The sequence below is a fragment of the Alligator mississippiensis genome, chromosome 10 (genome assembly GCF_030867095.1).
Source record: "Alligator mississippiensis isolate rAllMis1 chromosome 10, rAllMis1, whole genome shotgun sequence".
NCBI classification, from domain to species: Eukaryota; Metazoa; Chordata; order Crocodylia; family Alligatoridae; genus Alligator; species Alligator mississippiensis.
Genome location: NC_081833.1, coordinates 54,069,991 through 54,214,169, shown reverse-complemented (window position 1 = coordinate 54,214,169; position 144,179 = coordinate 54,069,991). Strand labels below are relative to the sequence as shown.

The following is a 144,179-nucleotide window of genomic DNA, read 5'->3' as shown; positions in this document are numbered from 1 at the left end:
GGTTTGAGAGGAATGAGGGGAGAAAAAAGATGGGGGAAGGAATAAAGGAGATTAGGAATATGAGACAAACTGGGAAAGACTGAGAGAAGAGAGAAATTTGAGAAGATGTAGGGGAAAGAGAGTGAATGCTAAGCAGGCAGAAGAGGAAAGGAGATGAGGGAAATATGAAGAGATCCAAGAGAGGAAAAATAGTAGGAAAAAATTAGAGCAAAAGTAGGAATACATGGTGTGGAGAATTTTAATATTTTAAATCATCATTCAATAGAAGATTGAACATCAAGCATTTCAGTAAAATAAATATAAAGAATGAGAAGGTCTATGAAAAAAAAATCAGTAAACATAGTTTTACATTTTAAATCAAGTGTAAACTGGAGAGTAGAAGATTTCTGCAGTAACATGTTTCCAAATTCTGGCCTTGCTAGCTTGATTCCTGGGAGGAAATTAGAAATGTCAGTTTTGCAGAATGACTACTTTCACAGCCACAATCAGTATTGCTTATGTCTTGTATTTTCCAAAACTATTTGGTTCAGCAGCAGTGTCGATTGATTGAAGACATTTTTCATAATTTAAGGAAGGCAACTAATTTCATTTGATAGAAACACAGCTGCATTAGTTATTTTAGATGCTCCTTGAGCTGAAAACCATATTTATTTTATTTCTAGTTAATATTTGCAGAAATCTGCACCTGCTGATAGCACTGTGCTAGTAAAATCTATAGTTAAATTACTGAATTAGTTAAGACAATCATTTAGCTGCAGATCTGACAATAATACTGTAATATTGTACATTCCTCAGACAGATCTAATTTATTATTGAAATGATAAATCAATACCAATATGATCTAGTTGTATTCCACAGGATTCTGCTGCTCAAGTTTTTTTGGCATGCTAGTGAAAATGACAGCATTCTGCCAGAAAATATGCAGTGCCATATATCAAGCAATAACCCACTTATGTATAAGTGTATGGATTTGGAGTTTGATTTATTTAAAGAGGTCCCAAGACCTTATTTGGTAAGGGGGCCCATCTGGGTGTATTTTACACTGGGGGCTCAAAGCATATGCATGTGGAAATAGTGACTAAGCTTAGGATGCTGGTATATGCTGGGAACTTGCAGGTTACCACAGGGTAACTGCACATTAGATGAGAGATGAGTTTGTACTGCTTTTACACTGCTTTTTCAACCTGTTGGACTTGAAATAATAGATAAAATGCCCACTGTATTCATAAGTGGGGAATGGAGCACACAAACCTGCTTCAGTGGAAAAAGGGTCCCAACTGGTGACCATTTTAATTGACCAAATATGGGTGCCTTTGAAGCTCCTAGTATAAAAACACTTAATTTCTGTCTTTATTCCCCTCTTGGAATGTTTTTAAATATTCTGAATAGTCCATATTTTGACTGATTAGAGGGATGATGGCAAAATTTGGGAGAATAATTGTAGCAAAAGCTTTTAAAAATCTAAGCCCAGACACCATGGCTAGGGACAGACATTACATATAAACCGGATTAAGTGATCAGAAACAGTGTTCCCTCTAAGCTGCACAGCGTGCGTGGCCACGCAGGGACACCTGCAAGTGCGGCATGAGTGTGCCTGCATGGCTGCACACACTGCACAGCTTAGAGGGAATGCTGATCAGAAACTGGTTTAAAACTGTAACAGAACAGATGTTCACTGCACATAAACCAGTTTGAAAATGGCTGAAACCAGTTTGAGGTAAACCTGTTTGAATGTAGTATCAGAGTTAACCTATTTGGCTCAAACCAGTGTATACATTGTCTGTCCCAGACCCCTTGCTGGTTTAAGATAAACCAGACAACCCCAGCATCCCAGCATACTCTCTGGGCTAGGCAGGGCTCTCTGCTCCACATCACGGCTGTCCCCTCCCCTTTGTGTCTGGCTGGCTGCTTTGTGCTAAACAGGGATTATTCCCCCCTGTTCTTCTGCTTTAATAGACACCTCCGGATTAGCTAACAGACCACATGCTGGCTACAGCCCGTGCTATGGGACAGACAACAGACAGGCTTTTTGGAGCTAATCAACAGGTAGCTTAATGTCCTTCCTTGGAAGCATTTGAGAAGAGCTGTTTGCTCCCGTCCCTCCCCCTCACCACTCTCTGCTAAATATAAATTCCCCGCTCCCCTCTGCCTTTGCTGAGGTGTCTATGTATTAGCCAGCAGACCACATGCTGGGTCTATGCTGAATCAACAGATAGTTGATAATGTTTCTCTGTTGTTTTCTTAATGGGGCAATAAACACTGAGATAAGGGTGATAAACATTGTTATCAGCTCCCCCCCACCCCCACAAGCTTGCCTGCCTGTCAGTTTGCTGCAGCCAATATACAGAAGCAGGGAGGGAAAGTGAAAAGCTCCATATCATCAGCAGATGCATGTATTGCACCCCCACCCCCTTGTCTCAAGAGTGTTAGCCTAGGGCTGCAGGCTGGCAACACTCCTGCCCCTTGAGCAGCAAGCGGGGAAAAGCGTGGGACTGCAGTCAGGGTGGGGGTTCACACCCCTCCCTAATCAGAGATGTGCTTGGGCCTGGCCACACCCCCCCTCAGTTTAGCTCTATGGAAGGGCAAGGAGGGCTGATCTAGTGCCCCCTGGCTTCCAGCCTGAGCCACTGCAGGCATGTGCCTGAATTTCCTCAGTCCAGAGGAATTGTCTGCATGATTGGAAACTGGTTCAGCCTAGCCAGGTTAGACTAAACTGCAAAGGTTGAATCAATTCAGGCTCAGGCTTTTTGAATATCTGTCCCTAGCCCATGGGATTGGATGTGTCAAGAGACAAATTCCTTTCTGCAGCAGTTTTGTAAAATTTAAATTGTATTGTTTTTTAGATGAACTCAGGACTTGTGAAAACTGCCTTGTGTGAAAATGTGGACAAACTATGGAATAGGTACAGCAAAGTCATAGGAATTATGCCTCCCAGCTAAAACTAATTTCCCAGCATTGTTTTGGGTTATGTCTTTAACCTTATTCAATCCTGTATTCTTTGCACATGTCTTCTTAAGGTCAGTGGGAATCTAGAGTGCACATGGCGTGCAGGGACAGGTAGGTCTTCAGTCTCTGATTGGTGCTAAATATAATTATTTGGATGCTATTTGAGTCACATTATCCAGTAGGAGTAACAGTAAGAGGGTCAGTTCCATTCATGTTACAGTGGGCCACTTAATCAGAATTTGATTACTGTATCTGTCAATCTACAGGCTATTTTTGAGACAAGAAGTTAGAAGTTACCCTGAAAAAGTGACTGTATCTATCTACCAATGTCTTTTCAAAAGGGGAGAAATAAATAGTCTAGTCCTCTAGGTGTCTAACAAATGTCTGATTTGTATACTCCTCTGCCCATTGTTCTATTGGCCAACTGTCCTGAAAAGTGCTGTGAAAGGATTTTCTTTTTCTTCTGAATGCTTTCCAGGAGCTTTGAAATAATTTCTTTACTCTGTTAGATTATCTTGACTTGCTTAATGTGACCTAATATTTTTAGAATTCATGCACAATCTTAATTAAACTTAAGTGTCCAAGAAATGCTCTATCATGGCTATGAATACTGTTACTACTGCCCTCTTCCTTGCTATGATTAAAAAAAAGATCTTTAATTTTATAGAACTCTATTTTCAACCTTTAGTATATCCCTTCATTGCAATTTGTATTTAAAAATACTGACTAATGTTTCCACTGCCTCCAAGTTTCTCCATTTTCAGAAATGGGTATGCATTGTAATGCAAGCTTGTCAGCCTGTAGGATCTTGTTGTTGATTGCTACTCCCGCCCCATTTTTTTCTCCTATAGGAAATCTGTTTTATTTCCAACATACATCTATCATTCCTTTTTGTGAACACAGAGCTAAAGAATCCATTAATTTCAAGCAGTATGTTAGGATATAGCAAGAACTCGTACATGAACACAAAATCCAATCCCAGACTTGCTGTCCAACAGACTTGCATTCCATTTTGCGCTGCACAGCTTTTTCGGAAATTCATGTAAGGGGCACCTTATCTGTCTGCCAACAAACTGAGTTTTATTTAAAATTAAAGAGTGTAATATGTATCTGTTTTTTCATGATTGCATGAGACTGTGAGGTCTCCAGAACATGGGCAATGTTCTTTCTGTGCCTTGTGTTTCCATTTTGCTCCACTGAATTTATGATATATTGTGGCTAGGCCTTGCCAATGGGCACATGTGCAGGAGTATAAGGAACCCACAACACAAGGACTCAGTTATGCTCAAAATCACTTGCTCTCTACTCTAGTTTTACCGTGGAATCCTCAGCATTTGTACAGTGTCTGTACTCCCATGGGAGTTATCTGGTTCTGCCTTATTCAGGGTCTTGACTCAGTGGCATGAAGTGAGCCATAGATACTTAACAATAATTTCTGAATTTCCTGCAACAGTTATTGTTTTACTGTAGCAAACTAATTAGCAAGGAACAGTACTGGATTCCAGCATCGAATGGATTATCTTCTACTTTAGCAGGTTTTTAATGAGCAGAAGAACAGTTTTGCCCTTTAAAAATTAAATATTTGCTTTAATATTACAGAGAAACACCCTAACAAAGGTTAAACTGAATGGATGAATAGATGGCAATAGTCACTGATGCTAGACTGTTTGCATTTGACAAGTATGAGCTAAAAGAAACTGGGGACTGAGTGGGAGGAGTTCAACGGAATAAAAACAACAAAATTAACTAACAATTTAGTGCAGGTCATATTCTTTCCTTGCATGCGACTGATACCTGATGCATTTTAAACATGTTTTCATGGTACTAGACTGAGACTAATTAACTTTCTGGCTGCCCTGCTCTAAGGTAGCCACATTAATTCTAGTTCAGGGGGTAATGCATACAGAGCAGTATGGAGTGTTTCAGCATGGTGCTACCTGGCATGGTAAGTTAACAGCCTAGATCCACTTTGTGTGTGTGTGTCATTTATTTTGTGTTTCACTAACCTCACCAGTGACAACAGCAATGCTGAGAGTGATTTTGTTGTTCCTCTGCTGGGCTTGTCTCATCAACAGTGTTCCTGGTGTTTGGGGTATTGTGCCTTGCATGAGCAGATCTAGGATTTTGAAATGGGGTGTGCAAATGGTTGGGTGCATTGTCACATATATCACAACACGTTTTTCTCTAGGTAAAAAGAAACTAGAAGCTTTGGTAATATGCTAGGGCCCCAGGGCTATATTATTCAGTTTAAGACCAAAGCAAAAGAATATATAACTTTATTGGAATGTGCATTAATTGTCTGTATCATAGTTTATGTATAAAAAAACCCCCACAATAAACTAGGCAGAAGATAATCAAAAGATGTTTTTTTTTAGTCCTGTTGTAATTGGAATTAAATCTACATCTCTTTCAGATTCATAAAACAAAATCTTTCCTTCTTGAGCATCTTGAAAGTACAATGCTTCACCAAAAGTTATTTCCACATCTGAGCTGATGTTCACCGGAGTTAAGATTTTTAGGCAGAGTTTAAAACAGTCTTCAGGGCTGTCAAATAGGAGCTACTTTATCAGGTGCAGCTAATGGGCAGCAGAATTACTGAAGAAAGGCTAGTTTGATTAGGAAAAACATCATGGCCATTAAAAAAGGATAGAGGTTCATTAACATATCTGGAATAGAGAGAATCAGGTAGATTAAATCAAGTGACTTCCTCCCCATTACCTGAACAGAAATACTGCTGCTACTGCCAGAGAGTTGGTTTTAAAATTTGGGTGGACCAGGATTTAAAGGGTCGGGGGTAGCTGTGGGATGCAACTGCACCCTTGAACCTCCCCACTTCCAGATCCACCCCTGGTGCCTTGTAGTTGTTTGTGATGGCTTGAGGATTCTTTGGATGAATGATTTCCTGCAAGTGCAAGGAGCTGGTCTCAGTGGGCCAGGAATGCCCTTCTAGTCAGATACACTCTTTCAGTAAATGAAGGCTAGATTCTCAGCTCTGGTTAAGGAGTGTTTGATGCAAACCAGGAGTGAGATGAATGTAGATTTACTGATCCTTGATCTTCAGGCACCTCTGCAACAAGCCAGGCACTGAAGTATGCTTCAACTTGTATGGACTCCAGTGCTGTCAATGACTCCAGTTTAGGGTTGCCAACTCTGACTGAAGCTATTCCGGGAGATATTTTCCCCCAACATGATGTAATATCATTAATAGAGGTCCACCAATAGACATTTTTTGGGCCAATACAGATGGGTGATTTTTAATGAGCCATAGTGGCCAATACCGATCTGATTGCTGATATGCAGCTGGGCAATTTGGAGAGCAGTGTCCAGCTGGTAAGTCTTTTGTGGGGAAAAGGGTGAAGGGGGAGGGAAGGGGCATAGGGGGCAGATCAAGGCCCCCACAGTGAGGGAGGGAGTGGGGCTGGGGCAGGGGCAGGCACTGTGCAGCTGGGGCAGGGCACGGGACAGAGCCACAAGCGGCTTGTCTAGGGGGCATGGGTGGGGGCACAGTTCCCATCACTGCATGCACCCTGGGGGGGGATGGGGGGGGCGTGTGCCCCTGGATCTGCGTGCGGGGCAAGGGTGGGCTGCCACTGCGGGAGATCAATGCCATTTCCAGTAGACTTCCAGCAAATCCTGGAGAGTTGGCAACCCTACTCCAGTTGCAGAAACTATACATACCTAGGGCACATGAATGATGCAGCTATACCTCCGTGCTGGCTGCATCAGGAGTGTGTCAGAGCTGCTAGGGTGGCTTTGCATCAGCACCATACCCTTTGGCCTGGTCGAGACATCTTTCTGTGACTGTCTAAACTACTATGGGATATATAACTGTTCTTCCTAATATCAGAAACATCATTGTCTTTACTGATTGTAAATTCAGAAAGAAACTGAATCAATACCATATAACTGTCATGCATCATAATATTTTGAAGATATCTTACTTTTTGTCTTGCAAAGATATATATTCTTCAGAAACTCATGAAAACAATGTTGGCTATAAAATATTTTTTTAAAATGGAAACAGAAATATTCCTCTCCCTGAAGTTCTGACAAAAAAGGGATTTATTTGTGCCTCAAAGAGAAACAGAAATATCCCATTCAGCAATGTGTATGTAATCTCCAGTGCATGTCCATATTTGGTAGCCAAAAGGTTAATGTGTTTGAGAAAAATAATCAGTGTGGGAGGATTCTGTTCTGAAAAAATGCATTTTATAGGCAGAAAGCTTTAGGGTTCTTGACAGAATTTTACAGAGAGTGGGAAAATGAGTTTGACAGTGTGTTTTCTAACTGAAGCTTACAACATTTCAAAAGCCAGTCATTTCTGGCTTTAGAGGAGGCTGTTTCTTCATTCTTTCCACATGTTAAACCTTAACTGATCTATTCTGATTTGTTGTACTACTTTTGCATACATATCCTTTTTCTCCCATAAATATCCTAGACAGATTTACAAGTGGGAATTTGGTTTGCAATTCTGCACTATAGACACGGAAACTACATAGACACATAAAGGCATGTAGGCAACATTTGTGCAGACACAGAATGGACTTTGAATCTGAAATCTAGTCAGAGAAATTCTTTGTTTCATCAACCTATATTGGGGGGGTGGAAATGCCTCCAGTTTTTGGAATGCAAGTCTCATTTGTTAGTGACTCACTATAGAAATATAGGACTGGAAGGAACCTGAAGAGGTCATCTAGTCCATCCTCCTGCTTAGAGGTAGAGTAAATAAATTCACACAATCTCTGATAGATAGATGTATGCTTAACCTATTCTTAAAACCTCTATTGAAGGAGATGGGGATTTACTTTTAGACCAAACATTTAATTATGTTTCATCTTAATCTTTGCATTTGCTGTTGTTTAGCTACCTTAGGTGTATTTTAAAGATTCATTTGAAAGCATGCAGAGATAATTGGAAGAGTGTTTGGTGCAAAGGGTCCCTGCCATTAACCTCACATTACATTCTTCCTGAAAGTTCCTTTCAATTACAAAATCCTATTGCCAGATCCCTTTCCCAAATTATAGAGGATCATGCTGCATAAATAATTTTTTCCATTCAGTGTTTGGAAAGTGCCTTATTTAAATGTATTTTGAGATTCTCCTCCTCCACTTAGCCTGCCTCTTTTGTCTGCAACCCACTGTCATTATTGTGTCTGAACTGCCACCTCATATCCCCTATAAGTCTCCTTATGACTGCTGTCATATATTGCCCATTTAAACCAATGTCTTGGAAACAGAACTCAGTTAAATAACATCCCTACATTTCTTTTATCTAGCTTTAACTATTGTAATGCTGTCACTTGTGGCTTCCTCAGGTTTCACTTCTTTATACTGTGCAGTGGGTTGCAGGGGAGCTGCCCAGTGCCCATTCCTAACATCCCCATATTTCAACATTCATTTTGGGGTGTAATTTCAAACTACCCTTCCTGTGTTTGGAACTCCATTGACTCATTCCAGCATAGCTCATAGCCCCTAACCCTGCCTCTCTCTCTTTTCTATACCTTCCCACAGTCCATTCCCTAATCTAGCACTTTCTCCTATTTTACAGTAAAAGATCATTCCATCTGGAATAACTGCCTATATTTCTATGCTTCATCAGTTTTTCATCATTAAAGATCTAGTCTGAAATAGTAAGTCCTAGAACTAGACTCTGATTTAAGATCCAGAGTTGAAGCCAGGAGTTCCTGAGTATTTAGAGGTTCCGTCTGTGGTCTTGAATAAATCACTTAACAGCTCTGCGCCTCTGTAAAATCTGTTGTAATATTCATTTAATTCCAAGTGGTTTGGGTAGGGTTAATGGATGAAGTACTTTGAAGATGAATAGCTACATAATGTTAATTATAACTAGCAGCTAGATTGTGTCATCCACTTTCATGGTGAGTGGTACCTTAGTATGTAAGTAATCTCACTGACAGCAATCGAAGCACTCATGTAATAAGGTATTTTTCAACTGAATAATGGTGGCAGAGTCATATTTGAAATGAAGAGGTCAACAGTCTCTAACTTGTCTGTATGTAATAGAAAATGTTGATCCTAGATAAAATCTTCTAATGATATTTTGATGTTTTCAATATGGATTTCTGGTGACGGATTGTTAAATTTCACATAAAAAATGAAGTGCGCAACACATTAGATGTATGAATTTTCTTTGATTAGGGCTGACTGATGAGGAAATCTCAAGGGATTTGATTTTGCTCAGTGTGATTAAAGGCAGTAACCAAGCAATACCTTTGGCAAAAGCGACGTGGGGACACATCATTCAAAAGATCCTCAGGCTCTTACTACTTGCATCTTTTCAATGGAAAAAGAGAGATTAGGAGGAACAGCTTTCTCTAAATTTTTATACAGTTTTTACTTCTTCCAAAGGATCCTCCTGCTACTGCCTCCAGCTAGGCAGCTCCCTAAGATATGCACTGACTTTATGGAGGTCAGAATAATTTAGAAGGGAAAAAGCAATTTAAACAAGAGAGCTGTCTCACAGTATGTGATTTAACTTAAACCAAAATCAGAAATACTCACCACATACAAACTGGCCCTTCATATCAGAAATGAACAGCATCAAAGGCAGGCAGGAACATTTTATTTGAATTGTCCCATCACATCATTAATTCATTTGAAATTCACTTTGCCTCACTGTGATAACAGTGATCATAATAAATTCATCTGGTATTAATGTGGAGGGCTTACAGCTTCCTGATTCACCCCCACAACATGGATTAAGTACTTGTGGAGATCATATCTCCTTAACCAAACTGCAACTGTGGTTGACAATCTGCGTTTATAAAAATATTCTTTCACCTAAGGGCCCTGTAGGAGAGAGTTCATGTTGTTTTTATATGCTGCTTATATACTTTGCAAGATAAAAGTATATAACATTCCCCTACTGAAGGCATCTTCTTGTCTAATCTTCAACCACGTTTCTCCTGTAAGCAATATATATATAGAAACCGCTTTTTCATACTTCCAGGGACTATATCATTATTGTTACAGTGTAAGGGGAGAAAATTATTGCATTTAATGGGTGTAAATGAATACCCCACTCAAAATAATTTCTGCTTTAATTTAAACAACTAGCTTAGATATAAATGCATCAGGTCAAGAGATATGGGGAGAGGTGATGACTATAACTGGAATTTTGAATGTCCAAAGTTCAAACCGTGATTTATTTTTTTACATTATTAAGTAATAAAACATTACATTATTGTAGTACTTTTAATCTGAAAAAAGTGTATAAAGTTGTGTGAAAAGTGTCACCTCCATTTGACAAATGAATAATGTGTGGCGGTTAAGTGACTTGCTTAAGGTCAAACAGTGGCAAAGTAGTGAAAAAAAATCAAGTGTCTTGTGTTTCCAAGTCCCTTACTTCCACTATTCTATGCAATCATTGTGAATTCACATAGAAGATGGCAAAAAAACTGGAAAAAAATAGGCAGGGGGGGTGAAGATTACAGGTTGTAACAGTGGTTAATTTGCAACTGAGATCCTAGAGCTGTTTTCTTTATTTGTCAGCTAGGTCTCTGCAGGCTCCTCAGAAATTACTCAGAGACTCATTTTTCATATTTTTTGCCATAAGCTAATAAGCCCATCTTTTAAAAAGTTTGTACTCTGGCATAAAGGGGGCACAAAGAGGCAATAATTGCTGAATTTCAAAAAGCAAGCTCTCTTGTTTTTCAGTCAGGTGTCCAAGAGAATGAGGCTGCTTCCCAGCTGAATTTTTACAGGTTTGTTTTTGTTTTATTTTTACTTTAAATTTACTGTCAAATACACTTAAGATGGAAAAGTATCAAGAACATTTCTGAGCACTCCTGCATGATGAAATGCAAAGACTAAGGAAGGAAATATGTGAGGAGCTCCAAAACAGAGCATTTCTTCCCAAATGATCTGGAGGACAGATGAGGAACCTGCCACTTCAACATAATAAATAGGGGGAAGTAAAGTAATAGAGCTGTCCACATCCACAGCCATATGGCTCCTGCTCCCACAGGCTCGGTAACATCAATCAAACCTGAGTTACAAGGCTGTGTTACACCTCAGCTGCCCATCACACTGCTGTTCAGGTGTTACCACTTACAGGGTTGTTGTAGATGCTCAAGGCAAGAGAACAGCATGGTAGGAATGCATTTGGAAAGTCATTTGCCTTTCAGTTGTAGCAAGTCCTAAATCAAATACAGGTGCAGTAGATTACGTGCTACTGCTAATTCACTTGCTTATGAATTCCCATGCGGCCTCTTCAGAAGTAAAGCCTATGTTATTAAAAAAACAACAAATTAAATGGCAAACAAAGTGTGGAGCTTGTGGTCTACATCCTGCCCTATTTCAGGGTCGTCTCATGTTGGTCTAGTGAAACAAAGCTCCAATAGAAGGGGGTTAATAGGCCAACAAGTGATTCCCCCAGTATGGGGAGGTACAGAGCCACTATAGGGGACTTACGTGGCTGCTTGTCCCAGATGCTGGCATGTGGCCGGGGTCCCTGCATGCTGGTGGTCCTGAGCTGCAGGGCAGTTCTTTAGGGGCCTCATAAGCAGCCAAGGTAGTTTAGAATAGATTTCAGATTATTTTAGCTTGCCCATGAGACTGGTGCTTGGGGATGCAGGATCATAAGAGGAAGGAGAACATAGTATGCTTGAAACCAGGTTTCCACGAGCTCTTCAAGCTTCTCTGTGTGCTTTTTGATTGCAGGTTGGGATATGTGTATGTGTGTAAGAGAGCTCATTTACACAGATCAGCTACCCAACTGGGATCACATGAACTGCAGCTCTGTTCAGAAAAGAATTCAGAAGTGTCTTGCAAATCCAAACACTTATGAAGGTTTATATTCCTCAAACTTTTCTGAGCTCACTTAGATACATACTTGAATTATTACTCCATGTATTTCACAGAAGTATTGTTCACATATCTGTTAAAATAAGAAACACTTCAAAAGTTGAAAACCTACAGGTCATAAAATTCCATAGATTTAAAGCCACCCCTGCTTGGTACAAGACACCTTATTTCAAAGACTATGGGCACATCTACATGTTCATTAATGTGCAGTAGATACTATGCATTTAATTTAGTACTTGTAAAATCAAGTACTAAATAAATATTCAGTAACCAGAGTTACAGTGCAGTAGCGCCAATGAATGTCTTTTTAGTGATGCTACTGTGCAGTAGCCTAATAATACTGCACATTAGCATATTAGCACTGTCCATGCTGTGACGCACGGCTGCACAATGTTATTAAGCTACTGTGTGGTTAGCAACTTGTGTAGACACGCCCTGTTATGATTATTTTGTATCTAGCAATGTCTATGCTAAGAGGGGTTTACTAGCATGTGTGTACTGGTATTCTGCATTGCAGAGTGGTCCTGCCATGGGTACAGCTATACGTGCAAAACTGTGATGCATACCAATATAGCAAACCCACAAATGAAACAAAGCTTATCAGTAAAAGCTCATTTTTTCTGGTATAACTGTCTATAGCAGGGGCTTTTTCTGGCACAATTATGTCAGTCATAGATTGCACCACTTCACAAACCTGGCACAAGGTAGGTCACGTCTACATTATAGACTGCTGTAGGAATAACCAAATGTTACTTAGAGGGTCTAGTCAAGTGTTCTGAAAGTACCATTTATTACCCTAAAGCCCTACAGCATTATTTGGTCATACACTATTGTGGGATGAAGTTTATTGTACATTCTTCTTAGCCACACTGCACAGCATTGTTCCAGGGTGAGGCCTGTTCTTCACTTTTCTCAAGTGTATGTATGAAATCCTCTTTGAGACTGGTTTGCACTTGCTCCTCTCCCTTCTGCAAATTAGCATGGATGATGCTGGAAGCAGTTCCTCTAACAAAGCGTTAAGCTGTGTCCTCATTTAATATTGTTGCTGCTGCTGCTCTTTCTGTTTCCCTGCTGCTTGGCTGGTTGGAATCTTTTTGACATCTTCTGCTGCTGCACCTACTACCCCACCACACAATCCTAAACTAAACTAGTGGCATGCACAAGCACTTTTGTAGCCAAGAGAAGGAAACAATTTAATGTCAAGTCAGAATGCCTTGTGCAAAAGATTACTGTATTTACAATGTTTCTTATGTGTCTGTAGCCCCAACAGGAGAGTGCCCCAAGAAGTTATAGAGAACCTGGATTTTAATTTTTATGGAATCGCTGGAGCTCTGTCCAGTGAAAAAGGAACTGAACTGGTACTCAGAAGGGCAGGGTTCTCGCCTCTGGCTCTGCTGCTGACCTGACAATTGCATCTCTTGCCATGCCATGTATAGTAGGATATGCAATCTTGGGATCAGAGATCAGATCCCAAGAAAAGCTTACTGCTTGCCAGTTCAGGAGGAAGCTGGGATCATGATCCTGGGCTCCTCCTGCACCAGTAAGTTGAAAGCCAGGTTCCTGCAGAGCCCTATGCATCTGGATGTCAGAAAATCTTGTGTGCAGCCGGGCATGGTATGGTAGTTGTCAACAGATAAATACCAAATTCTGAGACAGGAAATTCAGAAATCTGTGATGGTAAAATTAAATGGCTGGAATCTTATTACAGAACTGCCTTTCAACTTACAAAAAAAATTGGAATTGGCAGGAAATAAAAGATAACTATAGGACACTTAAAATTGTCTTAGTGAGAAGGAAATGATGGCACCTCTAAAATGCTGTTGCTCAGGCAGTGTTTCATTGAAATTATGCTTAAATGGATATTTATTTCTATTCCCTTTTAAACTGAAAAAGAGTTTAAACATAAAAATCCTCTGTGCATTTTACAGCCTGATGGAATCTAAATAAAAAGAAAATTTTAGAGGTTAACAGCAGAATCAGCTTCAGTGACATCATCCTTAGCCTGTCCAGCAGCATCTGTCAGATCATACCTGAGGAAATCACCTGCCATTCCAAAGCAGGACACATTGGAAAGAGAGACCATCCAGTGAAACAGAAGATAGATGGAGGAGCAGGAAAGAACTCTAGAACTACGCAATTATTTGTTCCATGAATTTATTTTTTTTTTAATGGTGATGAATTTTCAGTTTTCCTCTAACCACAGCAGCACCCAGTGGCTAAAAAAATGAACAATTCCCTGAAAGCAGTCAGTGCTCTTTGGTTTGTCATGGTACTTTCTGATCATGCATAGAAAAATTCTTTAATGGAAAGTATAAGCTCTGGTTGAGATGAGTACCATAGAAGTGTATGTGTGTGTTTTCCCTTGAAGTATTTTAAGTGTTCCTGATTGCAGACACCAAGACCAATTGTTTATAACTCTCTACTCCAAGCCTCATAAAACAGACTGGGAAAACCTGAAGAAAAGCTGAGCACCTGCTGAGCACTTCCTGCTTCTATTAACTTCAACAGAATTGGCATATGCTCAGCATCCATCAGTCAGTCCATCAGTCCCAGTCAGCATAGAAAGGTTAGGCTAAAGAGGGATATTTCTGTGTTAAATTTTATTTGAGCACTACATTGTCCTTGAGGGTGGGTGAAATTACAATGCCAATTGCGTACTCTGGGAGAAAAACATTCACTCTAACTCTGAGATTCAGTCCTCTTCCAGTTCATTTAGGGAGTGACATTAAATTCTCCTTTTCCATTTAAAATAGCATTTCTGTTTGTTTACATTAAGGAATAGCCTTCTGCAAATGATTCTGCTGGATTCATTCTGGACATATCTCCCAATAATCTCTGGTAGTGTGTCAGGATGTGAATCATGGGGTCAAAATCAGAACCGCAAAATATTATTCCTAACACACCTGTTCCTTCATTTCATGGGCCTGATTCTGTAAATCCTGGCTTCTTAGAATTGCCTTTATTTGCAGAAGACCCAATGACTTCAGCCAGGCAATTTATGAGTAAAGATTCATAAGAATAGCCCCACTGGCTCAGGATCACTGTGTGCAGCATTTTCCATTTGCTTTTACATTTGCATGTCCGAGAATTTCATCAGGGTAAGGATCTAGGGCCAGACTATCAAAAAAACTCATTGGTTCAGATTCTGAGCCTGTTACAAACCCAGAAGTGAGTGTCACAATGGGAACTTGTAGGTGCTGAACCTTTTTGAAAATTTGGCCTTACTAAGGTGCCTCAAACAGGATTTGAGCTCTTCTAAAAATCTGCTTCTGATTGTACATGCTGAGCACTTGGAAACGTGTGCCTGAGCTGTTTTGAAAATCTGGCCTTATGTGAATAATTAGAATCAGACAGGCTTTTGCTTCTTTTGAGCTCTTGCACAATGCATTGGGTTCATATTTAAAATGAATTTGCTAATCAAATGTAGCCTAATAGACTGACTATTAATAAGGGAAAATTGAGTGCACCCATGTGAATTTCTTTCTTCAGACTAATTTTGATTTGTTAAGGGCTCTATGACATGGGCTCTTTGATTCCAAAGGCTTACCCAATTATCTTTCTGCACAGTGTAAAGCAGTAACCTGTTATTTAGAATTCTTTTTGAGGGAAATTTACATGTTGAGTAGTGGAACAGTAACTCTTGATCTGCACTTAATTGACACTGAAAGTATTCAAGTTTATTCAAATAGAGCTAAACACCAAGATGTATAATTTTGATGCCAATTAGCCTACTCAAGTGAGGTTAGCTAATGAAAGACTGTATTTAACCGATGAAAGAATTTGGTCTTGTTAAAAAGACCCACATATTGCAGCCCCTTAAATCATTGTGCAAAATACAGTATAATTCCCTGAGTACTTATTACAAAACTGAGGAGATGCTAAACAGCAGTAAAGTTCTACATGTGGAAAGCCTTGGAAGAAACATGAATAAAACAACAAGCAAATATTTTACCATGAATGGACAGGTGGTTTGCCCTTGCCTTTTAAGGGTCTGGGGCAACCCCATACAATCATTGCACTCAGCCAGGAAGGATGGAGTGTTCTCTATGAACATTTGCAAAAGCAGTGGGAGGCAGGATGTTCTAGATCATAAAGCAGGAAGAATAAAAGTGGGCAGCATTCAGGGTGGAAGCTCTTGGAATAGATACTTGGTAGAGAGCAGGGAAGAAGAGCAGGACAGCTGTATGAGATGCTAAAACCAGAGATACTTTCCCTAGTTTACACGCAGAAGGTCTGGGGGTATAAACCTACAGGAAGCTGGAGGTAGCTATGACTTCTAGAGAACAATCCTGCCACAAGAATACCTTAGAAAGGACAAGAGAGACTGTGCTAAAGACTTGTGCTGAATGTTGTAACCCAGTTAGGAAAGCTCATTGTTCCTTGAAATTTGGCTATAGAACTGGACCCCTAAAGGTGTTAAATGACCCATGAAAGCTCCTGTTGAACTTTCAAGGAGCCAGGAGAGGGAAAATCTGATTGAGTGGCTAGCCTAGAGCCAGACCATGTAGGTACTATGCTGCTGATCAAGACACATTTCTTGGTCCCCCTTCTCTTGGAAGGGGTGAGGGGAGGGCAGATTTGGTGTGATTTCTTGAGATATTCGCCATTCTGATTCCTTTATTTCTCCTCCTTAAAAAGCCAGTCTCTAGTCAGATGCCTCATTCTAACAGAGGACATTTGCTGGTTGCAATTGCTTCCACAGTTTTCTTTGTCTCTTGTACCAGCTGGAGGTTCAGGGGAAGGGGAGCATTTGAAAGTAAGCTCCCTCCCAATCCTTTGAAACTCTCATGTTTGCAGGGGCCAAAGAACAAAGGGACCAAACTCAACTAAAGTCTATTCAGTGTGGTGCTCTTCTCTCACTGGGTTTTGAGACTGGAAAATTAAGTAGACCAGTACTGTGCTAATGGTCAAATTCTAAGTGCCTGGTGCAGAGAAATAATAAGTACTGTTACCAGGTCACTTGTACCTCCCTGGAGTAGAGTCCTACTATGCACTGCCCCTGGCATGTCCAAAGGGGAAAGCCATCCTAGATCAGGCTGCTCAAGGGCTGAAACATTAAATGCCAATACAGGTGAGTGGAGAGGACTTTTCTGAACTGAAGTGAGCCAATACAACAGCAGCTAGCTGGGCTTACAACCTTATTAGTGACAGCTCAGGAGGGTGAGTAGGCTTCAAACAAGAGATGTAGTTATTATTCTGTTAATAGGGAACTTCTAGCCTGTATTTCCATGAAGAGAATGGAATTAGAGGCCTTACTGGTCTGCATGTGTTTCTTTGGTTGAACAGAAATCCTGTAAATACATCAGAAATCCCAGAGAGTTTTACTAAATATAGACCTGCTCTGACTCCCTTCCTGGCTGCTCAGATCATGATCGTTACTGCTTGCCAGGGAGCTGACTGGACATTTACGTGTCTGTTATTGTAGAAAAAGCCAAACAAATGTTGGTATACAAAAGTATTTCATAGATTTGGGAAAATCAGTGGTACATTTTAGTTTGATGTAACTATTGATGTGTGTAGCAGGCTTGTGGTTGCAGGGGTGGCTGTGATTCCCCCTGGCAGCCATGTGTCTCCTGCTCGGTTCTCACTCTACGATCACCCTCTCTCAATTACTCATCTGCCATGCCTTGTTCTTATTGAAAGTTGAGTGATGGAGGATGCCCATGTGACCTAGAGTGAGCCTCAGTCTTGACATATCCCACACCAAGTCTCTCCTGGACCCTACTGGTCTCAACCCAGCCCTCAAATCTGATAGGCTTTTCTCAGCCTGCCTATGCCCCTCCAGGGCACCTGTAGCCTCAAGAGCAAGTTGTGTGACTCCTTTCTTCCCCTACACCATGCCCCAAGCCTTGTGGGTGTCCATGTGTCTTCACTTTCCTGTTGGGGTTTCAGCCTTCTTGGCCTCTGTTCTGTCCCTTTTCTCTGGCTAAGCCTTCTAGCACAGGCCTACCATATTGGGCCAGCTTCAGTCTTGCTGTTTCGGGTGCTGGGCCCCTGGCCCAAGCTTTATCCTACTCCAGGTGCTGAGCCCCCTGGGTCCAAGCTCTGTCCTGCTCTGCTTGCTTATTCTGCCTCAAGCCTGCCCACAGCAGGGCTCAAAATGATTATGTGCCCCTAGGACACTAATGGGACCTCCTAAAAACTGCCCCAACCTAAACCCCTGTTCTGAACTACAACTGAAAGATAAGCCCCCTGGCTATAACACAAACTCTCCCTTTTAGACCCTGCATCATCAACAAAAGAGAAAACAGGACACTCTTTAAGAGTGTACCTACATACCTACATAAACCCCAATTCTGGGTTACATTCCTGTAATCTCCCAGAGTCTCACTGGTAACCCCCAGGACAGCTCAGCAGTTCCTCAGGTTCTTCTCTGCAACGCCCAAGACCTGACTCCTACTCTGGTTCTGGCTCTGGCTTATATGCCTCAAGCCCTGCCCCTTCTGATCATGTGCACTCTCAGCTGACTAGCCAGTGGTGGGAGAAAATATTATTTGTGGGGCTGGAGATATGGGGGCAGTGCAGGGAAGGGGTCGGTACAGGGTGGTGTGGGGCCACCCCTCCCTCCCACATGATCATTGTGGGGCCGGCACATGGCAGGGGCACTGGGTAAGGTGCTGGGTGCAGTGCTGCAGCAGTAGAGCATGGCGGTGGCACTGGAGCAGTGGAACTGCATTGGTGGGGTCTAAGCCCCATTAGCTCCAGCCTTCCACTCCCTATGCCTGCCATCAGGCTGCTTATTAACCCCAGGTGGCCAGCTGCCTTTGTCCAGTTTCATAGATTCATAGATTCATAGATGTTAGGGTCGGAAGGGACCTCAATAGATCATCGAGTCCGACCCCCTGCATAAGCAGGAAAGAGTGCTGGGTCTAGATGACCCCAGCTAGATACTCATCTAACCTCCTCTTGAAGACCCCAGGGTAGGGGAGAGCACCACCTCCCTTGGGAGCCCGTTCCAGACCTTGGCCACTCGAACTGTGAAGAAGTTCTTCCTAATGTCCAATCTAAATCTGCTCTCTGCTAGCTTGTGGCCATTGTTTCTTGTAACCCCCGGGGGCGCCTTGGTGAATAAATACTCACCAATTCCCTTCTGTGCCCCCGTGATGAACTTATAGGCAGCCACAAGGTTGCCTCTCAACCTTCTCTTGCGGGGGCTGAAAAGGTCCAGTTTCTCTAGTCTCTCCTCATAGGGCTTGGTCTGCAGGCCCTTGACCATACGAGTTGCCCTTCTCTGGACCCTCTCCAGGTTATCCGCATCCTTTTTGAAGTGTGGCGCCCAGAATTGCACGCAGTACTCCAACTGCGGTCTGACCAGCGCCCTATAGAGGGGAAGTATCACCTCCTTGGACCTATTCGTCATGCATCTGCTGATGCACGATAAAGTGCCATTGGCTTTTCTGATGGCTTCGTCACACTGCCGGCTCATGTTCATCTTGGAGTCCACTAGGACTCCAAGATCCCTTTCCACCTCTGTGCCACCCAGCAGGGCATTTCCTAGGCTGTAGGTATGCTGGACATTTTTCCTCCCTAGGTGCAGCACTTTGCATTTCTCCTTGTTGAACTGCATCCTGTTGTTTTCTGCCCACTTGTCCAACCTATCCAGGTCTGCCTGCAGCTGTTCCCTGCCCTCCGGCGTGTCCACTTCTCCCCATAGCTTTGTGTCATCTGCAAACTTGGACAGAGTACATTTCACTCCCTCGTCCAAGTCGCTGATGAAGACATTAAAGAGTATCGGTCCAAGGACCGAGCCCTGCGGGACCCCACTGCCCACACCCTTCCAGGTTGAGACCGACCCATCTACCACAACTCTTTGGGTGCGACCCTCTAGCCAATTCGCCACCCACCGGACTGTGCAGTCATCCACGTCACAGCCTCTTAACTTGTTCACCAGTATGGGGTGGGATACCGTATCGAAGGCCTTCCTGAAGTCTAAGTATACGACATCCACCCCTCCTCCTGTGTCCAGGCGTTTCGTAACCTGGTCATAGAAAGAGACTAGGTTGGTCAGGCACGATCTGCCCGCCACAAACCCGTGCTGGTTTCCCCTCAGCATAATCTGCCCTGCCGGGCTCTCACAAATGTGAGCCTTGATAATTTTTTCAAAGACTTTACCAAGAATGGAGGTGAGACTGACTGGCCTATAGTTGCCCGGGTCCTCCTTCCTCCCCTTTTTGAAAATGGGGACCACGTTAGCCCTTTTCCAGTCCTCCGGGACTTGGCCCGTGCGCCACGAGCATTCGAATATTCCCGCCAGTGGCTCTGCAATGATGTCGGCCAGTGCCTTCAGCACCCTCGGATGGAGCCCATCCGGGCCTGCCGATTTAAAGGCATCCAGTTCTTCCAAATGATTCTGCACCACCTCAGGATCTACGTGTGGAAGTCTGGCGCCTTGCTGCTGCCTCTCTACAACCCCAGTGAGAGACTTGTCGTGCCCCTCGCTTAGGAACACTGAGGCAAAGAACTTGTTGAGGAGTTCAGCCTTGTCCCCCCTGTCTGTCACCAATTGTTTCTGCCCATTTAGCAGGGGTCCTATTCCTCCCTGGGCCTTCCTTTTACTCCCAATATATCTAAAAAACAATTTCTTGTTGTCTTTTACTTGGGTTGTCATCCTCAGCTCCATGGTAGCTTTGGCCTGTCTAACTGCTTCCCTACAAGCACGAGCAGAGGAGGTATATTCATCTTTAGTGATCTCACCCTGTTTCCACTTTTTATGTGCTCCCCTTTTGGCCCTTAGGCTGCCCTGGATTTCTCTGGTCAGCCATGGAAGCCTTCTGGCCCCTTTCCCTTTTTTGCCTCGCTCGGGGATCGTCTTGCTTTGTGCCCGAAGGATCATTTCCTTTAGGCACAGCCACCCTTCTTGGGCTCCCATCCCTTCAAAACTACTCTGCAGTGCTTCCTTGACTAATCGCCTGAGTGCATTGAGATCAGCTTTCCTAAAGTCTAGCACTTTCACCCTACTAGTTACCTTACCCACTCGCCATCTTATGTTGAATTCTATTATAAGGTGATCACTGTCTCCCAAATGGCTACCGATCTGGAGGTCCCCTACCATGTCATCCCCTGTTGCCAATACCAGATCCAGTATGGCATTCCCCCTAGTGGGACCGTGTACCTCCTGTGTCAGGTGGAGGTCCTGTATACAGGTTAGAAACCTGCGTGAGCGATGGGACCTTGCTGTCTGCGTCTCCCAGCAGATGTCTGGGTAGTTTAGGTCCCCCATGACTACCGCCTCTTTAGCTTTTATGGTCTCCGAGAGTTGCCTCAGGAGCCCCGCATCTATTTCTTCCCTTTGGTGTGGGGGTCTGTAGCAGACCCCTACCACCAAATCCCTTTCTCCTTGCCCCCCATGTAGCCTAACCCACAATCCTTCTACTTCCTCAACCTCGGATTCTGTCTTGATGAGGGTTGATGTATATTGCTCACTGACATAGAGCGCAACCCCTCCCCCTTTCTTCCCCACCCTGTCCTTTCTGTACAATCTATAGCCCTCAATATGTACCGCCCAGTCGTGGGATGAATCCCACCAGGTCTCTGTTAGCCCCACTAAGTCATAGGTGTTTAGTGCAAGCAGGAGCGCTAGTTCATCCTGCTTGTTCCCCACGCTCCTAGCATTAGTATATAGGCACTTGAGCCCTGCGACTGGTGCCTTTGCTGCCCCCCCGCTCTGAGTCCCAAGGGGCCCATTGTTTCTTACCTTCTTGTTTCTTACCTGTTCTGTAGTGCTGGTCTCCCCATGGCTTTCAGGTTCCCAATGCTCTCTTTCTTCAGGCTGGGCTGTCCTTGTGAGTGCCACATGGTTTGGTGGTCCACAGCTTCCCCTGCCCTCGTACTCCCCTTCCCCCGACGAGCCTAGTTTAAAGCCTGCCGGAGGAGATCCACCAACCTAGAAGAAAACACACGCTTACCTTTGGGGGACAGGTGAAGCCCATCCCAGCTGAGCATGTCCCTCGTCGTGATGGGAGTTAACAAAATCCCTTCCCTTAAAGGGGCCCTTCCACCTTTCCATAACAGGGTAAGGGTTCCCTGTTCTGATACAATGTGTAATTCTGATCTCATGCTTTTCATGCCATACAAAGAGAAATGCAGTGCATGCATCTAAGATCAGCACTGCAGAACTTCAGAAATTCACAAGTAGCTTCCAATGTGAATGAAATACAGAATTTCTTATATAAACAATAATTTGGCATCTCCGCTGACATATCTGACATTTGGTATGACCATGGTAAAATCTAGGGCTGTGGGAGGCTTCAGACAGAGCTTCGGATTTGGAGAAGGGGTGTCCAAAGCAGCATGTCTGGGTTGAAGTGTTGGCTTTTTTAGACTTCCCAAAGCACTTCGGAGCCACCTCAGAGCCACCTCAGAGATCTGGCCATAGGGTATAATGGGGAAACAATAAAATATCTATAACGTTGTTGTTTTTTGTCTGATTTGGATGGCATTTTCAGGGGTGGTAGACTCTGCAGAGTGCATGAAGCCTGCCAAGTTTCAAGTATATCAGTGCAGGGGTTTGGGGGGGAAATGCACCCTAAATTCTTGAAAGCAAAACTCCTGTCATGTCTATGTGTTACAACATGGGGGGGGGGGAGGAGGGGGGTCAAAACTGCAGGGATGGTAGCTCTTGCTGAGGACACAAAGCCTGCCAAGTTTCAAGAAGATCGGTGCAGGGGTTTGGGGGGAACTGCCCCTCAAGCTGCGGACAAGCAAAACTTGTACCATGGGTGACACTGCGTGTGTTAAGGCGCAGCAGGGTGACGGCTGCAGGGATGGTGGTCCCTGGTGTGGTCACAAAGCCTGCCAGCTGTCGAGGAGATTGGTGCAGGGGGGTTCTGGGGCCCTGTACCCCTAGCTGCTGACAGACAAAACTCACGACATGGGTGCTTGTGGGACTGACTGTCTCTGTCTTGCAGTGTGGGAGACACTACTGCAGGCCTGGCTGCTAAGCTACTGTGTTACCAGTTACCAATCAATCATGATTCAGGGACCAGCTCTATACACAGGACCTGGCTAATGTAGCCAGTTAATTGCCATCAATCAGCACCTACAAAACCAGGCTAAGGAGAGGAAAGAATCAATACAGACAATCAACTGCCCCAAGACAGACAGACAGTCCCACAAGCACCAATGGCACGAGTTTTGTCTGTCAGCAGCTAGGGGTGCAGGGCCCCAGAACCCCCCTGCACCGATCTCCTCGACAGCTGGCAGGTGTCTTGGACTCAGCAGAGGCCACCATCCCTGCAGAAGTCACCCCGCTCCGCCTTAACACACACAGGGTCACCCATGTCACGAGTTTTGCTTGTCCACAGCTTGAGGTACAGTTCCCCCAAACCTCTGCACTGATCTTCTTGAAACTTGGCAGGCTTTGTGGCCTCATCAGGGGCCACCACCCCTGCAGCTTTTACCCTCCATGGTGTAACACACAGCCGCGACATTCTTAGGGCCACTCGTATGGTTAAGGGCCTGCAGACCAATCCCTACGAGGAGAGACTAGAGAAACTGGACCTTTTCAGCCTCCGCAAGAGAAGGTTGAGAGGTGACCTTGTGGCTGCCTATAAGTTCATCACGGGGGCACAGAAGGGAATTGGTGAGTATTTATTCACCAAGGCGCCCCCGGGGGTTACAAGAAACAATGGCCACAAGCTAGCAGAGAGCAGATTTAGATTGGACATTAGGAAGAACTTCTTCACAGTTCGAGTGGCCAAGGTCTGGAACGGGCTCCCAAGGGAGGTGGTGCTCTCCCCTACCCTGGGGGTCTTCAAGAGGAGGTTAGATGAGTATCTAGCTGGGGTCATCTAGACCCAGCACTCTTTCCTGCTTATGCAGGGGGTCGGACTCGATGATCTATTGAGGTCCCTTCCGACCCTAACATCTATGAATCTATGAATCTATGACATGAGTTTAGCTTTCAAGAATTTGGGGTACAATTCCCCCCAAGCCCCTGCACTGATATTCTTGAAATGTAGCAGGTTTCATGCTCTCAGCAGAGGCTACCATCTCTGCAAGTTTCATCCAAATCAGACAAAAACCAGCAAAGTTATAGATATTTCATTGATTCCCCCATTATACCCTATTGCTGAATCTCCAAGGTGGATCCGAAGCTTTGGAGCTGCTTCGGCCAGATTGAGCTGGAAACCCGATCTGGAGCTCCGGATCAGATCACTGCCATCCGAAGCAGCCAGATCCGAAGCCAGATCAGATCACTGGTGACTCACACAGGCCTAGTAAAATCATATAACTGTTATAGAGCATGATGTGTAATGGGATAGAAAATCAAAAGTGTTTGTATTTGGGACAGGAAGTGTGTATCCAGACTATCATGGAAAGGATATGCATGCTACTATTGGAGGTCTCTCTGAAGTTTACTGTATGCAAGCACAGTATCTAGCAGTGTGAAGCCCCAATCTGTAAATAGAAATACAGATATAAATTCTGTGGCCCAATGTTTAAGGAGAAGGAGCTAATCAAGAAAGAGGAACACGGTTAGACAAGGCTTCATTACATAAACTTTCTGCCCAGACAGAATTGCTTCAATGCCAGATCACCGTAATTCTTGGTTTGTACGCAAGTAGTGGAACTCCAAGCTGGGGAGCATGGGTGAGAGTAAGAGGGTCCTCCTCATAAGAAATGCATCAAGGATGCTATGGATTCCTATTCTCTGAATAGGACTTATCCTCAGCCAGAGACAAGAAGTTGCTTCTGCATCACAGAAGCCCTGGAAGACAATAGCAAAGCTGAGTGACCCTGGTAATGCTCCTGCCTACTTGGCTTCTAAGTCAAAAAGAAATAATTATCACTGATTTTTGTGGAAGAGCTTTAGGGCAGGACCCGGCAGCACTTCCTCAGGGACTGGAGAGAACCTATGCTAATTGCACATCAGGATCTGGGACTATGCTATTTAGTGGGTGCATCTACATGTGCATATTAATGCCATACAATAAACTCTGATGCAAATCCCACTGGAGTTTATTGTTCCTGGGAGCCACATTTACATGTGCACTGGGAACCGCAGAACATTGAGCCAAGTTGGAGCAGCCCCAACTGACAAGAGGCCTGGGGGGTCAGCCTGCCAGCCCAGTGCTGCTCCACCCTGGCTCAACATGCTGCAGAAGGGCTGGCTGGGGCACGAGGGTGCTCCAGTGAGGAGCTATCTGGCAGACAGCTCCCACACTGTAGCACCTTCAGTGCCACAGCCAGCTCTATCAGTGTCAACATGTGTGGTGCTGCAGGGTAAAAAAACTCTGCAGCAGGATAGTACTTATATTTACTACAATACTAGTACTAGTCTTTACAAGTACTATCCTGCGGCATAGTTTATGAGTTTCCTGTGGTCCAATAGGGCCTCATGTGTAGATGCCAAGACATTTACTAAGGAGCTAATTAGTCAAGTCTGCAGTAAATGTCTCATGTAGACCTATCCTGTGGTGCATCTACATGTGCAATTAATGCAAAGCAATAAACTCGGGAGTAGTTTGAGCCAGGGTAAACTACTCCTAGGCACCATGTCTACATGTGTGCCCAGGACTGAAGCAATTTTAGCTGGAGGGGAGCCAGCCCAGCTTGGCAGGAGGTACAGGGAGTCAGCTCTAGGCTCTGGGTGGGAGCATCGTGTGATACAGTGATCGTGTGACACGTATCCAGGTGATACGTGGAGGGGCTGGCTGGGGCATGAGGGTGCTGAAAGTGTGGAGCTGTGTGGCTAAGCATCAGGCAGGAGTCGGGCCCTCAGCTGGCTATGCTGACTGGGTGAGCACAATTTATGCTTTTAATCACAGTAAATTACCCTAGTATAAGCTAGTACTGTCCTGCCAGTGCTATTTTACACAGGTGTAAATTAATTTACTGTGGCCTAATACCATTGCATCTATAAACGGTGGTGCTTGACTTTGCAACTAACTAGTCTACTCTGCAGTACAGCACATGCATAGACCCGGCCAGTGACACCAAACCTCACCTGAAATTTAACAGAAAGGGTTAACAAATTATATAGAACCGGGTTTCCTGTCTATTGGATGTCCACAGCAATGACTTAGGTGACTGCGGGAAAAAATACCGAGGAGTGGAATGTTTTCCTTATTATTCATCTAAATGATATTTAGTAATTCTAGAAATTTTGGGTGAATGTTTGGGCTGGTTCTCTTTCATAGTTTTAAGAGCAAGCTATTTGAATCCAGCCGTTTAGGATTCAGATGACAGCTGGTACAAAGGTTATACAAATGTGAAATATACAGTACACATACTAAGTTTTCATACCACTGAATACTGCAACCCCCAAATTCTCATGGAACTCTTTTACATTTGATGGCAGGTCTGACACAAATATCTGAGTTTGTTGGTACTTGGGTGTTGGTACACTGCAAGTTGTGCAGTGTAAGATCCTCTGTTGAGTAGAACAGCTACTTGGTGCTGCTGTGCTATACAATTCTTGCTAAGTTTTTTTTTCTTTTGTGTTACCTAATATTGAAAACTCTTGTGTATTTCCATATCTGTAGGAGCATTAAATGTCTTTGACAAATATCACTATATTCCACACAAACTTCTGAAGATTAGTAAAAGTTTCATTTTAGAGAAAAATCTCTCCCTTCTGGTTCAAGAATGCCTCAAGCATCACTAAAAACACAAGCTCTATGGTTTTGGCTCCCATCTTATGGGCCAGACTGTGCTTCACTTTTCTTTGTTCAACCAGGGGATCCCTTCTAGTTTGACTTTTTTAATGTTAGAGAAACTGCTGAATCACACTTAATGTGTGGCTAGTCATTCTTCTCAAAATAAATTGGTCATCTGTCATGGTGAAGGGCAGCTTAAACACCTGGATAGAACAGAATAAACCCAGATTATCCCTAGGATAATCATTAGCTTTATGGGAGACTTTAGAAACTATTTCCGTTATAATCAGCCAATTGACAGCAACAAAGTAGTCTTTTTTTGAAGATTACAAAATGTAATTTCCCTCTTGTTTTATTTAAAGACTGCCACTTCACTTAAGTTAGGACTCATGTTTTTATCTGGAATTGAGGGCAAAAAGTCATTTTTAAAACATAAAGCTAGGGAAGACAACAGAATAAGATAAAATTGTGTGGTGGGCTTGTCTGACAAGATACTATATGTTTAAAATTCAGAACAAACACAGGAATACTACAAGAAGTTTATCAGTGAACTAGATTCACTAGTAACTTTTACTGACAAGTTCTCTAGAATTTTCATCTTGTTATCCCTTTCTTTTAACATGTTCTATGCACCCTTGCAAGATTAATAAGGACAAAGTCTGTGGGGACTTAGAAACAGTTCATTCATTTTTCTCCTTGTTGTAAACAAGGGCAAATATGGTTTCCAGTCATTGAAAAATAGCATACTTTCTTCACTCAGTAACTGAGAAATGAAAACAGGCAATCCTCAAAGATTATGATGCAGCGGGTGTGTCTACACATGCATTAGACCCAGGAGCAGTTTACTGCAAGTAAACTATTCGTACATAAATGCTCCTAGGCAGGCGTCTACACATGCAAGGAATTGGGAGCAGATTTGCTTTTAATGGCAGCAAACTGCTCCTGCTTCCTGGGGCCCTGCAATGGGCCTCTGCCACAACCAGGGGAAGCTCTAAGCTCCCCCTGGGTGCTAGCCCAGGGTCTGGCAGAGGAGCAGTGCGCCAGGAGACAGCTGTTTCTTGGCTGGGGCTGGGGCATTGCTCCCTGCCCCCTAGAGACTGCCTGCTGCTGGGGCAGGGATAATGTCCTCCTTCCCTAGCAGTAGGGAGCTCCTAGCTGTGGCTCCCTAATCAGGGCAGCAGATTTGGAAAGAGCTGCAGGGGAGGGGCAGGTCCCAGCCCCATGCCCTGATCCACTGGTGGGGCAGCTAGCAGCAAGCCCCTGGCTGGGTAGGGATTGGGGCACAGGGCTGGGACCTGCCTCTGACTGGCACAGTTCCCAGCCCCCACTCCATGATTGTGGAGTAGGAGCTGGAGAGCATGTTTCCTGCTCAGCTCCTTGATCATGGAACTGGGTGGGGAAGAGGCTCCCCAGCCCCTGCCAGCTGGGAGCTCCAAGCACCAGCTCCATGGTAGTGGATCAGGGACTGAGAGAGCCTGATAAGGAGATCCTGATTGTGATCTCAGAGTGAGGGGCCCAATTGATCTTAGAGTGAGGGGCTTTGAGCTTTCTGCTGCCAGGACAGGGAGATATAGTCCTGGCCTGGGTTCCAGGGGCAGAGCCTGCCCTGGCAGCAGGCAGCTCCCAGGGCAGGGAGCAATCTCTTGCCCCCTGATGACCAGCTGACCAGGAGCAGATTTGAGCTCCTGACATGACATGAGCATTATAAATAATCATGAGTAAATTTGCTATGTCCATTTGCAGGTAGCAAATTTGCTTGTGATTAGCAAAGTTTACTACACAGTGAGTGTGTGCACATGTAAACATACACACTTACAGTGCAGTAAACTATGCTACTGTGCAATAAAGTGTCTTGTATAGATGCACCCAGTGCGTCTTTGATCAGGAGTACACAGAACAGTCCTGTACCATCACAGATGCCTGACTAGTTTTATCAGTATGCTAATGTAAAGCATTTATTTGATGAATATGCAGTTTTAAAAAAATTGTTTATTTTTATATTGCTCTTTTCCTTTGGGGTGACCATGTATCTACTAAAGCTTGCTTGTTAGAAAACATCTCACCTTTTTTATAGGCTTTCACTGTAACAAATAATTACAGACAAGAGTTTGTAGGCTGCATTATTTCTGGACTTAATTTATAATACATAAATCCCTAACTACGTGACAAGATTGGCAAGTCTGTTAGTTGGGCAGCAAAGTGCTGTAAAGAGCAGTTTCAGTTATTTGCAGACAGAAAAATGCAGGTGTGAAACAGGTCACATTTGAAGTTGTCCTGAAATTCAGGGCCAAAATCTTGTTATTGGTGTCATAGATTCATAGATGCTAGGGTCAGAAGGGACCTCAACAGATCATTGAGTCTGACCCCCTGACTAGGCAGGAAAGAGTGCTGGGGTCAGATGTTGTATGTGTGTATGTGCACACATTCACCATACATGATCTATGATCATGCAGTTTCTTTAAGCCGTATGATCGTAGAATGGGTGCGACATGTGCACATGTTCACTGCTACCAGGAGCCATGCTTGGAACCTGATTTAAGTAAGCTGAGTTGGGAGTCAGGGTGAGTGGGATCATGGGGGCTGGTGGCCCATAAGGGGGGGTGGCAGGTCTGCAGGGGGAGGCTTGGTGGGTCTTTAGGGAGATTGTCCACTGGGAGGTGAGAGGATTGTGGGGCTGAAAGTAGCCTGGTCAGGGTGGAGGGGGTAGGAAAAGTGCAGTCCCAGGGCTGTGCTTCCAAACATGTACAGATTTTTGGTAGATTGGGCTAACCCATTTCCAGTCTGACTCAGGTGAACTCAATTCACAGCAGCTCCCTTCGCTCTGCAGGGAACTTGTGGACCTCCTGCATCTAAAAAGAAAGACCTATAAAGGATGGAAGGCTGTATCCACCTCAAAGGAGTATTCTGCACTTGTCCAGACCCATAGGGAGCAAACCAGGAAAGCCAAGGCTGTGACTGAACTCCAACTGGCTACATGCATCAAAGACAATAAAAAGTCCTTTTTTAGATATGTGGGGAGCCAGAGGAAAGGCAAGTGTAACATTGGGCCCCTGCTAAACCAAATGGGACAACTGACAACTGACGCCCAGGAAAAAGCCAACCTGCTTATTGGGTATTTTGAGTCGGTTTTTCACCAGTCCCAAGGGACGGCCCTGCTCAATACTGTACAGGACAGCCAGGGTGAGAGAGAATTGTTACCCTTCATCAATGTATACCACGTGAAGGAACACCTTGAGAGGCTGGACACCTTCAAGTCAGCTGGCCCAGACAGTTTATACCCCAAGATACTTAAGGAGCTGGCAGGCATCATAGCTCAGCCACTGGCATGGATCTTCAGGAGCTCCTGGCGCTCTGGTGAAGTGCCTGAAGATTGGAAGAAGGCCAGTGGTGCCTATCTTCAAGAAAGAGAGGAAAGTAGATCCGGGGAACTACAGGCCTATCAGCCTGACCTCTATCTTGGGGAAGATCTTGAAAAAAATTATCAAAGAGACCATTCTTGACAAACTGGCTGATGGCAACATCCTGAGGGATAGCCAGCATGGGTTTGTTGCAGGTAGGTCTTGCCTGACCAATCTCATCTCCTTCTATGACCAGGTGGTATATCACCTGGACAAGGGAGAAGAGATTGACGTCCTATATCTTGATTTTAAAAAAGCCTTCTATTTGGTGTCCCGTGATCATCTCATGGCTACTTGGCTCAGGGGTGACTTAGTGGCTGCCTATAAGAATATATGGGGTGTACATCAGGATTTGGGGGAGTGCCTGTTCACCCGAGCGCCCCAAGGGATGACAAGGTCAAATGGTCACAAACTCCTCCAAGACATTTCAGGCTGGACATAAGGAAGAACTTCTTTACGGTCCGAGCCCCCAAGGTCTGGAACAGACTACCTCCAGGGGTGGTGCAAGCCCCTACTCTGGACTCCTTTAAGTGACATTTGGACATTTATCTTGCTGGGATCCTTTGACCCCAGCTGACTTCCTGCCCCTGGGGCAGGGGTTTGGACTTGATGATCTTCTGAGGTCCCTGCTAGCCCTGATGTCTATGAAATCTTCTAAATTAAATCAGGCTGGCCATTTTTTGCCCAGTGTAGCCTTCCTGATCATCCATACAGATCATCACTTAGATCAACCTAACCCAAGTTAAATCAATGTAATTTAATTAGATTATACCCTGTGTAATCAGTGAAGAGGGACTAAGGCAGAATCTCTGGCAGGGCTGTAGGACTTGAAAATGTCTGCTGCAATGAAAAAAATACAATAAAGGCATTTCTAAGATTTCTGTTGCTTAGGGATCCAGGTTGCTGAACAGATTTAATCACTGTTTCATGGTTGGAGACTTTGATTCACATTAAACATAGTAACTGTCACGCTAGATTAAATCAATGGTCAGTCTAATCCAGAATCCTGCCTTTTGACAGTGACTGATGCCAAATTCTTAAGAGAATGGTGCAAGAAACCTTGTAGTAGACAGTTACAGAATGAGTTACCCATAGGGCTGTTTCTTAATATTGTTTGTAGAAGTCTCTCTTTCCTATGAAAATTACCTTGGTAGTGACTTTTAGTTTTGCTTTACAGCTACTCACAGACTGCACCACAAGAAGGTAGTCACTGTTGTCCTCTTGGTGAGATTACTTGTAGAATTAAGCCCTTTTAAGCTGTAGCACAGAATTCTCCCAGCTGAAGTAAATAAATACCTTTGATAAAGCTGCAGTCAGGATTTTCACACATCACACTGAAGTATAGTAAGGCTGAATCTATTTTTCTTTTTAAAGGTCTACTAATGAAGGCACTGGAGCAACCCCTATCAAAGAATTCAAAGCTGTCACTCATGAGCTGGTGAATCTCAACAAGCATGGACACTAAATTCAATATTGTTGAAAATGTTAAACCCTCACTGAGACTTGCTGTGAATTTGCTCAGTCTACAATGCAATTATTGTTACCGTTACACAGCTCTGTTTCAGTTGCACTAAAACTGATGTTCTATAGGTGCTTCTGCATAAACTGTCCCTTTTTCTGATCAAAGATTTGGAGGGCTGAGCCATTAGGTACCTGTTCTGAGGAACACACTACCCAGGTACCCAGCTTTGTCCTTAGAGCAACATCCAATTCTTGTTTGGATGTTGCTCCATTCTTCTTTCACTTTCATATTTTCCTCTTCTGTTGTGCTTTTCCATTTATCTCCCCAGACTCTTGGTATTACTACTATGTTCCTATATTTCAATGTCTTCTAACAGTACAATTTCCCTTTTATCAGTGTCACACAAGGTATCAAATAAATGACCTTGAAGTGGCATTCTTTTCTACCTACTATGGCCTTAAGTAACAGTCCTCCCTTTTTTGTTTCCATTACTGGGTTGAAATTGCAAGATTATCTTTTCTTTCCTTTTTCTTTCTTTTCTTTTCTTCTCTTTAAGCGGCAATTGTCCTTCTGAGACAAAGGATCCTGGAGAGTTCACCTCAGAGAGCTTCTAACTTTTGCCAGAGATGAAGGGCATGGGTTGTGACAGAGAGGCAAGTGTTATGGACTCCAAATCATGGTTCCTGGGTAAGACTAGTGTCTCTAGTGGGTTATGGAATAGAGAAGATCCCACACAACTTACTGATTCGTTTGATGCACTGGCTGGGGGAGTATTTAGTTGATTGCACGATTTCACAATGATTGCACACTTAATTCATACAACACAATTTTATTTTAAAATTATTTGCTACGCATATAACACTACTTAGCTTTAAGAAATACCACAAACATTAAGAACACAATAACTACATATATCAGAAACAATGCTCCAAATGCACTTCCTTCCCAAACAATGCTATAAGAATTAGTATTACAAAAACAACTACAATTACAACTAAAAGTTAAATTTGAATCAATACTATTATTTTTCATAATATATTTACAATCCTAGAATTACGAGAAACCAAATCCCCAGGTATACCTTCATTCTTTAGTTATGGTTTTAGGGTTGGTCTCAGCAGTGATAGGAACAAGTCCCCTTCCTTCAGTCCCCTTTGGGCGCTCCTAGGCTTCAGCGTGAACTAAGAGATTCGTGTTCACGGAGAGGGTGGTTCAGGTGATCAGTCTGATCCGGCCTACACTTGCGATTCTTCCTTTGATGTTCTGCAAGTGAGGTTACCTCCAAATTGGGACAGTAGGTTACAGTTTTTATTGAGTGAGTTGCTCTCTTGGGCCCCTCCTACCCAAACCTGTCACTACTCCCAAATTTGGGCTCGGATCTTTCTTAACAGATTCCTTTGCTTGGTAATCAGTTTCTTTGGGGAATTTCCACACCACTGCAGTGACCTTTCTTTCCAATCTTTTCAAAGGCCCCTAGGGTTTGATCTCTCGGGATGTTTGCTTAAGGGTCATTTTTAGGTTAACCTTGTTAAAGGCCTCTAAAGATAAAATTCAAGAGTTAAGACTTTGAGCAAAGCCCGGACCTTCCACACATAGGCCAAAACAATGGCCTAGATAAGAAGATGAATCTTGTCATCTTCCTAAACTGGCTAATGGGCAACTATTACAAACATTCAAACTATTACATTCAATATGACAACTAGCAATCTAGAAACATTTGTGTGCAGGCTGTCTCCTCTTCACTGCTTGCTTTAATACAATATTCTCTTTTTCTGTTTACCTAGGATTCCTATATGTCTATATTGCTCTTAAAGTATATCTGCATATTTCTGTATTCAAAAGACATACAGGCATAAGTATAAGGCATTACAACAAGCTTTTCTGATATCCCTAAACTGACAAAGCTCCATCCTTGTCCTAATTGAATCCATTTGTCTCAAAGACAAATCCAGCCAACAGCATTAGCCTTGTAGAATAACAAAGGCAAGAACAGGTGTTAAAACATCTTAAGACCTGGATAATTCAGGGCTGATGTACCATCATCTTAAATGGAAAGCATTGTTTAGTTATGTCTAATGTGAAAGGTTTTAGAGGAGGTGAAAAGCGTTATCCATGCTCATACTCCTAAACAAAAGAGAAGTTGTATATTAAGTGATTGTGATATTCTGGATGAATTTCAAGGGCTGTCTAGATAGAAACAGATTGTGATAAACTAGAAACTAGAGGTGCACTGATACATTGGTCCATATCATATGGGCACCAATAAAAGGGAAATTGACATTATCAGCAATCGGCTTTTTTTGGCTGATGTGGCTGATAACATAACCGATGAATGCCATATGCATGCATGCAGCCTCAGCATGCACATGTCCAGCCTGGCAGCTTTCAGGGCAGCGTCCAGCTGGTAAGTCTGTAGCAGAGGAAGGGGCGGGGGGAAGGAAGGGGAGTGTGTGGGGAGAGATCAAGGCCCCTGCAGTGAGGGAGTAGGGCTGGGGCAGGCGCTGCCAAGTCGGGGTAAGGTGGGGTGTAGGACTGAGCCATGAGAAGCTCACTTGGGGGGCGGATCCTGCCACCATGTGCCCCTACCCTGAGGGGAGCCATGAGGGTTATGTGCCCTTGATCTGTGTGCAGGGTGAGGACGGGCTGCTGCTGCGGGCTAGGGCCAGGAGCAGCACCGGGTTTCTCCCAGTAGAGGGGTTGGGTCGGGGCTGCGCTTGGGGTGGACGGCAGTGGTGCTGGGAGGGAAGGGCTATGGGCAATTTTTGGGGTTTCTCTAGCTGCCCTGTAACCCCTCCCCACCCCAGCACTTCTGCTGCCTGCCCTGAGCACAGCCCTGGCCCAACCCTCTACCAGGAAGAGCCCCTGCTCCCTGTGCGCCCCAGATGAACCTCTTGCGGCTCAGGCCCATGCCCCACCCCAACCCAGCTGTGCTGTGCCTGCACCTGCCCCAGTCCTACTCCCTCCCTCATTGTAAGGACCTTGATCCTTGCCCTCCCCCATGCCCTTTCCTTGCCCTCCGCCTCTTCCCCCACCAACAGACTTACCAGCCAGATGCTGCTCTCCAAGCTGCCAGGCTGCATATCAGCAATGGGATCAGTAACAGCTAATATGGCTCATTAATAATTGGCCATCTGTATCAGCCCAAAAATTCTTTATTGGTGCACCCCTACTAGAAACCAAAGAAGAAAAAATACAACATTTTTGTCCTCTTACAGGAGCCAAGAAATCAGAATGTTTTGTATTAATGACTTTCCATCTATGTGAGCATTTTAAATGGAGTTTTGCATGGGGGTGTTGTGTTTGTGGCTTGTGAACGTAGGCAGTGGAAGGCTGGGACTCATGGGGCTTAGCCCCCCCAAACACAGGTCCACTGCTCCAGTGCCACTGCTGTGCCCTGCCACCGCAACACTGCACCCAATGCCCCTGCTGTGTGCCAGCCCCACAATGACCCTGCAGGAGGGAGGGGTGTCCCCACACCACTGTATACCACCCCCACACCCTGCCCTGTGCCGCCTCCCACACATCCAGCCCCCCCACATAATATTTTCTCCTGTCACCACTACCTGTGAACCAATGTCATTTTTGAGAGGTTCCACATTAAACCCCAGGGATTCATGGGATTTTGAGAGACTGCAGACACTCAACAATATCACTGAGATAGCAGAAATGTCATTTGTTGGTCGTCTTTTCCCCTGAGGGCTGAGGGAGAGGAGACTGAACACAAAAGATGGAAGGTTAGAGTGGATTCATGAAAGCTGTTCTGGTGTGTCAGCAACTTCCCAGTCCTAACATAGCACACTGTTCAAGTTAATATTTTTCATAAAATGAGAAGACTAGTCAGTCAATTAAAGTAAGTTTCTAAGATTTTTACCACTTACACCATGAATCTGACTCTCCCTTACAATGCTGTGATGAACTTGTTATAGTCACTCATAGTGCTACTGTTTAACTATAAACGGATAAAAATGCTCTGATCATTAGCAGATATTTAGGAACACTAATGCACTATATGCATGTATGGGGAGAGAACAACTGAGAGTGACTCCTTATTTCTGACCTAGTCTACTGTGAACAGTGGGTGGTTAAATCCTCTGCAAATTCTCTGTAAGGTTCTTTCAATCTTTCAAGTATTACCTCCATAATACCTCCCAGGGCAGCAGCTTTGCACAGGGCAGTGGTAGCAGTTGTAGTGGCATGACTGACTACTCTCTGTGGTAGCGGCAGCCATTTTTGTGCACCCTACCAAAAGGTGGTACCCCAGCCTGCTGCCCTAGTTGCCCCTTTTCCCTCTTCCCATTTATGCCAGTGCTGGTTCTTCTAATCCAAGCAAAAATGTCTATGTGACATTTAGGACAGAGTCAACAGTGGGTGAATAAAAGAGAAAACCTGGAACTGATTATTGTCCACTTGCAATGTTGGTTGAATCTCCACAAATTGCACAGACACACTGAACGGACTTGGGCAATACAGAAGCATGTGGCAAACTGACGGCGATAATGCTGTGCAATGATTAGCAAGGATCCATCAGACAGTTTTCAGGAAGTACTCAACATGAACACTGAAAAAGGTATTGGATCCTCAAACAAATCCTTGAAGTTACCCAGCTTGCACCATTTTCCTGTTCAATGAATGTATGGTGTAACTGCATATGGTGTGACACATTTTAGATATCTGTTGTGGGATGTAACCTTTCAGAAGGGATTGAGTGGAGGCAGTTGAATCTGTGCGTCACAGTTCTTTCCTTCTACTGGCTCAATTTGCAGTATGAATGGTGCAGACCTAGTGGTACAGATGGGTGCCCTTATGATGAATAAACAAGTCTTGAGATAAAATAAGTATTACCCTTGTCTATCACCAAAAGACACCCCACCACTGCAAGTTGGGATAGTTCTATATTGTCTCTGAATCCAGACTGCAAGACATCAAAAGATTAGAATCAGACCCATGGGAGCTTCTGAGCAATACATTTAATAATTTCAGTGTTCCAGCTTAACTTTTGTGGCCCTGTGACTCTAATGCTTACTTCAAAGGCAACTCCCCCTCCCCACTTTAGAACCATTTATAAAATAAAATTGTATCCTCTCAAGGCAACATCAGCACTTCAAGTATGCTGTCTTTAACCATACACAAAGATGGCATTTCTGACTGGGTGAGAGGGTGCTATTTATATGACTTTTTGCTACCCTAAATTTCTGTATTTTTATTCACTTTAAGAGTAATGTGACTAAGGCCAAAGCAATTCCCATGCTTAAAAAAAAGTCATTTCTGTTCTGATTCAGGTTGAGAACTTATAAACTAATTGGGAAGAACCCAGACTCTTACTTTCTTTTGAACTGTTCAAGCAGAATGAAGTATGATTTAACAAGTATCCCAGAGAGCCTAATAAATCTCCAAAATAAATGTATGCCCAGTATTTTGTTCTTTAAATGTACCGTTTTTTTAAACAGTGTTACAGTTGTATTCTTTGTCTACTCCTTCCTAGCAACACCCAGAATGGGTCTTCTTGACCTGTGAGAACAAAAGGCCTCCTGTTCTTTTCACATTGCCTTGGTGATATTTCAGAGACTATAAAGTCTGCCATTGTGATGGCTTCTTTGACACACCTGTGTCAGTAAACGCATTCAGTCAACAGTCAGGCGAGGAGTCCTGGTGCCTGCTCCGTGCTCCATGGTGGCGGCAACAGCGGTGGCGGGGCAAGGCAGGCAGGGCTGGCCCACGGGCCCCAGCCAGCAGCGAGGGGAGTGGAGCTGCTTACCCCCTTGGGGCCAGGTTCATCACATGAGCTGGGTCCTGCCACCACTGCTCCAAGGGCTGTGCGGCACAGGGCTGCCCCAGCCATGCCTGACTCGATGAGCTGGGGGCAGCGCCTGCAACTTCTCCTCTGTCTCCGCCCTTTGCCCCTGGAGTGTGGCTGAGGCAGCTGCAGCATGGCCCATGCCCTGCCTGCGTGCACGGTGGATGGAGGCACTGGGTAAGTTCCCGCACAGAGCTGGGGGCACCTCGGGGCTGGGCTGGGGCTGTGGGGCACGCAGTTGCCAGAGCCGGGCTGGGCAGGAGGCAGGAGGAGCCTGGCCCAGAGGTGCTCTACGTCCAACCACAACTGGGGATCCTAATGCCCCAGTCCTTATTAAAAGTGGGAGCTGCTGGTCTGGTGCACCGTGAGGACTACACTAGATGCGCTTTGCTCAAAAGCAGGCTGCCAGCAAATTGAATCGCTGGAATCTTATGAGGGTGAGAGGCTGCATGCGGGTCCCTTGACACTTTGGTGAGTGAGTGTTGCCTGTATGTGTGTTGGATGTGGGTGCAGGGGTCCGTATGTGAGGGCAGCATTGGAGTGAAAGGGTCAACAAGGAGTATGTGTGTGTGGGGGTTCATAGTGATGTGAGGGGGCTGGGAGTGGGTGTAGGGATGAATAGGGGGTACGTGTAGGGAAGGGTATAGGGAGTATGTGTGTGTGGGGGGGGGAAGAGGGAGTGTTGGGAACACCTGTAGGAGTGAGTAGGGAGGTGTGAAGGGAGCACATATCTTTGGATGGGCTTCCCTAGTGGTCAAGTTTCATGTTGCCATCAATCTCTGTGTAGAAAAGGGCAATTTGTTTTAAGACTGGATGATGCTGACAAGCCCTTTTGATGTTGCTATTTAAATTATGGTCAACATTTAAAACCAGGGTTTTATTATGTAACCTTTAGTCATAACTAGTTATTAATTCAATAAAAGTAAATCTTCTTGAAGATTATTCTCAGAAATGCCCATATTTTGTTGCTTTGATTAGTTTCCACTCTGGCTGATATCTTTTCCACATTTGATCTGTCGACTTGCATTATGCTTCTTTCATTCATTGAGGAGTGAGTAGAAGCAAAAGTGTTTATTTTAGTCAAGTGTTTGGTATTATTTCATTCTTGCCTTTATATTATTTTTATTTTGGATTTTAAACCACATTTCCAGACCCATTTCATTGTCACTTCCTGCAACTTCATTGGTGTCAAAGGTCATGTGACATCACTTCCTGATGTGATACCACTTCCTGTGAGGTCTCTGAATATGGCTTGCCGGCCCACTGGGTGATAAAAAGTTCATGATCTGGCCCCACATGCAAACAGGTTGGACACCCCTGATTTTAGCAGTCCCTCTCACTCAGAGGTTCAAGAAAACACAAGAATATCAAAGCTCCACTACATTTCTACTCAAAGGCTGCTTTAGACCTGATGTTTCTGAGAGAGATTCATGATGCCGAGGAATGTTCCACCATAGTTTTCAATGTGTCACCCCTAGAGTATCCTCTGCTGATGAGTCTTACTTTGGATAACTAATGGCTAGGAGATATTTCAGCTTCTTCCTCTGAGGCTTGATATTATACCATGGGGTCATATCCAAGTGCATCCCTGGTAATTGGAGCTAGCAAGCTCTTCCCTTTAGGCAGAAGATGTACTGCTTGAGTATCTATTATGTGCATTTTACATTCACAATGAGGGCATTGCTTGAAGCTGCTATAGTGGCACCCTTAGTACCAGTGAGAAATGAAAGAACTATTTAGATCCAAATGGATAAAAGAATCATGTGGCTAGTAAAAAGCGAATGTGTTCACTTAATGAAGAACTCTAATGCTTTATTAAGTAGAAATAAGTGGTGCCAGTCACCTCAGAACTTGGGAACTTCACAGCAATTAAAACAAAACTTGACTAAATTAAAATCCTCATAGCTTATACATCAATTAAGTAAATGACTTTCCTAGGAGATAACTTTTGCACTTTTTTCTGTAGCTTGTCAGAGTTGATGGACCACTTCAGGGAGTATGTTCCCAAAAGCACATGCTTTCAATGGAGAATGAGCTGCCAGCCATTTCGCAGTATTTTATGTCATGACTCAAGGAGTGAATTTCCCTAACCATTGCAGGTGTGTGTGACTTTTACCACTTAGGGCTTTAAAAATTAAATCTGTACCCAGAGTCAAACAGCCAGTGATGAGCACATAGCACTATTGTTAAGACTATAAAAAGCTACTTGCCCATGACAACCTGAATTTCACTTTGCATTGTCTGAATTTTCCAGGAATGGTTCTAGAGCAACACCCAGTAGACCATACACAGTAACAAGCCTTAATGTTACAAATCTACAGCAGAGAGTAAAGGTCAATGACAAAGTCCATAACTTTTTAGATTTAAATAAGATGTCAGGATGTCCATAACATCACCTGGATATTGAAAAGAAGTGTTGGATTTGGTATGATCCTGAGATTGTGAACCAGTCCTAAGCTGCACATCTGTTTGGAAGAAGACTCATGGCCCCAGCTGATTCTTTGGCGATGTCTCTGTATCAGTGGCAATGTGTAGAGGGTGTGTGGGGGTGCACGTGAACCTCCTGAGAGTGCTAGTGCATGCCCTGACAACAGTGTTCCCAGGCGGGGGCGGCAGCAAAAGCACTGGTGCCCCCCTGAGAGCACCGGCCGGCGAGTGCACCAGGAGATGCGGTCCCCCCATGGCCAATCCCGCTGACCTATAGTGGTATGCCCAGAAGTGCCAGCTGTGGGTTGGTGGGATCGGCCATGGGGTGACCCTCCCCCCCAATCTGCAGGATTGGCTGTGTGGGGAAGCCCCAGCCACTGGCTGTCTGCTGTGGGGGCAAGTGCCTCCTCTGACTCAGAAGGCACCAGTCACCCATGCTCTGTATACATATTGACATCAGCTGTCTTGTCAAAATTGTGCCTTAATGAAGTGTAGTGCCTGTTAAATCCCTTAAAACTGTGAGGATGTAAGCAGAGCATAACAGCAGGATTTAACAAACAGAACAGCTCAGAATGTGTACCCACATGAGTTTACAAACAGCCAATTGCATGGCTACAAGTGCAAAACAGACATGAGACCTCAATTAAATCCTTCTGAATTTGCAAGCTGAGTCCTTGGAGAGGAGGAATAAGAGCATATAACCAGCCCTTGAGGACATCTCTGAAGAGCAAAATGCCCACCACAGAGCAATCTCTCCCATTTCTACAAGATCTACTGGCCAGTCAACCAGACCACATAGTCCATGGTATCAAAGTAAATGAAACTAAAACTGGCAAAAGTATTTGGGTCATTGCATGAAACATTGACTCATTGGTATCGATACTGTCTAGTACTTAAATCTGCTGTGTAGGCACTGTAGGGCACGTGTGAAAGAGGGTTTAGCCTCTACAAAGAAAAGACTCCTAAAATAAGCAAAATTAAAACAACCTGGATTTACCTGAATTAAATTTGTACCTGTGTGAAAAATTTCTGCTGAATAGGATTTGGCTGATGCTACAGAAAAGAATGCCATTTATGTTTCTGTCATAGCCTGTCTCTCTCGCTACTTCAGTCACAAACTATTGCTTGACTGATGACATGAATGTCAGGGGAAGGGACATTTAGGTGTCACAGTATCATTGCAGAAGCATAGAGTATTCTTGTAGTATCCCGCTATCTGGACAGTGATTAAGGCATGCACTGTGTCATCTCTGAGTCCTGGGATAAAATATTAAAGCCCCAATTCACCAAAGAACTAAGTGTATTATTATTTGTCTCTCTGTGGGTGCATCTACATGTTCATTAATGCACCATAGTTATAGTGTTACTAAATCAATGCACAGTGACTGGCACTGGTGCACAGTAGCACTGGCGCACGCCTTTTTAGTGACACTACTGCACAGTAGCCTAATAATATTGCGCAGCAGTGTATTAGCACTGTTTCTGCTGTGATGCTACTGCACAGTATTATAAAGTTATTGTGCATTTAGCATCTTGTGTAGGCGCACCCAGTATACCTAAATAAATTCTGGGGGCCCCAGTAATAAGCTAGACCTCATTGAGCTAGGGGCTGTACAAACACAGAATAAAAAAGACTATCCCTTTTTAGGTTAAGCATAAACTAAATTAGGGTATACAACAAGTTTTCCAACCCTGCCAGTAGCAAGGACCAGCCCTAACTGCAGCATGCAAGTGTTAGACAAAATCAGAAATGATAGAAGTATTCATTTTTAGAATTGGCAACATTTCAGGAAATGAAAAAGTGATGTCTGCATATTAAAGTTAGAGCTATAGTATGAATGCTTGGTTTTAACATTTGTTAGCTGAAATTAGCCAAAACCATTTTTCATCTGAAAAGAAAAAGGTTTCTTTTGGTAGGGGGGGGTTCATTTTAAAATTAAACTTGGGCAAATGTGGTGCTGAAACATCCTTTTAAGTAAAGTTCGAAGCATTTAATTTTGAAAATATCCAAACAAGACTGTTGCAAGTTGCACATAGGCTACACACCTCCAGGGCTACCATATGGCTACAGGCAATAAGGAAATGGTTGCCAGCCTGCTCTGGAGGGTTGGGTCAGCTGAGAACAATAATTGGCTGGCCTATGGGAGTTCAAAAGCTCCCAGGCTTGAGCTGATCAGGGGAGAGAGCAGGTGGATTGGCTCCTGGGATAAGTGCTGAGCACCATGCCAGGAGTGCTTTTCTTTCTTGGGGGGTTTGCATGAGACTGTGAAGAAACCCTGAGAGACTGTGAATACAGAGACTGTAAGTTGCTGGAGTGAAACTGAGAGAGGGAGAAGAGTGTGGGGCTGGCAGCAGCAGACCTGAACCTGGACACTCTTGGTCTGGGAAAAGATCACAGGGGTGAGAAAACCCCATTGTTTGTGTTGTTCCCTGCAGGGAGCATGTGTGCCCCAGGGAAAAAAGGGATTGTTTGAGCTAAGCAAGTTCCCAACTGACTACAAAAACATTTTGACGTTTTAAATGTTTTTATCTTAAATTAAAATCAAATTAAAAATTGTGTCTCCTGACTCAAAAATGAAATTTTGAGGGAGTAAATGATATGTTCAAAAATCTTTTCCCACCTTCAATCAGAGAATGATAACACTTTGCTCAAATTAGGCTACTTCTTACTGCATGAGTATTACAGTCAACTTCAGTGAGCCCATTTGTAGGTGAAGTACCATATTGCAAGGTATAATTTGAGTTTTGAAGACCAATTTTTAACTCTTAAAATTCAACCTCGACTTATACACCATATCACCGTCCCCTGCAAGGGGCATTGGGCTCAATGCTTAGCTCGTGCGGCCCAAGCAGTGGTGCTTGCCAGGGATGGGGGCACACCAGCTGAGCACTGAGCCCAGTACCACTCCCAGGGGATGGGAATGGGGCCAGTTTCAGTTTTTGGCTGGCATGGCCCCATCCCCTGTGAATGGCACTGCCTGGGCCACACCAGCCAAGCTCAGTGCCATACGCAGGGGATGGAGTTGTGCCAGCTAAGCGTAGAACCTGGCCCTGTCTGCTGTGAGTGGCGCTGCCTTATACACCGCATCTACCTATACACTGTGAAATACAGTAGATGTCACAGTCTGTGTTTCTCCATATTATTTTGTAATGAATCTTACCCATAAGTGTCCTAGTCTGTGACTGAGTTCTGGGCATGAGATTCTGTACTTTATGATATGCCACATATTGTGAAAGATTGCAGGCAATTACAATACTGTTTGAAAAGAAGTCCAAGGAAGAGAAACAGTTCCTACCTGAGAGACTCAGAGTGTGTGTCCAGGCAAATGTGCATGTGCACCCATTTGCCATGCTGCTAATTAGCAGCACAGAGGCTTTTTTGGCACCAGGAGATCCAGCTGTCAAACCTGCCCCTCCTTCCCCCCCGCTAATAAAAGTGGTGTGGTACATATGGCAGCAGCATATGCCACCAGAAACAGAGCCTGATCAGCCAAAGCCTAGTCTGGCTGCCAGACAGGCTCCCAGTGGCTGGCTCAGTACCTCTGCTGCTCCAGGAAGCTCCTAGGGCCCCAGGTAAGGCTGCTGGGGTCAGCATAGGTCTATTTGCCATGTGCCAGAGCACACGTGCAGGGGTGTGCCCAGGGACAAATAGCAGCGGCACAAATATGTGCTGTTGTTACGTGTTCCATGGGAAATGTATGCCCCTGCACATTGTCAGGACGTGCCCATGGAAAGTAAAAAATCTTTGCACTTGTAGTAAAATGATGTGTATATATGTACTGTGAGTGCATACACATGTACATGAGTGTATATACATGTACTGTGAGTGCAAAGATATATATTTTATCTAGATAGATGGATATAGACAGATATATATATATAAAACATAAATGAAACTATCAAAGCAAACTAGAGAGAGGCAAAAACTTTACAAGTGTCCTGAAGGGATTAGTCCTTCTCCCACTAATGAAGAAAAGGAACTAGCAGGTAGGGGCTAGAAAGATTGCATTCTAACCCCAGACAGCAGTCTCATCTGGAGATTCTAGGAGGTTATGAATATTTCTCTCTCAGAAGTATAATCTCCAGAGTCCAAGTGCTGGAGGCTCACAAATACACAACGGAGATTTGAGTTGCCCTTACCAACAGAGAGTTTTTACCACTTGATCACACATCAGATCCTCATTTTGTTGGTTAATTTATGCTATCTTAGTTCTGCAAATGTCTTTATATCTCATTTCCTTGCCTAAATGCACAATACATTTCAACTGAATTGTCTATCCTTGGTTCTCTTGTGCGGTACATATGGCAGTAAATGTGCTGGTACATAAAATAGCCACCAGCCCTTCTAAGCAATTTATTTTAAATCTCCCCTGCCACCTGACAGTTGCATAATTAATTTTATTTGTAGACAGATTAAATTTTATCAGATATATTCTGTTCTGAGCCATTTGTTGTTTTAATAATATGCCCATCATGGTCATATATCTGAATCCTTACAGAAGTCAGAAATTGTGCAATCTTTCATTCTGATTTTTAATATAATTGTTTCCAGCATGCAGTCAGTGTTGTGAACAAACAAAATCTTGAGGTATTATTTGAATAATGCATTATAGCTTTCATGTATGTATCACGTTCCATCATTAAGGATCCCAAATGACTTTACATTTTACAAAAAGATCATTTCATCCACCACTGAACTGCTATTGTCTCTGGAGTAAAACACAGGAACTGTTTAACAGCACACAACAAATCTACACAACAATAACAGAGAGCTGTACCCTTGCTGATATCAGCACTGATTTTACAAAGCAGATAAATTAAGATTTTAGCCATATCAAGCAAGCATACTGTAATAACATTTTGCATCAACAATTAACACACACAGGAATTTAGGCCTGGTTATGAAAGCAAACCAAAGGCCAGTATTTCATCAGAACTGTTTTGGTTTTGAAATATTTTCAAAAGGTCACCGCTAATTGACACTGCTTATTTTCTAAGTCCTTCTGGAAATATTCATAACAATATTAAGTAAACACAAAAGCTGCTGCTATTAAGATGTTCTAATCAAATAATAAACACGTATATAAAAGGAGGAGAGTTGGAAGATACCTTTTGCAATGAGAGAGAATATCATTATAAGCATGCAGGCCCAAATGGCAGTGCATCTGCATGCAGAGTTGTTTGGTATGCAGATCTTAATTTAGCATTTGAAAAATAGAAGTGTTTTTAATAGGAGGAGGTCTACTTGAAAAGTGGGGCATTGTCTTTTTTCCTGACAAATTCAATGAAGCTTCATTTAAAGGTGCTTTTGGTAATGTTTCAGTGATAAACAACAAGGAAAAAAATGTTAAAGTGTAATGCCCAATGGATAAAGCATTTTAATTTTTTCCCTGTTGTACTATATCACATGGAGTATACAAGATGATTATCTCTACACAAAACATGGCAACAAACCATATTTCATGTTTGGATCAATAAATCTATTGCATATTAAAGAGAGAGAGAGAAAGAAAGATTAATCAGAGTTCAAACCAAAACCTTGCAGGCATTTAATTTCCAATTTTAAAATAAAACCTTTAAAATATTTTTATTGTGTATTTTCTGGGGGTGGTATTGTAAAACATTTATACTGTACTTTTATGGGGAGGAACAAAATTTAACTCTTTTAGATGACAGAATTTGGTAATATAAAAGAACACACATTTCTGGAATTTCCGCTGAACTATTTCTTACTTCAGCCCTGGTGTGAAGAAAGGTGTTTATTTAGCATGTATACAATATTTTTATTTTTTTTTCACTGATGTGACTCATAGGCTGATCCTGTGATTTCATCTAGAATCCTAATGTTCTTTTCTAATCGGGTTTTATTGTCAGGGCTTAGATGAAGAAATCTGTAGCTTCATTTATAATATGAATCATCTGTGCATCTTCATTGATTACACAGTCAAAAAACCCAATGTGTCTTCTATGACGCCCCTTTGCTTGCTGCAGCCAAGAGCGATGCAAATGTAGAATCTGGTTTCTGCATAAGATCTTCTGGCTTGCCAAACTCAATTATCTGAAAAGTAGCATAAAATAGATTGAATAAACATCACGTCACTTCATGTAAAACTACTTTATGTGAGGATACAAAGTAGCATGATACTTTGAACCTGAACACCTCAGAGTCGTGATGAATTAGAATTACCTAGAATTCTACTAGACAGAAAAATATAGCCAAAATTACATGACCAGAGACACATTTGCTACACAAGACAATTTTTATCTGGCGTAGCTAGAGAAGTGAAGATATATTGTTAGAGAGTCTGAGCGCTACTTCCTTTCCCCCAATGGTCTCCACAGGGCAATTGCCAGCTGGCTTAACCACTGGGGTGTTTACTCCACAACTGACTGCAGGTGCAGTGGCTCTAAAGTGAGATTTACACCAGCTAGCTTGGGTACTGACAGCAGTCTAGCTGTGATAGCATGGAACTCTAGGCAGCCTAATTTATCCTTCCCATGCTGACCTATCAAATAGCTTTAACAAGATGGAATTAGAGCAGCAACCCCCAGCCCAGATGCTTTATGTACTGGGGGAGATACATTTAGATCCCTTCAGACAGAAGAAACAATTTAAACCCATATCCCACATCACAGTTGAGCTCTAACTATTGAACTACTTGGCTGGGATGATATATTTGGGGCTGGTCCTTCTTTGAGCAGGGATCTAGATTAGATGACCTCCTGAGGTCCCTTCCAGCCTTCATTGCCTACAAGTCTGATTCTGTGAATAAAATGGAGCTCCTAGTACCACATTTCCTTCCCCTGCTTTTTACTGAAATAAAAGATTTAGTCACCTATGCCCAGGACAGTGGGTTAGGATTGTAGATCCTTTGTGGAAGGAGACATCTGCCTGCAGCTCAGCTAGGTGCCTAAGACCCTAGGAAGAGTGGGATTTAAGATGGATCCCTCTTTTCAGTGTTTCCTATTTGTTCTTGTTCCTGTGAGGGCAGGTTTGATTTTTCTCCAATTTCAACACAATATACTTTCCAATTTTGATATACTAACTACAGAATGAGCCAGAACAACTTCTCCTATCTACAAGGGGAAAGTTTGACTCTTCTTCAACTTAATGTTAAAGGCTATGCCTCACTCAAGCAATCAGTGCTTGAATGCATCACCAGGGAAATGAAACCACATGCAGTCCTTCTACAAGAAACACATCTAGAGGAACTGTGGAAGATGAAGCTGTCAGGCTACAAGCTTGCAGACTCTGTAGTCAGCAGGATCAATGGCCTTGCTACCTTCCTCAGAAATGACCTGCCATACACTATCAAGGGACATAACACCTCCCAGAGTGCACTAGCATAGAGGGCTGTCCAGGTCAATGACATAATCATTATCAACATATACAAGCCACTCTCTGCTGTGTTGTCAATCACATCCCTGCCTACTTATGACCAGATGGCCTTGAATGCAAGAGACTTCAACTATCAACATCAAGATTGGGGATACTGTTAACAATAGCAACAGAGACAGTCTTTGTCTCTGGACAAACCTGAATGACACAACCCTCATATATGACCCAAAGGAGCCATGTACCTTCCACTCTGGCTGATGGAACGGTCAGACAAACCCAGAACTTTCTTGCCTGGTGGAAGGGCGACTTGAGTAAAATACCAATAAGAAAAGTACTTGGCAAGTTTCCATCATCCCAGCACAGACCCTTACTCATCGGTACTGAGAATATGATTTTTCAGCCCACACCAGTCAGACCAGCTCCAAGATGGAACTTCTGGAAGGTGGATTGGCATGAATACCAAAGGCTGACCAACAAGAGAGCACAACAACTAGAGCAGGTGTGGGCAAACTACAGCCTGTGTGCCAGATCTGGCCCACCAGCTGGCTGGATCCAGCCCACAGCTGCCCCTGTGGTGTTCTGCATGGGGCTGAGCCACATCCACTTCTGCCAGGGCAGACCACCCTGCATTCCCACTGGCTGGGGCCCTGGCCAGCATGCAGCTTCCGGCAGCTTCCAGCAGGGCAGTGCAGCTACAGCCAGCCAGGTACTCCTCTGCTCCACTCCCCTCCAGTGGGAGCCACCAGGCAGAAGCTTCCCCCTGCCCTCCTGCCCAGAGCTGTGCAGCAGGGGTGGGGGCAGGAGCGGGAGGAAGAGGAAGAGTGGCCACTTGAGGCAAGGGGAGCACAGCAGGACCCAGCCAGCTACAGATGCACTGGGAACAGCTCCAGCAGAAGCTGTGTGCTGGTCAGGGCCTGGGCCAGTGGGGCTGTTCTGGTCCCCTCACCTCCAGCTCAGGCTGCTGCTCCTTCTCCTACCTTGCCACTCTGGGCAGGCAGGTGGGTGGGAAGCCTCAGCTGGGCTGCTCCTGCACAGTGTGTGGAGCTCCAGCTCCTGGCTGCCTTCTACCTGCTCCCTCCACCAAGCACAAAGAGCAGCCCTGGGCAGAGCAAGTGGAAGGCAGCCAGCAGCTGGAATCAGAGCTTCACATGCTGGGCAAGAGCTGCCTGGCTGAAGCTGCCTTCTCTGCCCGGAGTGGCATGACAGGAGCAGAAGTGGCAGCTGCAGCTGGAGGTGAAGGGAGCAGAACAGCCCTGCTGGCCTGGGTTCTAGCCAGAGCTCAGATTGCAGTGGGGCTGTTCCCAGTGTGGCTGCAGCCAGCTGGGTGCTGCTGTGCTCCCCTCACCTCTCAGTGACAAAGTGAGCCAGGCTGGCTACATCCACACTAGGAACAGCCCCGCCAGAAGCTGCATGCTGGCTGGGGGCTGAGGCCAGGGTTGTGAGCAGAAGCACAGCACAGCCATGTGGAGCACTTTGGGAGTAGCTGCAAACCAAGTGAGGTCTGCTGCATGCACCCCCATCTCCTCCTCCCCCCTCTTGGCTGGCTCCCAGGCAGCCCTCCCCCACACCCCTCCAAAAACTCCCATACACCCCCCACCCACTTCTCCCCTCCCCACAGGGCAGGGCATGCAGGGAGTGGATCATGCCTGTCCTGCTCCTGAACACTGTTCCCCACCCACCAACAATTGCGCATGGCATCAACAAAACCCATAGGGATTTTTGGTGAGCTCTTGTCGAGGGGTGGGTGCTGACCTGGCCTGTGACAGCTCATCAAAACTCCAACGTTGATCAAGGCTACAATACATTTACAAACTGCTCAATTGAAAGAGCCAAACTCTGCGTACCTAGAGGCTGTAAAAGCCATTATGTGCCATTCTAGTTTGAGCAGTGGGAATAGCCCTTTAATAGCATCAAGCAATGCAATGACCCTGCAACTGTAAGAACTACTGAACAGTGACTACTACTTCGAACAGTATCAAAAAGGAGATATGGCTTATTACCATAGAAGGATTGGATGTGACCCACTTGAGCAGACAAGCATGGAGCACTTATAGACTCCAAAAAATGACATTGCCCTGTGTCAGCAAGCTCCATCATGAAAATATTGTGCAACAACAGAAAGTACAGTAACTCAAGCGAGCAATACACAAAAATGATTAGACATCTGACTTATGAACAACTTAAATCACCCTATGCCAACCTTAATTTAACTGGCCCCACCTCTGACAATAAATTTGACACGGGCATTGAAGTGATCAAGATTGGCAAGATGTCTGGACCAGACAAAATATTCCCAGAATTCGTTACCAAGCTTGGAACCACAATGAAAACATGACTTCAAAAATTCATATATAAATGTCTAGAAAGTAACAGACTTCCAAAAAAGCTGGAGAAAAGCTGATGTCATTGCTATCCTGAAATCCAATAATCCACCAGAGGATCCAAAGAGCTACTGACCCATCTCACTACCCTGCATTACATACAAACTTGTGGAGTGCATAATCCTGAACAGAACAGAGACCATCACTGATCTCCAGCTCCCAAAAGAACAGGCTGGTTTTCAGAAAAAAGTGGTGTACCACTAACCAAGTTACATTCATTACATCTGACATAGAAAACAGATCTGAAATGAGGCAGAAAACAGGCATGGTCTTTATTGACCTCACAGCTGCCTATGATATAGTATGGCATCAAAGCCTCAAATATAAACTGCACTCTATGATAACTGACCACAAGCTATGTGCTCTCATCATGAACATAATCTCCAGCAGCTCATTCAAACTCACTACCAGCCAACAAGAAAAGAGCAGAGTATGAACACTGAGGGTCAGTGCTAGCACCAATACTTTTCAACAGTCATGGGAATTAACTAGTTAATTAACTAGTTAAAAAGTTAAAGAAATGGCTAACTTTTAACTTTAACTAGTTAAATTTTTCAACTGTCAACTTTTAACTTTAACTAGTTAAAAAAAAAGGTTAACTTTAACTTTCTTAAGTATAAGTTAAAAGTTTTAAAAAATTGAAATCCGGCTTTCCCAGAGTTTTTCCTGACACAGCCACTCTCTAGGACTTACGTGGAACAATATTTCTGTATTGAAGCTCTAGGACTTCTTGTTTGAGAGACAGAGAGTAGTGTGCCTTCCTATGAGATGTGGTCTCTTAAAAACCACAAGTCCCAGAGTTCCTTAGTTGATGCTGGCATTTTCTGTGCATTTGCAGAAGTCAACAGGGCAGCCAGTTGGCTGCAAGACAGGAAACAAGCACAAGCAAGCAGAGACACTGATCCCAGTAAGAGTGGGAGCAAGTAGTGATGGTGAAGCAGATGATGACTTTTTTAATTTTAATGAAGATCCAAACCAGGGCCTAAGAAGTTTTTAATGCAAGGTGCTGCACCTTGGGAGAAGGAATCCACAGCATTCATACAGGCTGGGGAGTTCCCTTCTTGAAAGCACAGAGGCAGAAAGGGATCTCGGAGTCATTATTGACTCCAAGATGAACATGAGCCGCCAATGCCAGACCACAGCCAGCAAGGCCAGCCATACCTTGTCATGCATCCAAAGGTGCATCTCGCGCCGATCCAGAGAGGTGATACTTCCCCTCTATGTGACTTTGGTCAGGCCGCAGTTGGAGTACTGCATCCAGTACTGGGCACCGCACTTCAAAAGGGATGTGGCCAGCCTGGAGAGGGTTCAGAGGAGGGCCACCTGCTTGGTGAGAGGGCAGCAGGACAGGCCCTACGAGGAGAGACTGAAGGGCCTGAACCTGTTCAGCCTTGGCAAGAGGAGGCTAAGGGGGGACCTGGTGCCTGCCTAGAAGCTCATCAGGGGAGATCAACAGCAAATAGGCAGAGCCCTTTTCTCCCCAGCACCACCTGGGGTGATGAGGAACAATGGTCATAAGCTGATGGAGAATAGGTTTAGGTTAGAGATCAGGAGGCAATATTTTATATTTAGGGTGTCCAAAATCTGGAACCAACTTCCCAGGGAAGTGGTCCTCACCCCTACCTTGGGCAAATTCAAGAGGAGGTTGGATGATCACCTGTCTGGGGTCTTGTGAACCCAGCATTCATTCCTGCCTGTGGCAGGGGGTCAGGCTAGATGATCTGTTCAGGTCCCTCCTGACCCTAGCTACTATGAAACTATGAAACTATAAGTTGAGCCATGGATGGTATGTGTCCCTGGTGGCTGGCAGGGTGTGGCTGCGCCGGCCACAGCAGGAGCATGGCAGTGGCAGCCTGGCGGCAGTGAGTGGGGAACTCCCGCAGACGCTGCTGGAACTGTTGGCAGCAGGGGAAGGAGGGGATGGCGAGTGCCAACCAGGGGTCGGGGGACCACCCACAGGCCAACTTCAAAGTACTTAGAACCAGCGGCCAGGGGCTATCGTGGACCATCCGCAGACAGCACCAGAGCGGTGAGTGGCGACAGCTTGCAGGTGCCGCCAACAGTATTGGTAGTGCCTTTTTGCAGGGGGTGCACCGCCATGCGCAGGGGGTGCATGTGCACCCCCTACGCATTGCCCTTGATTTGAGCATTACTCCTCATCTGTGAGAAACTTATCTGAGATGTCACCTACTACGGAAGAGTTATACATCCGTTATAACATGAGCATTCCCTCATCTGCCCATGTAGAGCAATTGTTCAGTAGTGAGGGCTTAGTTTTGCAAGACAGAAGAGGAAAATTGTCAGATGTACTTTTTGAAATGCAGCTTTTGCTGAAGTTCAATAAGCATGTTTAAACAGTTTCTGCTATGCAACTCAACATTCTTTTTCTCATTTAAACTGATTTTCTCATTTCAGTCTGATTTTGATTTTCAGACAGTTTCATGATTTCTAATTCAGATGTATTTCATACCCCTTTGTTACCTTTTGAGCAATAAACATTGTAACAACAGAGGTTTTCTGTGGAAACAGCTTTCATTTGTCACCTAGCTATGAATATCTCCTTTCTGTTATTCTGATATACCTATATGATGCATTGGCTTTTACAAAGTACTTCACATGGAGAGGGTGAGAAGGATCTAACATTACATAGGTATTGGTAAATTGTTATTCTGAAAACTGTATGACTAGTATAACATTATTTTCAGGTAAAGCAGGGTGAGTTCTGAGTAAATTAGTGTGTTTCTGTGGGCTTGTGGAAAAGAAACCCACTCATTGCATTTGAAAATGAAAAATGATGCTAAGAGGCAATTCACCATGTTTCACACATTTCTTACAATGAACTTAACTTTTAAATAGTTACAGTAACCTGTCTGGTAGCCAGCACCTTACAAGCTGGCATGCTTTGTTAACTGGCATGCTGGCTTGTAAAGAAAAGTGAAACCAGAAGAGCCCACTGTGGCACTTCCAGTTTCTCTGAGCCCCCATGGCCCGGGGCAAAGCAGAATGCACTGCTGAGCCCCCATTGCCTGGGGGCATAACAGGCTGCGCAGGGCTGTGTGGAGCCCGCTTCCCTGTCCTGCAGGGCCCACAGGGCCCGCAGGAGGGCCAGCGATGTGGCGGGAGGGGCGGAGATGCCACGCGAGAGGTGGAGGGATGCCTCAGATGGAAGCAGCAGCCAGGGCCACTCAATTAACCAGCATATTTTGTTATCCAGCATACCCCATTCCCGGGGTATGCCAGATAACAGAGCTTTTACTGTACTTTCTTTTTAACTTACCTTTTAACTAGTTGAAAGTGGACATATTTAACTTTTAAATTAACTCAAGTTAATTTTAAAGGCTGCTAACTTTTAACTTTAACTAGTTACTTTTTTCATAAACTTTTCCCATGACTGTTTTTCTATGTAAATCCCTCAGACTTCCTGCATACAGCATCTAAACAATACATGTCTGCTGACAATGTCAGCAGCCCAGTAGCCCAAGGAATAGACATGACAATACTGGAAAAGATACTGAGTACTGACATGGAACTCATTGCTGACTGTCTCCACGAGAGGTAACTTAAAGTTAAGCATCAATAATTCAGTATCTTCACTTTTCTACCTGGACAATCATCGAGCCAGGAACATGCTGAATATCAGAGTAGGCAACCACATCCTTCCCATGAGCTTGCCCCAACCTAACTAGAAGTCACATTAGACTGTTCCCTTACCTATAAACATCACATTCAGACAGTCAGCAGTAAAGTCTCTGCACAGGTAGCTGCCTTAAGATATTTAGCCAGCAAGACATGAGGTGCCAACTTCAAAGTACTTAGAACCACTGCACTTGCCACGATTATACATGCCAGCAGAATATTGTGCTCTTCTATGGTCCAAAAGTTGTTACACTAAAAAGTTTGACAGTGTACTTAACAGTGCACTGAGACACATAACAAGCTGCACAACTTACACACAGGTGTGCTGTCTGTACTCTTGGGCATTCTTGGGCATTAGACTAAGTGATATAAGAAGACATACCCTAACATCATTGCTGGCAATAGAGGCAAGAGATGATGAAAATCACCTGCTCCTGTCAACTGTTAACTGAGGACCCAAACAAATGGAAGCTTAAGAGGCTTAAAAGTCATACATCATTTGTACATGTAGCCCACAAACTCCTGGAAGAGATTAGGGATGCTGAATCAAACCAACAGGTAGCAATGGAGTGGACTGACAACAGGGAAAGGTCAGACCTATTCCTACAGTATTTTATACCAACACCAAATGAGTCCCCCATTGGGCACGACCTTGACAGAGAAGTGTGGATCAAGCTAAATAGAGTGAGATCTGGATACAGATGTTGCAAAACAACACTTCACAAGATGAACATCTTGGACAACCCCCTGTGTGAATGTGGTGTCCAACAAACAGCACAGAACTTAATCAAAAGCTGCAATCTTTATAAATGCCCAGACAGTATAGATGGAATCGACATATTAAACGATAATACCAGACAGTGGCCCATAGATTTTGAAGTTGATATCTGACACCATACAAAAGAAAGAGATATAATAGTGTAAACATGTTGAGTTGAGTTGCATTAGTCCCAAATATGCACTTACAGGACTAATATTGACCCTGAATTTGGCCCCGAAGTTAAACACATGCCAAATGTATTGGTTGTACAGGGACCAAGATGCTGAGTATAAAGGGTGTAAACTCCAAGGAAAAGAAGGACATTTTGGGTTGGTGTAGGTTTGACAAGGAATACTGGGAAGAAGTTAAGGAGGGAAAAGTTAAGGCAAAGCTTCCACATAGAGAGATCTATTTGGTAGTTGAAAAATTTCCCATCAGAAATAATGGGAGCCCAAATGTTTCAGACATTTGAAAATAAAGTGGGCATAACTTCAGAAAATGTACAATAAAGAAAAAGTGGCCAGTTGGAAGAGTGATGGATTAGGTGGTCTATTAGCCTTTTTTCATGTCTGATTCTTGTACCTCTCCATTGCTCATAACCAGGATGCGGTCACACTCCAGAACAGTGTTGATGCGATGTGCAATGGTTAAGACTGTACAGTCCTTGAATGCATCTCTGATTGTGCACTGAATTAGTCTATCTGTTTCAGGATCAATTGAAGCTGTGGCTTCATCAAGCAGAATGATCTATTAGGGAAAAAAAGCTTTTAATCATGTGGTAGTAATCATTATAAAATATTCTGAAGTCTTATAAAGCTTTCAAACAAAAATAATCAGGAACATATATTAAAACATGGAGTTTATTAAGAAACACATTAATTTTAATATGTTTATTTCAAACCACAAAAATTAAAATCAGATTATTAAATTCACATCACTGAGATTTATTTGAAAATATGTAAGGTGGGGAGATTTTGGGTTTGACCCCGATCTATAACTACTTAGGTATGTGCTAAATGTGTGTGACTATTCATATTACACTTATTTATAGAAGGAACATTAAATATGTGTAAGTTTGTACAGGATCAGAGCTTTAAATTCTCTCTGGCCCTCAAATTCTCAGACATAAATTTAACAATCTTATTTTTACTTCTTAGTGTTATTAACTTACAAGTGTTGTAAAGATTCTTCTTATACAAACTTCAGGGGGTGTCCTCCCAGCTGTGAGCTTGAATTCTACCATGTTTATTTTCAAAATTGCAAATGTGGATTTAGAGTTGTGATTCTTAATCTTGTTAGGCTCAAGGCACCCCTCAGAAACTGCCGGCTCTTAGCTTTCACTCACCTCTTGACTGTTGCAAAGAACTCAGAAAGACTGCAACAGTTCAGAATGTTTTTGACACTATAGATTTTCGTTTGAAATGTTTGGATTTATTTTGTGAATTGTGTAGGTTTTTGTACTTATAACAGTGCCAATATTGCACAGTACCCCACATACCTTTGAAAGAACTTCATAGCATCCCAAGGTGCCACTGCACCCTGCTTGAGAATCCTTATTGTAGAGAAGACAGAAGTCCCTTTAAAAATGTGACCCACTACAAAGGGGCAATTTTGAGACCATTATGATTTAGCAGCATGATTTGAGAACGTTTGCCAAAGGTGAAAAAGTACATTTAACTTTTTTTTAATATAGTAGTGGAGGGAGGCAATGGATTACTGCAACTTTGTCTTCCTGACTCTTTTGAATGGTTGTGAAAGAATAAAAAACATATTTAAGCTAAAAATGTATGTTTTGTAACATTAAAAGTGGAACCAGATATTTGCGTGGATTGGTGCCAGCTACAAAATGTCCATGTGTCAGTATTAAAATACAAAAATCTGAGGCCTTGATACTTATGTATCTACATGTCTCCCTACGTTGCCCCAGTGATGCGCTACATCACTGTACGACATGCTACAGTCTACACATGACCGGCTGCTACTTTGCCGTAGGAGCCTGCTCCCCCATTTTAGCGTGCTGCTACAGCAAAGTAGCAGCTAAAACTAACCGTGTGCTGCATGCATGGCACAGTATGGGTGGTTGCTGCACTGTGGTTTAGTACTTCCAAAATAAAGTACTAAAGCATGGTGCAGTAACAATGTCGCCATAGGGTGACAAGTAGATATGCCCATACAGTGATAAGACTTTTGGGCCTAATAAACTCTAAGGGAAATTAAGCTCATCTATAGATATTAAAGCCAGACCAAGGTTTTTGTGCTTTGAGAAGCATCTGAAAGGACTTGTTTGCTGCTGCAATTATAGACTTGCAGAGTGTCAATACTGGAGGCGTACTGTGATAGCCTGGCTATGGGTTTATTTTAGTAACTGCACAGCACTGGGAAATCTAGGATCACATTACAGCTTAGTTCCTCTCAGGAACAAGTTTTCATGGACTTCATTTCAAGGAAGTTTAGACATGCATAGGTTAATATAAAAAGTTGATTGTGGGAATCTGCTCCTTGAAAGGGAAAATCCCTGCAGGCAAGGGTCTGCATTTCAAGTTTAAAATTTTCATTTTCATTTGAAAAAGTATATCTGAACAGCAGATGCTGCTCAAATATGTTTTTTTTTTCAAAAAAAGACATTGGGATCAAACCTCAGCTGGAATATAGCTTCACTGAAGTCTAGAGTGTTAACTGAGGTCCCTGACATGCATTGCATTTATAGCATGATGAAGGTGTTAATCATGTCATAAATTGTAATGTCACATGTTCAACCAATTTATGTTATGATAAAATGGCACAGCTGTTCAGTAGAACATGGAGATGGAACATCTTTGCAGTTGGTTTGTTGGGCACCTTAAATTGAACATGTGGCATATATCTCAGGTCTGGGACTGTCCCAAGCCGATGTGGACAATAAGATGGTTGTCAGCATCGGAATCAGGACAGTCCTGGGTCCCAGGGCTGCCCCCATCTTGATCCCCAGGGATTGCATTATGTTACGTTACACTCCAGATCAGGCTGGGGGCAGCCCCAGATCTCGAACCACATCTGGAATTGTCCCATTGCTGACAATAAGCTGATTGGGTTGGCATCAGGCCCAGGACAGCCCTGAGTCTTGAACCAGGCCAGGACTGGCCTGGCCTGGTTCAGGACTCAGGGCTGTCCTGGGCAATACCAGCAATCAGCCACTGGGCGATGCGGAAACAGCCACTGCTCCCTGATCCCTGGGACCAGGCAGGGGGCAGCTCTGGGACCTGGTTTAGTCCTGGCAGTCATGCAACTGGGATCTGAGGAATTGTATGCCCTATTGTAAAAACTGCACATCACATTACTGCGATGGGGCATACAATTCCTCAGAACCTAATCATGCCTGAGTTATACTTGGGGTGATCTGGCCCTATTTTTTGATGCACTTTCAAGTGCCACAGCTCTCAGTCTTTAACCTGTGTTACTTTCCTTTTCAGTTCCCATTCCCCACCCTTTTCTTTAGATGACACATCCTGCCACAGCTCTCATGTATTCAAGACTACTGCTAGAAATATTTGAATCTTTCCAGCTACTTACTTTTGAATTTCGAAGTAGTGCTCTTGCCATACAAAGCAGCTGTCGTTCTCCTATGGAGAAATTTTCTCCATTTTCAGCAACTTCTGCCTGTAATTTTCCTGGGTGTTTCAATATCTAGAGTGCATAAAAAAGCCACTCTGACATTAGCCACTAAGAAAGTATGTACTGCTTGTTCACTGTCACACATTTTAGCAGGATATCATTGTGAATGACCATCACAGAGGAGTACATTTCAAACATTCTGCCACTATAAAATGGAAAGAGGGAGCCAGGAAGTAGGTGTTCACTATTCAGAACTCTCATTAGAGTATGTATTTTCATATTATTAGTGCATAATGAATGATACAATAGCAAAAAAAAAAAAATAAACAGTGACTTTTCATTTATTATATCTTTATACAAAAAAAATTATGGCACAAAACTACGAAACCTACTCTGTCCTTCATAAATGTTTTTTCAAGAGCTTGCCAGATCTGATCATCTGTGTAAGTACTGAAAGGATCAATGTTGAACCTAAGAGGAAAAATTAAGATAGTCTTTATTTTGCAAATTATTATCATTTCAATTTGAATAGAAAAATGTTGGTTGAATAGGAAAGGAGCTTACCTTGAAGCATTTTATTTTAATATTTCATGTTGTATATTTTGAGTTCTTAGGTAGCTTTAGGGGGGAAACCTCAGTTCTATTTCAAAATAGTGATGCTCTTTGTTACTTTATTATTATAAAGAACTGGTTGATATTATTATAAAAATATAATAGCTGCTTTAATTGATATTGCAAATCTGATCTAAGTTCTCTATGCTTTACACAAGTGATTAGACCCATTCTAATTACTGTCTTTCTTCCTCATTTTCTGTAGGAGAGACTGAAGTGAGGTTTTTACAGCTATTATAAAACAAGTTGGTGAGCAAGTTGGGCAAACATTCCAAGGATAAGGAGCAGCATGAAGGATGATATTGTGGTTCTTGTGAGAGAAGATGAAGGTTTAATATAAAGATGGAAAGATATATAGGCATGCACTGTGTTTTATAGGGCTATGTAGGCAAGTACAGGAAGGTGAGCTCAATGGACAGCACAATATGAAGCCAGTGGATTGACTCAAAGAAGATGGTATGGTTGCAATGAAATGGCAGAGATTATCTTTGGCTGCAAAATTTTATGTGAATTATTAGGGGGAAAGCATCAACTGTCATGAAAAACATATGAGGAGAGGAGATGAAAAAGATAAATGAACTCAATTTTAGTCACATTAAGCTTGAGGTCATATGCTGGCTGGAATGGGGTTTAGTCAGGACTTCTAGGTACTGCTCAAATAATATAAATCATTACTATAATATTATATTAGCAGTCTTACCAAAAATGGTACTGATAAATGAGATTTTACTTTGAATTAAATGTTTAATTTAGAATTATGTCACCAAATACCTTACTGTACCTACAAACAGAACAGGATCTTGGGGAATAACAGAAAGCTTTGTTCTTAGATCTTCCAGACTAATTGTACAGATATCAACATTGTCAATTAGGATGGTACCAGCAGTTGGTTCTGCTAGGCGAAACAGTGCCACTCCTAGAGATGATTTTCCTGTAGGGGATTACAAAATGGTATAGATATACCTTGTGTTTTTTTAAATAATTATTTAAAGTGAATTTTGCTTGAACTGCAAGGCTCCAGGTTTATACATCTGTAATCTGAACTCCTTCCTTTTATTCAGATTCAGAGATCTGGTTTAGCATAGCATAGCCACAGTACAAGTTTCTAAAATTTAGTTGTCTCTTCCTCTGCCAACGTGCCTCATCTCTCACTGGAAGTGATTGTTTTCTAGGGTGACAAATTATTTCATTAATCATGCTCATTCACTCTTGGGCTTTCTATTGAGAGTGTTAACGAGTATGTCAATAATGTTAATTATAGTAATGGCTTTGTAATGAGGATGTCCACTGGAAATTTTGCTGAAAGCCATGAGAAGCTTTTCATTTTTAATATGCACTGTTAATCAAATAACAGAACAGTGTAAAAATTACCATTATACAGGTAATACTTTTGTTATAAGAATAATTCAGCCTGAATAACCTCACTTACAGTAGGCTGCATGAGCCATGTGCTGGGTCATGCCTTCAGTAAGAAATTTGGAAGTATTTATAGACATTCCCAAGATTTCTATTTGCTGTCTTATCAGATATAGGCAAAAAAAAGCTGAGTGAATCTATTGTGGTGGACTCTGTTGTAATTGTCCACATGCAGGTTAATTACCATAATGGTTTTCAGTTTTCTAAAATGGCAATGACTTCCCAGATCTCTATGGTTTCAAGGAGGAAGTTCTGGATTAGCCTGCCTTACAGATAAAAAAGTAGACTTTATAGTATAGTTTAGTATTTATAAATATAGTATTGTCTAGTCTTATCGATCCAATATTGAAATTCCTATGGCCATTAATAGCTGAACAGAGCCCTTCTGATGTCCCCAAAACTTTGGGGAATATACTTCCACCCAGAGTTTCTTCCTGGGCTGCTGTGACTACTATGAATATTTGACCCTAATATAAGGATGTATCTTAATGGTACAGCTGAGATCTTAGAATGTAAAATCACAATTACAATTAAATTTCCTCTAAAAATAAAAAACTCTTAACATTTATTATATGTACTACCATAAAAGAAAAAAAAACTAAGGAAAAATGTGTATCTCACCAGAGCCAGTTCTGCCAACAATACCAATTGTTTCTTGACCATGAATTCTCATATTTAAACCATGGAGAACTATAGGACTGTTTTCTCTGTATTTCATTTGGTAATCTTTAAATACAATTTCCCCTTGATTTGGCCAGCCTTTGGGAGACTTCAAAATATTTGAAAGCTGTGGAGCCTCAGGAACACATGTCTCAGAGAAATAAAAATAGAACAATATTCAGTTGATCCATAGTAGTGAGCAGTTAAATATTTCCATAATATTTATAAGCGGTATGGCCTTAATGTTACATGTAGATATATTTCTTACCAAGACATATTCCATTATTTGTTCAACAGAGGTAAATGTGGTTTCTGTCTCAATTCCTGATCTTACACATACTTGGAGAAGTCCACTCAACTATAATAATCATAAAAAATTATTTCAATAGAATTACCTGCATATACAGGAAGTTAAGCATGTATGTACATTTCTGCAGGATAAAGGACAACAAAAAATCATAGAAACTTGTTTATATTTATTACATCACCTTACTGAACTCTTCTGAATGTCATTAAGAGATTTATATGAAATTTTCTGTCTGATGTGAGTCATGGCTTTGATGGTGATAATTTATATGGAGATTTTCAAAGGGACAAAGGGGAGTTAGCCAGCTTTTGATGTGGGTGCCTAATTTGTTCTTTATTCCTGTAAAAATTAATTTCTTAGAGCCTGATCTTCTCATTGGTGTCTCATCCATTTTATTTGTTCAGCCAATAATCCCCATCAGGCTCTTGCTGTGATTCCTTCATTCTACAGCCTCTCCCAAGTGAGGCTATAAACACCTTTGAGCCCACAGCTATGTCCACCCTTCCTTTCTTTTTTAAAAGTGTAGAATCTTCAGAAAAAAATTACATTTGATGATTTTTACCCTGTAATAGGCCTGGATGTCTAAATCCTTATGTGGGAGTTTGAAAAAGTACTTGTAAATCACACGACAAGTCACAGAATATCCTGTTTAACCCAATGCATATTGGGAAGCTGCTTTCTATTCATTTTTATCTACAATAAATATCTGGTGAGGAAAGAAAAGTGAATAATCAAAGTAAAAGGGAGCTTAAGAGAATGAAGCAGTGCAAAAGCCCATCAACAACACGGCTCAATGATAGACCCTCAGGCAATTTCAAAGCTATTACAACTGCCTGTGGAGACTGCCAAGCTGCAGTAGATGGAAAAATATCTTTCACAGTTTGACATGAAGTTCTGTGTTTTTTCTGGCCTCTCTTCTTGCTGTTAGGAGATATTCTGTAGTCAATGAAATGTGTTAAATAATATATTTACCATGAAATTTTAACTACATAACAGTTAAGAGCAAATATTGTATTTTAAGCAAATGCTACATTTTTTATATTAATTTTTAACGTATTTAAAGTATATGTTTTGGCAACATTATTAACCCAGTAGCAGTGCTCTTTGGGTATGTTTATTTATTACATACAAACTTTAAACAGATGTGTGAGTTCTAAATGCCATGAAAAGAAGTAGTGAGCTAGGGACAGAAGTAAAAGTAAAGATGCAGACATTGCTTCTAATAGGTTTGTTAGAACTGGAAATTAGGGGTGTGTGAAGCGGGCCGTATTCGATTTGGATTCAAATTCGGCCCAATTCAGGGGACAGGGATTCGATTCATTGATTCGGATCACTGTCCCGATTCAGTTCGGCCAAACCTGAATCTGAAGATTCGATGCTGATTTGGAGAATCAGTGATTCAGCCATAGACACAGCTTTAAATGTTTTTTCTACATACCTCGAGGTACCAGGCAGCTCGTGAACACTGAGATGGTGGGGCAGATGGTGTGTCCAACAGGAGTGTGGGGGGTTCCCACACGTGCTCAGTGGCAGACTTGGAAGTAGACGGGAGGTACTTCTAGTCCATTTCCAGGTCTGGTGCTCAGTGCACAAGGTACCACCCCTCTCCCCCCCGTACCTCACCCGGCTCAGTGGCTGGCCAGGGGGGACTCTAGGTGCCTCCCCAGACCCAGGAGGCACCAACCACCAAACTGGGGGGTTGGGGGGTACCCCACGCACTCCCTGGCAGACACAGAAGTGGACCGGGAGTACTTTTGGTCCACTTCCGGGTCTGCTGCCGAGCATGCTAGAGACCGCCCTGTGCTGCCATGGGACGCTCCATTCACCCCACCATCTCAGTGTTCACAAGCCGCCTGGTACATTGAGGTATGTAGAAAAAACATTTAAAGCTGTATCTATGTCCTAATCATCGAATCTCTCCAAATCTCTCTGAATCAATTCAGAGAGATTAAAGGGTCTCCTGATTTAATTTGGATTCAGAGATTCAGCCGTTGAATTGGGCCAAATTTCTGCTGAATCAAATCAGTGACTGAAGCTTTGCACAGCCCTACTGGAAATGCCTCTATTACTGTATTGTGAACATAAATGTTATAAAAGGAATAACAATATTACCCCAACTATGTCGAAAAAGGGATGGCTAGTGTGACTTTTAAGAAGAAAATAGTATTAATTTTCATTTATGATTGCAAAGCAAATCACATTTATTTTTGTGCTTTTCCAAAAAAAGAGGCTTCATTTTCTGTTGTAAATTTGTATAAAGCTAAGGGATATTTAGAGTACTGTAAACATGAGTGCTTTGAAATTACTATTTAGTTATACATATTGTGGTAGCATAAAAAGGCAACAGTATGTATTGAGACATGGTGCATATGTGTGCAGCGAGTTTCATTAAAGTAGGTTTAACAAACTATAGGAGGTAAGATGGGGTGAAATGAGGACAGGGTAACATGGTTATGTAGATTAGCAATGTACAGAGCTTGCATCTCAGATCTTTCCAAAATGTGGTTTCTCTGTATTCTCCTAGTGTAGGATTCTTCCACTCTCTCACATTGGGTAGTAGCACCTTGCTTCAAAGTCCGGTGAAGTATTTGCAAAATAAAGTACCATCCATCATAAGTATTGGTAATATAATCTGATTCTAAATTAAGTCATTGTAATATTTAGATAACATTTGGGGGTATAAAGAGTGGCTAGAAAAGGAAAATTATATGCACTAGTATAGTTAACAACATAGATTAAATCTGGATATCAAGCATTCCATTTTACCTGGATTATATAGGACAAAGCCAAGCCTTTTGCTGCAGTACTAATCGAAGAAGGGCTCAAAGCAACAAATAACGCCACAATCAAAGTTATAACGGCTGCAAGGATATCTGTTCTAAGTGCAAACCATCGTAGTGCACAGTTAAATAGGAGAAAATGGTTGGAGTTTTCATCATTTAGCATTTTAAATCTGAAATGAAAATAAAGATGAACATTGTGAGTATAAAATAGTTTTAATATGTGAACATGAGATCTGTCTCCCCTCTGTAGAGGAGATGCTGTATTCATCTTTTTCATAGCCTTCATGTAATGCTCTAAGTTGATTTAAAATGTTACGGAAACAGAGTTGAGTAAAAGAGCAGATATTCTAGGTCAGAATTTTATCAGGAGGAATCAAATTATATCCCAAATGTAATTTCCATAAATCCCCACACATACATACATTAGTGGTTGTGGTATCTTTTTTTTCTCTGGATAAGACCCATAAATGCTGTTAGTGACACAGCTCAGGAGTGTAAAGGGCCTTAAAGTAAGTGCAGATGTTATTTATGTTATTTACAGTCCATTCAGAGTGCATGAGAAGCAGATCCATCATATGGAAAAATGCTTTCATGTTTAACATCATATCATCTGGCCTTAGTAAGGCCAGAGTCCGTGTAGTATTAAACATAACCACGTAACAGGCCTTGGCTATACTCAGGGCTGAACTGTATTTAGCATTATATTAATTAACCTGTGCTCTGGTAAAGTTTTACAACGTAAACAGATTCTTTAAGACATCCTTACTTCACTACCAAACACATAGGGGAAGTGCATCAGCTGGTCTTTCGACCTGCATTTTTCGTGCCCACTCTGGGAATACTCTCTCTCATTATCCCATTTCCCCCCAAAATGCAAGGGACTGTGACTCTTCTTGCAGCCTCCTTTCAACAGTGTTACTCAGGCAAGGACCAGGGACTGTCAAGCTCCAGAGAAGACTGCGAGAAAAGAAGAAAATGGAGGTAACTAATTGATATCACTAGTTGGAGTTGAGAGGTCCTTGGATTTATCCTTCTAGACAACAAGACCTATATCAAGAATGGGAATATTTTCTCTTCTTCTTTATAGAGGATGGTTATTATATTTCTGAATGGATGGGTTTAAAGAGGCAGGTCCTACAACTGGTGGCTGTGAGAGAGAGGCCATACAGTATTTCCTAAAGACCCCAAGGAAGGAAGTGTTAGACTTCTGGAGAAGGCAGGATGTCTTGGGAGACTAGATTACTGATGATTCAGGAACTATCTTAAAAAAAAAAGAGAGAATATGTAAGGAATATTCAGGAATATGTAAGGATTTTGGGATTAAAGGGTGTTTATACATGGTCTGGGAGTAGAGTGGGGGAGGTGCTTTAATCAGAGTGGCTCCAAGAGCTGCTCTAATTAAAGTGCTTGGCATGTCACATGTATCAGTGTCCCCGCAGTGAAAAATGGTGGCAGGGGTGCTTTAACTAAAACTCATCGAACATCAACAGGCTTCAGTAAAAGTGGCCCCACTGCCATTTTTCAGCATGGAGATGCTGATACATATGGCGCTGGAGTCTGCTGGAGCACGGTAATTACCACACTCCAACAGACTCAATTAATCAAGTCTGCTCTGACACACTTTAATTGCAATGCATCGGAGCATCCTCGCTGCATGTGTATAGGTGCCCAAAGGGGCTATAAGAGCTAAATCTTAAAGTAAAGAAGCAGGTCTATTCTCAGCTCCATAGAACAGATTTAGCATGGTTCAGTTCACATGGCATCATAAAGCAAAGCCTGGAGGTGTTCCTCCTTTATATAAAATTCTGTATCATTTTGAGTCAAGGCATGTGAGCTCACTGAATATTTCTCTTAAATTAGGTACTAGAGATCCCTTCAAATTAAAAAAATAAGTGAAAACACATTGCTTGAAAGCTGAAACAGTGAGTCTGGACACACAATGCTATCTGTGTGACTCTTCTGAGATTCTATGGCACAAATCAGGAGTATTCTTCCATCGTTCTCAGATAGTTGCTGGTCGTGTAGTGTGATAACAGAATGGTTTCATCAATAACACTGCAGGTATCAACCCCTAGTATTGAAAATTCAGTGAAGAATAACAAGGCAATATTATCTGTCCATAGCAGAGTCCTAAGCAAAACGAAGAAGGTGTAATTGTAGTGTATGCAGCTTACTGTTTGATATAGTCTTCTTTTTTATTATAGGCATGAATTACACTGAGTCCTTGCACAGAAGAAGAAATATGAGAGTACAGTGGTGATCTGCTAATATTTTCTATTCTCTTTAGCTCTCGAATAGCTCTCTTGAATATTCTGCAACAAAATAGAAGCAATATTATACATAGCAATGCAGACTATGGATGTATCTCATTGCTTCATTGCTAAACCCAGTACTTTTAACTAAAACCTCAAATGTCCTGTAGTGAGGGAATATGGAGCAGCCCCACCCAGTAGGCTGTTCTGTCACAAACTATGCCTTGAAGCAGGGCTGTCCAACTGGTGGCCTGTGGGCTTCTGCCCACCTGCCACTCCCTGCATTCTTCCTGCTTCTGCAGTGGTGGAGCAGGACAGCATGGTGAGACGTAGCCCAGGCAGTAGGGGGAGGCTTAGGCTGCCTGCTCAGCACCACTGGCAGGGGGCTCTCAGATGATGGCATGCCATTGCCTACATGGCATTGGAGGAGTGGGCTCATGCTGCTTGCAAGGCAGCAGCGAAGACGGGTGGTAGGGGGCACTCCTGCCCAATAGCAGGAGGGAGAAAGTGTGGCGGGGAGGTCTCTCACCTGGCAGCAGCAGCAGCAGAGGGCTCACATAATGGGGGATGGGTAGGCTTGCCCTGCTCTGGTAGGGGTTGCTTGTACTGCCTGCATGGCCACAGTGATGGGGGGACCTCCCCTGCCCAGTGCCAGCAGCAGGGACTTGTATGGTAGGGGTGGGTGGACTCATGCTGTTCCAGTGGGAGGGGGTTGCACATGATGGGGGTCTCTGTAGCCTGCACAGCATTCAGCCCCCACAGCACAAGGCCCCAGTGTTGTATAGCTCAGGATCTTTGACCACTGTGGCATATGGCCCACAGCTGCTTTGATGTTGGACAGCCCTGCCTTTTAGTCTTACCTGGAGTGCCCAAGAATGCAGAATACTGCACCATGCTCCACCAGCTTTGCTGGTCACTGCAAAGGAAGCTTTGGCCACAGTCTCATCTCCTCTCTTCTCTGTCACTCCATACCTCCTTTAGAGCAGCAGTGCCCAACCTGGACTGGATGGGTGGTGTCAGGCCAGTGTGCTAGCCTGGTTATGCCTACAGACTGACCCCATGTGCCAGATCTGGCTGTGGACCAATCCTGTATGCTGGTGTGATCTGATGCACAAGGCTGTGTGATTTGGTCTGCTGGGCTCCCCATAGGTACAGAAAATTGGCAATCTGGGTGGTGGGAAGTGGTGAGAGTGGTAGCCTGCAGGCTGTTGGTTGAGCAACACTGCTTTAGAGCATCTTTTGTTCCCAGAAGGCTAAGGCAGCCCTCTTAGCTTAAGAGTAACTTAGTTTGCCAAGTAAAGGAACAGCAATTATGTCTAGGCCTAACAGAGGATGCAAAGGTAGGAAAGCTCTTTGGTGCAAATTTAAAAAATGAGTAGCAGTTTTAGGTTCCCAATTTGAGCTCTCTTTAGGAGTGGCTGTTCAGGGAAGGTGCTCAGCACTTTTTGAAAATCAAGTCTGTTCCAGGGGACTCAAACTGGGCACACAAAACTACGGTCAGTTTAGAAAATATTTCTGTTTGTCCCCCAAAAAGGGAGCAGGCAGAATCCAGACTTTCAGTTTTATTTCCTGCTTTTTCATTATTGATGCATTATGAGTACAGAAGTATGACAGCAGATTTTGCAAATTGAGAATTATCATCACCTATCCTGCCAGATGAAGAGGAGATGAGAGGCCTATAAAAAAAATACCAGCAAAATGTGTTGCATAATCATGTGCTGTAATGTGAAGAGAAGAGCTCAGCCTGTAGCAGCCCACCAGCCATCCAGCCCTGTTATAATTCTCTGGTGTGGTTTAAGTTGCTGGCAGAGATACAGTTTCTGCACTGACAGAAGCTTCTAAGTACATTCAGTGCACGTGCACTACATCAGTGCATTCAAAGATAACTTGGTTAAACTCATCCCTGCCTATTTTTGTGTTGATGGAAAGTTGTAAATAATTACTGTCTAAGGAGCCTCATTCTGAATAGACCAATGGTTCTGGGGTATATTGGTAGAAGGCAATATAAAGAGTGAATGTATTAGCCCTTTAATAGAAGCTAAGATGATTGACAGCTTCCCAGTTTTTTCTGGGTGTGATTTTCTGCCTTAGATTTTCTTCTTGGTTCCTGTAGTTTCCCAACCTCCTGTTATAGTTTATGAAAGAATTTGGAGCCTTCTGCAACTGCATTACCATACGAACATATGTACTACAGTTTCTGCAGGCCAAAAATTGCTTAAAATATTTCTTAAAGAACCAGAACATCAACTTACTGAAAAAGTAGTACAAAAAGAGCAGCTATGACGATGACTGCAACTAGAAGAAAAGGGAACACAAGGCCTATTATGACTACAATAAAGAACACCATAAAAAACTGCTGCAAAAAATTCTCAGCGTGAAATGGAAGTCTCATATCCAGTTCATCCATATCCTTAGAAAAACGGTTCATTAGCCTACCAGTGGGAGTTGTATCAAAGAAACTCATTGGACTATGTAAGATCTGTGGATAAAGAGAAACAGCAAAATCAGATGCAGTCTTTGTCTTTTACTGTATTTAGAATCTATGTAGGAAAGTAAACATTAGCTTAATCTTGGCTAAGGTTTAAATAATAGAAGCAGCAAACATAAGTTTACTATAGCACTTAAAGCGACAGTGGTATTTGTGAAGCAGCTTTTGACAGTAGAATTAAATGTGTCTTAAGGGCTTATTTTCACAATTTAAAAAAAATGCAAATGAGAATCATAGAGATCTAAAATACACTTTAAAAAGGGAATAATTACAATAAGGGATGTATACCCTTAATCAAAGTGCATAAACAGATTCCTAGCTCACAACATGTGGATGGTTCCATTGAATTAACTAGAGTTACATATATGCTTAGATATAGGCACCTGCTGAAATAGCTTGTCAAATTGAGGCCTAATAAAATATAGGAACAAATGATAGAATTTGGAATCAATGGGCTTTACAAAAGATCCTAAGTAGGTTAGGTGACTAACCGTGTTTGACTTAAGTGCTTAATTCCTTTGAACCTATTTGACCCTTATAATCTGGTCCCAAGTACCTACATTGCACTTGGGAATGAGACTTAGCCTCCTACATCACTTGGGCACTTTTGAATATTTTACCCATAGCCCTTTTTGTCCACATATTTTCCCTCTAGTAATGGCTGCAAATAGGGAATCTCTCTGGTACATCTTATCCTATTGTGCCATGTTGTATCATGGCAAGGGTGGGAGGCTCTATCCCTCACCAGCACTGATTTGCATCCCAGATTACCAAAAAAAAAATTGCATTTAAATGGGGTCTTTCATTTGATAAGCTTCTAAACACTTTGGAAACATGAATTGATTAAAGCTTATAGCAACCTTTTGAGGTAGGTACAGTAAAAGCTGCCTTAGCTGGCACCTTACAAGCCAGCATGCCCTATTAACCGGCATGCTGGCTTGTAAGGTAAGAGCAAAACCAGAAGTGCCCACCGTGTCACTTCTGGTTTCACCGAGCCCCCATGGCCCAGGGCAAAGCAGCCTATGCTGCTGAGCCCCCATGACCCGGAGCATAGCAGGCTGCACAGGGCCTGCCTCCCTGTCCCTCAGGGCCCACGGGAGAGTCAGTGATGCGGCAGGAGGGGCAGCAATGCCCCGGATGCAGCGGGAGAAGCAGCAGCCCGAACAGGCAAAGACGCCTGTTTGGGCCTCTCAATTAACCAGCATATTTTGTTATCCAGCACCCCCCATTCCTCATGGGTGCCAGATAACAAAGCTTTTGCTGTATATAGTATTATAATGTGATAAACAAAACACCTGAGATACAAAATGTTCATGCATATTGCTCAAGGTCAGATGATAAGTGAACAACTGAGCTGTGAATGCAACGAGTGACTGCTGACCCTCCACAGCAGCCCTAACTACAAAATCACACTGCTCACCTTCCTAACTTATTAAATTAAATATCATTTCATAATGGTAAAGAACAAAGCATATACCATACCTTATAGAATACATTATCATGCAGTGTTGAAGAAGCCTTTAATGTTGTCTTTGTAAAAAGAAGCCCTCTGATGATACTTAGGACAATCATGGCCACCAGGCTGATTCCATAGATGAATTGGTAAAAGTGTAGTCTGGGGTTATCCAAGATGTTTTCCATGTCACAGGTGTATTTTGTGTCATTACCCAAGATGGTGCAAATTTTCTTTGAAACAAACAGATACAGGACAGTAATTGAAGTGTGAAAGCTGTTTCTGATAACATGATAGGGATAAAGGAAGATTGGATAGCTGAAGTATACGGATACCTCATCCACAGCACTTTCCCCATTAGAAACTGCCATGTGCCTGAGTAAGAGATGGAGGATGCATCTACACATTCATTAATGTGCTTTTGCTACTGTGCATTAAATTTAGTACCCCCGGTTGGCTGTACATGGGTATGGAGGCTGCTCCAATGTGCTGTAATTACAGTGTGTCAGAGCAGACTTGATTAATTGAGTCTGCTGGAGCATAGTAATTACCATGCTCCAGCAGACTCCTCTCTCTCATGTATCTGAGTCCCCATGCTTCAAAGTGGTGGGGACATTCGATGAGCTTTATTTCAACTGACCCCACTGCCATTTTGGATGCTGATACATGAGACAATGCAGTGCTTTAATTAGGGTGGCTCTCGGATCCACTCTAATTAAAGCACTGCCCCCTGACTCCTGGAGCACGTATAAAAGTGCCCTCTAATGTGAGGTACTAAATAAATGTGCATTAGATTGCCCTAATGCACAGTAGCAAAAGTGTACACTTTTTTTAGTTACTTTTAATGCACAGTAGCCTATTTTTACTGTGCATTAGCATATTAGCACAGTTTTCAATGTAACACTTTAATGCGCCATAAAATAGGCTACTGAGCATTAAAGCACACATGTAGACATGCCCAGAGTGTCATAGAATTGTTATGATATTACTGTACTGCCTCTTTATACAAGGAATCCTCAGAAAGTAGGATCCACTGGCCCTGAATGAGACCCAATGTTGTTACTTTTTATGAAGTAAAACATTTTTCAATTTGAAATCCTACAGATTTTGCAATAGCCATTTAAATGATGTAACATGAATTCCTTGACTTGTTTCCTCTTTATTTGAGGTTTTACAAATTTCATTCTTGCCAGTAACATCTTCCTTTTGTCCTACAACCCAGCCCTTATTTCTTTTAGCACCTTATCCCTCATTCGTATTTGTATGGAAATTAAATGTTATGCTTTAGGAATTTTCTCTGCTGCTCTGTTTAGCATGTATGGGCATGTGCACTTGCAGCAGCTCAAATAAGAGTGGTACAAATTTGTGCTGGGGATTTTTGCCTCAGCACGTGCCTGAACATACACTTTGGGGCAAAGTGCCACTTGGGGGCAAACTGACCCTGTCCAGCTCCTCCCACCTTCTTTTCCCTCCTCCAGCTCCTCCTACCTCCTCTGCAGACAGGGGGAGCTTGAACCTGGGGCCAGCACCTGTGCTGGCCCCAGCAGTACAAAAAGCTGCCCTGGCAAGCAGCTCAGGGCAATTTCTGTCAGGAGCTTCTGAGACAGTGGCAGTCCCTGCCCCACCATGTCCTCCAGCCCACCAGAGTTTGTCATTGGGCTGGCGCCTCGCCCAGTCTTGCGGCACTCCCCACTCCACCACCTGAGCTGGCTGGAGGACACCAGACTGGTCCACTTTTCCACTGTCCATCACCTCCACCTCTACACACTCATGTGCTGCACGATCCATCATGCTGCCCTCACATCCGGCCCAGACACCAAGTGGAGGGATCTGCTCAGCAAGGGCATAGCTGGGCACCCTAGTGGCTGAGTCTGTACTCCACCCTCATCCCACGAGCCACTGGGGACCTCAGCTGTCACCCCGGACATGTTTCTGGCGAGCTTCGTAGACACCCCAGTCTACTGCCGCTTCTGCAGGCAGAGGGAAAACGTGGTGCACATGACCCTCCTCCTAAGGTTCTGGTTGAATTTCACCCCCACCTTTTTGCTTTTGGTCACCCCATCCGTGGCCCCACCAAGTCCTGGGACCTCCTGGTCAACCTCCTCTTGGCCCTGGCCAAGTGGGCCCTGTACTTGACCAGGAAGGAGGCTCTGGCTAAGAAGGTGCCCAAAGACTGCGGGGCCACTTTCCTCTCATTTGTCTATGCACATTTCTGGGCGCAGCACCAGTGGGAGGTGTACACCAGCTCTTTGGATGCCTTTGAGGACCGGTGGGTGCATCTCAGGGGGCTCTGTTCGGTGTCCCCCTCTGTAGACCTTCTTTTCACATTTTGAACCTTTGACCCCTGTGTCACTCCTACCCTTTTCTTCCTTCATTGTCCCACCAAAAAAACCCAACTAGTTTTGTCTTTCAACCTTTGGCCCCACACAGTCGGGGCTATTAGTTAACTAGGTAGGCCTTAAGGCCCATGATCTCTGGAAGATACAAATAAACAGGAGCTTCTGGAATCTAGCCAAATAGTATCTGGGAACACTGGCACTGGGGGCTGCTGCCTATGACCTGCTGCCACCTGCGACAGCATGCAGCCCCAAAGCTGTATGCCTGCCAGACCCACACGGGGACTGCATGGCTGCCTGAGCTGTGCCATGGGCACTGCAGCAGAGGCATCTGCACCTCTGAGCCAGCTGCCAGTGAGCCATGGCTGCACAGTTGGCCTTTGTGTGGCACTGCTGACATGTGTGCCCCCGCCCTGCCATCTGGGGAGCTATTGCCTGAAAGGTGTTCTCTTTGTGGTGACCTGCTTTGAACTGTCAAAGCATGTCCTCCTGGCCCCAAATGGCCAGGAGGTCAGCCACCTCATTTACCCTCCAGTTGGATCCCAGGTACCAGCCCTGAGCAGGCTTCTCTGCCTGGGTCCTGCCACTTGCCTCACTAGCAGGAATCCTGGTGTTCTTTCCCTATTTAACAGCTGCAAATTCTCTGGACAAAAAAATCCCAAATTCACTCTTTAAAATACCCCCAAATCCATGTTCTTTCACAATTAAAAGACCACTATATAGAGAGACAGAGACAGAGAGAGTGATCAGTTGGGCAATATTTACAATTTTAAAGCAATTTGGAAGCCTACCAGTGTCTCTATCATCCTAATAAAATAAATTCTAAATATCTATATGCTTTTATGTTTGCTTTTGGTTTTCTTATCATAGAAAAATTAGAGCTCCCCTGACCCCTTCACTTACCAGGATGTGGGGACAGCTGCCCCTGAAGCCACAGCTCCTACCAGCAGGTCTCATCCTGTCTGGCAGCTGGGCATGCTGGATGTGTGATGGGATGTGAGGTTTGCAGGAGTGGGGTGGGAAGGGGTATGGGTGGATGTGGGAGAATGTGGGTGTGATGTGGGGTGTGTGGGTGGGTGTGGGGTTTGCAGGAGGGGGATGGGGATGTGGGGAGATGTGGGGGTGTGTGGGTGGGGGTGGGGTTTGCAAGGGGGAAGTGGGAGGTGTTGGGGGCTCTGAGGGCATGTGGGGTGTGTGGGTTGGTGTGGGGGTGGCATGGGGAGATGTTGGATTTGAGGGGGGGGCTGTCACATGCCTGCCCCTGGTTTGAGATGCCACAATAGGCACATGTGCACTCAACTGGACTCTCGGCTATATTTTCCTATGTGTGTGTCTTTTCCTTTTACTTCATGGAATCAAAACTGCTCAGATACATTTCATATTACAGGTAACCATTTTGGCTGTAGGGCTTTTAAAAAAAAATCTCAGTTCCATGTTGCTGTTTCTAAGCTTCAGATGACCATAGTGTGGAGCTTAGTGTTATCTGTGATATATCTATATGCCACAGACTTGTTACTCTAGAAATAATACTTCTTAAATACCATGCACATCTATCATGCTCTATAAATAAATGTTATCATTTTGGTGCCTAAAAGCTATGGTTTGATTTTAAAACCTGCACTTGTACATTTCAGTAGGCTGCCAACCACTCTAATCCAGAAGTCAGAGTTTTTACTCTCAGTCTCTGAAACAAGGGTTGGATTGGTGAAAATAAGGTAATAGTATGTTTTAAAAAGCTGGTACTTTATAACCCATATTTTATTTTTGTCAGCACATTTGCATCTTTTTGTAAATAAAAGTGGTGTTGAGAAATGGATTTCACATGAGGAAAAATAGGATCAGGATTTTGAAACACTACTACAGCTTTAAAGAATTACCTTTACCTAATAACTGTTTTAAAACAATTGCAAATTTCAGAAGCCTTTTAGCTTCTTTCTTCTGTGCATTATATCCATCCATCCATACATACATACACACCCACATATGTATATATATATATAATAAATTTAAAAAGGAAAAGGGGGGGTCGGACTCGATGATCTATTGAGGTCCCTTCCAACCCTAACATCTAACATCTATGAATCTATGAAAAAAATAAATAATAAAAAGTAAATATTTCAGGGAAACTGTTATAGACATCTCCTTTAACCCTTTTATTTTTAGCCTATTTTACTAATTGTACTTTAAGTTATCAGGAATCTATTTTACTTTTCTCCTCTGATACTAATTGTTTGCATTTTAGATTTCCATTAGTTTGGTGAGTGAAAATGGATTGATTGTTTTTGTTTAGAGTTTTGCTTTATGGTTCTGCACTAGAACAATTCTATTGCTGTCTTGAGGTCACAAATACAGCATACGGAATCTTACCCAAAAGCTGTTTCCATTTACTTTAAGATTAGGTTTTTGATGTTGTTGCATTATTTTAATGATGCAAAACTAATTTTGGGGCTTAACGAAGTTTTTAATTATAAGCTGTTATTTAGTGTTAGGGGAAATGTGCTATATCACATAAGGGCTACATAGATTGTAAAAGCTGCAGATGGAGTAAGAGGGAATGAGTTCTTCACTCAAAAACCTTTCACAGGTAGGCAGGGAAAGTGGCCATGCACTGGAAAGTTCTGATAGGTGCATAGGGGATAGTATGATGCATCAGAAAATTAGGTGTGTAAATCTCTCTACCCTCTCCTATGCAGTGGAGATACCAAAGGATCATTGTACCTTTGAAACACAGGTCCCCTAGTGCTCCATATGACTGGTGTCAGGACCCAGTTTAATTCTTAATCAGTATTAGTCTTGGGAAATCTTGGACTAACTGTCTGCCATTAAAATATGTACAATAATAGAGCTCTCAGGCTAATACAAATCAGTGTGATTCATGTCCACTTATTTAAATTCATTGTGGAAAAATGTGAAGCAGTAAATCAGATATGTATGCAGTTTCAAACTCCAACTATTATGTCTTAAATACAATTGATGGGTGTGTCTACGTGTGTATTTAATGCAAATTAGCTCGATTTACGGCGCATTAAGGATGCGGGTATTAATGTGCATGCTTTTAATGCACCTTAAAAATGGCAATTCAAGACTATTTAAGCCTAAATTTGATACCTGCATAAAGTAGGTATCAAGTTTATGCACAAATAGCTAAATCACATTAGTGAATGTGTAGACGTGTTTATGTGCATTAATGCAGTATGTATCCATTGACTTGGGACTAACTTTAGTCTCAAGTCAGTCCACACACCCACGTTAATGCTCATTGTCATAGTGTAGAGGTGTGCCTAAATTGCCCTAATGCACATTAGGCTAATATGCATTGAGTTTAGGCTGGTGTAAAAGTACATGTAAACATGCCCGATGTTACCTTTACATAGGGTCCTTAATATGTATTATCACAAAGGCCTTTATACAGGAAGTTAATTGTTAACTAAAGAGAATAGGAAACCTAATGAAGAAAATTTAAAGTATGTTAGTCAATGGGTTGGAGAGACTTGAGAAAGAAAATCTGAGATGCCAGAAAAAGTAAAAAAATAACTTCCAGAGGAGCTCCAAACTAGGGAAGGAATGAGTTGGAAAAACTGGGGTTAAATACGTGTGCATCCAAAAGGGTGATGTAGATTGAGAACACTGGCAACTGGGAAAGTAATGATGCATTGGAATGGGCCAGGAGTTACTGAAAATGGCAAGGCTGATATGGTCCATTTACTGAGAGAGAGAGGAAAAAATGAATATATTTTATGATAGTGAATATGTACTATGTGAAAAGTGATGATACCCTGGACACTGTCAGGAATAACTTCAACAAAGTCCAGGGGAAGAGTCCATAGGCCTCTGAAATGCAGAGAGAGGGTTTATAAAGACTATAAAAGAGAAAAAAAGCAATTATTGGATTTGGAAGAAATTAAGAGAAAAAAGAATGTTATCTGAAGCAAGACTTGAAAAGAGCAGTAATGCAACTACCTTCATGCTATAAAATTTATAAAATAATTAAACATAACTGTTCATGGTAAACACATCAAATACATATACAGCTATCTTCAGAAAAACTAGAAAATTACAATTAAATTGTTATAGTTGTGCACTTACACCTGAGCCCTGTTCCAGCCAGAAACTCAACCACCAGTTAACAAAAGCTGAGGTGCCAATCATCAGCATAAAGAGAAGTATAACAAAGGAAGACAGTATGAAACCTAAAAATGGAACATAAAACCAGAATAATAACTGATGATGTCAGAGTGATTAAACACATTGTACTCATTTACTCTGCTGTACACTTTTGCAGCAAAGACTTTATTATTTAACCCTTATTTATTCTTCTTTCCCTACATGCAAAGGACTCGCCTTTACAAGAATGGGAATGATATGTGAACAAGGAGTTTAATCATAAACTCTGGGAGAGTACAGGCTTTGATTTTTGTGAGAGAGTTTCTCTCACAAGGGGTGTCTTCCCGGTTGATACTTAAGGACCTTTTGCCTGAAGGGGCCATATTTCCCGCCGCCCCCAGGGAGAAATTGAATGAATGCTTGTACACTTGTAGTCACTACTGAGGGCGGTGATTCTTCCTGTAGAAACACATAATGCATGTATGTGGCCTCAGTTTTTTCTCAATGAAATTAAGGAGCATTTTGTCCAAGTAAAAACTGAGTAAGGGCTACAGACTTTAGCCCAAAGAGAAGGGTGTTCATATTAATTAGATTTTTGCATTTACCAGAATGTTGGCTCACAGCCAGATTCTGCCGTCCTTGCTCACAGTAATATTTATTCATGTGAATAGTCCCATTGTGCAGAAATGTTAATCAGTGTGAATGTGGATTTCAAATTCTGGTAGTAAATTAATGGAAGGGAGAACATTCTTGATGTAGATAACTGCACACACAAACCGCCAGAATCTTTCTGAATGAGCTCAGCATTGAAATAACAGATAATGCTTCTTGCATACAAGCAGGGCCAGATCCAGAGGGTTGCTGCAGTGCGACTGTACCCCCTTCACTACCAAGAGCTTTTGTCTCAGCTTTCAGAGGTATACGCAGTGAGCTCTTCACCATCACTGCCCACACTCTTTTCTCTATCCTGGATCCACGACTGGGTACAAACGGTTATAAGAATTAGTAATATACATATAAAATCTGATAAATGGGTCTCATGTCCATTTTATGTATGTTGTGTCTGATTTATGCGCACAAATACTTATTTTCATGTATATGGTTAGTAGGGTTGTGCGAAATTTCACCCAGTGTTTTATTATGAAGCTGTTTTGATACTTTTCGAGCTTGAAACAGCAAAATCAAAATGAAACAAAAAGCATTGAAACAGCTTAAAAACGAGGGCGCTCAAAACATTTCGAAAGTTTGAAAATGTGTCAAGTTGCAAAGCAGCCTGGTGGTGGGAGGCAGGGGAGAGCCAGGGCTGCACTCCAAGCGGCTCCACAGCCCCATGTAGCTCAGTCCGGTGGGGAGCACAGTGCTGGCTCTGCCTGCCTCCCACTGCTGGGCTGTGCTTTGTGGGGCTGGCAGAGCCTATGTGGAGAACTACATACTGAGGAGTGCAGCCCGGCAGCAAGAGGTGGACAGAACCGGGGCTGTGCTCCACCTCCCACCGCCAGGCTGAGCTCCATGGCGCCTGGTGCAGATCCGGGGGCTCGCACAGCCCAGCCCTGCGGCCCTTCTGTGATCTGCGTCCAGATGACAGGAGGCTGCAGCTGCTGCCTGGGGCCAGCAGCAGCATCTGTCTTCCCCGGTGCAGTCTGTGCCCAGAGCCAGTCCCAGGCAGCAGCGGCAGCCGTCTGTCGTCCAGCACAGATCTGGGGGCCCACACCCCTGGGAGGAGCCCAGCACACCCCTGGGAGAGCCCCCGGATGAAAAGAGGCTGCTGCTGCCAGCAAATTTTGCTTTTGAGACTTTGAGGTGCAGTTTCTGAGAAACCCCTGCATCTATCTCCTTGAAACTTGGCAGGCTTCATGCCCTTAGATGGGGCTACTATCTCTGCAATTTGCATCTGAATCAGGCAACAAATGACAACATTTTAGGCATTTTCATGATTCCCCATTATAGCCTCTGGGTGAAACGTTGAAACGAATCGAAACGGAGAAACAGTTTTGATGAAACGAAATGGGACAGTGCTTTGAAATTAAACAAAATGATGAAATGAAACACTGTCCCTTCAAAATGGTGAAATGGACATTGAAACGAAACAACAGTGTTTCACACAGCCCTAATTAGGGTGTGTGGCCAAACAATTGGGTACACTTTTATAGTTACAGTTGCTTTGTTTGTGATTATCTTCAAACATTATGTATTTCAGCAGGGTAAAATCTTAAGACTAACATATTCACATATAGATACATAATTCATGCAATTTTCTTGTGTAATTCTAGGTTTAGAGATTGGCTAGAAGCAAAATCTCACAGCCCGATACCCTAGAAATTTGTGGGATGTAGAATTTGAACCTGAACTATATATACGTTTTACTGCTCACTTCTCAGTGGCATGGGCTAGACTAAACCCTAAATGTGAAGAATTCCAGATTTTGATGAGCCTGACATTCTGATCCAGTTCCAAATTTTGTTCTTTAGGCTCAACTCAAGCTAGTATTTTCCTCTAGGTATTGAATTTTTCTTAAATTATTTCTCACATACTAAAATATTTCTTTGTAAAGAAGAAAACAAAAAAGAAATCTGCAATTCTATTTTTTTAAACATATCAGGAGTTTACAGTGATTTATTTCTTCAGAAATACAATTGTTTTTGTGCATACTTGTCTCATTTCAGTAAGGCTAAAGTAGAAAACTTTAACATGAAAAATGAGTCAGTATGGTACCATGCCATATCAGAGTTTAGCTTTAGGAAAGAACATTGATAAGAAATCTTTGTTTTAAAAACAGAACTGTTAAAGGAATAAGTGAAAACTTCTACATAAAGACATTTTTTCAGAATATACCTCCAGATGCTTTAATATAAGCATGATAAGTTTTCCATGTCACTGAACCTTCCAGTTTTTCCTCTTTTTGAACAAGTTGTTTTATAGTAGCTGTAACACAAACAAAAGCACATATATGGCTATAAAAAGGTGATATATTTAATCCAGTATCAGCCAATCCTATGTATGTGAAATCAAAATAACAAGTCAGAAAAATCAATACACATAAGTACTTCTTTCTTTGTTGCTTCAGAAGAACCTCAGTGAATATATTCCTTCCTTTAGAGAATCCCTGCTTGTCTCAGTGCTGCCATATGGTACATGCTGCCTCTAGTTTGTAATTGCTATTGAGTGACTAGAAAATTGTGATACGAATTAAAATGTAAATTATATGGATTTGCTAAAAATGATCAATAGTGTGCAGTTTTGAATGCAAAACCTTATTGATATTCCTGTTCTCTGTTCTCTTCCTCAACAGAACAAAATACAAAGGTCAACCAAAGCAAAGAATAAGAAACCACTTAAGACAGTTATAAAACTGTTTTTGGCATTTTAATTCCTATCCTGCTGCAGTATAGAATTTGACCCAATGCAGAGAAAGTTTATAACTAAAAAGTTATTTGCTGTCTATATTAGTGCTTTACAAAGTACCCATAACTTTATTTGGCTTACAAAGTATTCTCCTTAAAAGCAGATATACAACAGTTGTTGAAATAATGGTTTCGCCCAGGTTGGGATATAATTAAAAACCTGTAGGTCAATGTTACCCATGTGACCTTTGGTTCAACTGAAGGTAATGGCTTATGTTTTAGCTGGAGAAATTTTAGCTGCTGCTTTTTTGAAGAGACTATCCTAACACCTTTCAGAGGTACCCCCTTGTAGTAGATATGTTATTTGTCCTATCTATTCCACCCCTTCCCTACGTTTTTCTGATCAGAACCCCACACTTATAGCATATTACATTTCTTACATTTCAAAGTTGTCCCTGTTCTTCCAGCTAGGTTGAAAATACCTCTTTGACTGCTTTACCCTACCACTATGGGAAATGGGGGTATGACTATAGGGAGTCTCATTAGAAAACCCACCCATTAAAGGACCAATTCAGATTCAGAATGATTCTGATATACTGGAGAAATGGCTTGAAATAAATTGTGCAAAGTCTTGAACTTAATACAGAAAAATCAAATGCAGAAATACAAATTGGAAAATGACTGGCTAGGCTGCAGTACTGCAGAAGGGTTATAGTGGATCACAAACAAAGTATGAGTCAATACTGTCAACTTGTTGCAAAAAAAACCCAAACGCTAATAGCATACTGGATTGTATTAACAGGAGTGTTGCCTCACCTGGAGTACTGTGTCTGGGTTTGGGCACTGCACTTCAGGAAAGATATCGACAAGTTAGAAAGAATCCAGTGGAGAGCAATAACAATTATTAGAGGGGTAGGAACAAGATTCATGAGTTGGAAGAACTGGGATTATTTAATTTGAAGAAGAGAAGACTGGGGGATGGGGTGAATTTGATAACGGCCTTCAAATGTTTGAAGGGTGGTTATAAAGAGTGTGGTGATAGACTGTTCTCTGTGTCTACAAGGACAGAACAAAAAGTAACTGTCTTGCATCAAGGACAATTTAACTTGGCTATTGCAAAGAACTTCCTAACTATGAGATTGGTTAAGCGTTGGAACAAATGCCCTCTGTGCTGTAGAATCTCCAACCATGGAGGGTCTTAAGGGCAGGTTAGACTTACACTTGGCTGGAATCATCCTGTCTTGAGCAGGAGGTTGGACTAGATAATCTCATGAAATCCCTTCCAGCCCTATTTTCTATGCTTCTAAATAGGTTTGCATTCAATTACCATTTTTCAGTTTTGTCCCACTCTCTCCAGAAGAAAGATGGGAAACAGTATCAAGGCAAATGGGAAACCTTACATGTTACTGGCTATGTTATACTTTTTCCAAATGAGGTATCATTATTTCCAATATGTTTCAAAATACTGTATTTATCTAAAGCTGTTCCAAGAAATAGGGATAAAGGTGACTGATTTGCCCATTAAGCAAACAAAGAAAATTATCGTATATTGTTTCCCAGAATGGGGGAAAAAGCTTCTCATCTTATATTTGCATATAAGGAAACCTCATTAAATACATTGTCTACCATTAAACATGCTGCCAAAAGCAGCATGTGCTCAGTAATGGAAACCAACTATGAAATTGAGTAAATGCTGCCAACACTGAGCATGACTATAAAATGCATGGTCCATCTTGAGCAAACACACTGATAGGAACCTTATTACTATTATTATAAAAGTATCAAAAACTTAAAAGCCTATTTCCATCAGCTTACATTGTGCTACAAAAAACTGCACCAATTACAGGCCAACAGGACAATAAACATGCTTCAATCAGCTTACACTACTTTACAAAAAATACATCAACAAACAAACAAAACAATAAGGCTTAGGTCAAGACTTAAAACATGTTTCCATCAGCTTCTAAAACTTTGACAAATAAGACCAAAAAAAAAAAAAAGAAAATTTATACATTATCTAACGATTCCCCTCTTCCCCAAATTCCCATTTAATATAGGGGACTAAACATTTTAATTTCTTAATATCACATTATTCCCTGTCACCTTCCAAACTCATCTATTAATGCCTATCACCCCTTATTTCATATATATCTTAGCCCCTATCATGCCTTTTCATAGCCAATTCCTGGCCTGCAGCTATAGCTCTGCCACCTCTCAGGCCTCATCATCTTTTTAGCTTCCTAGATCTACTAGGTATCTCCATTCTTTTCTTTTTCATAAATCCATCACCTACTCCTTACCTAGTTCTCTTGTGTCCCACCAGCAATACTACCCCAGTTTGCTCAAGCCCAAACGCAATGCATCTTCTACAGAGAGTTTCAGTTGTTGCAAGACTAGTAAGTTTCTTGCCTTCCACAATGTGTGCAAAACCTCACTACAGCATTCCACGCTCCTCTGTCCTCCCTGGCCCACACTCCACAGAGAACCACTTCTAGTGTGAGTTGGCTCTTAGCACCCAACTCTTGGAGTTTCTCTGCCTTCCCTCAGACCATTTTAGTGAACTGACAGTCCCACATCACATTTGCTATGCTTTCATCCCTGGACATGTTTGTCTGGGGCATTTACCTGTTCTACACATACCCCAACTGTAATGGAGCACCAATAGCAGTATAAGTGAACATGCTAACAGTCAAACAAAGTCCCAATGCTGTTTCTGCAAGCTTTTGTCAAACACCTCCTTCCAAATTGTCCAGGCTTTGTCCCCTATGAACTTCCCAACTGGGAACATAGTCTCCTTCTCCCTGACTCAGGCCTTGACATTTTTATGGTCCACCAACTCTGTTGCAACTATTGTCTACACACTGTATTGATTTACAAATTTTACAATCTTCTAGTACATTGTGAGCTTTGTCCAGACCCAGGGCCATGAGAGTGACCTTTGATGCCCCCTTATTCCCTTCTGTGGAGCATAGATTGAGATACTGTGCATAAACAAGCAGAAACACATCTGGGAAGCCCCACCTTCAAATCAATTTTTCCTTGTATAGTGTTGTTCTCCTAAGCCTTTCCCTTTTGGCTTTCCAAAAGAACACCATTACTTCCAATTGAATCCTGTGTGCAGTGGTCCACAACAGAGGAAACACCATGCCTACATACAGTATGATTGGGAGTATCACCACCTCAATTACATTTACCTGTCCTGCCATTAACACCTTGCGTTCATACCAGCTCCATTTTTTGTTTAGCCTTCCCTTTCACCTTCTTCCAGGCTGTTTCACCTGTCAACTGCACATACACCTCCACACTCAGTATATTGATTTGGTCTGTTATGACCTGTAACCCCAGTTTTCTATTCCTTCCATCTTCCCCACCACCAGGCACTTACTTTTTCTACATTTAGTTTTGCCCCAATGCCTTTTTGTATTCATGTGTATGTCTTATTGCCCATTCTAAGGATAATGGTGAAGTGGGGGGCTAGGAGATAAGGATCTCCCAGCCCCCGCTCCTTGACCGCAATCTCAGAGCAGGGGCCTGGGAGCTCCCCGCTTCTGGGATAGGCAGACATAGACCCTGCCGAGGGTCCAGTGGCAGAGCCCACCCTGTCAGCAGGTAGCTCCGAGAGGGCAGGGAGAAACTTCCTGCCCCCTGCTGGCCAGCCAACTGGGAGCAGATTTGCTTCCAGTCAGGAATCTACATGAGTGCTACTGTGCAGAACTTATCACAAGTAAATCTGATACTTGCATTTGCAGGTAGCAAATGTAATTACAATCAGACCAGTTTAGTACACAGTGGGCACATCTCCATGTGCACATTTACTGTGCAGTAACTGAAATTACTGCACAGTAACCAAAAAATACTGTGTAGTATGGACGATATCTACACATGTATGCCTGTACTGCACAATAAATACGGCAACTTACACCAACTTGGGCATATAAATTTGATATTTGCATCATGCAGGTATCCAATTTATGCACAATTAGTTACTGCACAGTAACATACGTGTAGACACCTTACTGCACAGTAACACTGTGTATGTGGACTGACTTGGGACTAACTTTAGCTTTAACATGTGCTTTAACATGTGCACATGTAGATGCTGGCTTAAACCCACTGACTGCACAGTAAATTACTGTGCATTAAATTTAATGTGCAGTAAATTCACATGTAGATGCCCCCAATGGGCATGTCTATATGTTCATTAATGTGCAGTAGTTAGTGCGCATTTAATTTAGTGCTTGCTTAATGAAGTATTTACTAAATGCGTAGTAACTACAGTAACTGTACAGTAGGACTGGCACATGGGTTTTTAGTGTGCTTACTGTGCAGTAGCCTAATACTACTGTGCAGTAACGTATTAGCATATTTTTTGCCTGGAATGCTACTGCGCAGTGTTATCTGACTACCGTGCATTAAGCGCCTCATACAGATGAGCCCAGTAAGCGTGCACATATGTAGACAAACACACTTACTGCGCAGTAAACTGTTCTACTGAGCAGTAAAGCATCTCGTGTTGACGCACCCAGTATATAGGAGCTAATCTGAGGTAGTTTAGCTCACACTGAAAGAAGATTAAGTTACTGTGGATTAGCTGTCATTTACTGTTATGTAAGAATGTACACACAGGCAATTACTGTGGAATAGTAAACATGCTGCAGGTCCCCGCCCCCATTTACATCACAGTAAGTTGCTTGTGTGTCTGTGGCAGAGCACCTTTGGTGCTTTCCAATTTAAAGGGCCAGAACAGGCAGCAGAGCAGCTGGCAGGTGCAGGCCAGCCCTGATGAGGCAGTCACATGACCGCAGGAAGGCCCTGGGTTAGGAGGGAGGGGCTGAGCAGTCTCTATTTTAACTCAGGCTCTCATAGATGAGCCAGAAGTTGTGCTGCAAGCAGCCAGCGAAGAACATCACCTGCTTGAGCTGCTGCTCATGGAACATCCTTGGAGGAAAGGGCAGGAGTTATGGGGATGGCAGGAGGCTTCTGGACCTGGGGCATGATGTAAAACTATAGCCTGCTGGGGTAGGATGGTGTGGTGGGGCTGCCTGTGGCAGGGTGGTCCCCAGGAAATGCCATGCCAGTTGCCTCCATAGTGAAAGGTGAGTAAGGGGCACCTTATAGCCCTAGTCCCCACAACCTGGAGGGACAGGCAGTAGGGGCAGGCATGTCTTCAGACACCTGAGCCCATGAGGTGTAAGACCCCAAGGCCCCAGTAAGGGGGTGTGGATTTGGCCCCAATGAGGGCATGGAAGAGTGGCCCCAGCAAGGGGGAAAAGTGTTGACCCCAGTAAAGGGGTGTAGTGAGAGAATGAGCCACATAGATTAGGGCCACAAGGGTGGCCTGAAGGGCTATACTGGGGGCACATGGAGTAGGACAGCAAGAGTGACCTAAAGGTCTGTGTATAGGCCAGCCCCACAAATAGTTTGGGGAGTTAGCCCCAGTGAGGGGGTGTAAGTTGTCACCCCAATGAGTGGAGGAGTAGCCCCAGTGAGGGGGCAGAGGAGTTGGACCCCAGTAAGCCTTCAGATGTGGTGAGGCTGAGGGAGACACCAGTAAACCCTCAGACATTTTGAGGCTGAGTGTGGGTCAATGAGGAAGAACTCTGGGATGCCATCTGTGAGACATGAGACGTGGTACAGGGAAGGTCAGAGCTGTGTGTAACACCCTAGGCATCAGGGCATTAAATAGGCAGCCTCTTACATTTTGCATCAAGTTTATTACAACAAGTTGTGGCAGGCGAGACAGGGCAGACTGCCCTAGACAGAGGGGCAGGCCAGTACGGTGACTAGCCACAAGCCAGCCCCCTGTCACAGTGTCCATACCTGGAGTCCGTTTGTGGAAGTCCCACTCATCATAGGACAAATGAGTCGCATCTACAAGTTGCCCTGTGGTGACATAATGACACAGTAAATTGCCATATGGTGCACTATGATGACATAGCAATCATGAGTGTCTATAGGTGTTTGCCAGCTGTGTTGCTGTAGTGGCGCGCTCCCTGGGTATAGTGCACCGCTACAGCAATGTAGCAGTGAAATCTAACCATGAGCCAGATGCATGGTGTAGTAAGCACCCATACTGCACTGTGCTTTAGTATTTCCTTTTGTAAGTATCTCCTACCTCAAATTAGCTCCAAAAGGAAGTACTAAAGTACAGTGCCATAGCAACATCGCCGTACCACATGGCAACGTGTAGATGCATCCATAGAAAACAAAAGGTTGACATGCCCCAAAGATCTTGCAGTCAGTCCAGGCAAGAGGAACTGAGAAGCAGAAACTAGCTCATTATGGATAGAAAGTACAAGATTGAAAGTAGCAGTCCTTTTCAAACCAGAAAGTTATATTTATTTTCAATTAAACTCATTCATCTAAAAAGCAATGTCTAAAAAGTAGCAAGAGGAAGAGGGATTCTGTTTAACCTACCCGTTGTGCTTCTCCCTTGTGTGTCTCTTTCAGGTTCCTTATTGATGATTCCTTCTTTAGGCATGTTGGAACCTGTGAGTATGAAATAACAGACACATAACTAGACTTTCTTTACACATTGTAGACAGTAGCCTCTTATTCTTTATTAAATAACTTATTTTACCAGGATTTATAGCTCCTTCTTTAGAACTTCTAGAGGTATCACTCTTGTCTTGGTTTTTCATCCTAGGTTCTATTACTGATTCAATCAAAACATGTTTTGGCTTCTGCAAAAAATGGCAAATTTGCAAGTGAAATCGGAACCTCCTCTTTCAGTATTCAATAACATGTCAGTAGCAGAGTATGTTTAGTACTAAGGGTTATGTGTTACCTTTGCCTGCTCCTTATGGAGGTTTTCAATTAGTTGGGCATAGCGTCCCTGTTCTTCCATTAATTTTTTGTGAGTTCCAGTTTCACATATTTCTCCATCTTCTAATAAAATGACTTCATCACAGAATTCCAAATACTACAGGGTTTTTAAAAATGCAAGAGTGATTCTATAAAAATTGTTGTGATTACAGTAGAAATAAATGCATGTATCTAGTATTTTCAATAGAATGATGATAATTAACAAGTTTCATTTCACAGTTGAGAAAATTTCAGCAATTTCTTGTTCATTTGCTACCATCATGCAAGGATCAGTGTTCCTTTTTGTGTGTCACAATTGAACACGTAAAGGGATTGTTTTTAAAATGGCTTTCCAATACAGTCAGTTTTGTTACAAGGATTCAGTCAAAATTATTAAAATAGCTTGCTTGGGTTCCTTTTAACCAAATTAATTGGTTTACTTCTCAGCTGAGGAGGAATTGCAAAGAAAAGAAACTGTTCATAGCTGTATTGCTTTTGGACTGTTTCTGTGCTGAGCCCAACATAGTTTAGAGCAGCAAAGCTCTTAGCTGGATATGACCCCAAAGGTCTGACATATTATTTACAGATTGCCAAAGAACAGGGGCACTCTAATTAATTTACTGATTGCATTTCTGTTTATTTTGTCTCTGATAAATCTGAAGCATACTCCCTAGGCTTAATAAAAACAATGCTTCCTTTATTGCTGCAGGTGTAGAAGGGACCAATGGAAGCAAAACCAATATAGCTGCTGCGCAGGACCTGCTGGGGGCAGGAAGTTAAGGAATACCCTTTGTCTGTCATGATAACCAGCAGCCCATGGTAGATGTTTGGGGAGATCCAACATGAAGTTCAGATGGAAGATCTGTTTCTGCACAAATCTTCCAAGTTCTCCTTGCCTTGTACGTTTCATGGAGCAGGTTGGCTCCACTGGCATTTCCTTGCTTTAATGAGAGTATTTTTCATTTTTCCCTTGTGGGCCATCCTATATCCCAGCCAAGACATTTGGTCTGGATAATGGAGACAGGTTTTACCATTACTATAACTAGGAGTCAGTGTGTAGGGCTTGAGCCCTGGGTCCCTATTTAGAGCCACTGCTGGTGTATATGGAGATGGTAAAGGGGTAGTGGCAGGCCCAGTATAAAGGGAGAATGCGCTGCAGTGGTAGGAGCAGCAGTCAAGGTTTTTTGAGTTTCTGGTAAGGCTCTCTCCCGCTGAGCACCCCACCCTCACCACTGTCTGGCCCTTAGCAGAACATCTCCCACCTTGCCTAAGGCACCTAAATTCCCAGTTACATTTCTGGGTTTTATTGCTATCTGTCTGACAGAAAAGAGGCCCTAAACCTGGCATGACATTATTTGGCAGACCACTTATTATCCTTCCAAAACACATTCATGTGTTACATGGTACTTTCAGTTCAGGCCAAGGCCCTTGTGTTGTCTGCCCCGGAATGGACCGAGAAATTTGAAGTAGGTGAATAGCAATATACCTTTAAATTTTGCTTTTTCCCAATGTGGGGGTGAAACCCATTCCATATAATTTCTGATGGTCCTCCCCCGTCCTCCCCAACCATTCCTCAGGGGGTTCCAGGGAGGCAAGGATGCAGGTGGTTTTTTTTAAGCATCTCACAATTACCTCTTACAAGTCTGCACATCTTGAAGTACACTTACTCAGATCGGGGACTCCTGGACATGTGCACTGGTGCATTTTCACCATAACACTGAACTTTTTAGAAAAAAGTTATGCAGTTAAATGCAACTGACATTAGTGCAACATTGAGGTTTCCAGATAAAATAAGAAGTAAGAACCTCATTAAAGCCTTCTATAGCAGTGTCAATTGGGTTATACTTATCTATTTTTGTTATTTCTCTATATTTCTGTTTACACTGTTAAATAAAAACAACCATAACATATGCACGATGAATGCAGGTCCCCAGTTAATATTGTTGCAGGAATTTTACATTTTGCTTTTCTTGACTTTTCTTTTATCTCTGACCTTAAAGTTTCATTAATTTAGATTTTGGCATTTATTACATGCCACGCTACTTTCTTATATTAGTGCAGGGCATTCTTCTCCAGCTTGTACTTCAAGACAGTATAAGCTGTAACTTCTGTGCCACCTGCTGGCAAATTGCTTTTATATTACTAGCAGGAAAAAAATATAAATGGTCATACTGGATCAGTGAAAAAGGAAGGATAGTTTTTGCATTACGTAGCTATGAGGCATTCTAGATATAAAAGTGCTAATTCTGAACATAGACATTTATACTCTAATTAAGGTTAAAGTATAAACTGTGGAAAATTAATATTTTGAAAGGGATATCTATATTCCTGTTTACCGGAGGAGAGGCTTGAAGCACAGTACTTAGCCAGACTGGAGAGAAATGTCTGCTCAAATATGAGCCTTATACTCCATATGTATTACATAAGCACAGAGGTCAGAATTAAGCTGGGGGAAAAGGATGGTGTCAGACCAAGTGAACATTTGAACTCAAAATAGGAACAGAAGCATCATCAAAAAACAAGTGGATTCTACTGATCCCCTATTGTACCATTTGCCTGGCACAGCCCATAAGAAAATATTTTTCTCAGAACACACTTGTTGATTGTGGACAATAAGTGATAAGATCACAGATATGGGACTTGATCCAAACCCCAAAGAAATCAATGGAAAAGTTGGTGAGGCCCACAAAAAGTGCTGTTCATTGAAGTCTAACTTGTAGATTTTGTTGTATCTGGCTCATTCTTAATATCCTTAATGACAAACAACTCCATCAGTAGGCCTGATCTTGCAGTTCCTGCATACTGTTTTTTAAGTACACATTAGTGCCAATGGCAAGGTCCCCAGTACTATATCGGAAGTAGTTTTCACTAGCTAACTTGGCAATTACTAATAACTCATGCAGCTAATAAAAATGGCTAATAACTCATGCAGCATGGTCAAATGATATTTAATAAATGTTTCTTCCATGTATATTAATAAATTGCTCAGTAATCTCTAGTGCATCAGTGAGAAATTAGAGTGCCTAATAAACTAACTACCAATATTTATTTTTAATTATTATGAATTTTTCCTTAAGGTAGCTGAAACATAAACTGATAAAGATACCCACCACTAATGGGGGAAATGAAGAACTGGAAGCAGCTGATTACATTTTTCTGCTTCTTGATTCAAATTTTGCTTAATGAAGTCTATGCTTCACTCCCTGATGTAGGAAACAGGGATGGAATGTAAGGCTGAAAACAACAACCAACTTGATTCATCTTTGATCATTTTATCTCGCAGCAAACCCCAGACTTTACAGGCTGCCAAACCCATTGTCCCACATGAAGTACCTGTGAATTATTTGAATTAGAACCTCGTCTCTGAATAATCGTGGCTAATTCAACTTAATTGCCATTTTAGTCTGTTGTGCAAATGGCTGTGCCACATCTGTTTTGATTCAAGTCATATCCTGGCCTAATAAGAGTTCAATTAAAGTTGTTGTCTGCTTTTAGCCTAAAGGAAAAATCTTTATTTATATATTTTGACCATAATTTACTTTAGGGCCAGGAATTATTTTCAGAAAATACATGATGATAATAATATTTACCTGAAGAGCAGCAACTATGAGCAAAACAAATTTTGTCTTATTCATAGCAAAGAAAAAGAAAATAATAGTTGGAGATTACTTAAGTTACTTTTGAAAGTACCTATAGCTCCCAATTTTACAGAGCAACATGGTGCCACATGAGTACTCTACCCCAGTAGCACTGCTCTGTGTGGGTGCTCCCCAACCATGCTTCTCCCACTAACAGCATCCCCACTGCAGGTGTCACTGGCAGCCTGGCTTCCCTGGCACCGCATACTGCCACCTTTCCCCATTCCCTGGGGCCAGGGCTGTCCCTAGGGGGGCGAATCAGAGTGACCACCCTGGGCCCTGTGCTTTGGGGGGCTCCGCGGTCAGTGCCACATACATCAATTCCTTTTATAACAGAAAGCATGTTTTTCCTTTATGAAGAATGTATTTGTAGAATTGAATGTTGTTTCACATTTATACTTCTACATACATATTCTACAATGTATTTTATATTTACAATTAGTGAAAGTTAATTTTGCTTTATTTACCTGCAGTTGGTGAGTTACAAGTACTATTGTTTTTTTTTTAAGGGCTTCTCTTATGCATTTCTCAAAAATATATTTTCCGACATGTGCATCAACTGCTGACAAGGGATCATCCAACAAGTAAATGTCTCTATTAGAGTAAACAGCACGAGCTAAGCTGATTCTTTGCTTCTGGCCTCCAGAGAAGTTAAGACCTCTTTCACCTACCTTTAAATGACAAAAGATCAGTACATTAGTTTATTTTTAGTATTTTGATTTGATAGAGAGAGGGAGATGCAAATACACACATATATATGTGTGATGATATTTCATATAGGCTAATTGAAAGTGGGCTTGTCTACACGTTGCCATGGTGATTTTGTTATTGTGCCGTCATTTAGTACTTCCTTCTGATAACATAACATACCATATCAGTAACACTCCATACTGCACCATGTGTGCTGTGCAGTTATTTTTAGGCACTATGTTGCCATAGCACGTGGTGTCACAGTTCCTGCCTGCAGACACTATTTCACCATAGCGCCTTGCTATAGCGATGTAGCATCATGTGTAGATGCGCCCAGTAGTTTTCGTGTAGGTGAAAGTCTGTCTGTAGTTAAAGTTGACCATTGTTTTACCTTATAAGACCCTGTATTCATTTATTTATAAACTTTGTTAAGTGAGGGGAGATAATAGGCAAGAAGATGGGAACGCAACTGGGGAGGAGGTTGATATAGCAGCACAATGAAACACAGTTATCAGAACTTTAGAGACACTCAGGAAATTACATTTAGGGGGAAAAAAACAACCCCAAACCCTGCATCACAGAGTCATACAGGTTGCAAATTCAAGTGCTCAGAATGTAAGGAATTTCAGAATTCAGGTTTTCTGGGCAACCTTAAATTTCCCCCTTGAACATACACTTTATGATCAGTCTTTCATTTTTTTCACACGATTCCTTCCTCATTCTTTCATTCTCCTTCTGGGTGTTCATGGTACTCCACTTAATTTGCTCCTAAAGTTGGAAGGTGTGTAGTGAATGAGGAAGAAAAGGATGTTCCATGGTACAGACAATTGAATATTTCCCCAGAGAACTGAAGTCTACCATTGCCTCAGCTACAGAATTCCTAAGTAATGCTGGACAAGCTATTAAAGTCAGAATTTTCAGAGGCGGCATTGCATGTTTCTCATTTCCTAGGTATCCAACTTGGGACATCTAGCCTGATTTGTGAAAGTGCTGAGTGTTCATCACCGTGGCTAAAGTCAATAGGAGTCCTGCTCTGAACATATACAAATTTACAGAGTGCTAAAACTGTAGGCTTCTCAAACTGGGTACCCAAAATTCTTTGACATTGGTCCTCTTAGGCATTTGTAAGCAGTAATTTCATTGACATCAAATGGAGGAATGCTTATTCAAGGCATATAAGATCAGATTCATAATTATTAGCTGACTTGTTTTTTTCGTCTGAATAAAGGAAAATAATCTTCTGACATTGGCTAAACGGTTTAAATCACAGTGCTAATTATTGTTACAACAGGACTACCATATGAAAATCAAACCTCATGGCACTAAAATATTAATGTGCTATTAAAAAAATGGACTCAAGAGAAAGCAGTGGGTGAATTGCACCAAATGCACGGTGACTCCTGAATTTCCTCTGGTAATAACACAGCTTCAAGCCACCTGGCAAACAAGCTTATGCTTTACAGATACAACTGAGCCTTCAGTTAAAAGATTATTTATGGTCCTACTTAGATTGTTGGGAATAAAAAAATAAACTGACAAGCTAGGCTGGCCATGGGGGAAGCATTGCTGAATTCCATTATCACAGAATTCTCTTAAAGTTTAAACCTGATTCTATTTCAGGTTAGGGGAACATCTAGGATGATACAGTGCAAAGCAGGTAATAAAAAGAGGAGGCTTCAACATATTTAGGAACTCATCTATAGTGGTCTAGCCAGCATGTTCAAGTAAAAGGACTTAAGGGGAAAGACAAGGGACACAAGATGAAAAAGAGGACTAGTGGTCTTAAAAAGGAAAGATGAGTCACAGTTTCAGTAGGCTTATGATTACAGTGCAGATAACTCTCCAGTGTTCAGATGTCCCTGAATTTTGGGTTCAGATGTCCCTGAACTTTGGAAAAATGTACATTGAATCCAGACCTGAAACTTCTGGCTTGTGCCTATCTTTACTTTCTGCTAACTTCAATGATCTCATCCACTGCTCGTGCATCCTGCTTGGTCCAGGAATCACTGAACTAAAGATTCCTAGAAGAAACCACTGGTGATGAAAGTTCTGAAAGGGAGGAATAGTAAGTTGGCAAATTCCTCAGGACATAGTTGTCACTAACTCATTCGAGGGGTTCTCCCAAAACTCTGAGTTTCTCCCCACTGTCCTGCTGCTTGTTGCAAGAAACAGATGAAGTTTTTCCCTAGATTAACTCCTTATCCCTGCAAACCTCTGCTCAACTTCCCTTTACTGGGCTTCACAGCTCTGTCAGCTCCAAGTGGCTTCCTCTTGGGTGGTAAAAGAACCCAAGGCAACTTTATGTCCCCCTTCCTGTAGAATGGGTTAGCCTGGAATAACATCTGCCCTGATATCCACTTTACCACAGGCAACCAGCAAGGAGACAAAACAATAAAAAGATTTAATAAATAAATACAAGGAGGAAAGAATTACACAAGAAAAACTGATCATAAAGTCTGGAGATGGAACAAAAAGACTACCTTCTCATCTGACAACAACTTGTGCTGCAAGCTGCAAGCACTCCTGCTTGCAGAAAACACCTACGACTTAGGGCAAACAGAAACCTGGTGAGATTCTTCCCACGACTGGGCGGTACACATTGAGGGTTATAAGCTGTACAGAAAGGATAGAGTGGAAAAGAGAGGGGAGGGGTGGCGCTCTATGACAATGAGCAATATATATTGACCCTTATCAAAACGGAATCGGAGAAAGTAGAAGGATTGTGGGTTAGGTTACATGGAGGTCAAGGAGAAAGGGATTTGGTGGTAGGGGTCTGCTACAGACCCCCACACCAAGGGGAAGAAATAGATTTGGGGCTCCTGAGGCAGCTCTCGGAGACCATAAAAACTAGGGAGGTGGTAGTCACGGGGGACCTAAACTACCCAGACATCTGCTGGGAGATGCAGACAGCAAAGTCCCACCGTTCACGCAGATTCCTATCCTGTGTACAGGACCTCCACCTGACACAGGAGGTACATGGTCCCACTAGGGGGAATGCCTTACTGGACCTGGTATTGGCAACGGGGGATGACATTGTAGGAGACCTACAGATTGGTGGTCACCTGGGGGACAGTGAGCACCAAATAATAGAATTCACCATAAGATGTCGAGTGGGTAAGGTAACTAGTAGGGTGAAAGTGCTAGACTTTAGGAAAGCTGATTTCAATGAACTCAGGCATTTAGTCAAGGACGCACTGCAGAGTAAGAGTTTTAAAGAGTTGGGAGCCCAGGAAGGGTGGCTGTGCCTTAAGGAAATGATCCTTCGAGCACAGAGGGAGACAATCCCGATGCGGGGAAAAAGGGGGAAAGGGGCCAAGAGGCTCCCTTGGCTGACCAGAGAAATCCAGAGCAGCCTACAGGCCAAAAGGGGGGCATATAAAAAGTGGAAACGGGGAGAGATTACTAAAGAGGAGTATACCTCCTCTGCTCGCGCTTGTAGGGAGGCAGTTAGACAGGCCAAAGCTACCATGGAGCTGAGGATGGCATCCCAAGTTAAGGATAACAAAAAATTGTTTTTTAGATATATAGGGAGTAAAAGGAAGGCCCAGGGAGGAATAGGACCTCTACTAAATGGACAGAAGCAATTGGTGACGGACAGGGGGGACAAGGCTGAACTCCTCAATGAGTTCTTTGCCTCAGTGTTCCTAAGCGAGGGGCACGACAAGTCTCTCACTGGGATTGTAGAGAGGCAGCAGCAGAGCGCCAGACTACCAAGTGTAGACCCTGAGATGTGCAGAGGCACTTGGAGGAACTGGATGCGTTTAAGTCGGCAGGCCCGGATGAGCTCCATCCGAGGGTACTGAAGGCACTGGCCGACGTCATTGCACAGCCACTGGCGGGAATATTTGAACACTCATGGCGCATGGGCCAGGTCCCGGAGGACTGGAAAACGGCCAATGTGGTCCCCATTTTCAAGAAGGGGAGGAAGGAGGACCCAGGCAACTATAGGCCAGTCAGTCTCACCTCCATCCTAGGCAAAGTCTTTGAAAAAATTATCAAGGCTCACATTTGCGAGAGCCCGGCAGGACAAATTATGCTGAGGGGAAACCAGCATGGGTTCATAGCAGGTAGATCATGCCTGACTAATCTAGTCTCTTTTTATGACCAGGTTACAAAACACCTGGATGCAGGAGTAGGGGTTGACGTTGTTTACTTAGACTTCAGGAAGGCCTTTGATATGGTATCCCACCCCATACTGGTGAACAAGTTAAGAGGCTGTGACTTGGATGACTACACAGTCTGGTAGGTGGCGAATTGGCTAGAGGGTCATACCCAGAGAGTCATGGTGGATGGGTCGGTATCGACCTGGAAGGGTGTGGGCAGTAGGGTCCCGCAGGGCTCAGTCCTTGGACCGATACTCTTTAATGTCTTCATCAGCAACTTGGACGAGGGAGTGAAGTGTACTCTGTCCAAGTTTGCGGATGACACAAAACTGTGGGGAGAAGTGGACACGCAGGAGGGCAGGGAACAACTACAAGCAGACCTGGACAGGTTGGACATATGGGCAGAAAACAACAGAATGCAATTCAACAAGGAGAAATGCAAAATGCTGCACCTAGGGAGGAAAAATGTCCAGCACACCTACAGCCTAGGGAATGACCTGCTTGGAGGCACGGAAGTGGAAAGGGATCTCGGAGTCTCCAAGATGAACATGAGTCGTCAGTGTGACGAGGTCATTAGGAAAGCTAATGGCACTTTATCGTGCATCAGCAGATGTATGACGAACAGAACCAAGGAGGTGATAATTCCCCTCTATCGGGCGCTGGTCAGACCACAGCTGGAATACCACGTGCAGTTTTGGGCATCACACTTCAAGAGGGATGTGGATAACCTGGAGAGGGTCCAGAGAAGGGCCACTCGTATGATTAAGCGCTTGCAGGCCAAGCCCTATGAGGAGAGACTGGGGCATCTGGACCTCTTCAGCCTCCACAAGAGAAGGTTGAGAGGCGACCTTGTGGCTGCCTATAAGTTCATCATGGGGGCACAGAAGGGAATTGGTGAGGTTTTATTCACCAAGGCGCCCCTGGGGGTTACAAGAAATAATGGCCATAAGCTAGCAGAGAGCAGATTTAGACTGGACATTAGGAAGAACTTCACAGTTAGTGGCCAAAGTCTGGAATGGGCTCCCAAGGGAGGTGGTGCTCTCCCCTACCCTGGGGGTCTTCAAGAGGAGGTTAGATAGGCATCTAGCTGGGGTCATCTAAACCCAGTACTCTTTCCTGCCTATGCAGGGGGTCAGACTTGATGATCTATTGAGGTCCCTTCTGACCCTAACATCTATGAATCTATGAACTTAGTCTTTCAGAGAGCCCTTCCAGTATTTTCAGAGATGAGCCTTTCTGCTGAAAATGTCAGTCCTGACCCTGGGGACCTGAACTCTCAAAGCCTGGAAAACCAAAAGACCTCAACTATCTACTACATAGTTCCCATCTCAGAATCCTTTCTAGCTAACAGCCCATCTCTCAGAGATGCCTTTGCTATTGAGGGGTTGATTCTCCCACATCAGCAGGGGACCAGAGAGGACAGGGGAGTTCTCTGTCCCCAGTCCTGGAGCTGCTCCTCCCAGGAGCCAGGAACCGATCAGTGCTGGGATGGGGTTTCACTCTGCCCTGTGCTTCCCCACCCCTTCCCAGCACTGCATGGCTCCTGGCTCCCTACAGGAACTGGGAGCCAAACAGAACTGGGACTGGGGAGATGCCAGTGAGCCCTTGGCTGAGCAGGGATTCCCCACCCATCAGGGAGTTAGCCAGGATCTATCCCACTCCTAGGGCAGCTGCCAGCCAGACCCCAGCCAGACAGGGATTCCTTGCCCAGCAGGGGGCTTGCCAGGAGCTGTCCCACTCCTAGGGCAGCTAGTGGGGAGCCCCCTGCTGGGCTGGGATTCCCTGTCCAGCAGGCAGCTGGCTGGAACCTATCCCACTCCTGAGGCAGCTGCCCCCAGAAGTGAGACAACTTCCAGTGAGCCCCCTGCTTTGTGTGGGAGCCCCACTGGGCATGAGGCTCACTGGCAGCTGCATGTCCCAATGTGCACAGGCCCAGGAGAGCTCTGCTAGCTGCTGTAGGAGTGGTCTCGCAGCTCCATGCACATCAGGACCCCTCCTGACATGCACAAAGCCAGAAGCCAGCCACTGCTGCAGCTGGCAGAGCTCTCCTGGCCCCACATGCTTTGGGACTGGACCCCGTGATCCCTGGCAGCCCTTGGGCTACCACTCCAGGGGAGCCTAGAGTTCCCCCTGGCTGCTGCAGGGAAGCAGAGCAGGGTAGAAGCAGCTCTGTACTGGGATGCTGCCATTGGGAACAGATTTGCTCCCAACAGGGTGCACATGTAGACACGTTCCCAGGAAAGGCTTACTACACAGTATTGTACTGCACAGTCAGCCTGTATCACATTAATAGCATGTGTAGATGCATCCACAGACAGCATAGTATAATCCATATAGTGATAAAAGCAACATAAATAAATATAGCACAATATTGCATTTTCATGGAGCTCACACATACCATATCAGTAAAACAAACATAAGAAAAACCTGCAGAATACCCCTCTAGCACCTAGAATTATAGTGAGGTTTGTGACAATAGTCTAAAGCTACCAAAGTACTTTGAATTATCTAGAAACTAATTAGGAAGAAGATTGGCTAAGAATGAGTACAGAAAAGAAGCTTAGTTTTTAATGACATATATCTGAAAGTTGCTGTATAAAACCGTGAAAGTACTTTATGATAGTGGTCAGGTACAGTACTTATAATGTGGTGATTGTGTTAACAAATGTAGCAACAACCATACTCATTGTAATAGCTAATATTCAGTTCTTGCTGTTTAGCTCTGTTTCTCTGATAGCTGGCTGGGACACCTGGGTACCCATCTCTTATTTTTCACTTAGTTACCCACCTCTTTAGTTATTTCTTAGAGCGCAGAAAGAAGTGAATTTTTTGCATGATCTGGTTCCTGAAAGCACTCTATAGCTATGGCATAACACATGTGCATGGCTGCAGAACACTTTTAAAATGGCTGACTGTGCAAAAAATTAACCCTTGTTAAATCAGGTAGTAAATGAAGGTGCTCTAAATTAGAGCACTTAGGAATCTTCTATACAGTTCCCTTCAAGGATTAAGTGTCAGGCCCTGGGTCTATCACATGGAGGAGGTGGAGAATTCAAGGAGACTTAGCTAGCTGGCTGGCTGCCTCCATGCAGGTGGGGGTGGGGTGTGATCGAGCCAGCAATGAGGTCTGGGGGGTCCTTGGCCAGGTCCCACCCCCCCTGGGAGAGGGTCCCCAATGTCCACTGGCTCTGAAGGAGAAGAACCAGAGGCCCCCCACCTGTATTGACAGCCAGGAGCTTCTAAAGCAGGCAACAGTGCCCCCTGCTGCCTTTGCCTATGGAGGCACTGAACCCCCATGCACGGGAGCCACATATGTGTTGGGTTTGGATGATGCTGTAACTTTAAGCACTTTGCATAAAGTGCAAAAAGTTACAGCGTGATTGAGGTGCCCTTTATAACTTCTGTAAACACCCTTAGTTTTGAAGAAGTGCATTTCTGTCCACAGAAGGACAGAAAGGAAAATTACAAGAATATGATTTATCATAATCTCAAAGTCCCTACCTTTGACAGTACTCTATCCTTAATAGTGTCTATGATTATTAACACTAGGTTTGACCCTGTAGCAGGGTGCAGGCCTGTGGCTGCAACCCAACTGCTGGGCTGAGACAGAGATTTCCTGTTTACCTGCCTGGGAAGAGTGGCCAAGTTGATGGGAATAATTAGCTGGCCCAAAGGAAGTGAAGAAGCTCTCAGAGAAAAAGGCTGAGGAGGGAGAGAATATGAGGGAGCTGATCAAAAAGCACCATGCCAGAATTGTCTCTCTCTAGGTCTGTAGAGAGAATACCAAGTGTATGGTTTTTGGATTTAAAGGGCCAGGCAGAGAAAAGAGGTGGAAAAGCTGAGCCCTGCAGCCTGGGACAGAGTACTCTTTCTCTGAGTCTGAAAAGTGAAGGGAAATCAGAGGGTGGTTCCCGTGTTTGTTGTTTGTGTACTTGAAGAGAAGATGTGTTTGTTTATCTGAAGGTAAAAGTCTCGTTTGTGTTCTCTAGAGACAAGGACTCTGGGGGTACAATAAATGGACTGATTGGCCAGTTGTACATGTGCCGGGGGTTTAGTTCTCCCTAAAGTGAAATGGTGGGTTTTTAATTGGTGGGTTTTTGTTTTGATTAAAAACCCACTGTTTCAATTTAGGGACTTCTGTCACTGTGATGGAACAATGACAGCCCCCGTCAACTCATGCCCCCACCCTGCCACCACTGGCAGGCTCCACTGAAAGAAAAAAAAAGTGGTGAGGGACCTGATCTTTTTTTTCCTCCCCAGAGCCTGCCCACGTCTCCTACAGCCAGGAGGCAAGCTGCTGGTGGGCTCTGAGCTGTGGGTGGCCCAGGTCCTTCCCTCCGTGGCAGTGGCACCCCCACCCCAGGTGGCACCCACCCACTAGCACCCCACCCAGGCAGTCCCAGGAAGCATCACCACCGTGGAGGGAAGCACCAGGCCCCCCACAGTTCAGGGACTGTGCAACCCAGAGGCAGTTCATGTGGGCAAGCTCCACTGAGGAAAAAAAGAAAGAAGTGGCTAGGGACCTGATCTTTTTTTTTCCCCCTCTCCCAGAGCCTGCCTGTGTCTCCCACAGCCAAGGAGTGAGTGGCCTGGCCTGTGCACCATCCCTGCCACTATCTCCAGATATATTGCTGTAATGTGTTATGTAGCAAACTAAAATACATCAGATATCTTTTACTTTGCTCTGTAAAAAAAGTTAGTTAAATCGAAATATGCCACCACAGGTGTACACAGTTACAGAATTTAATTGCAATAAGCCACTGAATATGTACACCGTGACACAATTAGATTGCTAAAAAGGCAATTAAACTGCTAAAAAGGGCAATTTCTTCACATTTACAAGGACCCTTCATCACGTGTACAAGGGCCCATTGTAATGATAAAAGGGCTCTTGAGTCTGTCAGAGGGAGTACACCACACTATGGACCCCTTGCTGCAGAACTTGAACATGCATTTTTTCTTAAGCCTGAAGTAAGACTGCTGTATAGAAACAACTGAGCCTCACTAACATATATGTGAAGAAACTTTATACTGAAGTTTACAAGAGAATTTAATGAAATGTTGAAACAGGGTGTTTAGAGCTTAAGAGGTAGAGATGATGGTAAAATATATGGTACTGTTTCCATTTCCTTACTGGATCACTTTTATGAGCATTCAGCATAGTGTAAATGCTCAGTATCAGTCACATATGCAATGTAAAATTTATGTTGTAGAGTTAGTTGAGTTAGCAACATCAGTTAACGCACAAACAATTATATTTTCTGTTTTAATAATTTGTTTGCATTTTAAATCTCCATATGGAATTGTAAATTGTGACTTGCATGCAAAAACATAGACACTTAGGAAAATTATGACTAACTTCAAATAATAAATACATATGAGAATTGCACAAACTGCTCCCAGAAAATAAACAACAGAAAAAAGCCAAAATTCATTAGTTAAATTACTCAGAATATTTTGATCAGCATTGCTGTAGATATGAGTTTAATGAAACAAAGAACAATTTGGAAAAGCAACTGATTAAAGACAATTCAAGGAGGAAAATGTTTTATTGTAGAAAATAGATAGCTAAGCCTTGTATGGGATTTGACTTACTGCAATGTAAACTAGGCTGTGAACTCCAAGTTGCTGCATGGTAACTGCCCACATGTGGGCCCTTAATCCAGAAGAAATTTGAAGAAGCTTAGGCTGCAAACAGATATCACCTTTGTGCCTTCATAAGATTTGTTCTAGTGGCTCAAAGTGAAAGCAAAAACATGCCCATGCCCTCTGTTATGCCACAGATGCCCAAATGTGCTATTATGCGGCAGATGTCTGTTTTAAAGCAGGAAAGTGCAGGTAGCCTGCAGCTGCCTGTGCTCGCCGGGTGCCTTAAGCAGGTGGTCCCAGGAATTCAGGGGCCCGATCCTGAACACCCTGGGAATCCTTCTGCATGCAGAATAGGGCCCCTGAAGCCCTGGGAGCACCTGCCAGGATTTCCCCATTTTCAGAGGCACACCCGAGATTGGATTCTCTTGAGCACACCTCTGCAAGTGGAGGTACCTGGAGTTTCCCTGCTTGCAGTGTGTGAGCCACTCAGGTAGCCACACTGGAGTGATGTTGCTGGACATGTTGGGTCAGATGTACTGCTACACTCTGACCCCTTTTACTCTAGCTAAGGAGCATTGACTGAAGATCCACAGATCAGGACCCTGGCCTCCCTGGGCAGCTGGCCTGAGGCTTGCCCCTGGATTATGGGCTTCTCCCCAGGCCCTGCTCCCTGCTCAGAGACCATAACTGGTAACGCAAACCAATAATAATAATAAATGAAAAAGGTTGCACTTATTGTCATGCTGGCTATTTGTGGTCTCCACTGTCTGTTCCCTTTGTTGTAGTTCTGGTGCCCCTGTCAGCCCTGATCTGGGCACAGGTTGGCAGCAGGGCTTCTGCCAGGCAAGGAAAAACTCACCCAGGCATCACACCATCTGAGCATCCCTGGCAGCAGCTGCTTCTCTTCACCCCAGAAGCCCCCCTTTCTAGTCGTTCCAGGCTGCTCTTAACTCCCTGCTCTTGCAGGGGTGGGCCTTCCCCAGCGGGGCTGCTCATCATGGCTGCATCCACCATGCAAGGTTCTGGCTGGTCTGTGCAGCTGCAGTGCAGCTGTGTCTGTCTTTGTGGGGGGAGCGTGGGGTCCCGGGCTGCAGGCAGTTCGGACATGCTCCTCCTTGTAGTAACGGGGCTAGGTCTTGTTACACGGTGGCATTTCCCCAGTGTTGATCCATAGGATCAGGCCCCTGAAGCCCAGGAGTAGCAGGGGCTGAACCCTGTGGGACTATGGGTGACGTCTGTTTTGCTTAGCGATGTTTCAGTTGTGTTGGGTTCATTTGGCAACATTTAGCAAACTCTGTTTATATCCTCCGCAGTGAAAGTGTGGTAAGCTACTTTGCATTTAGCAAAAGGAGAGGGGTTAAAACATTCACAAGGGCAGATACTGCAAAGTAGCTGACACACGTAAGTTCACACCCTACTTTACCTCACACTAACTTGCTCTTATCCCCTGTGTTTCTCAGTTCTTTTCAGGTTGGCAAACCCATATTTGAAATCAGATTTTTTTACAACCTTCTTATGCTTACTATAAAAGTAAGGGTAAAATAAAGGTGTTAATAATAAACTATATAGTGTATTTGAGTGAGGATCAGTGAGCACATCTACATGTGCTATTAATGCACACCGTTAACTCTGGCACGTATTGCTGGAGTTTATTGCCCCTGGGACCACAGCATGTTGAGCCGGGTTGGAGCAGCCCTGGCTGGCAGAAGGTCCAGGGGGTCAGCCTGCCAGCCCAGGTCTACTCCAACCTGGCTCAGCGTGCTGCGGTGAGGATAACTGGGGCACAAGTGTTCTCCAGTGCAGAGCTAACCAGCAGGCAGCCCCCACATTGAAGCACCCTCGTGCCCCAGCCAGCCGCATCAACGTCTACGCATGTGTTGCTGCATACTAAAGAACTCTGCCATAGGATAGTATTTGTATCTACAAACACTGACCTGTGGCAGAGTTAATTAGTTTCTCGTGGCCTAATAGCGCTGCATGCGTAGATGCTGAGACATTTACTGCAGACCTAATTAAACAACTCCACAGTAAATGTCTCATGTACACACACTCTATGTGTTTCAAAGGGTTGACAAAAAACATTTGATTGATAGAGAATACTTGACCTTAAAGACTAGGAGCATTCAGGGAATAGAGGAGCAAGATTATTTGCTCTAGATTGTAATAACATTTTCAATGCCTTGCAACCCTCCATCCCACTCCCAAATGCTAACTGATTTTCAAGACTCCCTAATGTGGTGGACCCCACCAATTAGGAAAAAACTGACTAAATATTCAGGGCCAGATCCTAGGCTGCTGGAACTTGGGATAGCTCTGTTGGCTTTAGTTTACAAGGCCTTGTTTAGGCTTTGACCCTCACAAGTCATTCATAAATGGTTGGCATACAGTAACTAAGGAAATCCTTGGGAATGTAGTCTGCAGTCACATGGCTGAGGGAATACCACCATTCCCTTAAGTCTGCTTCCAGAAAATAATGGCTTCTTTATATAATGACCTGAAGTGAACCCTTCCATTGGTTATTTAGGTAGGACAGAATTATTTCTTTATCTGGGAGGTCATAAACCCATTTTCTTTATACAGCTGGGTGAACAATACACTTTGGTAAATGGTAGCATAACTGTTCATATTTTATGCCCCTCAAGATTTTATTGAAGACAGAATTCAGCTCAATTTTGCACCTTTTTAGGTTCCCTGTTGTCTGTGCAAAGCCTGGGAAAAAGAGAAGTGTCTAAGATAGCCCTGGAAAAAATTTTACTTCCTTAAAAGCAAGTTACACACCTGACTCATGGCTGGAGAGATTAATTTATCTGCTCAGGATATGTTGCTATAATACCTCTTCTAAAGGCCTAAACCACAAGAGTCCTTTTTTAGAGGAGAAACACTTAGGGGAAAATCCTATTTCACTTTATGCACCCAAATGGCCACCACCCAGCCACATAACTGTCACTTTTAGCACTTACGCACAATTTACTATCTTATTCCACATTCAGTATAGATGTGCAAGAACTGATACCACTACCACACATGCTCAGTAGGCTGTGCTCTGGCCAGGCAAGTGTGTGGCATTGTATGCACATACTCAGGCAAGCATAGTCCCAGGTGTGCAAACTGAAATAGGATTCTGCCCATAGTTCATATTTTCAATATATTTTTGCAACAAATAGATAGAAAACTTGTCAAAAAATATTTTCAAGGGCCCTTTATTTAATTTTCATTCCCAGGACAAAAAAATTCTAGCCTAGAATTAGATGTGAAATGTAAAATATGAGGTATGGTAATTTATTCATGGTGGAACAGAAGTGCGAGTGGGTTGACAACTGGACTTAGAATGGAAAGCAATTTTAACAATGGAAAGAAAGATTGGTACTTCTCTATAGTATGTGGCAAAATTGAACCAGATTGGCTGTTTGTTTGCATAAGAACACTTACTTCAGTCATATCACCAGCGGGAAGAAGTTCCATATCTGCCTTCAGATTGCATGCATTGATTACATAATTGTACCTGAAGAATGAAACGTTAGTGTTTTTAAATTCTCAAAATCAGAACATGGATTTTGAATGACTGTTTGATCTATGTGAAATAGTGACAGTGGCTATCATTCACTCTTTCAGACCCAGCACTCTCCCTCATGGTTTCTTTGCATATGTGTTGTAGATGTATTAGGCAGTCAGCCCTGTGACAAAGTTGCTTCTCAAATTCTTATAATGAAATTCGATATGGGTAGATATACAGTCCTGCACTTGGCAGCTTCCAGTGGAGGGTGAGAAAGTCATATCTACAGAGCGTTTAAAAACTGCAGAGAAAACTTCATAGGTATTTAAGGGAATTTAGTATTTCCTATATTTTTTCCATATTTCAATGGGTTGGATTCTTTTAGTATAGTTAATTTCTTCCAATTTTGGACTTAAAAAGTCTCATCCCATGTAAAATGGCCTTTTGTGTGATATGTGCAGCCTGTATAAATATAGAAGCATGTACTATCACTATCGCTATGGAGAGGGGAATAAGCCATCTGTATTAATTTTCTCGGCAGGGCTATTGGCACGTGCACGGCTACACATTACTGTGGGTGGACTAGTACCCAAGCTAGATCATTTAAACCTAGCTTGGATGTATCTGTACTGCTTTGCAGACTGCAGTGTAGATCTGCAATATATCAATTAGTTGTGTCAGAACTCAGTAACTGCTGCTTTTGATTTCTGGGGATGTTCCTGTTATTTACCTTATGAAAACCGTAACACACTCATTGTCTTTTAATATTAGACACACATACTACTGCATCTGAAATCTGAACACATGCCACATAATAATAGGATTAAAATAATAATCAAATAATCATCACGATGTATGTACAGTACAGGTCCTGAGGAAAGAAAGTACCTAATAATAAGGTCAGTCATGAAAAAAACCAAAAACAAGAAACAAAAAACCAGCCACCATTTGCAGCCTGATATAAAGTTAATATCACTTTTAAATAATCCAATTGCCTTCAAAGATATAAAAATAATTAAAATAATTGACTAATTAGATTACTTAATTTGCAGTGTTGGAAGTACATGTATATAGAGGGACCTGGAAGCTTTAATTTTAAAGGAAGTTGATGCTGGGATCCTCACACAGGTGTTTTCTGTTTTGTGATTGATCTTGTTGCACTCTTTCTGGTAGCAACTTTTGGTTGGCTGTGGAGGTAATGTTTTGGGAAATAATGTTTGGCATTGATGACTGCAGCAGATTACTGAGTTCTACTGAATGTAGATTGAATCTAGCACTTTCAGTGCCCTTATATTTTGCCACATGTATGTGTAAATATCACTTTTTACTGGTGCGTCTATCTTCTAAGAGAAATGGAGCTCATTGGAAAGAAAAAGGAACATACAGTAAAAACACACATGTACACTATATTTTAATGTTTACCTCTGTTCATTATATTCTGTTCCAAATAATATATTTTGTCTAACGCTTCCATGAAATATCCATGCTTGCTGCGACACATAAGCTAATGTTCCATCAACACCTACTGTCCCATCATTCAAGTGCAACTGAAACAGATTTCAAAAAAACTGTTTTATACTGCTTTTCCAAGCAATATTATAACATAAAGTAGGGGCATTTTATCTGAGTTTAATCCTGCAGTATATAAAGTAGGTATTTAGTTTGTGGCTTAAGAAGAACCTGCAGTTCTGTTGGGTAGTTACCCAAACAATTCCTCTAGGATGCCCTAGTTATTGCCCTATTTTCAGGAATGGCTGAGAAGCAGAGGCTATCAAAGTGGCACAAAGAGCTTAAGCATCAATTACTATAAAACTAGCTAGAGGTACAGCTGGGCACCCTGAGCAGTGGTGGTGTACTGGGCAGTGATGAGGCTGCTGGCAGTTGTGGCAGTGTTGTGTCAGCAGCAACAGTAACCATTTTTTGTGCCCCTCCTTAAGTCAGCACAGGGGCCTGGTGCCTCACTTGTCCCCTCTTTAACTTACTCTACTGGAACTAGCTTTAGTTTCTACTCATGTTGTTTCCCACTCCTCTGTGTAGAATCCCTCTCCTGTAGAAGGTAGGTTGGAGCTGACGAATAGACATTTCAGAAGCTTTCCAAGAGACTGACTTTCCATCAAAAATGTCAATGTATTGAAATCAAAATGTCCCATGGGAGCATGTCAATTTTGAAAAAAATGTCACTGGAAACTAGGCAGGTCTCTAACAGAAACCTATTTGGTTTCCTGCCCCATTTTGGCAGCCCATCATCTGTACTGTTAGAAACTGACCATCCCAGATGTCCAAAAGGGCTGTGCGAAATTTCGGCAGCTGTTTCTTTTCAGAAGTGTTTCAGGCCATTTCAGCACCCAAAACACCAAATCTGAATCAAAATGGAAGGCTCAGAAACATCTCTGAAATGAAATGAGGCATCCAAAACATTTTGGAAATGTTTTGGAAAATTTCGGAGTTTCAGAGCTGTTCTTCCAGGGAAACAGCTGTACACTGCTGCCCTGCCACACAACCTGGCTCCCTTCCCTGGGGTCCCTTCCAATCCCAGTGCTCTGGGGGAGGGATGGAAAAACTGCATAAAAGGCAGCATTGTTTGAACTGCCCTGCTTTCTGCCTTGGTGTCAGTTACTGAGCTGTGTGTTCCAGTTTTGCCTGTCAGCAGCTAGAGGTGCAGGGCCCCAGAACCCAGACTCCCCCTGCACCTATATCCTTGACAGCTGGCAGGTTTCATGGCTGCAGCAGGGCCTAGGAGGCCTGCAGTTTTCACGGGCTGCATGCCCCAAGACAGACACAGTCAGTTGCATAAGCACCCATGTCAGGAGTTTTGCTTGTCAGCAGCCAGAGGTGCAGGGCCGCAGAACCCAGAAGCCACTGAACCTATCTCCTTGACAGCTGGCAGGCTTCGTGGCCTCATCAGGGGCTAGCATGCCTGCAGCTTTCACCCTGGTGTGCCTTAACACACGCAGTGTCATCCATGTTACGCATTTTGCTTGTTCGCAGCTTGAGGTGCAGTTTCCTCCAAACCCCTGCACCTATCTCCTTGAAACTTGGCAGGCTTTGTGGTCTCAGCAGGGGCTAGCAGGCCTGCAGTTTTGACCTTGCTGTGGCTTAACACATACACATGACATGAGTTTTGCTTTCAAGATTTCAGGTGCAGTTTCCCTGAAACCCCTGCACCTATATCATTGAAACTTGGCAGATTTAATCCAAATTAGGCCAGAAATGACAAAGTTATAGGCTGTTTCAAGCTTCGCCATTATAGCATATGGGCGAAACTTCAAAACAGCATTCAAACAGTGAAACTGTTTCGATGAAATGAAACAGAACAGCGGTTTCGAATTGAAATTAAATTCAAAACAAAACGCTGTTCCATTGAAATGTCAAAATGCTGTTCGAAATGGAACGGTGCCATTTCGCACAGCCCTAGCATGCAGGACATTTCCATTTGCTCCACACACTTCTGTTTCCAGCAGACACAGTGCAGGGTCAGACTGCGAAGGCCTGTGGCAACAGTAAATGCTTCTGAGAACCACAGCCACCTCCTGATCTTTCTGGTGGCAGCAGCATTTATCTCCAGCCTGTGGCTGCCACTGGGTGAAACTGCCCTGCATGCTTCTGTTTTCACAAGATATGTTGGAGTTGAACTGTGAAAAGCTGCAGAAGAAACAATGCGCCTGCCTGCATCTTTCTATTTTTCAAGATAGCTAACAGAACAGCGTAACAGAACAAGTACTGTCAAATATTCAACAAGGTATATATTTCTAATATAAATGGAAAATAAAAGTCACTGTAGAAGTTATTCCAAAGTGATTCACATACCTGTCCTAGAATGGCTGATAATATTGAGCTCTTTCCACTTCCAATATTTCCACAAATACCCAAAACTTTTTCCTACAGAAGAGACATATTTTGAAGATACTTGAACTATATTTGTAAAATAAGAACGTCACATTGTCTACCATTCTGTGAGCATGGAGCAAGTATTTATACAGCTTGTTATACAGTGGCAACGCACATGGGGTGCACCCCCTGAGAGCGCCGGTGCATCCCCTGATAAGCCATGCATGCCGCTTCAGCAATGGGCAGGGGAGCAGGCAGGAGCACCAGTGCTCCCCCTGCAAGCACCAAGTGATCACTGCAGCTGCTCCCAAAAGTGGCCACAGCCACTCCCGGAAGCGGCTGCAGTGATTGGCCACAGCGATCAGCCACAGGCGAACTGCCTCTGGGCAGTGTGATCTGCTGCAGAGGGACACCCCCCTGGCATCAAGATCTGCCATGGGGACCCAAACCCCCTGGGCAGTGAGACTGGTTGTGCCCCCACTGACTAAGGTGGCACCAGTTGCCCATGCTGTTATACACTCTAATTCTTAAGAACAGTCCTATTCTGGAAAAGGTACATAAACATTTAATTGTAAACTTGTACTTATGTCTGTTCCCATAGCATAACCATAATGCTTATCTGAAACCCAAGAAAATAGAGATAGTGTTAGAAGCAGTTTGATAAAATCTGTACAAAATAGTACAAAATATTGCCACTTGTAATAATACAGTAATGCAAAGCTTTTTTAAAGGATGTTTTTATTGTGTAGGGTGCTGTAGCCTAGGATTTTAATTAACGTAAGGAATTTACAAAATAAATCTCTACTTTGGTGACTGGCATAAACAGCCAAGCGTGAATGTGTAGTTTATTTGCTAAAATTAGTCTCATTACTTAAGGGTGAGAGTTGCATTCCATTAACCATGTTCTGTGTTAGCCTACAGTAGGGTCTTGTTCCATCCTTGGGTTTCCTGTGCACTACAACATAATAACAGTAAAAATTATTACAGGCGACCCTCGCCATTTGTGAGGGATACATTCCCATGATCCCTGTGTATGGTGAAATCCGTGAATAGGGCACTGTGTTCATAAACGCAGTCTGCCTACATGAACGCAGTGCCCCTAGCGGCTTGGGGGAGAGGCACAGCTCTGGCGGTAACAGCGGGACCACGGCAGTGACAGCAGGAGCCTGGTGGTGGCGGCGGGAGCCCGGTAGCAGGAGCCCAGCAGCAGCAAGTGCAGTGTTATTTATTAATAGTCCAACAAGTGCTTTAGAGGTGCAGGAAAAGTGAGAGGCAAATTGAAACTTTTGTTATAATCTGTAGAGCAGTGTAAGGCAGAGGTAGCAGAAGAAGCAGGACATCCAAATAGTTGCATGGTAGATTGTTAAATAATCTTTTAGACAATTATTTTAATACATACATACCTTTTTCACAATAAAGCTTATGTTACGCAAAACACAAACTTTGCTATCCACTTTTCCTTCCTCCATTGTCTGGGATGTCACTGTGTGAGAAAATTCAGGCTCTGTTTCTGGTTGGCATTTATAAGCATTCTTTCTGTTCATAGTCTTTTTATTCTTTTCATTTTCCCTGTGTTCATTCTGATGTTCCCAATATAGTGTGGCATTATCCATTACTACAGCATTTTCTGAATCTTCCAGTTGCTTTACATAACTGGGAGGGATTTCAGCTTTAAGAATTTTCTAAAATATGAGAGATACAGTTTAAGAATGCTGCTTATTAGTTAAAATACAAAGAAGAATGAAAAACATATGATTGCTTTGATAAATTCAGCAAGAGCTGACTTGGTGAAATGGGGAGAGATTCTGGGCATACAAATTAGTATGGCAGCAAAATCTGTTCAGGAAAGGCCTTTTCCTGCAGTAGGAAACAGATATTGCAGCAGAAATACTGCAAAAAGATTGTTCTTAGGAGATTTTCACTTTTAATACATGAGAGTTGGTCTAGTTTAATTAAACCTTTGAGCATTTGGATTCAGATCCATTTGTGACTGCTTTATCTTAACAGAAAAATTCAGTGACTAGTTTTAATACAAAGGGCACCATTATGCAAAGACCTGGACACAGGCCACAGAACAGAGACATTTGGTTCCCCAGGGACAAGTAGCAGTGGCACATCCTGAGATAGCCAGGCTCTAATACACCCACTCCACCATCCAGCAGGGGCTGAAAAAACCCCAGACTGAACTCCCTTCATTCCCTTTCCTCCCTCCCATTCTGAAAACAGTGATATGCTGGGAGGCAGCACAGACAGAAATTACAGAAGATGCTGTGTTTGGAAAGGTCTTCTTCTGACCACTCATTCAATGAGTGTTCAGATTTTTGCTGAATCAGCCATTTTAAGTGGTCTGCAGCCATACACTTGTGTTTGGCCATGACTACAGCCCATTTTCTATGGCCAGTTCAAGCAAAAACTGTCACTTCTGTCTATGCCCCTAGGGTGCATCTACACATGAGATTAACATGACTCAATAAACTCTGGCACAGTTTGTGCTGGAGAAAACTGCTCCTAGGAGCAGCATCTACACATGTGGATGGGACAGCAGCAATTTGCTGTCTGCTTGTGCATTTCAGCACAGTAAAGTACTCCACCGTAAACTGGTACTATCGGGGACTGCAGTTAATTAACCTACTGTGCCCCAATACTGGTATGTGTAATCTCTGATGCTTTACTGCAGAGCTAATTCATCTACTCTGCAGTTAAGTTCATGTATAGATGCATCCTCAGTATCTTAATTCAGAAAACAGTTCTAATTGCTCTATCAATAGGGCCAGGCATTTCTTTAACAGTCATCTTAGAGGAAATAAAGTAGAACCAGTTGTCCCATAAGAAGGCATGGAGAACAAGAAAATAGAAGAGTTTTTATAAGGTAAGTTATATACAATCATGACAGCAAAATATAAAAGTTGTGCATGTTTTTAAAAATTAATCTAAAACTAATTCTCATATCAACTGTCTAGTGAACCAATGTGTGTATATACATTAAATGCATAATTTATTTGCATATTTGAACACATAGCAGCTAGACAGGCAGACAAGCCTATGTTGGTTCACTTAACAGTTGGATTAACAATTACTTTTAAATTAATTCCCATTTTTAAAAACTGTTTTAAAACTCCCTAATTCTGAATGCATGCCAGCAGGAAAGCTGATTATTTTGGTCTCTCTTATTTTCTCTTGACACTTTACATTTTTGTATACAGTACTTGGAACATTATCCTGGTCCAGTACTGAAATTTGGGCATGCTTAAGTGCTATGGTGATGATAATAAAAGAGGGGAAGGATCATGGAAGCTTCCAATTTATTGGATATTTATTTTATAGAACTATTTTTAAGTAATATATTTTAGTTTTTACATTTTGAAATAAGATATGAAGTCACATAGGAATCCTTTAACTATTTAAGAGCTAGATATTGTAGTTATTGCTGTTACAAAAGTTTCATCCATTGTCCAGCCAAATCTTTCTATTGGATCAGGCACCAAAAACTCTTAACAAGGAGTAAAGTTATAGTTTACATTTATTTTCAGCAGAAAATTTCTTAAATATATTCAAACAATATTTTACTTTCAGTCTTTTCAGGGAAACTTTAGCTTCTGCTGCTGCTTTCACTGAGTATGGCAAGATTGCAATTGAAAACTTCATTACATTAAATATAGCAATTACATTAAAAGCCTGCAAAGACAAAAAGGGAGAGAGAGATTTTATGATTTTAGCACTGACTATTATTTTCTATAAACACTTACAATTTATTTTGTGTTATAATTTAAGGAATAGGAAAAAAGAAAGATAACAGTAAGTTCTTTGTGTGATTCCTATTTGAATAAATAAAACCTATGCAACTAATGCCCCATGCAACTACTTCCCATTTTCACGTACCTTTTGAATATTTTAAATTAGCATCGGTGCCATGACTGAGATTTCTTGGATATCACTTTGTGAGAATTGTGGCTAATTGCTCCTTGATCTTATGTCATTGATTTCAGTGAAGTTAGATTCAGGGAGAATTTGGTCCAGTAACTGTAACTATTCAAACCTTTCTGGCCAACCAGCTCTCAATCCATTTTACTATACTAATATTGAAGCCTACATTTTTATTTTGTCCCACAAACTGCCTGTGAAATACCTTATCAGAGGCTTTACTGAAATCCAACTAAATCACATACATTGCTTTGTCTTCCTTAGTATTCACTGTCACTCCTTTAAATAAATTGATCAGGTTTATGCTTCGCTGGCAAGTGTCTAACCTCCTGTTAAATATAAGTAAAACACTATTCCATGCCTAACAAATAACAGAGTATTTTATCCTAAAACAAAAGTTAGACTTAATGGGTGCCTGTAGATGTGTGGGACACCTGCTCCAACACACTGTAATTACAGCGCGTCAGAGCAGACTCAATTAATTGAGTCTGCTGGAGCATGCTAATTAGCACAGTCCAACAGTCTCGGTGTCTCATGTATTCAGTAGCCTCATGCTTCAAAATGATGGCAGGAACACTTTAACTAAAGCTCACCGAAAGAGCTTTAAAGCCCCCCCACAGCCATTTTGAAGTGCGGGACACTGAATACACAAGATGCTGTGAGTGCTTTAAGAGCCAAGAGCTGCTCTCCCACACCCACCCTGCTTTCTTTCAGTCATCCTGCATTCTTCCTTTATGTAGTTGCATGCAGAGTAAAAAGATGATAACCTTTTTGCTTGCTTCTTATTTACTTCTCTAACTAATCTGGAGTGGATGTGATCTGCTGTAAGTACACCATTAATATAATATTTTCCCAAGTAACAGTCAATATGGGAAAGAGCTTTAGGCCAAGATTTTCAATAGAATTTATGGGCTGTTAAATGCTGTTTCAGAAAATAGGATTTTCAGCAACTTTTAAAATTCAGGTCCCTTTAGAGTATTTCATGCTGGGTACCCTAAAATCAGAAATAATTTTTAAAAGCTTGGTCATGAAATTAATATGGATGAAACTGTAAAGAAATTAAATAGGTTCTGACAAAATTATTCTAAAACAAGATTACCATGGCTTTACAGTCACAGAAAGTATCTGGGAGTTATGCAAGTCCTATGGGCAAAAGCAAGGAATCAGTTACACTATTGCAGGCACTGCAAGAACTGACTGAAGCAGGTTTTCACCCAGATGTGCTATCTTTTCAGTGTTACATGGAATCTTTTCCTCTGGTTTTCTTTTGTTTAAGTTTTTGTTGTAGCCTTACTTTCATATCACAGTTAGTATTTTTGCCCTTAAACTCTCTGCATGTCCAGAAAGTTTTGGATGAAAATATCTTCTTTGTTTGCATGTTTACCCTGCCTGGCATTATTTTCCTTTAGCTGCTGCTTTCTAAATGGATATACTCATGCTGTTCAGGAAACAGAATTTTGCTTTGATCTAATTTTGGTCCTGTTTGGAAGTAGTGGATGGTAAATGATCCCAAAGGTTTAGTCTTTTCTATTAAAGAAAGCCTCTAAAAGACCATGTATCTTCATTTAGCAGGTGCACCAATTAGTAATCACATTAATTTATCAACTACACCTTTGCCATGCAGTTTTTAATGGCAGCCACACTTGTTTATTAGCTATGTACATGCTGCACCAAAAAGTAATTAAGCTATGTTCTTTTCAGAGCTACCCTTCATTAAAAATCCCAGGGAGAAAAAAAATTAATAGGAATGAAACCTACTGCAAAAAAGATATAGTGCTACAGGGAAACAAGGGGAAAACACAACTGATGTTTAGAAAAATAGATAAAAGGAGAAAGTCATACAACTGATGCAGTTAGTTCTTGCTTTAAAAGGGTGTGTAAAATAAATGTCATGACAACAGCCACAATAGATACAATAGGTGTCAGAGCAAGGTTTACACTCTGTACATATCCTCCTTTTTCCAATATTTTCCTTTCCATTTTTCTGATACCTGTGAAAGATACAATATTGTAATATAAACAATGTGATAATAAACAAACTTCACAGTTTGCAAGAGAAAGCCATTCTGTATAGTAAAGGCCTTGCATTGATCCTGTGGTTGGGAGCCACATGTATCAGTTAGTATAGCCTGCATAAATCAAAGGTATATCTTTAAATTATCTAGTTTCTGGTTACAGTTTCAATATGATTTTAAAATTAAACACTGTTTTTGCATCTAATTTCCTTTAAATTTAACATTTAACAAAAATGAGAGTAAGCAAAATCCAGATGTTTGTGGTGTGTGTGCTTGCATGTGTATGCATATATTGGTTGTTAAAAAAATAAGTGATGGATAATTAAATAACTAGACTCCTAAAAAATTGCACTTATTATTAGTTAAACATATACTGATTTTGGACAGCTCTTCTCTCCTTTCATTACCATATTTATCTTGTATTTTGATACAAACATTTTATTTACATAGTTATTCTACAGCTCAGAAGGGAACCTGAAGAGAGTAGAATTTCAGCTACCATGGCTTGTGATAAACTGGATGATAGGTTTCCTTGTATGGTTTCAAAACTTCATTTTGATTTGAATAGAGTTTTGTGTGAAAATAATGACCCAAAGCAAAATCAGAGGGGGAAAAAACATGAAGCTCAGTAAGTTGTACTGGAACTGACAAAAGCACATCAGTTACCCGTTTATACCAGTAGCTTTGGTGCTCTCTTTACTGGCCTGGACACCCCATGTATGCACGACACTTTAAACCAGGCTAAATGCTTTTGCACTGCTTTAATTGTGTCAGTGTTTGCATGTGTCAACGGCATCTTGCGCATTAATTCCAGCCACTGTAGGAAATTTGTCAGCGTAATGAGCCTTAAATGACTTGGGGCCCAGCAAATTAAAACTCCTTTGAGGAGTTTTAGTTTGCTGCCCCTACAGCTTTGGTGCAAAGCACCAGGCTCTGTCCAGCTCCATGGCTCTGCAAGAAGCCCTGCACACAGCGTGGCAGCATCCCAGGAAAGCAGGCACTGCCCAAGAAAAGTTGCGAGCCTGATCTTTTATTTTTTTCCCCTGGAGCCTGTCTGCCTGAGCTGCATGGGGGCCTGGTGCTTCCTTCTGCGGCTGCTGTGCCCCCCAGGGCCACCTGAGCTGGGTGCCTGTGGGTGGGTGCCACCTGGGGGCTTGGGCCACTGCTGCCACAGAGGGAAGCACCAGCCCCCCCCTTCCCCCCCTCCCCCAGTCCAGGGACCGCTCCGTCCATCAGCAGCTTGCCCTCCCCTTCCCACTGAAGAGGCAGGTAAGTCAGCAGGGTGTATGAATGACACAGGGGTTTAATCAGCCCTAAATTGAAGCGGTGTTTTTTAAAACCCACCGCTTCAGTTTAGGGCCCCTGTTTTGTCTACACATGCCCAACAACTTTCCCTCCATATAGGTCTCCTGTTGTTTACCTTTTGCAGTCTCCTTTGGCCTTTCCTAATGCTTTTAGCTCTTGCTCTCTCTCTGCTTCCTGTATGTTGGGGGAACAGCTGGGTCATCTATTCCCATGCGCTTGAAACCTACGGAGGGTTGCTTCGAGCCAGCGCTTCCAGGGCTGCCAGGATTCTCTGGCTTTGTGGTAGGTAGCTGGAAACTGTGAGAATCCTGATTCTAGTAGGGGGTTTTTCAGAGCTTCCAAGCTTGTAGCATTATGGCTCTGTGGCAGAAAATTTAGAAGTGATCTAGGGCCTGTCCACATGGCACAATTGCCCTGGAGCCACAGTCCCTAGAAACTTGGTCACCCAAGCTGACTACAAGGAAGGCCAGCATAATATTCATTGAAACAAAAAGACAAATTAGCATTTTCCGGTGAAAACCTGTTTTGTTAGAAAATTTATGACCAGTTCTAATCTTTATCTCCATTCATTGGCTGGAACTCTCCTTTAAGAGGAGCACCTTGGTCTATTGTTGTCCCCATAAGGTCTTTCTGGACGACATGCGTGGTGGCACTAGCAATGAGGGACTGAGTAAATACACAAGGTGCTAGGATGTCCTAAAGCCATAACCACAACCTCACTGCTATTGTTACCCATGCTAGCTAGGTTATGGTCCCATGGGTAAGCCAGGACATGCACACTCATATTTGGCTTTTATAACAGTTAAATGTAGCAAATGATTAGATAACCTATATTTAAGGAGTTAAATTTCCCAGTGTCTAAATGATTTGGAATCCGAAGTCTAACTAATTCTCAATGGTGCTTCTGCTGTAGGGACAGATTTTTAAAGATTTCTGGGAACCTAAAGATGCAGATCGGGAGCTATTGGATTTTTCAAAAGCATTAGGTATTTAAGAACCTTTGCAAATTGCACTTTGAGTAATATTTTGCTTTTTACTATACTCTGTTTAGTAGAGAAAGAGAGCAGATGGTTTCTGAAGAGCCTTCCAAAAGATTGATAAATGGTTTTAAAGATTATAACAGAGCAATTTAAGTGTCTGTATCTCACTGATACTTAAAATCATGCTTACAATTTTGTATACTACTTTAAAATACCAAATTTCAATTACCTTTAATTCTAATTGCAAAAGATGTTTCCCAAGCATACATTTTAATCATTTTAATGCAAGTTAAAATTTCATTTATTGTTCTCAAACGCTTATCAGTTACTGAAACAGCAGCTCGTCTGAACATGGCTGTGAGCATAGCTGTGAGCATCTGAAATCAAGATGTAAAAAGGTTATTAAAACTTCTCATCAAAATGTGAATGTAAGCAAAGCTGCCTAAGTGTGTGAGCATAGCAAAATACCTGTGCTTGGCAGTATCTCTAGGGGCTGTTTGCCATATATTTTCCCCTCACTAGTTAGTATTTATACCTTTCAGAATCTTCCCTCCACGTGCTTCCAAACTCTTTTTTAAATATTTATGCTTTCATTTTCTATTAACACTTACTACAATATTCCACTGTACATTAAGGGCCTCATTCAAGCTTCCCTTTAGATACCCAGTGATATATATTGTATAGCTTTCTCACTTTTTTTCTAGTATTCATTCTCCCTGTAAGATCTGGGTCACTTACCCTCCATTCAGGATCCTTTTTAGAGATCACTGAAACATCTTGTGAAAAACCAAAACCAAAGATCTATATATTCTCATCTTACAACTTTGCAAATCCAAGATTTAGCATAAATGTTGATTGATTTTAAATAATTAGGAAATTAATTACTTTACCTGCAGCGGTATAAATATAATATAAACAAATGTTCCAATCAGTGCAGTTGGACCAAGAATAAGACAAGAGTATACAGTGCAAACAGTTATTAGTATAGGCACTGTAATTGGCAGAGGACAAAAAACAGCAGCTTCAAATATACGATGGCCATCAGTAGATAATATATTGATAACCTACAAAAGTATAAAGGGATATATGAGTAACTGTAATGATATATATAATACTCCCTTTATAAAAATATGTATTTATAACAAGTGTTTTAAGGTGTCAAAGTGTTTTTTAAAACCAATGGACATGTCCCCACATGTGTGGGGACACACCCAGTGACAGGCTTCTATGACCCCAAGATAGATCTTTCAGGATCCACTGCCCCTATGTTATTTATTCAGATAACAAGGGTGCATACATGCATTATATTTAGATAGATTGATTTAAATGCCCATTCATGCAGGCATTCACAGGGTTTTAATTGGCCAAAAAATGGCATGCCTGATTTAAGTTACTTCACCTTACCTGATCCTAGGAAGGGGTTAACCCAATCTAGTGAATGTCTGCACTCCTCCCGTGGACCCACGGAGCACCCCCCCCCCCCCTTAGGCCTTCTGGTCCCTCCAGAGACCTGCCAAACCCTCCTGAAGACCAGCCAGCTTGCCCAATCTGCCAGCCCTGAGTTAAATTACTTTAGGCTCCCTGCACTGCTCCTGGCAGCAGTGAATAGCTACACTTTCTACTCCCTGTCTAGGTTTACAGTAAGTCACCAAAACCTAGACTGGGTTTGCACCCCAAGTATATTCAGTGAATATACTAAACTAAAACACTAAAACAGCTTGCACATTTATAACTAGCAGAAATTATAGAATCCCATTATGAAAACTTACCTCACCAAAAGAGATATGTGCCAAAGATTTAAATGCCAATAGATATTCAAATGCAACTGTAGACAGAGCAACTTTAAATCGTATGGCTGTACGGTAGTTGATGGCCCATGCCAATGCCCAAAGTATTACTTTGAAAAATTCAGCAAGAAAAAGTGCTATGCAAAGTCCAATTCCTGTAACAATATCTTTGGACTTGCTTTCGCTGTGCTGTAGGATCTTATGAATGATCACAGTCTGCAAAGTAATATCAGAGAGATTTTTTAAAAATATCATTATGAAAATGTTTATAAATGTACTAACCTTTCAAAAAATTCATTTAAATTTAATTTAAAGACTTTCTAATAGTAAAATTAAATTAAATTGCAGTCTCAGTGAGCAAATATATGTCAGCTTTCAGTTTTGGTTTGTGGTCACAAATTATAAAATTAGATGCTTAAATTATTGAATCAGTACCATTTATATCCTGGTAACAGTCACTGAAATGAGGTCAGGTTGCTAGTGACCAAGACTTGCCACCTTTCTTTGATGGAGGTAATTATAAACAAAGACATTAGTTAATAAACAGCAACAAGGGTGATTTCAGCTACCTCCATTTTAAGTTGTTAAATGTTTTATCAGGGTAATGTTTAGGAAGGGATTCCTTAATAATTTGAAACCAATTGCTTTCTAGAATAACTAATTCTAAAGGAAGAGATTATTCTTATTTTAAGGCCAGGTGCACATTGGCAAATTAGGTACCAGATGGGAGATAGAAGTTAGTCTTGAAAGTCACAAAAAGCAGTCCTAAGTAACCGCACCACCTGTTAAGTGTCTGTTATTCATTTGGCACCTATATTTTGGGCTGCAAAAATCTCTAGGCACTTCAGTTTAGGTTTCAACACATGTACACAAGTGCTGAACAGCTAGGTGGCTAACTCTCACCTAAGCACACTTAATGCATACTGGCAACATTGAACTTAATGGAAAGTGCAGCAACTGATGTTACTTTCACTCAAAAGTATGACTTCTGCTTGCCAGCTAATGGTTAGAGAGAGCACTTGCCCAGGAAGCAGAAGAACAGTTTTTAAGCCCTAGAAAAACCAAGGGGCTTCAAAACCACATCTCAGCCCACTTCCCAGCATATGATCCCTGTAAGGGCAACGAATTTAAAGCTGATAAAATGAAACATTTATTTATGCAAAACTGCATTAACCACTGGAATTGACTGCCACAGATACCAGGGCAACTAGGAATTTATTGGGATTGAAAAAGGTTCAGACATTTATCTGGATAATGAGAATATCTACAGTTACATGACATGGGAGGAAAACACAGGCACTACCATAGTACAAACAGTACATAATAATTAGAAAGTCTCTTGCTTCAGGGTAAAAGCTGAATACCAGCTGTAGCAGTGAGGAAGAAATGGATTACAAAGTTGTACCTGTTTCATGAATAAAATCTTTAAGACTTCAGTGCCTAAGGCCACATCTATATTTTCTCCCTGCTGATCCCTGAACTACTGCAGAGAAACAAGTCCCTCCATCCATTCCCTTTTCTCCCACACCAGACCTAGCAATTAGGCCCCACACATGCCTTAGAGGGGTATTAAGTGTGCACCCCAAGTGCCAGTCTCAGGTTTTCCTGAAACAGATGATACAGTGATAGGGAGAAGATGCATTCAGAACAAGGGGATGTTACTATTAGGATCTCTGTGAAGAATTCACTGTTTAACAATAAAATACTTTAGATTTCCATTGATCCATCACCTATAGACTATGAAGTGTCCTTTTGCTTAAACAGGTAGCTGGACTGTTGGGAGCTGAAGCTGATATCCCATGTCCCCAGGAAACCTCTTTAAAAAACTGTAATAAAACATCAGGTTTGACTCATACCTTCCATATCATCAGGTATTACTAACACTCTCCATACATCAAAGAAAGACACGGCTTTATAAAAAATGTAAAGGTTAAAGATTTAAGCTCATTTTGTCCTGAACTGTCTTTGGCCTCCTCGTATTACAGGCAATGAATAGAGAGAATGGCCTTTGAGGCCTGTTCATACTTTAAAATTCCATCAGTGACTGAGTAACAAAAAATGGTCTCAATTTCCCACATTCAGTTCACAAGAGATGGTTAGTAGGAGCATACTATGATTATTCTAGCAGTGGAGCAAATCCTGCCCTGGATGCTTTCTTGACAGTGGAACTGGTCATATGCAAAGTAGGGGCAGAGTTCTAGGGGTTGTGCAAGGGTTACATACTCCTGGTTTAGCACGCAGCTCTGTGACCACTTCTTGTGCCAGCTATAAGTAGGAAATAGGAGCAGAAGAGTGAGATGGAGAGACAGCGCAAAAGAATCTGTTGCAACCACAGATCCTCTTGTCTATCCCACACTGCAAAAAAGAGTGTCTTGGAACTAGATATAATGCAACTGCCTTCTGCCCTTAGTTACAGAAAGCTAAATCATTATAAACCAGTTGCAAACTAATTTAGGTGTGTACAAATAAGCATCTGTACCAGTTTAACTAAAAATTATTTTAGTTAAGCTAATACAGTTTGTGAAGACAAGGTCTGAATGCTCTCCTCCAACTTCCATGGAAAGCACAACTCATGTATGTCTGTCTTCATGGAATCTGACTAGAAGGTGTCTCTGCATTAGTATTCTAGTCTCTGCACATCCAAAAGGAAGGTGACAGGATGGGTGGGTGGGTAACACAAAGCTCTGAAGAGAGAAAGGATTTTTCCTTTTTTAGTATTAAATCAAGTTACTTGTTCAGATTCTAAAAACACAAAAACGCTGCCTCCTAACTCCTGCAATACACAATTATAATTATTTGTTCCTCTAACATTCATATTAGTGCCTTTGCCAGAACATGTGTAGAAAATAAAAACAAAACAAAGGTGAACAGATATTCTTGGAAAACTTTGGCAACATTTACCCAACTATTGTACCAATTTTATTTGTTTAGTTTTCTTCTATGTAATATGTCACATTATTGTTTAACTAAGCACAATTAAACCTTTACCATAGTAGAACTCAATATGTTACTGTACACAAAAAAGTTATCAGGAACATAAGACAAATTATATGCTTTAGCTTAATATTAATTTCTAGGCTAGTGTTATTTTGGTCATTAGACTTAAGGCACCCCTCAGATAATGCCAGCTCTTAGCTGTCACTTTTCTTTGACAAAGGAAAAATAATAGAAAAAATATTTGTTGCAAAAAATTCAGGAAGACCACAACAGATCAGAATGTTTTGGACACTATGGGCACGACCCCATGAGCAGGAATGGTCATTTCCCCAGGGACAACTAGCAGCAACACATATTTGTGCCCCACATGTGCATTTTGATGCAAAGCAGATGCCTCAGGTAGAGTAGGGGAGGCTGGGGCCAGTACCAGGGCTGGCCCCAACAGCCTTACCTAGAGCTTTAGCGGCCTCTTGGGGCTACAACGTTGGCGATCTGGTTGTATGGAGCCTGGTCGGCAGCCAGAGCATGGGGCTCTGACTGGCCAGGTTCTGGTTTCAAGCGGTACACGCTGCAGCCACATGCACTGTCCTGCTTTTTTCTGGCACAGTTTTTTTTCATACTAGGATCTCCCAATGTCAACCCCACCGAGCATGCTGCCAATTAGCACCATGGCAAACACATGCATATGTAGTATGTGCAGTTTGTGTCACCGCAGACAAGTTTGCAGTGATGCACGCTTGTAAGGATGCGTCCTATTTGAAATAGATGGTTTAATTTTGTGAATCATGTAGGTATTTGCATACCTAGCAGCGGTAATGTTATGTAGTAACTAGAGGCACCCTTGAAAGGGTCTTACAGCACCCAGATTGAGAATCATTGTTATAGGCTATTTAAATAACCTCTATCAAAGCAGAATATGTAAAGAATATGCTAGTAATAACAAGAAATAATAATACATTTTAAATATGTAACAGACAATATTACAATATTTAAAAATATGTATTTTAGGGTTTTTGCAGTAGTAAGAATAGTACTCACTGGTCCTAAAGAAGCGAAAACAATACAAATAAAATTTACTATTGCATCTACTAGAAGTCGTGTTTTCTGAAATTTTAGAACTACTCTGTCCAAAGAAGCCTTCTCAGGCCCAACTCTTGCAAGCTCTGCTTCCCAAAGGCATCGAAATCTATAAAAACAAAGGGTTAAATAAAACAACATAGTATTTCTTCCAGTCACAGCAATTTATCAGAAACATGTATAGGAAACTTGCACTTTAAATAGAATTAAGATTCAGTTCCTCGCCTTGTTGTTCAATACCATAATAGAAGTCTAAAAAGTACTGCATACAGAATATTTTTAGACCTACAATTCATGAAGGGAATTCATTATTCAAAATAACTGTTCTAGGAAAATCAGCACATTGAAACATTGATCTAAAGTTTGCATGAACTGTTAGCAAAATATACATAAACCACAATGGAATTAACTTAGGAAGATATGAGAATTTTGGGAAGTAATTGATTGGTTTGTGATTGTAACTGGGGCCAAACTAATTAATACTACCATGAAATTAATATTACATAAGAACTTTAATATGCTATTTCTAATCCATTAATGTGCCAAATTTACCAGTCCTTTCAAAGAATTATGCAGTGCATTTTGGCTTGATCCTACAAGATGTTGTGCATTCTGTTCCTGATCCAGCAACACACCTAGCCATGTATTTAAAATCATAAATACACCTGCATAAATGTGTAGGATAAAGGCAAAAATGGTTAGTAGCTCTGTGTGCAACCTGTAAGGATGAAATTACACGTTACGCTTAGACCACACTAAATCTGTGGAGTGTTAAGTGATATTAAAGTTAGAGCAGGCTGTGAACAGTCACGTGTTAAGTCACTGTTTCTTGCCTGCTCAGTTCTGACTTGCCACTAGAGGCCTGGTGAGCAGGGACATGGCTAGGAAACAGGTAATCTGGGCAATATCCCTGCTCTGGGTTGAAGGGGGGGGGGGGGGGAAGGGGCTGGGAGTAGTGCATCCTGAGATGCTTGAGGACTGCAGATTACTCCTTTTATCTCTATGGAGCAGACAGAAATTATCCTAATATAAGGTAGGTAGCACAGTATAGAGTTAAGCCTCTCCTGAAGTGGCATAACTTTAAGATGCTCAGATGGCACTTAGCACAAGTTAGCAAGCTTTAATGTGTGGATGTTCACATTTTAAATGCCCTCAGTATGGTCTAAATCTAAAGTGTAACTTTACCCTAAGGCTCAATTTTGGAACTGTAATTGATTTTGTCTCCAATGTTTTATTGTTGCAGGGATCCCCAGCATCTTATATGTGATTAGGAAGAATGAAACAAAACTTTGAGAAAGTGTTTTATTTTCTTTTTTACTCTTCCATTTTCTTTTCCTTTTGTGTATTTTATGATATGGCTGGCAATTTTTTTTCTTCTGTCCTTAACTCATCCTACATCTTTTCTTTTAAATTTGTCTTTCTTACAGATCCTGTACTATGTGAAACAGTAGAAACCATGCAAGACATTTTCCAGCTAAGTTCTTCCATTATATATTATATCAGGTACCCTCAGAATAGCTCAGAATCAAGGTTTTCAGTGAGGATGGCCACATAAACAGAAATCTTACATAAATAATTTTACTGAAACTGAAATGCTACCTTTTTGCATTTGGATCTGAACTATCATGATATGATAATGGAGGTAAGGTGTCCACATTTATATTATTCCTGTATCCTTTGATCATTAAAGATGAAAGCCAAGAAAATGTAGCAAATGAGAACAGCCCTGCATTATCTACTGGATTAATGGCAGATCTAGGTGTAAAAATAAAGATATTACTACAGTATTCTACAAGTCCATTTTCCAGTTATCTCACTGACCTTACAAATGTTAACTGTAGAAAATTATGTTTTCTGAGCCATATAAAGACCTTTTTGCACTTAGAGGCAGAAACCATTATGCATCCATTAACAGAGTGATAGACAGCATGAATACACTACTTATTAATTAATGATAAGGTAAGGTCACACTGTGAGGGTGAGAATTCAGTCTCTAGCTTCCAGAGCATGCTGTGTGCTCAGCTTCTCAACAGCTTCACTATTTGAAATCAACTGGCATTTGCTGCATTTAACCAGTATCCTTCTCATATAATGCTACAGGGCATGCACAGAGCATCAGGGTAGACACTCATGCTACCTTTCAACAATGCTGAAATGTCATATTCTGTCAGATTAGCTCAACTCAGATTATGCCTAAAATTGTCTTGACAATGTAGTGACCCAGTTAACAAACAAAATAAAGCAAGCAAGACAGCTGGCATTTCATAACAGCATAGTTAATGCAATTTCAACTATCCTGCAGATTTTATTTCTATTTTTTAAAGTACAAACAAACGCAACTTGCTTTGCTCCAATGCGCACAGGAATCATTGTTTTTAAACTAAGTTCATATTTTTCATGAAAGGTCCTTTCATTATCTTGTATGTTTAGACTGGGTAGCAGATAAGGTGCTGAAGTTAGCATTTTACAGATCCAGAGATACAAGGTTTCCTGTCACTTGTTTCCTGTCACTTTGTAGTAAAAGAGAAAAAAAAATCATGTTAGCTTTAATTGCAATTTTAATTAAACTTTAACATGTAACAAACCACATAACCATTTGCAAACCATGACAAAAATCTGGTAATTCAAAATTAGAATGGAAAAGATCTTCATAGTCACTTGTTTCATGCCATCCCCATTACTATGGTTGCTCAGTTACCAGAACTATAAAAACATACAAGCAGATGCATAGCCAGGCAGGTCCGTACACAGGGCAGCGCCAGCTCCTGCTGTGCTGATTGCAGTGGCACCATCAGCTGCTGCTGCAGTAATGGCTGCTTTTGCATCCTCCCACAAAGGCAGTCTGCCCCCCCCCCCCTCGATACGCTACTACATAAACGCATTCATAAGACTGAGTTCCCCTTTTGCTTTGTGATGTTTAGAGAAACTGTGTTTTGCCTGCTATGTTGAACCATAATACAATGAATGCCTACAGCTCAGCAAGTCTCAAAATCAGTTCATTTATTTCTGCTGCCTACTTATGAATAGGGGGTTTAACATTAGCAACCCACACGTAAAACTGTATTGGCTTAAGTGTTTAATCAAATCTGAGTCAACATGTCTAATGTTGTTGCACCAGTAACATTGGTTTTATAGTGCAAATATTAAATATATCTTTAAAATGTTTTTGTAAGCTGTTATACCCTCTTCTTCTGTAATTACCTACTTAAAATCATTCAATTTATCTTTTATTACCACTAAATTGCATTTAGGATTGTCTTATTTCCCATATCTATTGTTTTTCTGTGAATTGCTATACTAAGATAAGATAGGGCTTAATTCTGATATGCAGATGTAGGTAAAAATGCACTGATGTAAGTGGTAGTATTTTTTATTAGGACTCCAGGATGTAGAACTTAACCTTTCCCCATTTGTTTTATCCTCTAATATTTTATCTTTTTGCCAGTCTTTTTTCATGGTCTCTGTCTTTTTCTAGTAAAGTCTTGAAACTAATCAGTCTGAGTCAGACTATATTAAGGTTATGTAAAGATATGCATATATACAGCATCTTGCTCTCTCCCTTGAATTTAATTTAATTTCTTTTCTTTTTTTTTTGGTAACATCTCTAAATTCATGTTGGATTTTTGTGCCTACATCCTTCTCTATATCAAAGTAGTTCAATCAAGAGTCTACACTTTGTATTTCTGATTTCCTCATTTCATAACTGCTATTCCATTCACACTCATCTCTTTTTAAGGTAGCTCAATCCTAGTGATTTCTGTGCAGTTCTCTAGGCTCTCTTTATCATTCTGTAAATTCTTTGTATAAGACGGTATGTTCCCAGACCATCCTACAGGTCATCTGTATATTTAATCACTGTATAATATATTTCTCCTAGATTATTAAAAAAAACCAAACCATAGATCCAGTATTGACACTAGCAGGATCTGCTTGATACCTCTCCTTTTCCTTTAATTTTGTACCACTTATAACTGTTCTACTTATGATTCAGCAGCAGATTTTACATTAATTCTGTGGTTTTCCTATTCAAATCAGAACATTTATATATGTCCAATTAGATACGTCTGAGAGACTATGTTAAAATGTTATGGATAGATTCTTTGGTTTGGATAAGCTGAACATAGCACAGGACCTAAGAGGATTTGATCAAAATTGGCATCTTTATGCTTCCTCAATCCCAGAACTGCATGCCAAATTCAGTCTCTGGAATACGTTAGAACAGTAAGAGCCAACCTTTTGGCAGGCATGCCACAAATTAAATCCCATGTCCTCTATGATTACCACTCCACTGCCATTCTCCTGCCTGATCTGCTGCTCTGCTTTCTGCCCCCTCCCCCCTCCCCAATCTCTCATGTGCCACGCAGAGGCTGTCCATGCCAGTTGTGGCACGTGTGCTGCAGGTTGGCCACCCCTGAGTTAGAATATCCTTCAAGATGTTTGGTTGTATCTGCGACTGCTTACCAACTTGAAGAAGCGTTCTTGTAATGTAGTCCTGACTACAGTTCCTTTACCCTGGCCTCACTTTCCACTTTAGGATCTGTTGTGGAGTAACAAAAGTATCATGCTGCAGGTGACTTTTCCACCATGTCCGCATATTCTTATTTGGTCTGTGAGTGCTGTTACAATTTACCTTTAAATAATCCTAAATCTATGGAACGATAGGCAGTGTTAAAATTAGAACCATTTCAGAGTAGTTAAGGCTTAACGCCATCTTTGACCTGCACACCTGTGACTTGCCACTACAAGGCCTGGCAAGCAGGGACATGGCCAGGAGCCAGGACTCTACCCCTTCTCTAGGAGCACAGGCCTGGGGGTTAAGCATAGTGAGAGCGTGGAGCCTGGGGAAGCATGCCTCCCTGCACTCCATGCTCTTGCCACTTTGTGGCTCTACTTGCAGCACAGAGCTGCCAGGAACTAACTGCAGCAACAGCATGAACCCTGGGGACCACAGGCAACTGGTAGGGGGGGCACAGGGGGGCACATGCCTCTCCCTGAGATTGGCCCCGACTCAGCACTGCTCAGAACGGGGCAGTTTTTTTGCCATGTGGGCCGGCAGTTGGGGGGCGGGGGGAGGGGCACTAAGTCCCAGCACAGAAGTATAGGAGTGGATATGGGCAGACAGGGTTCTTTGGGTGAATCTGATATTTTTTATTCGACCAACTTAATAGTTGGGAAAAAAATTTTTAGCAAACTTCTGGGTTTAAAAACCCTTCTTCAGGCTGAAGAAGTCTCTGCACTTGGTGTGTGCTCTTCCTGGGTGGAATGAATAGTAAAGAAGCTGGGCTGCATACAAGATAGGCAGTCAGTGAAGACGTAAACTGAAGAGTCAGTGGGTGAGAAACAGGCTGGGTGGGGGAGAGAAGGGGGATGAATGTAGCAGTTAAATAGTGGAGAGGTACCTGGGGAGTCAGATGTCAGGCAGGTTATAATGTGTCATAAATCCAATGCCTATGTTTAGTCCATGATTTTTTGTAACCAGGAGGTTGATGAAGTGAAGTTCATAGGCTCACCTCTGAGAAGTGTTTTGTAATGGGGCTTTTGGCCCGTCCCTGGGCCCGCCCACAAATTGTGCCCCCACAGACTCAGGAGGCATCAGTCACCTGTGCTGGGGAAGCATGCCTTCACAGGCTCCATGCTCTTGCCACACTCAGTGCCAGGCAGCCCTTTGCCCCCATCCCACAGGAGCACGGAGGCTGGGGAAGGAAAGCCCCTCCAGTCCCAAATTCTCTTGGCTCTCTAGATGTGAGGCAAAGGCTTAGCCCTCTGAGGGGAGGGTCATAAGCTTGGCATCCAGTGCAGGAGCCTGAATTGGTCTCCTGGGGTCCTAGGAGCCAGCAGTGTGGTGCCATGTGGACTGAGGTCATACCCACTGGTAGTGGGTGGGGGTGTTGTTTTTTGGGACCAATACCGTCCCCTGATCAATACAGCTTGGAAGGGTGGAAAGTTTGGCAGGGGTAAAAGGGTTGGATAGCTGCAAATTCCTCACTTTATCTCTGTGGAGCAGACTAACAATTTTCTAGCTTGAGCTAGGTAGAATAGCTCAAAGATAACCCTTGCCTCAAGTGCCCTCTAACTTTAAAATGCTTAGAGGGTCCATAACACAGTTTAACACCCTTTGATGCATGGACACTCCCATTTGAAGTGCCTTTCAAATGATTTAAAGGTAACCTGTAACACCATCATGAGGAATTAGTTTTGCAGGTGGGGACATAGAGTTGAGAAGCTATTTCAAGCAGAGTTGAACTCTAATTCACAGTGGGAGCATCTACATGAGATGTTCACTGTGGAGCTGACTAATTAGCTCTGCAGTAAATGTCTCAAAATCTACACGTGCACCCCTATTAGGGCACAGGAAAGTAATAAACTCTGCAGCAAGGTAGTGCTTGTATATACAAGTACTACCCTGCAGTAAAGTTTTTTCATGTGCAGCGATCCACATGTAGAGGATGACCTGGCTGGCTGGGGCATGAGGGTGTTTCAGTGCAGGGGCTGCCTGCAGGTTAGCCCTGCATTGAATCACCTTTGTGCCCCAGCCAGCCCCTCTGCAGCACATTGAGCTCTGTGGCTAACAAGCTGACACCCTGCCATTCCCCCAGTCCCTTGCGAGCCTGGGACTGCTCCAACCCAGCTCAGTGTGCTACAGTCTGGGCTTACATGTAAATGGTGCATCTGGGAGCTTCCCAGGAGCAATAAACTCCGGGGCACTAAGCTCCAGAGTTTATTGCTGTGCATTAATGTCATGTGTAGATGCCTCCAGTGAAGAACACAGAGGATGGTAGTCCTGTCCCAAATTCTAGTTCTTCCAGCCATCAAAGTCCTCTCTCCGCCATACCTGTCAGATCCTCAACCTCATAATATGGAAGAACTGCTGCTGAGGAGAAGGGCCTAGAGCTCCCTTCACATGGTCCTTCATAAGGTCTCCAAGTCTTTCATATAGGCTCCCTTCTATCCCCCAGAGTGCAATATTTGGCTCATAGATTTAGTTTAACATGTTATGTAAATACCACAGGAATGTAGATTGATTCTACCGGGAACCTCATTCTAATTTTCCTTGTACTGTTTTGCACCAGTGTAACTCCATTGACTTAAAACTGGATTTCGTTTTAATTCATGGAAAACTGACATTATGCCTTTCTAGACTATGAAAATAATAGGAATGTGGAAACAGGCATGCTATTCATTTCCATCCTTATTTCTTTGCTTTGTGCTCGGTCCACTGTATCTGCCATTTCATTTATTTGCACAGTCTCTATGGCCATCATGCAATGGCCAGGGGAGCCTTGAAATATTTTCATCCAGAAATGTTTAGGCACAGTTACTCTGGCCACAGTGGGCAGGTTCTCTATTGTAAACTCTACCTGTGTTCCTCATTTTAAAGCCGTGAAGTACCATTGAAACCCAACAGCCCTTTATATATTTTTCATAAGGCACATTAGACCCAGTAGGCAAATTTAAACAAAGTGCTTGACATAACATGCTGAGCACTGAATACACAGCAGAGAAAAATGAGCTCTTTTCTGGTGAAGCAGGACTGAAATTTTTTTAAATACTTTTTTTCTACATTCTCCAAAATGCTTAAAAAAGCAGATTTTTAGGCTACAATGGAGAAGATTGATTTCCATCTATATCACTGTTCATTAAAGAATTCTTGCTGCATTTTTGTTCCCATAAATTCTCAGAGAGATTGTAGGTAAAATAGGTTCTATTATTTGTCTTTTCTTTTTTTAATTAAACTTACTAGCAATTGTGGCAGTTAATAATAATCATCTACTTGGTAGAATTATTCTTTTTTAAAATACTTAATTGATTTAACCATAAATTGAAGCTGTATAGAAGTCAAATTGCCACAGTTCACTGTAATTTTAAAAATGTTGCTCTTTGCAGTTCATCTCCTATGTCAGTTAATTTCTGTTAGCCTAAACCATAGCCATGCCTTTTCTTTCACTGTTTTTTCTTTTGTTTCAGGTAGCTATAAAGAATTAATATATGTGGCAGTTCTGCTAAAAGGTTGTTATTTGATTTACTTCTGAAGAAGAGTTATATTGTAAACTATAGGACTAGTTTAGGAATACTGATCATGGTATAATGTAACTGATATATGCTCCACATGGTGTTGGACATTCTTGTCTGATAGAAAAATGAGTTTTTGCTGATGTAACGGAGCTGTCTTGAATGTTAATTTTATCATTTCATCTTTGCATTAAGTTAGGAAAAATCAGTACTTTTGAAGCAGAGTTAGGAGTAGAAAACATTCTTTCTCTCCTCAAATCTATTTGAAATAAATACTGGAATAATAGTGGGGGAAATGGAGCTTTCTGAATAATGAAAGTTTAACCTTCATTAGTTATAAATACAGGAAGTTAGTGTATGAGCCCTACAAAAATTGTTTGTATGTGTGTATGCAGATATACAGATATGAGTAAATATTTGTTGCATCTTCACAAAGTACAAACATGCATCTGGTGAATATGTACCCCACAATTAGAAGATTGAGGAAGGGGAAATGTTATTTGTTTTATGTTAGAGCTAGCAAAAAGAGTCTCCTCTTTCCTTACTGGAAGATCTTATCCAGTTTGTAAGGTTTTCGTGTTGATGTCCCATGAATTTCTTAAGTTACCTGCAGCTCTCTCTTCTCCTAATGAAAAGACAGGGTTCTAGCTTTTGCTTTGAGTTTCTTATTAATTATCATGTATTTTATGTTAGTGCCTAAGGCAACCAGGAAAGGTACTGTCTTTAGACAGACTACAAACGTGGGCAGATGAGAATAGGATGGGGTTCACCATAGACAAATGCAGGGTGCTGCACCTTGGGAGAAGGAATCCACAGCATTCATACAGGCTGGGGAGTTCCCTTCTTGAAAGCACAGAGGCGGAAAGGGATCTCGGAGTCATTATTGACTCCAAGATGAACATGAGCTGCCAATGCCAGACTGCAGCCAGCAAGACCAGCCATACCTTGTCATGCATCCAAAGGTGCATCTCAAGCCAGTCCAGAGAGGTGATACTCCCCCTCTATGCGACTTTGGTCAGGCCGCAGTTGGAGTACTGCGTCCAGTACTGGGCACCGCACTTCAAAAGGGATGTGGCCAGCCTGGAGAGGGTTCAGAGGAGGGCCACCTGCTTGGTGAGAGGGCAGCAGGACAGGCCCTACGAGGAGAGACTGAAGGACCTGAACCTGTTCAGCCTCAGCAAGAGGAGGTTGAGGGGGGAGCTGGTGGCTGCCTACAAGCTCATCAAGGGGGATCAACAGCAAATAGGCAGAGCTCTTTTCTCCCCAGCACCACCTGGGGTGATGAGGAACAATGGTCATAAGCTGATGGAGAATAGGTTTAGGTTGGAGATCAGAAGGCAATATTTTACAGTTAGGGTGGCCAAAATCTGGAACCAACTTCCCAGGGAAGTGTTCCTTGTCCCTACCTTGGGCATATTCAAGAGGAGGTTGGACGATCACCTGTCTGGGGTCTTGTGAACCCAGCATTCATTCCTGCCTGTGGCAGGGGGTCAGGCTAGATGATCTGTTCAGGTCCCTCTTGACCCTAGCTACTATGAAACTATGAAACTGTCCAAGCACAGATTAGTAGATGGTTCCCACCCCAAAGAGATTTTAAACAAGTCAGACAGATACAAGGTGGGGAAGAGGTGTAATATACAAGTGAATGAACAATGTGATGGTAGCAGACTTTGTTATTTCTATGATTTCTGAGGGTTACAATTAGTTGAGAGAGATTACTTAGATGGAAAAGAGAGAAAAGGATAGGAAAGTAGAGATAGAGAAAAGACAAGGGAAAAGGGTAGACAAGGCTGAGGAGGAAGTTTGGGATAACCAACCAGCACAGGGCAGAGGAACTCCCATCAAAGCTATAGAAATTCTCTGCATAACTAAAGTTTTTTCCTTTGGCTGCTTTTGTAGGAGCCCTGCCTAGTTCCTTTTTGCATTTTTCTCCAGGCTTAATGAGTTGAGAGGAAAGGGGTACTCCCTGGGTGTTCCTGCCTCAGAGTGCCTGTGGGAGATCTCCCCTGCACAGCTCTGGGCCCAAGGGTATATTGAGTCCAATGTGGCCATGTGCGCTCCATTCTAGCCTTTCCTGTCAAAGAACAGAGCAGAAGTGCATGCTTTGGCTGCTTCTGCCATTGCTTCCATTGGTTGGACTGCAAGCTTTCCTGAAATGTATATAGGTGCATGGCTGTGTGTGTATATTTGACAGCGGTTCTCAACCTTTTGCACTTTATATCCCATCTACATAAGGTCAAAAAATCCTGGTCCCACCAGTCAACGGGTGTGTGTGTGGGGGGGGGGGGGGAGGGTGTCTCCCAGAGGCCAGTTGAAGAGTGAGGGGGGGGCAGCAGCCAGTCAAAGCGTGCAAAAGTGAAACCAGTTGTCCCACTGAGGCACTTCCAATTCCCACTGGTCGAGAGACCCTGGTATATGATATGGTATATTGTATTACATACAAAATGTTGAGGATTTGTTGTAGATCTTCTTTAATTACATATAACACCCCAAACACAAACTATCCTAGAAGATGTGACATAGCAATTTACTGTAGTTTGTATTTAATTAATAGAGTTGCACTAGGGCAACCCTAGTAAATGAATGGGTTTACACTAAATCAAAAACTATTTGATAAGAGTTTGGCCTTATGTTTGTAACTGGCATACAAATAAGCAATCCTAAATCCCTGATGGCTTTGGGGCCAGGAATAAACTGTTGCTGGGAACAGCAGAAGGAAATGAGCTAAATTTTCAAGATTTAAGGTGAAACATACAGGGTGCATCTACATGTGCAATTAGCACATAACAATAAACTCCAGCACAGTTCATGCCAGAGTTTATTGCTCCTGAGCTCAGCATTTACACGTGCGCCTGGGACTGCAGCACATTGAGCTGTGGTGGAGCAGCCCCTGCTGGCAGAGGGTCTGGGGGTTCAGCCTGCCAGCCTGGGGCAGCTCTGTCCTGGCTCAACATGCTGTGGAGGGGCTGGCTGGGGCATGAGGGTGCTACAGTGTGGGGCTATCCAGCAGGCAGCCCCTGCACTGTAGCACCCTTGTGAACCATCCAGCCCTGGTCACCAACTACATGTGTGTTTTGGCATATGTAACTACTCCACCGTAGGATAGTACTTGTCCTGGACAGTACTACGCTACCACTGAGTTAATCAATTTACTGCACCCTAATACTGGCACATGTGTAGGTGGTGATGCTTTACTGTGAAGCTAATTAGTCAGCGTCACAGTAAAGCTCGTGTATAGATGGACCCTCTGTAAGTTAAATTAGCTTTTGTTATTGTTAATATATAGTCCAATTCAGTACTGCTTGCAAATGCTATTTTCTATTTTTCTTCCTGAACAATGAGTCCTGGAATGGGCTATTACATTATGTATATATACAATATTGTTGAAATAATTTGCAGCACTGGATGTTATCAGAGGAGAAGCTAGTATAATTCAATTCCCTTTACTCAATGCTCTTTTTGGGGAAACGTGCTCTGGCTCCATCCTGTGTGTCAAATCAATGAATCAATCTAACAGAATATTTCTAATCTGAGAATTCACAGGAATGGGTCAGTTACATGTAAACTGCAACATTTCATTATATACTGTAAACTTTCTCTTTTCTGATTGTAGCCTTTTTGTTCATTGTTATACTTATTCATAGCAGTTAAATAATACTCCTGCATTTTTTTTCTAAACAGCAATAAGAATCTTTTTTCAAGAGATACTAAAGGATAGTGTGTACCTGCCAAGTTGTTTTAATAAAGATGCTACAAACAAAAATAAGTGGCTCTGTGGTTGCCTTTTTGTGTATGTACAGTAAGTTAATGCTCGAACAGATGCCCTAATGATTACACTTAATAACCTGGAACATCATGCACACAACTGGTACAATCAGTTTTATGTAATAAAGTTTCCTTTACCTTATACTGACTTCTTTAAAGCACATGAATAAAACTGCAATTTGGTTACCACTTATGCATGCCAAGTGTTTCTGCAACAAAGATTTCAGACAGGGAGGTCAGTGGATACCTGACCTGAATTTAGAAAACCATATTAAAGGAAGAAATTGGTTCTAGAATATTATTTCCTAAGATATCCACAGGGAATGCACAGTTATAGTTATTCAATGGCTTCAAATCAGTGTAGAAGAAACAATGCTTGCAATATTTGGCAGCATAAAAAATATGTTTTTTACAAGGAATTTTGAAATGACAGTTTTGGCTAATGTCTCCATCTGGTTTGTAACATAACCAAAAATCAGTAGATAAAAAGCTCCATGCATATATAACACATATCTTGCCAACTGGCTTTTACAAAGGCAATAATAGCAAAGAACACTGGCAAATATAAACATGATCATTGGTTAACTCAGTGGTAAAGCTAGCTTGATTACTGCTTACATCTCAATCTGTTTTTGAGGGGTGTTTCTCTTGGAAATATTTAATAGGATAGATAGGAGTTATATGGTTGGCTCAATAAATAGAAGCCAAGTGGTTATTAATGGCCATATATCACATAGGGAACCATCAAACTGATGTGTGATATGCAGATAGGGAAACATTGTCAAGCTGAGTGGTTCAAGAGATAAAGCTAGGACTATTGCTATTTTATCAAATTGTTAACAGCCTAGAGGAGAGAATGGATAGTACACAAATTAAATTGTAGGTGACACAAAGTGAGGAAGAGACCCAAACACAATGGAGGATGGACAGAAGCTATAATTTGAGCTAGAAAAATTACATAAGTGGGTAGAAAATAAATTGAATGAGGTTTTATAAAGATAAATATGAAAGGCAAAATCCTGAGAAGTGCTGAGCAGACACTAAATATCTGCAAGGACTGTGGACAACTAGGGAGTTGCAGGTGTTCAGCAGCAGACTGATGTTGCTTGAAAGTCTGTCAGAGCTCTTCACCTCAGAAGAAAATGTCCCTGGACTACTTGTAGAATGGGAGATTGCCAGTTAAACATCTATACTACAGACAAAGCTTTGGAGAAGACTGCATTTGATTCTACACTAAAATACAACACACTGAATTTGATTCTACAGTAAAATACAACTTCAAACAATCAAATTCTTCACCAGAGGTAGGCAGCCCCCAGCACAGGTACCAGAGCGTGGCACACAAAGGCATTTTGCTTGGCGCACACACTTCAGGGCGAACAGCAAGGAAGGGGCTGGGGCTGCACTGCCACAACAGGGATCAGGCCCCTTGTTGCTCTCCCACTGTCCACCCCTGGCATGCCAACATCTTACAAGCTGAGGTTGTGGTGGGGTTTTGGCACTCTGCTCAAAAACGTTGCTGACTCCTGTGCTATACCATGTTGTATCAAAGGAGGTATTTCATATAAGAGCAGGCAGATACAGAGCTAGTATCCAACATGTAGGAGGGGCATGGAGGGCACATGCCCCCACCCTGAGATTGGCCCTTCCTGGGTGGTGAGTGGGGGGCAACAGCCAGTGACCTCCCTGAGATTCTGGGGGCGTCAAGAGAAGCGCCAGTGGCACTGCTAGGTTTGCTGCTGCACTTCTGGTTTTCCCGCCGGCACTTCCGCCAGCGGCGGTGATTGCTCCTAGGAGTACCCGCCCAGCCCCCTCAGCAATCAGTTGGTGGTGCCCCCCAGTATCAGGAGGCACCAGTCGCCCATGTCTATCGACTAGTTGAGATGCAGCCTCAGAACTATTATAAAGCAGCAGTGCTTAATGATTTGGCCCCATGGGCCAGAAGAAAGTCATGGGGCCAAGCCACAGGCCATATCAGACACCATGTACTGGCATCGGGCCCTGCACCGCCCCCATGCACCTGGATCAGGCCCCAGGTCTCTACACTGCCCCCACCAGGCCCCATGTGCCAGGATCAGAGCCCCACGTTGCCTCCACCTGACCCCATGCACTGAGACTGGGGTGCACGCTGTCTTTGCCCATCCCCACATGGCAGGATTGGACTCCAGGGTCCAACATTGCTTCTGCCTAGCCCCTCATGCCCGGATCAGGTCCTGCACACCTGAGTTAACATGCAGAGCCACTGCCCATAGGGCTTTCTGCACACTTATGGAGAGCCTTGCAGGCTGGATGACCCAGCACCTGGGGCCAGATCTGGCCTGTGGGCTAGGAGACCCCTGATGTAAAAGAAATGGGACGTGGAAAGTATGGAAAGAACGTGGGTAACTCTGCTTTACTCCTCCCACTTTTGCACAACATTCTTGGTGAGAAACCTGCTTCTGGGGGTCAAAGCAGAGCCGTCTTTGTGAACCCGCTGTCAAGATTATCAGTACCTGACCACGAACACCTCCTCGCCTTGGATTTAAACTGCTCACTGGCTGGACCAGAGTTTATTTATTGCTTTGTAACTGTACGTTGGTGCTGGAAGGTTTCTTCTGGCTCTCAGGCCACATCAAAACTAGCAATGATACCTATCAAAAAAAAAAAATTGCAAACAAGTAGTTAAATGGGACCAGTCTCAAGTAAAAGCTGCAACAAAAGGTATTAGCATTTCTCCCTTTTTACCAGTTCCTAACACCACCTTGCTAGCTACCTGGCAACCTTTGCGACACATGGCCATTATAGCTGTTCAGTTACCTGTGGGACCCTTGTTTCATTTATCTGTAAAAGGCTTCAAAAGGGCTGAGCACCCTAAGCTGAAGTCAGCATGAGCTGTGAGTGCTCAGAAAAAGAGGTCCAGGATGGAAATCCCTGCTAGGTGTCACACAAGGCACTAGCGTTTGTCTCTTTTGAACCTCTTCTTTATGGTCTCTCTCTGTCATTTTCCTTACGTTGCTACTTCATCCTGTTCTCGCTATCCCCCTCCCCTTGCATTCCTCTTCTTACTCGCTATTTCTCCAGGCTCAGTCACCGCCGCCACACAGACCTCTCGCTCTCCAACTGCCCGGGCCAACTGTCACCCCAACCCGCCGGGAACCTTCTGGCCCCAACATTCCTCCCCCCGGGCCAGCCGAGACACCTCGCCCCAGCCTCCTTCCCACTGCTTGATGCAAGATCTGTGGGGTTATTCACTGGCCACGCGTAACTGGTATTGCCCAAAAGGCAAATTAACCCAACTGTGTCAATGCACTTCCTCTTCGGTAGTCCAGTGTCAGGCCGGACCAACCAGCTGGGGTTTGATGCTGAAGTTTCCCACACCTCCTTTAGAGCCCACACACAAGAAAGGTAAGAAGACAGTTTCTTTAGCATTCTTCTGCAATAATGTGGCAGTGAAGGGATGACTTCCTTGTCAGGAGCCAGCTAAGGGATCCTGACCTATGTTCTCTATGACCAATAGGTAAAAGACACAAGAGTCAGACAATGTGAATACCACCTGTGTATTAAGCTGTTGCACTGGTACTCTTATTGGCCATCTGAATACAACATGTAGGGTCAGTCATGCAAATAGTCTTTCCTGGTAAATTATTGCCTCAATACTCATTGCCTTAGTAAATCCTTCTGGATTCCAACACAGCAAAGCCAAGCAAACCTTCATGTGCTCTGATGTAGAAGATAAGTGGTCCCTTCTCTTTAAAGTGATCTAACTGCCCTTGTAGGTCCTTCAAAATGGTAAACTATGGGTCACTATATATGGTTTTTATTATCTAGCTTAGTAAGGAAATACTTATGTATGTATATATGTCATACAATACATACATAATGTATACTGTAATGTATGTCAGGCCAATAACGCCATTATTTTGCATGTTCTTCTTTCCTTTGACAGAATTTTGGCAGGTTCAAAAGAATATTTACTCTTCTTACTTGGCATTTGCTATTAAAGCTCAACTCTTTCTTTTCTAAAATAACAAGGGCAGACTTTACAAATGCACACTAAAGAACTTGGAACCTGGCTCATTCAGCTTTTCCATGCAGCTAAACTGTGTCAAAGAAACACTCTTTTATCTTCCACCAGCAGTTCCCTAAAAATAGTGGGTTTGGCAGTATGCAGAATAGCACAAAAAGGCTTTTTCCTATTTAGAATGACATTGTATGAAGTAAAACCAGGTTAGGTTTGCCTCAGACATTCTCTTGAAACTTCTGAAGTTCAATTCTAGCTCAATATTAATCTGGTTGATAACCCCAACTAATCCCATTTCTTTCCCATGAGAATTATTTCTCTTTTTTAATTTCCTTTGCATCAGGGTCATTTTTGTGATGAATTTGTAGTGCTAAAGTTTGCATATAAACTCAAAATCAAGCTTTGGTAGTCAGGGAACCATTGATCTTCTCCCTTGGGCTGGCGATTCTCAAATTCTCCCCATCCATTTTCAGCTTCATATTTGAAAAAACTGAAATTTGTTTTGCCTACTGCCATCCTCTTCCTCCAGGGCTCCTCTCTCATACTTTCAGGATTCAAATTTCTGAGTGAATTTTGTTGGGTTTCTTTTGACAGGAATTAGCAAATATTCTGATAATATTGCAGTACACAGTCACCGTGAAATAAGCCCACGCACAAAATTGAAAGTCTCTAAAAGATCTCAAACTCATTCTTTTTTGGCAGGAAGGTAATGCCAGCAATTCTTGACAAGCCTTCCATGTGCTGAGCTCACAGAACCAACTGGCAGTATTTTAATCAAACCGGATACAGGAAAATGGAGATCCTTTCATGTGAGGCCAGAAAAATGATTGAGGTTATTTAATCCATAGTCTGCGTGTGAAAAATAGCTTTTTAAATTTTTGCTTTTTAAGCTTCCAGTAAGTAGGAAGAGCAACATAAAAACAGATTGATTTTAGAACACAAGTAATTCTTTCATTGAATAACCTGATGTGAATCTGGCAATATTCTAATGGTTTGCTGGGACCCGGTAATATATGGCAGGTGGTGTGAAATACATTACATTTATATATATTTGGAGAAGATTAAGTACCACACGCTTGAGGAAAATAGTCTGATGAATAGTCTAGTCGTCTCTGTTTCTTTTCATGAGAAATGGTCGGTGCATCTGTATAACTGCTCATTTGAGAAGACCTACATCATTTAACATGGCGTTATCACTTGTGTGCAATGATATTGTTCCAGGTTCAGAACAGTAAGTCCTTCATGCCACAATTCACAAATTCTTCATGGATCAGATTATGCCAACTGATGTAAAGAGGGGTTGAAATCTGTTGATTTCAATACAACTACTCAGCAAGGTGCCCTCGAAGGTGCGCAGTCGCGCACAGCTAAAACTGTGGCCGCGCGCTGCCTTTTCAAGGCCGCACCAGGAGAGGCTGGGGCGGGAGCCTGGCGCGCTCCCCCGCATCAGGGCCGGCAGTGGAGCAGTTCCCTGGAGCCGGCGGAGCCCGCGCCAGCCCCCTGCCCCTGCCCCTTTCTTGCCTCACCTCGGGAAGGAGCTGCTGCCTGCCCCAGTGAGGCTCCTCCGGCTCCGGGACACTGCTCCGCTCCCCGGCCCTGATGGCACGGGCCTCCTCGCTCCCCGCTGCTCCTCAGAGGGAACACTGCTACTCGGACCCTTAAAGTTAAGAACATGTTTAAGTGCATTCCTGGATTGGGAGCTAGTGCTGACCCTGGATTCAGTAAGAGGGGAACCATTTCCTCAGCCTACAAATAGCAGAGAGACTGAGAAGTAGAGGAGCAAATGTCTTAACCTAAACACGGACACAGCAGTCCAATTTAGAGCTTGGAGAAGAATGCAGTCCAATCAGAGACTATTAGAGTCAGCAGCTCAGGACAAAGTAACTAAGATATAGAAAGTAAAAGTATGCGAGGGAGAAATGTTGGTGATAAATTGGGTGCTTGTTTGTGACAGATGGCTGCACAAAATAAACTAGAAGATTCGGTTTTGGGAAATGGTAGTAAATGGTTACGTTTTGGGACACCTACTAGAAGTAAGATGAGGGTTAAGGAGGAAGAAAGAAAGCATGGTAGCGTCTAATACAGCAGAGAATTGAAAGTTACAGGAAACAGGTTTGAGGTATGAGAGAGATATGAGTGTGTTGTGTGAACCTCTTCATAAGAGGTGGGGAAGGATACTTTTCATCTGGAATAAAATATTTTATATTCATATTTTATAATGCTGGAGTTTGTGAAGCTGGGATGCCCCTACTATCTTGGGGCCCAGTCCTGCTGCCACCTCTGCACAGAAGCAGTCTGCATAGAGTTCATTGCTGTTAGGCTTTCCACAGTGGCTATTAGGGAAGAAATTTATCTTTAGAATAGGAACGGCAACAACTTCAGAAATGATTTGGGGATGGAAAGAGCCCTCACACTGCAATATCTTTAATAAAAAATCAGTTACATTTGTGACTGCCTGCAGAGAGTGGACCTTAGGGAACAACTAACTTCATAAAACTGAAGCATTTTTCATCATACACTCAGATTCACTCTTCTCAAAAATAAAATCTGGCAGCCTGATTATAAAGAGTAAATTTACACAAAAAAGTAGGATTACTAATCAATAAGTAAAATAAGATTATCAAAATTGGATTAATATCTGTGAATTAGGAATTTAACTGTTGGTTCTGTTTCTTTTTTCCAAGAAACTCATTAATCTACCATAATCCAATAGCAAGTTAAAATGTCTATACATCTTTTTATGTTAACATACTACCATATTAAAACAGACTTTTCTTCATGTCACCTTCTCTATTAAAATGTTTATGTTTAATAGTAATATTACTAAAGTAGAAATGTGTACAAGATAGTTAGCAAGTACTTAAAAAGAAATTGGGTGGAAATGTTGCACAATATGTTATCTGTTGTCATTTACATGTTTTATTACTGCATAATATAGGTTTTTCATTATAGCTAATGTCTTTTCAGAACTAACAAATTAACTATTCTAAGGCAGAACATTTTAAATCTGTCTGCGTCTGATTGAGTGTAATATTAATTATGACTTTTCATATGCAGTTTGCTATATAATTCCCTTACATCTATTTCAGATTATGTTTACAAAACATATATTATGAAATCCCACAAAACAAACAGTTACTCTTACACTATCATGTGAATAGCAAGTACTTTGCTTGTCCTGTTGAATGAACTTATTTCCAATGGCCCAAGTTCTTGTGACAAATGCTTTTTTATATATAGTTATATTGTAGTGATTTTTCTGTCTAAGTTAAAGTTTAGGTTCATTTAGACAACCGTTTTGGGTGATTCCAGCTAAAGCAGCAATATAACCGAATACAGGTCAGTCGCATTTTACGCAGGGGTTAGGTTCTGAAGTCAACGCGTAAGGTGAAAATCGTGTATAGTCAAATCGCGTATTATTGTGCCAGCGATTTGACTAGCGGTGACTGCCTCTGCCTCCAAAACCTCCCGCTGCCGCCGCGGAGCCGTGCTTAGAGCTGTGCAGCCGGCGGCAGCGGCACAACGTGGGGTGGTGATGGGGATGGCTGCCCCGCCGGCCCTCCCACCCCGCGTATAGTTGAATTTGCGCAAGTTAAATACGCGTATGATGTGACTGACCTGTATGTCTTTTTGTTTATAAAAGCCTAATCAGAGCTCGTGAGAGACAACTGAAAGTATTGGAGGCTGGAGATTTTTGTTTATTCATAGGAAAGCATATTCTATTCACCTTGAACTCTCAAGTCTAGTTTGATCTATGAATAGAGATCAACCTAAAGTGCACTGAGGCAAAGGAAAAATCGTGGGCCGCTTGCAGCACCCAGTGCCATTTTTGCAGTCTTTTTGCGACGAGTTGGTCCCCCTTCCCTCCCCGCTGATGGGCTGAGGGGCCCCAGCTGCTCCACCCCTCACTGCTGATTGGAAGAGAGAACTGCCCTTCATGCAGGGCAGGGCTGCATGAAAGGCAACCTTCTCAGCCAATCAGTGGGGAGGGAATGCCCGCCATCTTCGCTGTTCCCCTTTGTACCAGTGGCTTCCCTCGGTCCCTGATGGGGAGCCAGCATTTTCTTTTTAGCTTTTCCCAGCAATTCCATGCAAAATCATGGAAACCACTGGATTCGATTTCCAGGAAAATAGTGAAACTGTGATTTGAGTAGGTCCCTATCTATGAACCAGATACAACCAGGGTTTTTTTTATATTTTAAATAGTGGAATATATGTACATAAAGGAAATAAAGCATTTGAGGTAGTAATGAAAACAGAGACTGAAGGACTGAGATTGCTATATTCTCTTCACAGTTCTGTTGCTTTCTCAATATGCAACTTGGACTAGTTTCCTAGGCTCAGATCTTCAAATCTGTTAAACTTTTGGTACCGCACATGAGACAGCTGAACCATAATCATAAGTGTAGCAGGAGACATACTTGTGGGATCAGGGATCAGATCCCTAATGCATCCTACTGTAGGTGTAGATGAAGCCTGGGATCCCAGACCCCGCTTGCACTGGCAGGTAGCAAACTAGAGCTCCCCCCTACAGGAGTGCACCAAAGCCCTTCAAGACTCTAGTGCGCTCCTGAGGCAGGGAGCACCAATCAGCTGACTGGCACTCCCAGGCGAAGGAGAGCACCAGACTCTTGATGGTTGGGAGCAGCCATACATTCAGCATAAGGTGTGATAGAAGCCAACCACAGTGTCAGTATACAAAATATGTATGATGTCTGCCAGGAGCCTTAGACTTGGTCTAGGTGGTGTTATCTCCAAATGTCTCCACGAATAGTACCAAAAGAGACTGGCTTAGTGGCTATGGTTGATTCACCTACTCCTTCCTTATGTGGTTCCAAAGCAATGAGATAACTTAAACGTCAACATTGTTAAGTATCACCAGGCATCTTAATTAAACAATTCAGAGATGAGTGGGATAATTAATCAGAGCTGCTGTTTCAAACTCAATGCATCAGTTAACCTAAAATACATTTACAGTATTTCAGTCACAACACCAAGCAGCTTTTATTATTATTATTTATTATACAAAAAACTGGAGCTGTTCATAATAAATCATAGTTTGTGATCACAATTTGCGAAAGGTGCCAGTACTCTTTAGTTCCATATATTTTCTCAGTGAAGCCCTATTTGATGGTTAAAAACAACCACACACACACACACCCCCCCGGAACTGCTAGACTTACTTCTACGCACAAGTTTCCAGTAGTGCTGTTTCTGATGCATGTTGTCATAAGCATGCAGCCATGAACATAAGCTACAATATTTGTAGGCAAGGTGGAGTATTAATAGGACCATTCTTGGAATACCATTTCCAAGTCTGGCATCTAAATTTTAAAAAGCCTTGACAAATTGTAAAGGGTTCAGAACTGAAAGAATAAGTGTGCTTACAGTGAGAGATCAAAGAGGCTCAATCCAGTTACCTTATCCCAGAGAAAGTTGAGATTATTTGATCACAAAGTATTGGTATCTATGTGGGGAAAACACTTTTAACACTAGATGGATTTTAATGGATTTTAATCTATCAGAATAAAACACTGTAATATCTAGTAGCTGGAAGCAGTGTTGGATTAAGATTTACTGGGGCCCTGGGATCCAGCGGAAAGAGGGGCACCTTCTCCTGGTGCTGCTGCTGCCAAAGGCAGGGCAGGCCTCCATGCATCATGGGTGGGGTGGTGCTAGGCGGGGAGCTTGGGAGAGCTATAGCCACCCTAAAATTCACCTTAGACCCCCCCATAGCCAACCCTCCCAGCGCCGCCATCTGCCCACCCCACACAAGTGAGCCCGCAAAGGTGTGGCACTTCTGGGAGGGGCAGTGCCAGCTTCTTCCCAGTGCAGGGGAGGGGGGACTGGGCCAGGGTTGGGCTCAGAGCGGGTGGCAGCGGGATGTGTTCAGCTGCATGGGGGGGCAAGCAGCGGCAGTGGTGCTGAGAGGGGTGGCTATGGGGGTGCTAATGTGAATATAGCTGAGGCTATAGGCCCTGCAAGTTCCTGGCCTGGCCGAGTCCAAACCTGGCCCAGCCCCCACCCCCCACTGGAATGAGGCTGGCACTGCCCCTGCCCACAGGGGAGGCTGGGTAGACCTGACTGGGCTGGGGGTGAGTTGGCACACGCCTGCCTCTCCTCCCTGCTTCCTGCCCCACCACCACTCACCACAGCTGGAGTGGAGCGGAGCGGAGTGGAGCAGAGTGGGGCAAGGGCAGATGTAGGCTGCCTGCTGCAGGCTCAGGGCTCTCCACCCTGCTGCCTTTGCCCTGGGGGCTACATATCCCCTACCCACCCAGCAGCAGGCGGCACAACTTGCCACCTGCACTGCTGATGGGTAGCAGGGGACATGCAGCCAGTGGACAGGGGGCATGCAGCAAAGGCCCCAGAGAGCCCTGAGCCCACAGTGAGCAGCCTGCATCTGCCTCGCACACTATTATGGGGGGGCACATGCCCCCGTATGCTTCCCCTTGGGGTGTGGGCAGCAGTGGGAGCCGCTCCCCCCAGCCCCTGGACAAGCTGCCTATGGCTCTGTTCCACTCCCCACCCTGGCCCCAGGTCCCACATACTGCCCTGGCTGGGCAGTGCCCCCAGCCCCTGCCCCACTTCTTCCCTCACTGTGGGGGTCTCCATCTGCCCCCACCCCCTTCCTCCTTTCCCCTCTACACCTACCTGCAGGGAGCTCCTCTCCATGCTGCCTTTCTATGTTTTGGGCCATGTGTGTATGCGTGCAGCCATGCACAGGCACATGGCACCCCTGCATCTTGCTCCCGACAGCCCCTTGCAGGCTAGGAAGCTGCCCACCTGTAAGGGGAAAGCTGCCATTTCCCGTGGGAACCCAGGCACCCAGGGGGCCCCTGATTTTCAGGGGCCCCCTGGGCCCGGACGCCGCTGGCCCATGCGTTAATCTGCCTATGGCTGGAAGCCAAAGACAAAACCAGACTAGAAATAATGTTCAGTGGGGTGATTAACATTGAAACAATTATCTTTGGATGAAATGACTTCTCTATCATTTGAAGTCTTTAAATCAAGACTGGATGTCTTTATGTAATAGCACAAACAGCTCATTGAAATCACCAGTGAGGCTCCATAGCTTGTATTATACAGGAGATCAGACTAGATGATAATTGTTCCTTCTGGCCTTAAGTTCTGTGGAGTTGCTGCAGGGAGTACTCTGATAGTTTAATGTGCTGTTTAATTTTTCACATACTAAATAATGTAGCTGGCCAGACAAGAAAGAGCTTCAGAGAAACTGATCTCAAAGGTGATATGAACCTATTTAAGCAGGCATTTGTTTTATCATAATTTGTTGTCAGACTTATGTTAGTACCTACAGGTCCCAAGTAT

General features: G+C 42.7%; 1 protein-coding gene across 1 annotated transcript; it reads right to left on the bottom strand.

Moving 5' to 3' along the window:
• Positions 1–43,968: 43,968 nt before the first annotated feature.
• Positions 43,969–135,963, bottom strand: LOC102563172 (ATP-binding cassette sub-family C member 12). Its single transcript, XM_059713920.1, has 31 exons — positions 135,896–135,963; positions 135,343–135,480; positions 123,420–123,585; positions 122,675–122,830; positions 121,037–121,184; positions 117,044–117,277; positions 116,165–116,338; positions 115,504–115,651; positions 112,817–112,965; positions 110,621–110,728; positions 108,457–108,735; positions 107,033–107,104; positions 104,648–104,772; positions 103,162–103,234; positions 89,818–90,021; positions 85,696–85,830; positions 85,489–85,591; positions 85,326–85,397; positions 78,400–78,489; positions 75,550–75,653; positions 69,157–69,360; positions 67,439–67,665; positions 65,109–65,246; positions 62,918–63,104; positions 60,113–60,202; positions 59,806–59,995; positions 58,540–58,699; positions 57,549–57,627; positions 57,115–57,228; positions 54,148–54,312; positions 43,969–45,507 (listed from the first exon to the last, which is right to left on the bottom strand). The coding sequence occupies exons 3-31, from the start codon at positions 123,536–123,538 to the stop codon at positions 45,415–45,417; spliced, it is 4,140 nt and encodes a 1,379-aa protein (XP_059569903.1). The 5' UTR covers positions 123,539–123,585; positions 135,343–135,480; positions 135,896–135,963; the 3' UTR covers positions 43,969–45,414.
• Positions 135,964–144,179: the final 8,216 nt, after the last annotated feature.

What these genes read in the sequence shown, in the direction of transcription:
- LOC102563172 (XM_059713920.1), bottom strand. Translation starts at nt 123,538, where the DNA reads ATGCTAACTTCAGCACCTTATCTGCTACCCAGTCTAAACATACAAGAT. An exon ending in TGTTGGCAGAACTGGCTCTG is followed by an intron (nt 58,700 to 59,805) that starts GTGAGATACACA and finishes AATCCCCTACAG; the next exon opens with GAAAATCATCTCTAGGAGTG. An exon ending in CACTACTTCGAAATTCAAAA is followed by an intron (nt 54,313 to 57,114) that starts GTAAGTAGCTGG and finishes TTTCCCTAATAG; the next exon opens with ATCATTCTGCTTGATGAAGC.